Source organism: Arvicanthis niloticus, chromosome 5 (assembly GCF_011762505.2).
Source record: "Arvicanthis niloticus isolate mArvNil1 chromosome 5, mArvNil1.pat.X, whole genome shotgun sequence".
Lineage (NCBI taxonomy): Eukaryota > Metazoa > Chordata > Mammalia > Rodentia > Muridae > Arvicanthis > Arvicanthis niloticus.
This window is the reverse complement of record NC_047662.1, coordinates 21005847-21130824: the sequence shown is the minus strand read 5'-3', so window position 1 is coordinate 21130824 and position 124978 is coordinate 21005847. Positions and strand designations below refer to the sequence as shown.

Below are 124978 nucleotides of genomic sequence, written 5' to 3'. Positions count from 1 at the left end.
TGAAAAGGTACAAACTAGGATCCTTAAAATTATTTAGGTCTTAGGCTTACAGATCATTACAGATCAAGCTGTTTGTCCCCAGAAAATAATCATCCATAGAGACAGTTTTAAAATTTTAAATGATTTTCAAAAGCGGTTAGGTGATATCAATTGGCTTCATCCCTATTTAAAGCTTACTACAGGAGAATTGAAACCTCTGTTTGATATTCTCAAAGGGAGTTTGGCCATTCTTTGTTTTTTTGTTTTTTGTTTTTGTTTTTCGAGACAGGGTTTCTCTGTGTAGCCCTGGTTGTCCTGGAACTCACTCTGTAGACCAGGCTGACCTCGAACTCAGAAATCTGCCTGCCTCTGTCATCCAAGTGCTGGGATTAAAGGCGTGTGCCACCACCACCTGGTGAAACAAACTTTCAAATCTACTATTATTTTATAATGTCCTTTAGAAATGGCTACTGTACATATTATGAGGCAGTAGCCCATATGATTATACTTAGAAGAAAACAGGCACTGGTTTATTTTGGCAAAGAGCTAGATGTCATTATTCAGCCTTTTAATACAGATCACAATACTTGGTTAAAGCAACATAGTACAGATTGGTTGTTTGCTGAAATAGGATGTAATGACATTATAGACAATCATTATTCTCCAGACAGATTGATACAATTCTTAAATGTGCATAAGGTTATATTTCCTAACATGACTTCTTTGCAGCCTCTACATAATCCTTTTTAATTTTTACTGATGGCTCCTCTAAAGGACAAACAGGGTATCTCATAAATAATCAACAGGTATTCATAGAGACTCCTGGACTCTCTGCTCAGTTAGCAGAATTGACAGCAGTTCTGAATGTCTTTTAGTCTGTAAGTGATGCTTTTAATCTTTTTACTGATAGTCTATATGTGGCTCAGTCTGTCCCCTTGCTAGAAACTTGTGGTGTATTTCAGTTCAATAGTCCAGCTGGATCTCTGTTTTCACAACTACAAAACCTCATTCTTACCAGAAAAAAATCCCCTTTATATTGGCCATATAAGAGTTCATTCTGGTCTTCCTGGACATTTAGCTACAGGCAATGATTGTATTGACAGAGCTTTAATAGGAGAAGCCTTAATTTTGGATCCTGTTACATTGGCTAGAGGAGATCATAATAAATTTCATCTCTCTAGTCACACCTTAAGGCTCCGACATAAGATCATTAAAGAGCAAGCTAAAATTATTATAAAACAATTCCCTAACTGTCTTATTTTATCTCCAGTTCCCCATTTAGGCATTAATCCAAGAGGCCTTAAGCCCAATCATATTTGGGAAATGGATGTAACTCGTTATGCAGAACTTGGAAAATAGAAATATATACATATCTGTATTGACACTTGCTCAAGATTCCTTTTTGCTTCTCTACACATGGGAGAAGCCTCTAGAAATGTAATCGATCATTGCTTACAAGCCTTTAATGCTATGAGATTACCTAAAGTTATCAAGACAATGGGCCAGCCTATACTGGAAACAACTTTACATCATTTTGTAAAGAATTTGGTATTGAACATAAAACTGAAATTCCTTATAACCCAATGGGACAAGAAGCTGTTGAACATGCCTCTAAAGATATTTGCTCGCAGCCGGGCAGTGGTGGCGCATGCCTGTAATCCCAGCACTTGGGAGGCAGAGGCAGGCGGATTTCTGAGTTCAAGGCCAGCCTGGTCTACAGAGTGAGTTCTAGGACAGCCAAGGCTATACAGAGAAACCCTGTCTCGAAAAACAAAACAAAACAAAAAAACAAACAGAAAATTTGCTCGTTATGACTAAAGGAGGGGAATTATACCCTCCAAGGTCACCAAAAGCACATCTTGCTTTTGTGTTGTTTTAAATTTTCTGCAAACTGATGTTAAAGGTCAGTCTGCAGCAGATTGCCACTGGCACCCAGTCACTTCCAGCTCATTTACCAGGGTCAAATGGTGAGACCCCTAACTAATACATAAAATGGTCCTGACCCTGTTTTAATTTGGGGTCATGGCTCAGTCTGTATTTTTTCAGAAAAAGAAAATGGAGCCTGATGGCTGCCTGAAAGATTGGTCAGTCAAGTGGACACAGATCTTGAGCCTAATAATTATGATTCAGATGATGAAGATGGCTCTAAATCCTTATCAGTCAGATGATTTAACCTGGCATGTAGTCTCCATCAATACTTAAAGCCACCCACTATATACCTGGTGGCTAGACTTTGTGTCTGATCCCTGTTAACCAACTAGTCAGATTAGATACTGGAACATTTCTGCTTTCAACCTTATTTTCTACATTGCTTGGATAATCATGTTGCTGTTAACCTTTGAACCTTGTGTCTCAAGCAGACAGGTTGCTTTCACACAGGATCACTCTCAGCAAGCACAGCCATTCATCATGGCAGTTATCCATCCCTATGAAAAATTACATTGAGTGTATGCTCACAGGTCCTTTGGTCTGAATGTGGTTTTGGTCTAAGGGATTCATGGCAGTTCAGTCATTTCTGTGATCCAGCTGCCTCATCCTCAGACCAAATATGTGGGTTAAATATGGATGCAATAGGCCCTGTCACCTCGAGTCTTAACTGTGCAGCACCCCTAGACATGAGCACATGAACTGTCGTGCCACAAGGGGTGTGATTTGAGCACTCATGAATCCTCCCTTAGTTCTAAGGGTCAGAACTTCAAGACTGAGGTGTCACAGAGCTGCTTTCTGGTGGGTGTCTTTCTGATTGAGTCTCCACAAGACCTGTCCACACAAGCCAGCTGCCTCCTCCCCCTGTGAGGATCTCAGAACCATTGGATTAGGTGCCCTCCTTATAACCTACTTTAACAATAATTATCTCCTTCAAGGTTCTGTCTCCAGACACACATGCAAGGGGTCAGGATTTAATATAAGAATTAGTGGGAGACACAATTCAGTCTGTAACATCTGGAATATAGAGTACTTCTGGCTTGCTAGTTTCATTGAGGTGTTCTTGGGGAAATCCTGTCGAGGACCTGCACTACCCCACGTTTGGGGTCCAAAAATGTGGCCCAAGCTGACCCACGTTTGGGGCCAAAATGTCAGGGAACGCTCTATCAATGTTGGAACCCGCACTGCCAAAAGCCTTGGTGGCTAAATTGTTAGAGCTCGCACTGCTTCAAGCTGCTCCAGTCGGCAGATGAATGAAGACCAGACAAAGTGTGATTCAATCCCATTTATTCTTCAGTCTCTCTTCTTCTCTCCAAGTCCCTAGTTCCAAGTTCTAAGTTCCCTTCTAAGTGTCTAGTTCCTAGTTGCTAGTCTCTTTCTCAGTTCCGAGTTCAAAGTTACCTTCCAAGTTCAAGTGTCTAGTGTCTAATAATTTCTTCTCTCTGCCTCTGGACTTTTATATGTCTCACTTCTAAGCCACACCTTTAAGTCATGCCTTTAAGTCTTGTCTCTAAATCTGATCTCTAAGTCATGCCTTTAAGTCATACACCTTTAAGTCTCACACACCCAAGGGAAAATCCTGGGTCATTGGATACTCAACAGCCATTGGTTGGGCTCCTGTCTTAGGATGGTGAGGTCTCCCTTCTTTTAGGGGCAAGGATCTCGGTATGCTTTCTTACCCATCTTTGACTATCCGGCTTAGCGTGTAAGTTAGGGGATATACCTCATTAGTCTTGATTACAGAGGTTTTACAATCCCCTACTTCCAGCCTGTAATAATGGACCTGTGTGGGTTTCATTTGAATAGTGTATATCTGTTGTCATACAAAAGCCATCAGTCAGTTGAACCGCATCAACCCAAGAGACAAGAGACTTAACAATGCCTGAACAGTCAATATGACAGCAACACTCTTTTTTAAGGGCAACACATAACTCCCTCTATCAGAGGAGTAAAAAGTGTAAGCTTCTTCTATTCTGTTTATAAATGTCTTATATCAGAATCTAAATCTATAGAAATACAAAACTGATCATAGCTTTGATCTAAAGAAAACAAGAAAGAAATCCGTCTTCCTGCTCTAGTCAATCTCAAACCCAAAAAACAACTATAGTAACTGTGGTAGTGGGTTTTCTCCTGGGTCTAAACAATCTAAATTCCCACTGAATCTAAAACAATCTAGTTCCCCACTAAATCATAAGTCAGGGAATCAAGAGTCCAATAGAGCCACCCTGGAGATACGGGTGGTGATGTCTCCTTCAGCACTGATAACTTCCCAAGTCAGGTTTACTCGTTGATTTGTTCCAGTTTGAAGGCAATTGTGAAGCATCTTCATGTTTCCTGTGAAGAAAAAATACGCTTCTCAGGGGGTTTCTCCTCCCTGGATTTGTTATTGTTGTCTATTTGTTTAATCACTCTCTCTGGCAGCCAATGTGCAGCATCTGCAGTTTGGGAATATATGCAAACAGAACCTCTTCCCCAGATAAGCACTGGATCTGGCCCATTCCAGGTTCCAGTTAATGGGTCTTTCCAGAGGACTGTTGCAAAATTCTTTTTGGTATCAGGATGCCAGAATCTATCTACAGCAGATTTTCCTTCAGAATCTAAAGTTAAAAAATTTAAAAGGATATTTCTGGGGATCCCTTGGTAGGGTACCATTCCCCCTTTTTAATTTTTTCAAATTGACATTTAATGGTTTGATGCGCCCTTTCTACCATACCTTGGCCCTGAGGATTATATGGAATACCTGTTTTATGTAGTATTCCCAATCTTTCACAAAATTGGTGGAAACTGGAGCTTGTATAACCTGGGCCATTGTCAGTTTTTATCTGTTTAGGCACACCCAATACAGCCATTGTAGCAAGCATATGAGCGATCACATGCTTGCTTGCTTCTCCAGTTTGTAATGGTGCATAAATGAAACCACTGTATGTGTCTACACATACATGTATATATTTTTGCTTGCCAAATTCATTATAATGAGTAACATCCATTTGCCAGATACTGTTTGGTATCAGTCCCTTTGGATTTACACCCAAATGAAGAACTGGTAAAAGTTTAACACATGATTGACACTGTTTGACAATTTGTCTAGCTTGTTCTCTGGTAATTTTAAACATACCTTTTAAAGTTTTAGAATTAAGGTGATGTAACTCATGAACCTTTATGGCCTGATCCAAATTAGATTGCTGATCTGATAAAGTCACTGCAGCTATACGAGTAGCTAGGTCTGCCTTGGTACTTCCTTCAGAGAGAGGACCTGGTAGCCCAGTGTGGGCTCTCAGGTGTCCTATAAAGAATTTACACTTTCTCCTCAAAATTAATTGTTGGCACTGTAAAAACAAATCAGCTGCTTCTGAGGAATGCTTTATTTGTGCAGCAGTTTCTACCAGAGGGATAGACTGAGCTATATATGAGCTATCTATATAAATAATGATAGTTTGATTTGGAAATGCTTGAAACACCGCAATAACAGCATGTAATTCAACCAATTGAGCTGACACAGATGATGTAGCAAAAGAGATTACTTGATCCTTAAAGGCATAAGCAGCTGTTCCTGATGAGGAACCATCAGTGAAAACTAGCAATGCTTCCTTGATAGGTTCATGTACAGTACGAGATGGAAAAACAAATTCATGATGATTACAAAACTGAACCAATTTATCTGGTGGATAATGATTATCTATTTGACCAGCAAATGAGGCACATGCAATAGGCCAGACTTCAGAATTCTGCATAAGCCAACCAACCTGATGTCTTGTATAGGGTTGTACTATGATATCAAGATCTTTTCCAAAATATTTTCGACTGTTATCTCTGCCTAACATAATCATATCTGCTACAGCTGCATAGTATGGATTAAGAACCTTCTTGGGGGATGAGGGAAGATGAACCCATAATATGGGTACAGTTCGCAAAAAAACTGCAGTAGGAGTTAGTTTACTGTTAAAAATAAGAAAATATAAAGGCTTAGAATAATTAATATGAGTTACAAATTGAGATGAAATAGCATTCTCTACCTTCTGTAAGGCTTTTCTACCCTCCTGTTAGAGCCCTTAGTTAGACTTAGGGTCAGGATCTCCCTTGAGAATATCAAACAGAGGCTTCAGTTCTCCTGTTGTAAGTTTCAAATATGGTTGTAGCCAATTAATATCTCCCAATAGTTTTTGAAAATCATTAAGTGTCTTAAGGGAATCAGTCCTCAGTGTGGCTTTACTATTAATATTACATGGACCATTAATCTGAAATCCTAAATAGGTATATGGGTCTTGTAATTGCACCTTTTTCTGGTGCTATTTGTAATTCTGCAGTCTGTAAAGCTGTTCTAAGATCATCAAAGCACTGGAGTACCTGTTTTCCATCTTTTCCAGCTATCAAAATATCATCCATGAAATGAATCATGTAGATTTGCTTCCACATAGTTCTAATACCCTCTATGGCAGAAGCCACAAACTTTTGGCACAAGGTAGGACTGTTAGCCATACCCTGAGGCAAGACCTTCCATTGATATCTTTTCTTAGGTTCTATAAAGTTTACAGAGGGAACACTGAAAGCAAAACGTTTTCTAGCATTAGGATACAAGGGGATAGTAAAAAAACAGTCTTTTAAATCTATAACTATTTTATAATAACCTAAAGGTATGGCCACTGGTGTGGGCAGCCCAGATTGTAAGGCTCCCATTTTAATCATAATTGCGTTAACAGCCCTCAAGTCTTGTAACAATATCCACTTTCCTGACTTTTTCCTAATGACAAATATTGGGGTGTTCCAGGGAGAGTTACTCTCTTCTAAATGTCCTGCCTGTAATTGCTCCTGCACTAGCAACTGGGCAGCTTGTAATTTTTCAGTGGTTAGGGACCACTGATCCACTCAGATGGGCGAGACCCCTTTCCAGGTGATGGGATCTGCACAACGTCCTAGGGGTACAGCTGAATCAGTAGCCCCCATCAAAAATACCCCAAGCCTCTTCTTTCATTGTTACCATAAACTTCAGTAGGATGAATAATTTCATCTTCACCTTTTCCTAATCCTTTGCCTGGGGATTTACCATTTGAGTTTACCATTTGAGTTATGATTACTTCATTAGGGCTGCACATAATCAATCCCAACTGGGATAACAGATCTCTGCCCCAGAGATTAATGGGAAGGCCAGGGATGACATACGGTTGTATATTTCCAGTATTGCTTTCTTTATCTTTCCACGTCAGCACCTTAGAGCTTTGTAGTGGGTTTTGACTTTGGCCAATACCCCTTAAATTGGTTAAGGTTGGGGTCAGAGGCCAGGTAGCAGGGCAATCACTTTGTTTTAGGATAGTCACATCAGCTCCTGTGTCAACCAAGCCTTGGAATGCCTTTCCATCCAGCCAAATTGTCATTATAGGTTTTTGTTTAACTATGGGCTGTACCCAGTATGCATGAGAGGAACCAAAGCCTTGATCCCCTCTTTTAGGATTCTTATATTTGTGATTAGTAGGGTACAATGGAAGTAACAATAGTTGAGCTTTCCTGTAGGAATGGTGACTATATTCTGAATTGCCTGTGCCATTACCTTAATCTCTCCCTGATAATCATTATCTATAACTCCAGGAAAAATTTGTAGTCCCTGCATAGTAGCACTGCTTCTTCCCATTATCAGGCCAAACACATTTGGATAGAGTGGCCCAAACACTCCAGTGGGTAATGCCTGAGGTCCCATTTCTGGGGTTAGTATTATGTGGGTGGCAGAACTGAGGTCCAGTCCTGCGCTTCCTGGTGTTGCTCAACTGAGTTCAGAAAGGGATTGATGTTTGCTGGTAGGACACTGACTGCTCCATAAGCCTGTTTTGGCTTGCATCGGTTCGGGGCCTGGAGCTGGCCCCTGTTCCCGTTTCCCTGATTATGGGAAAGGGTGTTACCTTGTGCATCTTGTTTAGACCTACAACCACTAGCCCAATGCCTTCCACGTTTGCAATGTGGGCAGAGCCCAGGCTGTTTTCTGGGCTGTCTCTGGCTTAACTCATTTTCTACCTTGCAATCTCTTGCAAAGTGTCCAGGCTTTCCACATTTAAAACATGCCTTTCTGTCTTTACTTGCCAAAAAATCTCTTACAGATTTTCCTTGCATAGCAGATGCCATAGCTAAGCCCTGTTGGTAAGAGGGACCTATGTCAGAACAGAGTCTGATATACCCCGTAAGGTCTGTCTTTTTCCTATAAGGTCTAATGGCCGCTTGGCAGGCAGGATTAGCATTTTCATATGCAAGTTGTTTCACATAATCTACACCTGCCTCTGCATTACCAAAAATCCTCCCTGCTGTTGTCATTAATCGATGAACAAAGTCAGAAAATCGCTCATCAGGCCCTTGCCTGACTTGTTAAAGATGCACGAGGGTCTCCCTTTACTGGAAGTTTACGCCAAGCCTTCATGGCTGCATTTTGAATTTGAGCATATAAACCTGGGTCATATTGCATCTGGTTATCACTAGAAGCAAATTGCCCTTCTCCTACTAAGGCGTCAAAGGACCAACCATTGCCTGCCTGAATGTTTCTCCTAGCTGTCTCTTTACAATTCTCATGATTCTCTGATTTCCAAATTAAATAGTCTCCACCACTAAGAACTGCTCTCGATAACGTATTCCAATCACTAGGAGTCAGCCATTCCTCTGCGGCAGACTCTAAAATTGCAAGAGTAAAGGGAGCAGTGGCACTGTATTGAGATACTGCATTTTTTAAATTCCTTAATAATTTGAAAATTAAACCCTGTGTGATGTCTCCAAGCAACCCCTTGAGCATCTCTGGTCTCTGATACGGGGAAAGCCTCAGCATTTCCCTCCTCTGGCTGATCTGTAGCTGAACTAAAGCTAGAGGAGAGGGACTGCCTTTGGACACCGGGTTGAGGAACATGAAAATCCGGGGGATTTTCGCAGTTAGTCTCTTGAGACCTCTTCCCTGTCCTTAATTTCTGTAACTGATTACTTAAGTCCTGATACTCTTTTTATAACTCTATCAGTTGTTTAAGGGTAGAAATTTTGTCCTGTAACTCCTTTTTGGGATCTACAAACATTGTCTCCATTGGGGGAGCTCTTGGAGGTGGAGACACATAGGGCATTTCAGCGTCAGAAAATTTGACTTCCTCTTCCTCTTGGTCAGCACAATCTGGCTCTGACAAATTGTCATCAACCTTTGGTTGTATTTTGGATTCTAACTTACCCTTCCTTTTATTTTGAACAAAAAGGACAGCATTCAAGAACAAAAGCAGAAAATTAACACATGTGAGCAGCAAACAAAACCAAAACAGAGAGTTGAATTCAGGCTGACTAATTTCTTGTCCCATTTTCATTACCTTTCTTGAAGCAAACCAAAACAGAGAGTTGGATTCAGGTTGACTAATTTCTTGTCCCATTTTCCTTACCTTTCTTGACGTGGCAGATTCCTGCGACAATCAACAGATCCTTCTTCGGATAACGTCCCTCACTGGATCTCTTGTTCTCGCTGCCTCTTGCAAAATGTTGAGGCCCGGGCTGCCCCACGTTTGGCGGACACTGTATCCGGGTCCAAGCTGCCGCTCCGGTCCTCGGGTAGGGTTCAGCAAGAGAGAGAGTGAGGACAGACTCGAAGAATGGAGACCAGACAAAGTGTGTTTCAATCCCGTTTATTCTTCAGTCTCTCTTCCTCTAAGTGTCTGATTCTCTCTCTATAGTCTGATTCTCTACCATCTGCCTCTGCCTTTTATATGTCTCTCACTTCTAAGCCACGACTTCAGGTCACGCCTTTAACCATGCCCTTAGGTCTTGTCTCTAAATCTGATCTCTACACTTCTAAGTCACACTCTTAAGTTACATACCTTTAATCTCACACACCTTTAATCTCACACACCCAAGGTATCTAAACCAAGATTATCAGAGTGTGCTCAGCTGTTGTAGGCTATTGTAATCCAAGTCTCACGTCAGGGTATATGGCTCAAGATGGCTACAAAGCTGATAGCCGCTTTCTGCTAAAAGTCGGCCCCCAACACATAATAGTGTGTGCCTATATCCCCAGGACTTAGGCTAAGGCAGGTGGTGAGCTCAAGGACAGATGGGCTGCTGGTGCCTACCATGAATAGTACATGTCACGACAGAGCCTATAGGACTGTGTTAGAGTATTATTGCTATGAAGAGACACCATGACCAAGACAACTCTTATAATGGAAAACATTTAATTGGAGCTGGCTTACAGTTTCAGAGGTTTAGTCCATTATCATCATGGTGAGAAGCATGGCAGCGTGCAGGCGGACATGATGCTGAGGAAGTAACTGAGAATTCTACATCTTGGTCAGCAGGCAGCAGGAGGAGACTGTGTCTCACACTGGCATAGCTTGAACATACGAGACCTCAAAGGCAACCCCCACAGCGCCAACAAGGCCACACCTCCTAATAGTGCCATTCCCTATGGGCCAAGCATTCAAACACATGAGTCTATGGGGTCATACCTATCAAACCATCACAAGGACTGAGAGTCACCCTAGGTGAATTAGAGAATGAACCTTGAGGAGTGTCCAGGGCCAAGGCCCTCCTATATAACCCTGGAAGTTTCATGAACTCTAGACCAGTGGTTCTCAACCTTCCTGATGCTGCAACCCTTTAACACAGTTCCTCATGCTGTATGACCCCAGCATAGCATTATTTTTTGCTACTTCATAACTGTAATTTTGCTACTGTTATGAATCATAATGTAAATATTTGACATGAAGGATATCTGATATGTGACCCCTGTAAAGGGGTCATGACCCAAACACAAGTTGACAACTGCTGCTCTAAACTTAGGCTATATCACACTTATTAAAAATGTTTTCTGCCTGGCGGTGGTGGCACAGGCCTTTAATCCCAGCACTTGGGAGGCAGAGGCAGGCGGATTTCTGACTTCGAGGCCAGCCTGGTCTACAGAGTGAGTTCCAGGACAGCCAGGACTACACAGAGAAACCCTGTCTCAAAAAAACAAAAAAAAAATGTTTTCATCAGGGTCAGTGAGATAGCTTAGCACACAAAGGCACTTGGGGCCAAGATTGATGCCCAAGACCCCATGACAGCAGGACAGACCCTATGACAGCAGGACAGACCCCATGACAGCAGGACAGACCCCATGACAGCAGGACAAACCCCATGACAGGACAGGCCCTATGACAGCAGGACAGACCTGATTTTCACCAGCTGGCCTTCAACCACCATGTGTACCTTCAATGGCACACACACACACAGTCACACAAAGATAAATTCAATTACAATTTCTTTTGTGCTTCTGTAAACAGCTTTTAATATTTACTCTATGTGTATGAGTGTTTTATCTACATGTATGTATATGCATCACATGTCTCCCTGATGCCCATGGAGGTCAGAAGATCCCTTGGCGCTGGAGTTACAGATAAATTTAAGACATCCTGTGGATGCTGGGAACTGAACCAGGGTCCTCTGCAAGAGCAACAAGTACCCTTAACCACTGAGCCATCATCTCCCTCGCCCCTGACACAAGTTTGAAGCAAGGGAACTATTGCAAGTTTGATCTGTCTGGCAAATTCCATGTTGCAGCCCGCTCTGCCCCACATTTGGGGGCCAAAATGTTGCAGACCACTCTGTCAATGTTGGAACCCTCACTGCCAAAAGCCTTGGGGACTAACTTGTTAGCCCTCACTGCCCCAAGCTGCTCCGGTCCACAGGTTGGGGTTCAGCAAGAGAGAGAGTGCAGATGGACTCGAGGAATGGAGACCAGACAGAGTGTGATTCAATCCCATTTATTCTTCAGTCTCTCTTCTTCTCTCCAAGTCCCAAGTCTTGAGTTCCTAGTCCCTAGTTCCTAGTCCCTAGTGCCTCCAAGTTCCAAGTGCTAAGTGCCTAATGCCTACTACCTAGTTCTTCTGAGTTCTCTAGTCCAAGTGTCTTCTTCTTCAATGCCTAAATTCCTACTCCAAGTTGTACTGTAAGTTATAAATATCTAACCTAATTCCTAGTTCCAAGTTGTACTGAACTCTTCTGTCTGTCTCTCGCCTTTTATATGTCTCACTTCTAAGCCACGCCTTTAAGTCACGCCCTTAGGTCTTGTCTCTAAATCTGATCTCTAAGTCACGCCCTTAAGTCACACACCTTTAAGTCTCACACACCCAAGGAAAGATCCTGGGTATCTAAACCAAGATGTTATCAGAATGTGCTCAGCTGTTGTAGGCTATTGTAATCAAGTCTTTTGTCAGGGTATATGGCTCAAGATGGCTGCAAGGATGATAGCTGCCTTCTGTCGGTTCCCCACAATTCCAGATCTGCAGGAGACATATAGTGAGATCCCATCTCAAAATAAAACAAAGCCACCAAATGATAACAACAACAACAAAAACCCAAAAAACAAAAATAAAGAAAGGAAGGAAGGAGGGAGAGGAGGGGGGAAAGAAGGAAGAGGGAAAACTCTGACCATGACTTGCACTGATGGACCTGAGCTGCTTGTCTGTCTGTCTCATTTTTCCATCTTTTTGAGCTATGCTCTGTGTAGTCCAGGCAGGCTTTGAACTCTTAATCCTCCTGCCTCAGTGCTCTGAGTGCTGAGCTACCTATGCCATGGTTCCTGACTTCTTGTTTTGTTTTGTTTTGTTTTGTTTTTCTGTAAGGATTCAGATGAGTCGGAGGACTGTCCATGGTGCTTACAGCTGTCATCACTGTTGACTACAACACACGAGCTCCAGTGGGTATCTTGTCACAAGTAACCACAGCTGATATTTGATTACTTGTGTGGCAGGAACCACGAGCATCAAATGCAGCACTGACATAGAGCTTAGTATGTTCAGATTCCAGCTAAGCTGGGTCTCATCTATTTCCCTGGGACCCTTTCTAATACCAATTGTTCATAGCCATTGGGGTCTCCTCAGTGCAACAGAAACCAAAGTAATTTGCAAGAAAACGTACTATAACAGGTGACTAACTAAGTACAAAATTGGTAACTGTAAGCCAGGTATGGTGGGCCACACCTTTAGTCCCAACACTTCAGGAGGCAGAGGCAAGTAGATCCCTGTGACTTTGAGGCTCTCCTGGTTTACACAGTGAATTCCAGGCTAACCAAAGATACATAGTGAGATACCTGTCTAAAAGAATACTACTACTACTAACTGTACCGATAGCTATAAAGGTGAAAACTCTTTAGGAGAGCCAAGGACACAGCTTAGTTGGTACAGTGCTTGCCTTAGTTCTAGTGTGATGATCCACACGTGTAATCCCAGAATTTGGGAGGTGGAGGCCAGAGGATCAGAATTTCAAGGTCTCCAGAAGGTGGTGGCACACTCCTTTAATGAAACTGGGTAGCCTTTCTTAATTGTCACTATATCCTGGCAACTCCAAATATTGGTCCTTTCTTTGACCCGCGAATACTGACACACACCTTTAATCCAAGCACTCGGGAGTCATAACCAGCTGGATCTCCGAGTCTGGAGCTAGCCTGGTCTATATGCAGGCAAAACATTGATACTTAAGTAGATAAAAGAAAATGAATACCTCCCCTGCAAAGATCAAAAAGACATGAGCAAGGAGGAAGCATCTATACTATCTAGACCAGGGAGTAAAGCCAAGTGTTTGAAGTTACTAAACCTGGACAGGGGCTGGACAGAACCCTTTCTGGGTTTTTGGGGTTTTTTGTTTTGTTTTGTTTTTGTTTTGTTTTTTTGAGACAGGGTTTCTCTGTGTAGTCCTGGCTATCCTGGAACTCACTCTGTAGACCAGGCTGGCCTCGAACTCAGAAATCCGCCTGCCTCTGCCTCCCAAGTGCTGGGATTAAAGGCGTGTGCCACCACTGCCCGGCGGACAGAACCCTTTGGACATTGGAAACATCTGGTGCTCTTGCTGCGGGTCTCTGCACTTGCCTGGGACCCAGACTAGCTGGTTGCTGGTGTCTCCGGGTGGGATGCTACAGAGCTGCTTCTGTGACTGTTGCTGGGGAAACACACCTCCAAAGTTTATTCCACAGCAAGTACAGGAAGGACCTGCCGCTACCTTAGGACTCTAGCCCTCATAGGAATAGGACTCCAGTTGAAGGAGTCAATTCTTCTCGTCTTCCTCTGGCCTCACTATCGCCCTCTTGTGGCCTTTATTGGTAGAGCCTAACACCGACGCTGTAGGCAGCAGTTAAACTGTTTTCTGTGCAGCGCTCTAGTGTCTGTCTCACAGCTGGGAAAGAGAAAGTGGGTGGGGAAAAAAAGATTTTGGAGCACAGAGCTAAAAAAAAATAGTAATTAGCAGCAAAGAGGTATTTATAATATGTATATGGGCCGGGCGGTGGTGGCGCACGCCTTTAATCCCAGCACTTGGGAGGCAGAGGCAGGCGGATTTCTGAGTTCGAGGCCAGCCTGGTCTACAGAGTGAGTTCCAGGACAGCCAGGACACAGAGAAACCCTGTCTTGAAAAAAACCAAAAATAATAATAGTAATAATAATAATATGTATATGGAGCTGGACAGTTGGCTCTTCCAGAGGGCAGAGGTTCAATTCCTAGCACCTATAAAGTGCCTTACTACAGCTGTCTATAACTCCAGTCCCAGCGCATCTACGCCCTCTTCTGGCCTCTCTGGGCACTTGCATGCATATGGTGCATATGCAGGCAAAATATATAATTAAAGTTTAAAAGATTATATATAATTGCAATTAAAAATTATATTTAATGGGGTTGGAGAGACAGGCTCAGCAGTTAAGAGCACTGACTGCTCATCCAGAGGTCCTGAGTTCAATTCCCAGCAACCACATGGTGGCTCACAACCATCTGTAATGGGATCTGATGCCCTCTTCTGGTGTGTCTGAAGACAGCTACACTGTACTCATATACATAAAATAAATACATAAATCCTTTTTTAAAATTACATTTAATTATTTATTGTGTGTCTGCATATGTGTCCCTTCCCATTTGTGCGCAGGACTTGGCTTTCGTCTACCATGTGGGTTCTGGGGACTGAACTCAAGTCATCAGGCTTGGCTGCAAGTGGCCACTGAGCCATCTTGCTGGCCCTAAAAAACAAATTTTAACCCCCATCCCCACATATTCTCTTAATTGGCTGAACCTTAAAATTAATAGTAGATCCTCATATAGGAAGCCATTGATGAAAGCTGAACATTTCCCAAGGAGTCCATACTCCAAAGTCCCATCCGCGATGTGCTCATGAGGAGAGTCCTCAAGGGACAACTTCCAGAACTCCATGTTCAGGAAGGACAGGCGCCAAAACGGACAATGGGCCAAGAACTCCTTCCAACAGGAAAAGCAGGGTCTACTCAGGGAACTTCCCCTAGTCCCGGGGACAGTTCTGCTTTGCCTGAGCAGTGAGGATTAAGAAGGTTTTGACCAGAAGCCCCACCCTTCCTTGCTTCCCTTTTCTGAATGGAAATCTAACCCAATTCTACCCTCTCTTGCTCCACGCATGGATACTGGCGTATTTGTGGAGTGCAGATGATTTGTTTAATGAGTCAACACCGCCAGTAACTGCCTCTGAAGCTGATTGCGGGACTGTGTGCTTAGTACCATGTCTACATGGGATTTGGGGTAAATGTATTCTGTAAGGAAAAACAGGTATTTGGCTCAGAAAGACACCAACATACAAAGATCTGAGACTTCATCTTCCTGAGTGCTGGGCCAAGCTTCACTTCCTCACAGGGAATGCCAGGTTTAGCTAGTAAAAGTGCAGGATTTGAATTTCAGATAAACAACTAAGAATTTCTCAGCGTAAGTTATGTCCTGTGCAATATTTGGAACACAGTTAAATGAAGAAATTATTTATGATTACCTCTTTTCCCTCCCTTGCTGTAAGGGTGGCCACAGGACAGTCCTGCTCAATGCAATGTCCTCCAGGCTGACCCTCAATGTCCCTCAGCAAGTAGAGGAGTCTGGGAAGCCAGGGCAGGGCTAAGTCACTCAGGAAAACAAGGGATGGTCTCCCAAGGTCCTGAGAGGATAGGCTCCTGCTCCTAAGCTTGCACTAGACTGCAGTATAAACGAGACAGAAATGTCTGGGTCAGAGAGATGGCTCAGTGGCGCAAAAGATGCTTTTTGTCACTCACCTCATGACCTGCTTTTGATCCTTCAGATCTACAGGTATTAGAAGAGAGTCAATCCCTAGAAATTCTTCCCCCCCCCCCCATATGTGTATGGAGGGTGGGAGAGAGAGAGAGAGAGAGAGAGAGAGAGAGAGAGAGAGAGAGAGAGAGAGAGAGGTGGGTATAGAAGCTCTAGAGGCCCACTGCTAAGATCCTATCGGGGAGGCAGAAGCAAGCAGATCTCTGTGAGTTCTGGGCCAGCATGGTCTACATACTGAGTTCTAGGTCAGACAAGGCTACAAAGTAAGATCCTGTCTCAAAAAAGGACTTGTTATAAATGAACCACTGATTTTTGGACAGTGTTTTTGTGGTGGCAAGCTTACCTTCACCTTCCTCCCTAGTACCTGAGTTCAGTACCCTTTCCTCTCCTTTCTTTCCCTCTTCCTCCTATTCCTCCTTATCTTTCTTCTTGGGAATTGAGCCCCAAACCTTTAAAAAAAAAAAAAAAAATCTTGGGGGCTGGTGAGGTGGCTTCCTGAGTGAAGGAACTTGCTACCTGACTAGAAGACCTGAGTTCAATCCCCAGGTCATCCAGGCTGAAAGAAAAGGCAACTGTGCTATGGCACGCACACACCCCAAAATGAAATAAAAGCTTTTGAGACTTTTTTTAGTTTCTGTTTTTAAGTGCTCACTGTGTGGCCAAGCATGGTGGCACATACTTTAATCCCAGCACTTGGGAGGCAGAGGTAGTTTGAAGCCAGCCTGGTCTATAGAGTGAGAATTCGAGGAAAGCCAGGGCTACACAGGAAAACTATCACAAAACCCCCAGGTGGGGTTGGTGGGGAAGGAGTCCTCATTGTGTAGCCCAGGCTAGCCTGGCACTTGTCATTCTATTTTAGCCTCCTGAGTGCAAGGATTAGAGGATGCCGGACTTACCCTGTGCATGCACACTTTCCTACTTGAGCTGCTCCACCCGCCAGCCTCTCTACAGCATTTCTTTCCCTTTGAACTATTTGATTACTTGTGTTTGTGTGTGTGTGTCTACTGATCAGGCTTACAAGTCTCCACTAGGCAGAGATGCTAATCACACCCAGGAGGAACAGAAAAGGATAATCCCACCGGAAGATGCATCCTATCCTCCCCTTCCCTCCCCTCCCCTCCCCTCCCCTCCCCTCCCCTCCCCTCTCCTCTCCTCCTCTCTCCTCTCCTGTAGTTTCTGTGTAGCCTTGACCATCCCAGAACTCACTCTGTAGACCAGGCTGGCCTTGAACTCAGAGATTCTCCTGTCTCTGCCTCCCACATGCTGAGACTAAAAGGTATGGGCTTCCACTGCCTGGTTGACTTGACTTTTCTTTTCTTTCTTTTTCTTTTCCTTCTTTCCTTTCTTTCTTTCTTTCTTTCTTTCTTTCTTTCTTTCTTTCTTTCTTTCTTTCAGATTTATTTATTTATATGAGTACAGTGTCGCTGTCTTCAGACACACCAGAAGAGGGCATCAGATCCCATTACAGATGGTTGTGAGCCACCATGTGGTTGCTAGGAATTGAACTCAGAATTTCTGTTAGAGCAGTCAGTGCTCTTAACTGCTGAGCCATCTCTCCAGCCCTGTGGCAAGCATTTTTATAGAATGAGTTATCTCCCCAGCCCTTCTTTCTTTCTTTTCCCCCTCCCTGGGAATGTTATTTGTATCTAGTCATTTAATGACAATGATGTCACTGTGTGCTCTTCACTGCATTCTTTTGCTCTCATGGTGACTCTGTGGGGTCCAAGCTGCCATGTCCTTACAGCCTGTTACATTAGCTTTCCCTGGGGAGGTATGAGCACCTGTCTGCCTACCCAAGTAAGACAGGGCACCAGCAGCAAACCAAAGATCCTAGCTTGGTGAGCCAACAAGTTTAATTAGGTCAGCCAACAGGAGTGTGGGCAGTCCCCTCGGCCTCCAGCAACCATTAATAGTTTATAATTCCCCAGGGAGGAAAGGACCTTGCACAGCTCCTCCTAAGAAGGCTGTGAGTGCTCCTCCCCTCCCTGAGGGTATGTGAGGAGCAGCTCTGCAGAGATGACTGAGCTCCACATGCAGATGAGAAGGCAGGTCTAGAGACGTCCAGCCATTTGCACAAAGCCCCAGTGTCCTCTTTCTCATCTCTCCCACCCCAGTGCCGCTGCAGTAATCACTGTGAGGATGCCTCTCAACCCGTCCCAGAATCTGAGTCCACGGTCCCAGCACATGAAGTGCCAACAGCACAATACACTCCAAAATGCAGCTATTCTTTTGTTAGCATTTTTCTAAAGGCTATCCATGTGTCAAAGCTTAATCTTTACAATCATTTTGTGAAACTATGTTATTCCTATCCATGTTCAGTGCAGTCTTTCCTCGGTGACCCAGAGAACTGGTCCCAGGGTCTATGAAGGGAACCCCAGGCACAAAAATACAAATGACAGGTTTCTGTAAATATCCTATGTAAGTAACTCTCTTGTATCTTTCAAATACATCTATAATACTTAATATGTAAATGGTATATAAACAGTTGTACTGTGTTATTTAGGAAGTGATGGAAAAAGTCAATATACTCAGTGTTAGCATTTTGTCGAAGCTCTGCCCCATAGTTACCTGGCAACCGCCAGGTATGCATGACTCACTATGAAAGGGGCTGCCTGCCCCTTCTGTTCTCTTGTTCTTGCTCCTACTCTGTTGTCTTGCCCCTTCCCCCCTCTCCATTCCCTCCCTCCCTGTCTCCACATGCTCATGGCAGCCTCTACTCCTCTACTCTCTCTCTTCTCTCTCTCTGCCTCTACCCTCTCAACTCCCCTCCCCATGCCCTGAATAATCTCTATTCTATACTGTGGTGTGGCTGGTCCCTCAGCATGGGCAACAACCCTTCCCCCATACCTGACTACACCTCCACAAAACATATTCCTCCTCCTCTTCTTTTCTTTTTATAAAACACAACACTCAGCACTTTTTCCAAGTGTTTCTTTCTTTTCTTCCTTTTTCTTTCTTTCTTTGTTTCTTTTGAGACAGTCTCACTATGTAAGCCTGGCTATTGTATACTACTATACTATATTACTTGCTATGTAGACCAGGCTGGCCTAGACTTCACAGAAATCTGCTTGCCTCTATCTTCCAAGTTCTGAGACTAAAAACCTGCCTCATTCAACTGTCTCTGATGTGTATGGTGTATAATCTCAATCTGGAGGATGAAGAGTTCTGGGCCAGCCTGGGTTATGTAGCGTTTTAGCTCAATAAGGACTATCATGAGATATCTCAAAAAAAAAAAAATCCCAAAATAACATTTATCTTACCATAAGGAGTGACTGAGTTTATGGATAAGAACTTGGAGATTAGGGGACAGCTATGTATAAAGCAGAGCTGAGAGAAGTCAGACTGAGTTCTGTGTGTCTCTAGTGCACACAGGTAGTACAGATGGGCTGGCTCTGCAGCCAGATCTTACAGTAACTCCCTGGCTCCCTCAAGCTGAGTGCTCTTCCCTAATTCACTTCCCATCTGCTGGGGATGTGGCTCACCTGTACAGCGCTGGTGTGACAGGTTTACCCTGAGCACTGCCAACTCTACCAGGGGATGGGATGGAGGAAATAATATACTCACTGACTGCTTTGAACTCTTTGAAGAGGTATTTATTCATATATATATATATATATATATATATATATATATATATTGAGTGTGTATGTGTGTGTGTGTGAATATATGTCATGTGTGTCCAGAAGCTCATGGAAGCTAACAGAGAATGTCAGATCCCCTGGGGCTCAAGTTACCAGAGGTCTTGAGCTGCCCAACAAGGGTGCTGGGAACCTCTCTAGACCTCTGGAAGAGCAGTAAGCACTTAAACAAAAAAACAAAACAAAACAAAACAAAAAAAACCCCCCAGATTTATATGATTACTGCACACCAGAAAAGAGCATCAGATTCTGTTACAGATGGTTGTGAACCACCATGTGGTTGCTGGGAATTGAACTCAGAACTTCTGGAAGAGCAGTCAGTGCTCTTAACCATTGTGCCATCTCTCCAGTCCCAGCAGTAAGCACTTTTAACCACTGAGCTATTTCTCTAGGCCTAAGATTTTAAAATGTGGTATGTGTGTTCCTATGTGGGAATGGACACGGGAACACAGGTTGCCAAGGTTTCTAGGTGTTGGATCTGCTGAAGCTACAGTTACAGGTTGTTGTACTTGGGTCCCCTGCAAGAACAGGACTTGGGACTCTTAACCAGTCCCCCCCCCCCTTTTTTTTTTGAGACATGGTCTCACTATGCTCCTCTGGCTGTTCTTCCTGGAACTCATTCTGTAGACCAGGATAGCCTCCAACTCATAGAAATCCACCTACCTCTGCCTCCCAAGTGCTAGGATTGAAGGTGTGCACATTAGGCTGGTCTGGATTTCAGTCTTTCTACTTCACCTCACAAGGGCAGGGACTGCATGTGTGCACCACACCATCTTCAAATTAAACCTTTAGTTTATTCTCATTATAAAAAAATGTAGGAAGAGAGATAGCAGAAAGTGTCCTTTATCCTTCAGAATTTGTTACTTCTGGGACAGCAAGAGGGCTCAGTGGGTGAAGGTATCTGTCCTCAAGCTGGACATGCCTAGGTTATCCCCAGGACGCACATAATAAAAGAACTAACGCTCAACAAGAGGGCAATTCTGACTTCCACATGTGCTATAGGATGTTCGTGTTTACACTAAAATGTTGCTTTTTAAAGGATTTACCACTTCCCTAATGAATGCTGTGTACTGGCCAGCAACTTGATAAAGATACTTGAGGACAGGAGGCGTGGCTAGGCCTTCCTTAGTCCAAAATGGGCTTTAATAAACAACTGGTGAAAAGGATCCTTTTAAAATCTCTTAAGCCTCCACACTTTACATTTTTAGATCCAGACTTCCGCTCGCCCCACCCCAGTGGAACGACTAGAGACCCGCCAAAGCTTCCTCTTTTCCCACCTTCATTAAAGAACAAAAAGACATCCACCTCGGAGTCCTCTGAGTGTCTGGTTTGTATTTTAGCAGGGTCTTAGAAGGAAATGACTTCTCTCTGAAACTGTGGCCGCCCAACCCAGCTGTGGCATTCTTAGACCTCGGGTAAACAGGAAGCTTCCTGCCTTGGGCCCTTCAAGTTCCTCCCTCAGACTATTAAAGACTGTTAATAGGCCGGTAAAAGGACAGCTGCTGGCCATAAAGTCAGCCCATGGCTTAGAAGCCGAGCAGCCAGCCTCCCAGGCCAGACGCCCGGCCTTCACCAGGTGTGCGCACCTAGCAGGGGTCCCCAGGTGTAGGGTTTCTCCAGTGATGCGCTCTGGGGACAAAACCAGGGAGACCGCAGCAGCTCTGTCGGGGGTCAGTCACCCCTCCGCTGAGGAACAATCACTTCTGGTTATCCCCCACCCCACCCCCCAAAAGGAGGCAAAGTGAAGCCGAGAGAGACCAAAGGACTTCAGCTCCTCCCACGCACTTTTTTTTTTTTTTTGTGGGGGAGGGGGAGTCCTAGGATCTGCAGCTGCCGGTGAAGAGGCAGCAGTCTCTGCCAGCTGGAGGGACACTAGGGGAGAGGTGTTGTCTTTTGCCAAGAAGGGCACTTGGTGTCTTGGCAGAAGGCAGAGGGCTGCCCCAATCTGTGTGTACATTTTCAGTAGCATTTGACTCTGGACCAAACGCTTGGCTGTGCGAGTGCCGTGGTGATGGGTGGGAATGCTCGTTGGCCAGGCTGGCTGGAGGCTCCCACAGAGGGTGCTGGGCCTCGGCCAGGAGCTTCCCTTCAGCTGGCAAGTTGAGCTTTCTGTCACGGTTGGAGGGAGTGTGTCCAAATTCCAACTCTCAGCTTTCCAGAAGCCACTGCTGATTGCCATCTGTTTTGAAGAATGCTGCTTATTGGAATTTTTGGCCCAATGGGGAGTAAGAAGGATGACGACACAGCCAAGTTTTTACCTGGCTCAAAAAGTGCACAAACGCTGCACAGCAGGGACACTGCTTTTTCATTTATACAGGGTCTTTTTCTGTAGCTGCCCTCAGGCTCAACTCCGGCCTCAGCTCAACGTCCTGGAGTGTTGAGATAGGTGGGAGTCACCACATTCCTCAGGGTCAGTCATACTACTATTAGTGAGCAAAGGGAGCCAGGAAGCAGGGCGGATGCTCCTGCAGACAACCTCGGACTGACTTAGCTATAGTGTTCCCCATCAGTGCTGTGTTGTGGTGCCTCTGACTCATGCTACCATTCAAGCGTGATCTTTGAGAATGGAAAACCAGTCATCCCAGGTTACCCTTTTCCACCAGGTGTCATTACTCTCCCGTGACAGCTTCTATTCAGAGTTGTTCCCAGGGGTGGTGGGGAGGCTGTTTCCAGTTGATCAAAGGAAATGGAGGACTTTTCAATTACATCACATGTGAGCCTCCAGGTATTGAGACTGTGATCATTTGTTTAAGGTAGCCTCAAGATTTAAGGCCTAAACTACACCCCAGGGAAGGAGTCTCCTCCTTAATTTCAGAGAAGGTAAAAGCTCTGAAGGTAGCTTTAGACCAAACAGCTGGAAACTGAGGAATAGGAGCCAATATTCAGAATCTGTGCTGTATCCAAGTGACATTTATTAGTGAAGGTAGAGCCTCCCGTGCTTTACTGCCGAGTTCTAGCCTCAGCCCCATAATTTACAGCCACTCATTCGGTAGAGCCTGTGGGGCAGACTCTTTTACTTCCAGCCCTCAGGAGGCAGAAGCAGAGGCAGGAGAATCTCTGAGTTCAAGACCAGTCGGATCTACATAGCAAGTCTAGGACAGCCAAAGCTACACAGAGGGACCCTGTGTCAACTTCCCTGACCACCCCTCCTCCAGAAAAAGGTAATTCATTGCAAAAAGGAGTTTTCAGATTTTCATAGTCTGTAGGACACACGCACACATCTGCACCGTAAAGAAAACTTGAGAAAGCTTTCATTTGGAGCAGGCAGTCTCTTTCCTTCTGTCACCACACTGCACTGTCTCCACCATTGTGACTAGACCAGGTGGTTTGCCTGTGCTTTGATCAAACACTTACATTTATCCACCAGGCCAGACAGCAGTGACTCCTGCCTTTAATCCCAGCACTCAGGAGCAGAGGCTGGTGGAACTCTGAGTTTGAGGTCAGCCTGGAATCTACATAAACCTGGTGTACAGAGTTCCAGGACAGCCAGGGCTACAAAGAGAAACCCTCTCTCAAAAAACAAAAAGACAAAGGCTTACACATGGATCAGTAGTAGGTTTAAGACTGCCTGATACTTTTTGACTAGGGAGATTTGAGACAGTTCCACTGGGCAGTGAAGTTACTCCCCTAAACTCGCCCCACCCAGGATGAGAAGGGACTCCTATGGTCACATTTTCCCTTCTTAACTGGCCTCCAGAGAGACACGAGGAGACCCCACTGGACGGTGCTCTCAAGGGTGTGCAGGCAGTCCCAGCCAGTGTGTCTCATAGCTTTCAAACCCTGGGTTAAATTAGCTTCCAGCTTGTCCCTTGAGACTCCAGGTCAAGTCCAAGGCAGGAAGTTGCAATGAAGAATTAGTCCCAGGAGCCAGTAGGTCAGGAAGTAGACTAGGAGGCATTTTGTGACTGGAGAGCAGGTCTTCCAGTTGTACAAGAGTTTCATGACACAGTTTCTGGGGGCCTTTTGTCCTGGTGGGGAATTCTCCTCAAGAAGTTTCTGAGGTGCTGCTGTGTCTACATACCTCAACAGGGGTTCTTGATCTTGAAGCAGGTAAGCTGGAAACCAGTACATGATAGGAGTGGACGAGCCCAAAAATCGCGTGAGAACCTGGAAAAGCCATGTTGATTGGAGCATCAGGGATGTGGCTGGAAGAATCAAGGCCTGACAACTACAAAAATCACACTGGAGAAGCAAATTCAGCAAAAGCTACACATCTGCCTAATAATGATGTATGTGCATCAGCCAGACAAACCTTCAGTTACCAATAATCAGTCTCTGCATAATTACCACAATAACGGGCCAGCCAATACTAAAACTCCATGTGGTCTAATCTTACCCAGTCTCTACGCTTTAGTCTGTGTTGGAAGTAGGAACCTGGAGGCTCCTTATCCCGAGGGATGAGAGCAGAGAGAAGCCGCAGGTCTCGGTTCTCTTAGTTCAGCCTTTCCCATCTCACAGTTCTGAACCAAGTCTCCAAGCGCTCTCACTTCCTGGCAAAGTTTGCCTGGCACTCACTTCAAAGCGGATCCCGTTGCAGACACAGATTGTGATTCTTTTATTTCCCCTAACTACATGGCTCAAAGAACATCACAAATTGTCAGAAATGGTCAGTGTAGGGACAAGACTTCCTTGGAGACAGCCTAGAACTTAAAAATTGGACATAAAATCAAACCTCTGATCCTGTACTGTCACCACCCCACCCCCCCAAACCCTGGACAAGAGGACTACCTCCTGTGCTCAAGACACCCTAAAAGGCCAATATGGGCAGTCTGTGTACTAGGGAAGCTTCCCAAGAGAACTGCTGGCTTATTTCTCCACCAAAGGTGAAATGAGCCAATTTAAGCCAGATTAGATTATACTAAATAAAGGCAGGTTTATTGGGAAGCTGCATTCAGGTGAGTTCACTAGCCCCAAGGACCAAGGCCAGGGAAATTGCCAGGGAAAAGAGGGGACAGGGGAGGGAGAGAGGAGAGAAAGGGTCGAGTATGTGCAGAGAGAAGGGAGGAAGAGGAGAAGAGAGGAAGAGAGACAGACAGACCAAAAAGTCTGGATTATATAGGAGGAGCCTCTGGGGAAGGCAGGGTATGCCAGGTAGGGACTGAGGGATGCTGGGAGAACCAGGAAGCTGGGTCTGCTCTAGTAAAATATGCATCTCAGTCTCTTGTTCCTGGTGGAAAGTAAACAAGAGCTTCTTTCATTCCCAAGTTCCCCTGAGGGAAGTGTGAACCTCTCATAGCCTTTACACCTTTGCTCAGGCCCATTCCTTCCCTAGTTTTTGTTTCAGAGACAGAATTTTATGTAGTGCAGGCTGATCTCAAACTATGTATATGAGAACTGATGTTTGAGACAGTTTTTTCACTGAACCTGGACATATTGCTAAATTGGCTGCCTAGTACACCAGTGGTCCTCCTGTCTCTTGTCTCCCCAGCACTAGGAGCACAGGTGAGCATCACCACACCTGGCTGTTTATGTGGGTGCTAAGTTGAGGATGCAAAGTCTGTTTGTGCTGTAAGCACCTCATCAATTTAGCCCCCTCTCCACTCCTATATTCCTCTTATATGGGAAGTTGGTTTGTTTTCACTCTTTAGAACCCATTTAAATATGATGTCTTCCTTCCTTAGTGGGTTAAGTACTTTCCCACATCCACAATAAATACACTGAGTGTGTGTGGTCAGTTCCCGTCTTCCAACATGTGGATTCCAAGGCAGAACCCAGTTCAATCAGACTTGGTAGCAAGTACCTATACTTGCTATTTCACTCCCCCTGTATTTCAGAGCTGGGGATTGAACTCAAGGCTTCTCACATGCTAGGCAAATACTCTACACAAGCTCTGCTCTAAGCACAAGTGCACTACTCTACTTGAACCTTTGGTTTTTTGAGCAGGATCTCAATATGTAGCTCTAGCTGGCTGAGAACTTACTGTAAACACCAGGCTGGCTGGCCCTTAATTGGGGGATGATTTCTCTGCCTCTGCTTCCCAAGCACTAGAATTACAACTGTCTGTCACCATATCTGGGTGGATTTTATTTTTTGAGACAGGGTTTCACTCTGTAGTCCCAGCTAGCTTCAAACTCAGAGACCCAGCCACTGGGATTAATTTTTTGGTTTTTGAGAGGGTTTCTCTGTATATCCCTGGCTGTCCGGGAACTCACTCTGTAGACCAGGCTGGCCTCGAACTTAAGAAATCTGGCTGCCTCTGAGTGCTGGGATGAAAGGTGTTCTCCTTGCAACCGACACCCAGCTATTTTTTTTTTTTAATCTAACAGCAGTACTAAAATTTGAAAAAAAAAAAAAAAAAAAAAAAATAGGGCCTCACAAAGGCCCAGGCTGGCTTCAAACTCACTATGTAGTAAAGAGTGAACTTAATCTTCTTAGTCTTTTTGAGGGAAGTAGGTTCTCCCATGTACCCTTGGTTTGCCTGGAACTCACAGAGCTCCACTCTCCTTCCCCCTCCCCCCACCTCCCAAGTGCAGGGATTGCAGGCAGTCTTATGCAGTACTGGGGAAGGGCCTGAGGTCTTCCTGCATCCTAGGCAAGCAGTCTACCAAGTGAGCTGCATCCCTAGCTCCTAATGCTACCTGCTCACTACCTCTGTCTCTGTGTGCATATCACGAGACTCACTAAAGCAATAATTTTGTCCTACTCATGTTCTGATTTAGATTCTGGAACCAAAAAAAGCCTCAGGTTTGTGTTCCTCTGGTTAGATAGTCTATGTGGGTCTGAAAATTGCTTTGTAGCCCAGGCTGACCTTCAACTTAAAATCCTCCTCACCTATCCTCCTCCGTGGGGGGGTGACAGTTGTATCTGATCACATCTGTCTGCTCTAACAGCTGTTGACTAAATGAAGCATGCGCTATTGAGTGAGAAAGCTAGCTGTCCTCCCTGATCTTCAGGTTCTACCTGTACCCACACAACCACCCAGGCCGGACCCCACCTCACCTGGACATGCATGCACAGACCTCCAAAGATCAGCAGCGCAGCAGCGTGGACCAGGTACACAAACACCTTCGGACTGAGGAAGCCAGGAAGGGGCTTCTCCAGAGTCTCCCTGTCCTTGGTCCTTTGCAGCCCAAGTGTAAGGCAGAGCCAAGGGTGGGTGGTCACATATGTCCAGGTTGCCCACACAACCAGTACAGCCACTGGTGTAGCTAGTAGAAAATTGGGCACCTGTCTGAGCTCATAGTATCGCAGAAGACCAACATTCCAGTAGACATTCTGAATATAGTTGTATATTAGAGGAACATCCCAGGAGCACCATGGGGGCTTACTTCCTCCCGCAAGCCGGTAGCCTTTGTCCGAAGCTAGCTGCAGCAAGGGCTCTGGGATGGAGCGGGCTGAGCCTGGTAAACAGAACTGGGTGTAGGCATAATACTGAAAGAGGGCAAAAGGAAAGCCGACTGTGAGCACTGCCAGGCACAGAGAGGCCATCAGCTTGATGAGCTGTTTCAAGGGGCTCAGCACCACCAAAGAAGAACAAAAGGCTCTGCACTGAGAGTGGAGGAGGAAGCCCACGCTCACCAGCCCATTGGAGCGCACCCCAGCGGCAAGAGCAAAGAGCAGCCCGCTAGCCCAGCCTCGGCCCCTCTCCAGCTGCCCCATGGCGCTGAATGTCAGAAAGGCAAACAAAGCTTCCGAGTAACCAGCTGCCAAGAAAACATTGGCAGGGCTGAGGCAGAAGAGCAGCGCTGCACAGAAGGCCTGGCGAGGACAGTGCAAAACCAGACAACCCAAGTCATGAAGTGCCACTGCAGCCAGCACAGAGAACAGGAAGTTGAGAAGTGCTACTGAGATCAGAAGGCAACTGCGCTGGCTCAAGAGGCCCTGCAAGGGTCTCAGCAGTTCGGTCCCCATCAGCAGGACCAAGGGGAAGCCGGGGAAGAAGGCAAAGTTGTGTTCGTAAAGGTAGCCGTGCTCAGCAATGAACAGGAAGTGTTCAGCATCCCATCGGGACAGACCACCCAGAAGACCGTCCACAAGCCGGTCCACAGAGCCTGAGGGGCCGAGGCGGGGAGGAGAGAAGGCATCTGCACGGTGGTCTGGGATGATGACATTGAAGAGTGCCTGTGGGGTGAAGAACCAGGATGTTGGTGAGTAACTGAAAGAAAAGAATTACCTCTTAATAAAATACGAAGAACAGACTTGTTGGTGTGTGTGTGTCTGTGTGTGTGAAGGAGCGCCAATGGTAACTAATTTACTCTAAGTTTAACACTAGTACAGAAGTCATCCAAACAGGAGATGCCCGAATCTACAATAGAAGCTATACTAGGATTCATCCCAATGGGACATGGAAGCAGGAATAGCATCCTCAGTGTGAGACTGAAGAAGCCTGCCTGGGGAGGGGTAAAGGCAGAGAAGAGCTCTGAGGACAGAGCCCATCAAGGACGAGGATGCAGTTCTCTTGGAAGGACGTGAGGATCCAGCATGGAGAGAAAGCAGAAAGCCAGGCATGTTGTTAAGCCTTGACTCTCTGAACTCAGGAGTCAGAGGCAGGCAGATAGCTGTGAGTTCCAGGTACACAAGCAGGAAGAAAAGTGAGGAGTATGGGGTGGGAAGCCCAGAGGAGAACCATGTCTTAGAACCAAGTGAAAGCCATGACAGAGAAACTGTTGAATGCTGCTGACAGGCCCAGTAAGAGGAAGTGAAGCTGACCACAGACTTCAACAGCATCGTTAGAGGTAACTGGGAGGATTAAGAGCTACTTCAGCAGAACAGGGGTAAGTGAAGCTGCCTACCTAACAGAAAAGGGAGACTGTGCATGTGAGGATTTTCAGTCTTTTTTTTTTTTGGTTTTTCGAGACAGGGTTTCTCTGTGCAGTCCTGGCTGTCCTGGAACTCACTCTGTAGACCAGGCTGGCCTCGAACTCAGAAATCCGCCTGCCTCTGCCTCCCAAGTGCTGTGATTAAAGGTGAGGATTTTGAGTCTTGCGGTGAGGATGAAGTTCTGGAGAAATGGGGTAGTGAGTCCACCACTGTATAGTAAGGACAGTCTCATGTATGGGGGACAAGGGTCAACCTGCAAGAGAGCCAAGTGACCTTCCCGCTGCATACTCAGTGCTGGTTATGGGTGTGTCACCAGGCCTGATTGGGGTGAGGAGGTGGTGAGAGATAAATTTCTGCACATCACTGAAATAAGGCAGTGAAAAAAAAACACTGAGCATGCAGGAGGCAGGAAAGCACACTGGACAGGTAACGGGTGGCAGCTGCTGGACAGGTGAGCCGAGAGAAGGTTCCTCCCGTTCCAGTACTAAAGCCACACGACATATGTAAGTAGGGTGAAGGACATAGCAATTTGATTTTCCTGAGTTTTTATCTAGGAATATTAATTACTACTTCAAAGAACTGGAGGAAGTTGTTACGGATTTGCAACAGCTCATCAAGCCTGGAGAGAGAGCCTGGCAGTTGAGAGGCTCTGCTGCTATTACAGAGGACCAGGATTTGGTTCCTAGCACCTACAGGGCAGCTCACAACTGTCTGGAACTCTAGATCCAAAGAATCTGCTGCCCTCCGTTGGCACTGTATGTATGTGGTATGCAACATGCACATAAGCAAAATACTCATACATAATAAATCTTTTTTAAAAATTGTGGCTTAAAGTCGGGCTGTGGACTAGAACTACCAGGAGTTTACACAACACTGACAGCCCCCGGGGCCTTTCTCTTAGTTATTTAAAATAAGACTGGACAGAGTCTGGGCATTTGATTTTAAAGAGCTACACTTTTATTCACTTTGTGTGTATGGGTGTGTGCCATGCATGTCACACTTCAGGATAGCTTGTGGAGCTGGTTTCCTCCCTCTACTACATGATCACAGAGACCAAACTCAAGTTTGGAGGCATGTGGCTATCTATTGAGCCATCCTGCCAGTACTGGACTTTGGAATTTTAAATTGGATAATACATTTTTATATATTTAATTTTTGGTGCTAGAAAATAAAATCCAGAGCCTCATACGTTAAGCACAAAATCTCTCTCTGTGCTGCATCTCCATCCAGCCCCAGGTAACTGCCGTGCAAACACACTTGAGAGAACAGGAGGTGAGAGGCTGCAGAGATTCGTCAGGACGTCCAGGTGCTGTTAATCACTCACTGGATCTTGGTTTTTTGTTTGTTTTTTTGTTTTGTTTTGTTTTGTTTTTGTTTTTGTTTTTCGAGACAGGGTTTCTCTGTGTAGCCCTGGCTGTCCTGGAACTCACTCTGTAGACCAGGCTGGCCTCGAACTCAGAAATCCACCTGCCTCCGCCTCCCAAGTGCTGGGATTAAAGGCATGCACCACCACTGCCCAGCATTTTTATTTTTTTTAAGGCTAGTTAATATACTTGCATTTTTCAGTGGGCAGGTGTAGGCATGGAGGAGGCAGGTCACGATATTTACCAAGACTCGACTTTTGTCTCATGAGTGAAACAGGGGTAACAGGACAAGACAGCTTGTACGTATGCATGGGAATGATTACCACAATGGAGCAGACTCAGCTCTGTAACAGAGGAAGCTGAAGGCTAAAGAAACCTGGTAGGTTCCACAGGTTTCAAAGCCAGAGGGTGAAAAAATCCGATCTGCAGGAATGGAGTGAGCTTTAGAGACAGGAGAAGGTCAGAGAGGTTCAGGAAGCAGGTTCTCTGGCAGGAGCTGGACAGGGAGCCCTGCTTTGGGAGCAGTGACAAAAAGATCCCTGAAAGGAAGCCGGACGATGACGTGAGAGGTCAGGCACGGAATGTCATCTTCTTACTACTGAAACCGCAGACATCAACAGAAGCAGTGCCAGAGAGGGTGCCAGTGAGGGAGTTAAACCTTCAGAGAGGAACTGTCATAGAGGTGCCAGCAACAGCGGAGCGGAGCGGAGCTACGGCTATACTCTGATAGCACGAGCTTTACAGCCGGAAGGGTGAGGAGAGAGGGAATGAAATCAATTTATTGTTATATGTCTTTCTGCCTCATTAGGTTGTCAGCTACTTGAGGGAAAACATGACCTTTTGCTTACAATTTAGCACAGTTTTGGGAATAAGTACTTACTATAATTTTGGTGGCTGAACTTCAGGGATTTGAGGAAATACACTGTTTCCAAGCTCACACTGACTGAGAACCCAGCTGCCCTGGCTCCCCTTCCCAGATGCTGCCTTGCTGCATTGCTCCTTTGGTTCTGCCAGGAGCTCAGCTGATGCTGGTTCAGAGCCATAACTGAGTCAGGTTCCCCAGCCTAGCAACAAGACCATAGCTCACTTAAAGGATTTCTCTTTCTGTCAGTTTCTTCATCACGTTACTCCAGTGATGGGACAGGGTGACAATCACAGGTAACAGTACCAAGTTGAAGACTCTTTAATGCCCAAAGTCAGCAGAATCTGAAGCGCTTCATATAATAGGGGAGGAAAGACTCAGACCTAGAAGCTCAGAGGGGGTTAAACATAGGGGAGGATAGAAAAGGTTTCTACAAAGGAAGCAGCTAGGAGCCCCAGATATGAGTGATATGGAGACATGTCACTGTGTCAACTTAACAACTCTAGGGTGGTGGCCTCTGTTCATTCACAATCATAAACTCGGGACCTCAAGTACAGAGCAGTACACTAGGCACCAAAAAATTCAGATATGTGCCATTTTGATTAAAGTATGTATCAAGGCAGCCTGTGGGAAGCGACTGGTAAAAGGGCAAACATACTGAGAACTGAGGGCCCAAGACAACAAGGAGTGGAGGGGACAGTACTGTGGATATTCACACATGGTCTCAGAACTTGAAAATGGCTCCTCTCTCCCATTCAAGTAACAGAAACTGAACTCCAAGAAAGAAAGGCCTGTGTAATACTTTGAGCTGTCACACACACCTTAAAAGTCTCTCTGTTGGCAAGACCATCAGCTAGCTAAGGCTGCTGGGCAAGCCTCTACTTTGGGTAGGGAGCTAGGGAGTGTGGGGTCTTTAGCTTTGGACAAATCATTTAACCTGCCTGGGCCTCTGCTGCTTCATGTGTAAGACAATGATCAATACACTGCTTAAGGCTCTTGCCCACTTCCCAGCTGCCAGGTCTCAGTCTGTATGTGTTCAACCACATGCTGAGGCACAGCAGGAAGTAGAGAGATGAGGACCACTTATTCTTCATTCCTAGCCCAGTCACATAGCAAGAGCATGTTCAGGGAAAGGACCAGAGACTGACCTGTAGCACTAGAGTCACGATGCGGCAGCTTACTGCAAATCGCAGCACCTCTTTCTGGGATGGGTCCAGGAGCCCCATCCTCTCACCACCAGGACTGAGCTTCCTCAGGGTTCTAAATTCTAACACCCAAGGAAGAAAATGTCACACACAGGCCGAAAGCAAATCAATACCATTTTCTCCAGAAGAGCCACCCACTTTAGCATTGCTGTGGCAAACGTAACCAGGGCGAAGATTTTATCTTGAAGACAGATGGGCCACTGGGTGTCACTGTATTCTAGTCAGATAAGTGATACACAGATAAGCACAAGGCTGGAAAGCTAAGCTCACAGAACTTTTAAAAGCCTGTTGAAATGATTTATGTAGGATTCAGAGACCTGGGTTCAAGGCCCAGTTCTGTCACTTGCAAGTTGTCCCTTAGTCCCTTTGAGACTCAGTCCTGTACGTGCAAACCAGGACACTATTCTCCACCCTCCAGTCTCACAGACTGGTCATCATGGTAAAATGGACTGAACTACACGGTACCACACAAATCAATGTGGCTGCTATTATTTGGCTGTGCCCTTTTCCCTTTTGCCCAGAATAATAAACGAATTACCAAACCAGAGTCCCCAAAGTGGGGCACAGAACCATCCTAGAAGTCTGTAATAACTACACATGACAGCTTCGCTCTCTGATGTGTGTTCAGTTGGTCTGTTAAATTAAGTGGAGAAGGAAAAGAAAACCAGAGCTCAGCAGGACTCCGGCCAGCTCCCACTGCTAAAACAAACTTAGGGGGAAGACAGAGTGGACCACTAGGGATGGAGAAATACCGATTTCCCATCTCTGGGGGAGTGGCAGCAAACGCATACAAAATCCCAATGCCATTCTGAGGCACAGAATGTACATCAAGGCATTTAAAACAAACAAACAAACAAACAAACAAAAAACCCTACAATTTAAAAGCAGTCATGGCTCTTACTGTGTTTAAACAAGAAGAGCCAGAGCCCCCTCTTCCCTCACTCAACTAACATCCTCCAAACTTTTAGGCTTCACTTGCTTTCTGGAATTTTCGGATTCCACTAGACAGCCCTATGTCTCACTTCCTCTTGCCCTGCCATCCTTATCTTCCTATCTGTTACTTATGAGGACAGGGGTTTTGAATCTTAACTACATTCCCAGAACCTAACATGTAAATGGGCATCTGTTCTGAAAGAGCAGAAGTAGGAAGGACAGGATGGAGAATCACCAGTTCTCTGACTCTCGATCTAAAATCACTGGTCCAAGCACCCCTCCCATCGTGTTGTTTCATGTTAAAAAGCAAGATGGCCCAGCGGGCAGAGGCACTTGCCACTATAGTGACCCACAAGACTGAAGGAGAGAAGACACTCCCACAAAGCTGTTCTTTGTCCTCACTTAGGCGTGCCATGGCGCACCTGTAGCCACACACATATACATAAACATATGCACACAAAATAGAATTTTTTTAAAAAAGCAAATGAGTCACAGAAAGCATGAGAGAAAATAAAAACTCCGCCAAGGAACAAGACTGGTTAACAGCGGCAGTACCCCTTCCTCGGCACAAGGGGGCACCTGCTGCTCACTACATCACCAGGAGACCGGAGAAAAGGAGGCCCCTTCTCACCTCCCAACTCCATGTGGGTTTACTCAGAACAATTCAGTCTAAAGTTAAGCGTCTGAACATCCCCAGGAAACAGTATTTTCTGACTCCACACGATATCTCCAACATTGGATTCACTAAACCCCAATATATCACAGGAACACGCACCCCCAACTCCTCTGCCCTAGGATGATTTTTTGTTTTTGTTCCGCATGCACAAGGGAGGCAGGGAAAGGAAAAGTACGGAATCCACCTGTGCATCTTGATTCTCATTCCCTCCCTCTTTCAAACTCTGGCATCAGCGGCCACAGGAGATGCAACCCACACTCAATTTACAGTTAAACCAAGTAAAATCCAGACAGACAATTACCTCTCTAGCTATTTTGCCAACACCCCTTTGAAAGAAGCCCCTTGCCAAATAAGACTCTTAACTGGCAGGATGCTTAGAACCAACTAGTTTCATTCTTTAATTTTCCCGTAAGATAGGCTCCAGAGATCTCATTAGACACCAGGTAAGACCGTGTAATTACCATCGCCATTTTATGGATGTGAAAACTGAGGCTCACGGGAGCCAAGTGACACGCCCACCACTTAAAGCTCTTCGTGCACTGCTTTCTAAAACCCATGCCCAGAGTCATGGGAACGTTTTGCCATAAACACAAAGGGTATGCACTCCTTTCCAGCCAGGACATCCAAGGTCTAGCCCAGTACTTTCTCCAACGATAGCATGTTGTTGCTGGTAGCTTATGGTGATGGGCCCTATCTGGGAAAATCTGTTGAACTGGAGTCCTGGACTCTCTGGGTACGGCTAATCTCCTCAATGGGTGATGCGCTCTGACCCAGAGGCCTCGCGGAGCCTCCTTCTGCTAAGCCTCGCGGTACTGGGAGCCCGTACAGGCCTGCTCTTTTCGGACACAGTTCCTACCCGGGACCGGGTAGTGACCCTCACCCCAAGGGAGCCACGGCCCAAGGCTTCATCCCGAGGGAACCGCGGGGCCGGGCCAGGCAACAGGGCCGGAAGCAGACGAGGGCCGGAGGCCGCAAAGGAAGAGGCGGCGCCGGAGGCCGCTATGGCGGAGGGGCGGGGCCCCTCGCTACTCTACGGCCTCCGCCTAATTTCTCTCGGCCTCCATTTGACAGCATCCCTCCCCGGAGAACTCCAGAGTTCCAGAACTGGCGCCGGGTCCTCCGCGCCCGCGCGTCCAGACCACCCCCGCGGAGCTCCAACCTCAGCGCCTCCATCCGGGTCCCGTTCGTCCCGCGCCTGCGCGCTGGATCCGCCGACGGCGGCCCCGCCCCTCTCCTGCCCGGACTCGGAGCGCCCCGCCCCCCTCCTCGGCGGCCATGTTGACCCGGGTTAGGGCGGGGGCCGAGGCCGTGCGTCGCACCTTCCCGGCGTGGTGACACCTGAGGAGTATGCCTCTTCGCTCGCCATCAGTTTGTGCGCGGGCGCTGCGTTCCCAGTCGGGGCTCTCGCCCCAGTCCCCTGCCGTAAGCAGTCTCTGACTTTCCGAGGCTGGACCGGGCACTGCCCCAGGCCTATTCACTGTAGCCAGAACCGCGCGTTCTTTCCTGTCCCGCCACATCAGCTCAGCACAGGACCTGACACACAATAGACAATATGAATAGGCAAAAGAAAGCCTCCTTGGGGTTTTTGTGGCAAGCAGCGGTACCCTGTGCCTGGGTGAGAAGAAAGTAGGGGAATCCCCCTGACTTTCCCCTCCTCTGGCTATGAAGGACCTCTGCCCTGCTCCAGTCCGCAGTCCCACCTCAGGTGACTGGATAGGACGAGGAAGGAAACCTCAGAGAACACCCCCGAGGACTCCTCCCTCAAGCAGTGTCTGTCCCAGGAACTGGCGCCAAAAAAAGAAGAAAAAAAAAAAAAGGAAGCTAATTCGACAAAACCGGCTGTTGGGGAGGAGCGGCCAGTTGGTACCCCTGTAACGGAAACTGTTAGAACAACTTTGCACCCTCCTTAAAGGAAACAGATAATAAATCCTTCTCCGTTGGTGGATTTCTTGTTTCTCAGGATTCCAAAGCCTTCTGTGGTTTCAGTTATCTGTCCTCTCAACGTAGCTTGGGTCTAGGTTAACCTCTGGCCACAGCCCTGGCTGAGGGAGGGGTTTATCTTCTGCAACAGCTACAAATGTGGGTGGGAACAAAGAGATGGTCGCTATCTCTCCAAGCAAAGAAAACTAGCCTACATCAGTTCGGTGGGGGCCAGAAGCGGTATCTTTCTATCATTTCAGGCCCTGGGACCTTAGCTGCCCCTTGGATGTTTGTGTGTAAGGTGAATAATGTATAAGGCACATTTTAATGGTTGGTAAAGAGAAAACAGGAGTTTAACAAAGTCACTCTTCCAGAGTTTTAAGCACGGAAACAACACATTTGTTGCCAGTCCTCTGAGTGAAACGTCAGTGCCTCTCTGGGCACACTTGTGACTAGGGCCCAAGGTTGAGGCTTGACTCTCTAAGAGTCTTAGCAGCCCTCTGCCCTTAAAGACAAAACGGAGACATGAACTACCGTCCGTGCTTTGTGAATTCACAGGAGAAAATGGCATGCATGCTCAAGGTTCTGTCTGTCCATATAGAATTCCTGAAGAATCTGCTTGTAAAAAAGACAGGGGTCCTTTTGAGAGAAGTGTTTGCTGAAACACCCTTCCTCAGAAGGTAGAACTTTGACTAGATCTTCAGCTGCTCTTGGCTGTAATTTCTCCTTCCCTTCCCTTCCCAGCCACCCAACCCCCTTCTCTTCTGCTCTGTTTCCCGTTTCATTTTCTGGCTTCTGCTCCAACAGAAAAACAAGGAAGCAGAATCCTGCGCTCTCAAAGCCTTGACACTCTGGCTTTTTGGACTGGAAGGTGTCAGGATGGGATGGGAGGGGGTTGTGGGGCTCCAAGGCTGTGAGAGGTGAAAGAGACAGCACTAAGCAGTTTGCCTTCAGAGCCTACAGTTAAAAATGGAGTCTGCTGAACCACTAGAACTAGAGAAGGCAAGGGAGACAGCCAGCCATGTCCCTGGCTCCAGAAAGATACATCTCCTACCTGGCATTAGGAAGGAAATACCCCACACTGTAAGGCAACAGTTTTACCACACAGATCCCTAAGCTGATCAGTGTAAGCGATGTACATTCTAGAAACTTAACCATCAAGAGGATGGCGCCATTTGTGTCCTCAGAACTTGTCTGCCTCTGCATTTGCTGGTTTTCTTGCCTGAAACACTCTCACACCAGACTACCCTTTGTCTTCAGGGACAAACTTTACCCATCTGTACCCCCACCCTGGTCTGTCTGTCTGTCCCTTGCCTGTCTTAACACCATCTGCTTCATCCTGTCCATGACATTTCAGTACTTGTTTTCCTCTCTTGGAAAATTAGCTTCTGTATATAATGGAAGACCAGGGCAGTCTTTCACACAGGTGTTAGAGCACTTGAGAGACAGCTTGGACAGGGAGGATGAGACAACATTTGTCCTAGACTTTATTCCTAGCACCATAGAAATAACAGCAACTAAACCCACTGAGCCTTGTCTGTTTTGTGTCTGCTGAATAAATCAATTTAACTTGATTTTTAACTTGATGCCATATTTTACAGACAAGGAAACTAAGGCTCACTAAGGGAAGTACCCAAGGTCACAAATGTCTCGAAGTCAGGTCCCAGCCTTCCAAGTTGGTTCAATTAATATATTGTTGAGAAGAGTCTTAGTATGTAGCCTAGGCTGTCCTCAAACTCATGATCCTCCCTACCACAGCCTCCTGAGGGCTGGGATTATTTATTTACATGTGTGAGGCACCGTGCCCAGCTACTTCATGTTACTGTAATGGTTCCCAAGTTTACACCTTTTTATCTTTTCCTGGCTAAGAAACTTTAACGACTGTATTTCGTATCTCGTATCGTATGTAAGGCATAGCAAGTCCTAATAGCACCTACCTTCACTTTCTCCCAGGGGAGCCACGCCATGACACAGGCAATGAGGAAGTCTGATGTGTTCAGTCCTTGCCCTCATGGAATCTATGGTTAAGCAGCATAAAGGACTCTTTAAAGACAAGCTGTCCTAACTCTATGCCCAGAGGACAGTTCTCCCACGAGAGAGAAGTCAGGTCACCTCCCTGAAGCAATCTGACAACTTTATTCCTCCTTGTAGCTTCCATACCTTGTTCCTGCCCCCACACCTGAGGTGATCTGGGCCTCAGATGGGGTTGGAGGGGAAGGGGAGAAACAGCCCAGTGTATGTATGTATCTGTTCTCTCTAGTTGACTCAAAGCCTTACTGATGAAAAGGACCACAGTTTGTGCTTTCTTTATGGTTTCTCTGTGTAGCCCTGGCTGTCCTGAATGAAACTCGCTCTGTAGATCAGACTGGGCTCAAACTCACAGAGATCTGGATCGAAAGTGTGCACCACCACTGCCCGGCCACCCGCCGATCCCTTACCATCTACAGCCAGTGGCTACTCTAAGGCTCAGGATAAACAGAAACCACACCTTTCCAGAACTTGATACTTCTTTTCACTGAACAGAAAAAATCACCGACTGATTGTTTCCAGGGATGCAGGGTGGTATTTACAGCCATCCTGACATCAGAGATGACACCATCAGGTCTCAGACATTTGCTAAGAAGTATCCTGTTTGACCTCTGCCTCTCACTTGAAGGTGCTCACCCACCCCAGGTTACTGAGGCTCTTCCCTTTCTCCAGGTACAGTTACCAAACATGGATGCTTCAAAAACTGTGTCACTAAAACACTCCATTCAGTGTTCGCCTTTCAATAGTTAGAAACCTTGACTCCACTGAGAGGCATGGTGGGAAGGCTTTAGCCCCTTGGGGGTGGCAGTGGCTGCCAAGCAAAGGAGCCAATGAGCTTCAGAGTATTGTTTAGGCAGGACTTGGCTGCAGTCCAGTTCTGAAAGAAGGTTAAGGTCATTTGGGGGTGGGGGTTGGGGGGAGGGAGGAGCCTGGGAAAAGAACTACTAGCCACACCCCGGGTTCTCTACTGGCCAGGTTCTATTTACTTCTCAAAAGCCAATTACTCACAGCTGGCTGGTCAGCAGTCCTCTTTGCCAGTGGTTCCAGTCAGAGACTGAGGACTGGGCTAGGCTGTCCCTGGAATTGCAGGAGAGCAGATGAAAGGAGCCCAGGAAACAGAACTCCTAGGCAATGCTCCACACACAGCCCAGAAATGCACTTTCTAGACTAGGAAGCGGGAACTTAAGAGTTCCATAACAAAAATAGCTACTGGTATTACTAAGTAAAATAAAGACATGAAAAGCCCCTCCCCCACCTCCTTTAAAATGAGAAAACATCTTGGTTGTCAAAGGTTTCTTCCTCAGTAAGTTCTCATTCCTCATTCTTGTCCCTGACTCAAATATTAACAGCTACATCAAGTCTGACGACAAGTCTGATGAGGGAGCACTTGCCTAAAATTCTTGAAACACTTTTGCCTCAAGCCAAAGACAATAGAAACCAACCTCCCAGTGGCAAGTTGTGGACGGACTAAGTGTGGAGAGCCACTTGCTGGGAAGAACTTGGACCTTGGTCAGAGGGCCTTTGCATATGAAAGGGAGCCCTTACACTTTGCTCAGAGACACAAGGGTGTTGTAGGACTATTTGCAATGTATTTTGTTCAGCTGATAGGTGTGCATCAGAAAACAGTCTCAGGTCTCCCTAAGTTTTAATAATCATCTTTTGTTAGCATCTCTGATTGTTCCAGGAAAAAAAAATCTGAACTTTAATTCTCTCTACTTTCCTAAAGGAAGAAATGACAGAGAGGGTTGAAGAGAAAGGTGATATTATAAAACTGACCTAAAAGCAACTCTATCTGTCGCTATGATGCCACTCAGCTAGTTATTAAGGAGACGCGGTATGCTAGGATGTGTCAGAAAGGCATGGAGCAATGAGCCTCATAAACTTTCTGTTTCAGTGGAAGATGGCAGGGAAGTATGAAACGGGGTAGAAAGGAAAGCAAGATGGGAGAGAAGGGAGTGCAAACAATTATGTGTGTGAGCATTTTGCCACCATTTGTGTGCCTGGTGCCCATGAAGGCCAGATAAGGGCCTAAGACCCCTGGGACTGCAGTTACAAACATTAGTAAGCTGCCATGTTGGTGCTGGGAACCGAACCCGGTCTTCAGCCCAAGCTCAATGCTGGACAGCTCACTGTAACTTAGGGACTGTAACTTAGGGAAACCTAATATTCCCTTTTGGATTTTTAACCCTTAAAACCACCCCAGACTGCAATTTGAAATAAAGTGTCTAATACCAGGCTACCTAGCAAGTTTGAGGCCTGAGCTACATGAGCCTGTGTCTCAAAATAAATGTGGTGATTGAGACAATGGGACGGTATGTGCCTGTGTGCATTCCTGTGCAAGTGGAGGCCAGAGGGAAAAAAATTCAGAAGTAGGGGAAAACGGTTCTCTCCTAGCATGTGGGTCTTGGGGAACTGGGGTGTGAACTCAGGTCATTAGGTTGGGCAGGAAGTAGCCTTAGAAGTTGAGCCATTTTGCTAGCCCTCACTCTTTTCGGAGGTTGAGCCCTAAGCCTTGGACGTGTGAGGCAACATGCTCTACTACGGCACACTACCAGATCTCTGACATATGAACAAAAGCAAGATGATAATGTGAGCTGTGTATGTAATTACCTGTTGAGAGTATTCTGCTGTGGTAGAGGAGTATAAAGTACAGCTCTAAGGTGGAGGCTCTTGGGGACAGTAGAGCACAAGAGGGTAGGAGACAGCCAAAAGAGTGACAATACAAAGAAGTCTCGTGACATAAAGGCTTTGGACCCCTCCCCCCCCAACCCATTTTTGAGAGACTTTGTAGACAAAGTTGACCTGTAAGTCTAGGCAGGCTGGCCTCTGCCTGAGTTCTAGGACTTAAGGTGTATGTCACTATATCCAGCAGTTGAGTTTTTTCATGCCTTGAGTATTACAGGAGTTTGCTCTGACTTTTAATGGCTTGCTGTGGTTGTATGTTTGTACCCGAAACAAAGCACAGGATGGGAGGGCTATTTTAAGAACTTGAGAACTATGTGATACTGATGAACTTATGGTGGCAGTGACTAGACTTGAGGGTGCTTTCCTCAAAAGTGACAATTGGATGTAGAAGAGTCCAGTGTGATACTATATGCCTTTAATCTCAGGAGGCAGAAGCAGGCAGATCTCACAGACCTCTTGTGATGTTCTGGCCAGCCTGTTCTGCAAAGTGAGTTCTATAACAAACTGAACTACAGTGAGACTTTGTCTCAGAAGTCACAAAAACAACAATCAAAAAGAAATGTGTAAAAGAATTCTTCAGGCCAAACATCAAAGGTTAGATGTGCCATTTACTGCAAAAACTTTGAGAAAAATAGGCTTCCAGACCACCAGTCTCTGTCTCTGTCTCTCTCTCACACACACACACACACACACACACACACACACACACACACACACCCCGTTTTTTTTTTTCTCCTAAGAGAATGCCAGATTGCAGACCTAACTGCTTCTAGGTAAAAGCTATTTCTCTTTGTCAACCACTACTTAGGAGAGAATATTAGGGGTGTTCAGCAGAACAGGACTCCTCACACTCTACCGAAGGTCAAGGTTTCATTAGTTCTGAGACAGAGAGACTCACTATGTAGCTGTCCTGGAACTCACCAAGTAGACCAGGCTAGCCTCAAACTCCCTTTGCTTCTCAAGTGCTGGGGTTAAAGGAGTGTGCTACTATGCCCAGCTTCTATTACTTTTAAAAGATTATTTTATCGAGGTGGGATCTAAGTAGCCCTTGGCTAACCTGGCTAAAGATTTTGTTTAGTTTTATGTATGTGCACTGTCCTGTGTACATGGGCCCCCATGCTACATTGGGGGTGTTGGATCATCCCTGGAGCTGGAGCTACAGACAGATGGCCGTAAGCCACAAAGTGAATGCTGAGATTGAGCCTGGAACCTACATAAAAGCAAGTGCTCTTAATCACTGAGCAGTCGCTCTCCAGCCCTGGTTAAAGATTTAGTTTATTATTTATTTGTTTGTTTTTTCGAGACAGGGTTTCTCTGTGTAGCCCTGGTTGTCCTGGAACTCACTCTGTAGACCAGGCTGGCCTCGAACTCAGAAATCCGCCTGCCTCTGCCTCCCAAGTGCTGGGATTAAAGACGTGCGCCACCACCTCCCGGCAAGATTTAGTTTTAGCTGTTTGTGTGTGTGTGTTCTGTTGTGTCCCCAGTCCATGTGGATGCAAGTATAGGTGCCCAAGTCAGAAGGGTCAGATCCCATGGTGTTGGACAGGAGGCTGTCAGCCACTGAAGATGAGTCCTCCTAAAACTGTTCAACTGGCTATCTTTCTAGCCACCACAGGAAAAGCTTTTAAATAATTTGAAAATTAAAAAAGCCTCACAAAGTCTTACCAAGATTTAATGTACATTTATTCTTAACACGTGGAACATATAGTATAAAGATTTCATACTGAATAAATGATATTCATTAAGCCAAAAAAGGAAAAAAAGGAGGAATTTACATCAAGTTTTTAGCTACATTGTTGAAATACAAATATGCAGATTTTATCACTGAAAAAATCTCAATTGTGTTTCTTCATCAGGAACTTCAACTGAACCTAGAACTTTTTCACACCTCGATTAGAAAGGAAACAGAACAAAACAAAACCCAGAAAAAAATAAACTGTAAGTTGATTGGCTGCTGAGACAGCAAGGACTTTTTACAGAGACCTGTAGAGCATCGCACCAAGAGGGGCAATGTCTGGCAAGAGATTAAATAGCTGTGTCTCCTTTGTGCAGGTCACCAACTTGTTAACTCGCCATACTATAAAGGGGTAGCTGGGAAGGGGACCAAACTGTGGAGATTCAAGGGTATGTGCAATGTACAACGTCATATATATACACAGGTGGCAGCGCAGCCGCTGCAGCTAAAGGTTAAAACCAGTTCTAAGAGGTGATCTCAGGGTTATTCATACAATCAAGGAGGAGAGAAAGAGGTCAGGGTGTTGTAGGTTCACACATGATACTTTGGGGGAAAAGCCTTTTTTTTTTTCTCCTCAACATTTAACTAAAAACATTTTTAAAAACTACAGCTTGCTGCTGACCCAGCGTCTTCTCTCGTTTCCATGTGAGACATTATGATTACAGTATGTTTACAGTATCAGGTGTACAGTACAGTACATGAAAGGATCTACACTCTACTGCACAGGCCTCTCCAGTGAACAGGGTCTGCTCACAACTGCCAACTTCTTGGCTCCTGCGAGATTGTGAATGGACAGCGACAAACCACACAGCTCAGCAGTCACCTTTGTCCTTCAGGGTTTTTTTGTATTTTTTTTTTCCTTTTTTTTTTTTTTAACCATTAAAAACAGTTATGAAATGTGGCATCCCGCTGATGCAAGGACCGGGAAAGCCATTTTTTTTCCCCAAACTCACTGTAAACAACAGTAACTTTGGTTAAAATAAAAAAGTCTTCTATGTAGGCAGAGCTTTGTCTTTTCAGTAGGGCGGGATCCTGAGGGGAGCAGGTGAGGGTGAGGAACAGAAAGGGGTGAGGGTGGGGAGGAAAGAGAAATAGGAGAGGCTTTCCCAAGGGAGAAGCTGGACAGCACAGGGTAAACTGGATTCTGAGGTGGTTTTGCATAAATAAAGGGCAACAGTCAGTTTCTAAGTTCTCCACACACTCACACACACACGGGGAGGGGAGGTGTCCCACGGCTGTCATGACTGGCCAATCAAAAACAGTACATCACAAATGACTTGTGAAACCAATGAGTTCATCAATGGTGACACGGAGATGTCCAACAGCCGTGACTCATACAGAGTGAACTCTGAGTGGTTCTCGTCCACCTTGGCCAGGGCAAGCAGTGCTCGGGCAGCCCGCCGCATCATGTCCACACTAGTTGGTTCAAAGGGTGGGTTCTGCATATGGAGGAGGCTTGCCTGGCTCTGCTGGAACTGTGTGGCAGCAAGGCTGTCCTCCAGGAAACCCAGGAGGTTGCCAATGCTGCCCTTCTGCACTGCAATGGCCCGTGCTGCCAGGCTGTCCCCCTGTGCCAGATTTGCAAGCAGTACCACGGCCATCTCCCGGCACACTGGGTTCTTTCGGTCACTGAGGAAGCGCACCATGGTACTATACAACTTCTCCAGGCGGCTAAAAGGGGGAGTGGCCAGGATCAGGTCCACATTGTTGTCCTGGATGCTGAGTTTGCTGAGGGTTTCCAAGACCAATCTCTGGGGAGAGAGGACGGCATTGGGGCCTAAGGTTGAGAAGGGGTCCTGGGCTTCAGCTGAAGGGCAAACTGCCCAGTGTAGGAGTCCGTCCAGAACAGGCAGGCAGATGCTCTCAGGGTATGGGGATAGGTCCAACTGTCCCGAGATGTTGGCGAGGGTGACCAGCGTGTTTTCCCGGAGCATCTCCAAGCAGTCCCACCACCACTCCACTTTGTCACAGCTCACCCCTTGGTCCTGCTCCTCCTCCTTCTCATAAGTCAGTGGTGCCTGCTTCCGTTCTGGGTGCTTATGGTGCAGCAGGATCAGCTTGCCCAGGATAAGCAGCAGCCCTGGGTGTTTGGACATCTCAAAGTCGTTGCCTGGCACAAATGACAGGCTCCGGATGGTATTGGAGACACAGACACAACGCTTAGCAAGGGAATCCTGCCAGTCCAGAAGGGTACACAGTGGGGTCTCATCCTTACTATGAGGTTCGTCCTCTAAAATTTTGATGTTTCGGTGGCTCTGTGCTGGGTTAATGCCAAATGGAAACTTGCTGCTTTCCTTGGTGGTCTCTGCACTCTTTGTTCCCTCATCAGTCAATGTGCTAGACCGGGTGGACAACATGTCATCCATAGTGGCTGTGATCCTTTTTTCTGGAAGGCCATCAGGCGGGGGCCCCTCCTGCTCCGTTGTCCCTGGTGTACCCTCTATTGTTGTGAGGTGTTTCCGAGGGGGCGTTGGGCAGGGCACAGAAGGCCGGGAAGGCAGCAGCTCTATCTTGCTTTCAAAATGGGTCTGGATGTGCTCAGTGGTGTCCCCACCACCAATCCTCCAGTGGAGCAGGCCGCTGTCAAACTCCTGCACACGCCCCAGCTTGTCTGAGCAGTCCACCACAAACGGGTCATTCTTCTGCACGATCTTTACTGGAAGCTTGTCAAACTTACTGACTAGCCTCTCCTCACTATTCTCTGAAGACGGCTTGTCCTTGCCCAAAAAGGCCATCTCCTCATCATTTCCAACTCCTTCTTCCTCTTCCTCCTCCAGTTTAGGATCTAGGTGTTCTTCCTCCTCTTCTTCCTCTGTGGGGGCTGGGCTAGACACCTTGGTGAATCTCCCAGGGTCTAGTAGTGTTCTCTGTCCTGGGTCCCCCACCTCATACTCCTTTAGGATGCCAAAGATTTCAATCAGGCATCGACGGAAATATTCCACAAGGAGCTCTAGCAACCCCGGGAGCTGAAAGAGAAGGAAAAGGAAATAAAGGAAGGGAAGAATTCTTTTTCTTTTTTACCCTCCCCTCCCCCCAGAGACATGGTTTCTCTGTGTAGCCCTGGCTGTCCTGGAACTCACTCTGTAGACCAGGCTGGCCTCGAACTCAGAAATCCACCTGCCTCTGCCTCCCAAGTGCTGGGATTAAAGGTGTGCACCACCACCGCTCAGCAAAGGAAGAATTCTTGACAGGAGTCCCACAAATCCTATCTCCTTCTCCCCCTCCCCCTACCTTCTACATTTCTCTCATGTAGGAGGCAGAGCTGTTTCCATTCTAAAGGGTTCTCCATACGCTGCTTCCAGCAAGCAAGAAAGGTGAGCTATAGTCTATACCTCCCCCATCAGTGACACCCAATCCATTTACAACACTTCTTTCTGAATGTGTGCTGTGGTTTTCACTAGGCCTCTGGTGACTGCCATTGTCCTTTTAAGGTGCTCTGTTACCTCATGGCCATACGGAGCCCAAGTCTAAACTGGGGTGACCCCCTTCCCAACATGAGCTAGAAAAGGAAACACACTGGCAACAGATGTTCATCCACTCTCCACTAGTGTCTAGACGTATTCACTTTTGCCTGAAATCCATCCATCCACCTGATTATTAGAATTTGTAATGTTGCTTTTCCCAGAAATGAGCTGTATGGGATGATGGCAGAGCCCTGAGCATTGTGGAGTTGGTCATGCCACGTCGGAAGGGCACAAAATGCATCCCTTACTTTCTGGTGGACAAGACTACTATAGAATGGAAATAGTCATGTTGTGACCAGCTATGGTAAATCACAAATATAATTCAAGGTTTTGGGAGACTGAGGCAGAGGTCTGTAGTTCAAGGCCAGCCCAGTGAGTTCCAGACTAGCCTGAACTACAATGTGATATCATTTATCAAAAAAGTACAACCTATATAAAGGCAGGCTTTATAATCAGAAAGATGCTGACAGCTATGTGAACCTGGGCAAAAACAAGACTGGGAGTGGATGTGCTAGTACATGCCCTTGATCCAGCACTTGGGAGGTAGAGGCAGGTGGATTTCTGTAAGTCCAGGACCCATACAAAGCCAGCCAGAGATACAGTAAACTGTTTCAGAAAACCAAAATGAACCTGAGTGCATTTTCTCAACTCTCCTGTAAAAATGACACTGTGAGACAACAGTCAACAAAGCAAGAGCATATTAATCCAATGATGTGTCCTCTAGTTGGATCCTCCATCAACAAATGGGCACAAATAGTCAAATATACAATGATATGCACAGTAATAGGAGCTGGAGATGGCTTAGCAGTTAAGAGCACTGGCTGCTTTTCCAGAAAACAAAAGTTAGATTCCCAGCACCCACAGAGCACACCACACCCATACAAGAAGACTAAGATCAGGAACTCCTTCTTTCATTTAAGTGTAGAAATAGAGTAGGGAGGGGAGGAAGGGAACCACACAAATCACTGACAAATACTACCATATTTTTCCTGGTAGACTGGAAATGTCCCCAGTAGTCTATCTTATTTACTTCTGCCATCATCATAATAGTAATTACTTTTCTTTAACATACAAAATCTCCTGTGTCCCACACTGGTCCCAAATTATCTAGATAACCAAAGATGACTTTGAACTTCTGGTCTCCTACCTACAGCTCCCAAGTGCTGGGATTATGTGTGCACCACCACCCTGTTTTATGTGGCACTAGAAGTCCATCTCTGGGCCACGAGCATGTTAGGGACACACTTTACAATCTAAACGACAATCTCAGCCTCCAGTCTTGAAGTTCTTTTTAATTTAAAAAAAAAAAAATGAGAAAAGGAAAGAAATGAAGGAAGCACAGTGGTCCTGGAGTATGCCTTTAATACTAGCACTTGGGAGGCTGAGTGAGTCAGGGGATCTCTGAATTTGAAGCCAGCCTGGTCTATAGCTAGGGATAAACACAGAAACCCTGCCTTGAAAAAAAAAATTAACAAACGAAAGAAAGCATTATGGAAGGAGGGAGAGGGCTTCTGGAGTCAGGTCTTTTTCTTCCTAGCTTTCTCACGGAACTGAACCCAGGCTCCAGTGGCAAATGTCTTTGTACACTCTGCCATCTTGCTGGATCCTTACCAGTAACAACAAGTTTATCCCAGCTATGCAGAGCACCTTTAATCCCAGCGCTTAGGAGTGAGAAGCAGGTGAATCTCTTGAGTCTACAAATCAAGTTCCACTACAGCCAGGGAGAAGGTTGTGTGCGTGTGAATCCTTTCTCCCAAATAAAATTCCTTTTGACAGGACAGCTAGAGCTCTAAAGAAAAATCCTGTTTTGTTTTTCGAGACAGGGTTTCTCTGTATAGCCCTGGCTTTCCTGGAACTCACTCCTCGAACTCAGAAATCCGCCTGCCTCTGCCTCCCAAGTGCTGGGATTAAAGGTGTGCGCACCACTGCCTGGCGAGAAACCCTGTCTTGAAAGCAACAACTGAGCCCCTTTTGGACTCAGTCTTTTCAACTCATGTAAATTATCAATGCTTCCAATGCCTGCGTGGGGGTCAAGGGACACACACTGCAAGCACAGAAGTCTACTATCACGGTGACAAGGGGCGAGGATGGCTTCGTTCCCACTGTGACATAATGTTATCTACATCAACAGTACCTTACCCACCTTGCCCAGAAACCTGTACTCACCTGGCTGAGGTTGAAGGTCATAATGCTGTTGTCGTCATACAGTAGGATGTTAATGGTGTCTAACGCCCACGTGCTCTCTGCCAGGAGCCCAGACTTGAGGGACATCATTACCCGCCATGCCTCCGGGGTTCCTGAAATAAATCTCTGTGTTGTCCATCCACCAAGCCCCAGCTGGCTAGAGGCACCCCCAAGGCTGTTCCATTAGTCAGGCTAGTCTGACTTCATTGCTTCTAAGCTGTCTAGGACACCAGCATATGGCAGAGCCTTGAAGAAAAACCTGAAATCAGCTTATTTCTTCCATCCTCCAAATTCTTTGGCTTTCTTTTAGTAAATACTGTACGAGATTTAACCACATCCAGGATATTGGGATGGAGGGAACCATGTGAAAGATGGAAAGGGGTAGATTGAGCCACCCAATCAGGGAGGTCTCCTTACCAATGTCTTTCATTGTGAGTCGCCTTCTCTGCTTCAACACAGGCTGTGTGGCCTCTACAGAGCCAGGTGGGAAGGTGATATCCCGCCGAATCATAGGCGGCTGCACAGGGGTAGGCGCTATGTGCGAAGCAGGCACTGGTGGACCCGCCTTTTGCATTTTCATCCCAGAGTGCAGGAATGGAGACTTGCTAGGAGAAGTACGGTTCTCCATGGGCCGGGGGAGGGGGGCGGGGCTGGATACCTGAGGAATGTGATTCTGCATGCTTGGTGGGGGCTGGTAGTTAGATGGAGGGGGTCTTGTCATGGGGGGAACAGGGGCTGAAGGACCATACGGAGGCTGTCGTGTGCCATGGGAGGGCCATGGGCCTTCATGGTTGGCCCTCTGATCTGTGTGGAGCATCTCATCTGTTCGGTTCACACCATGATACGAAGGACCCTGGGGGGCGGAGCCTGTGCTCTGCCTGTTGGCATAGTTGTAGGTCATGTCATTTCGCCCCTGCCACATGGTGCCTTGCTGAGCAACCTCAGCTGATGCCTGTATGGGGCCGCCCATCATCTGTGGTGGCATGTTCTGCTGGGCACTGGAACCAGGAGGTGCAGAGACTCGGTCTCGGCCAAACTGGAATGGAAACTGGTTCTGGGGGCCGCCTGCCGGTCGGCGTTCAGTAGCAGCGGTGGCAGTAGCAGGGTAGGCATTGCTGTACTGGCTGTACACATCCTGCTGAGGGGAAGGCTGGGCAGCTTGTGGCTGGCTGGCAGACTGGGGCTGAGCTGCAGGCAGCTGCTGCTGTTGCGGCTGCCCTTGCCCAGTGCTATATGGCACGCTGTACATGTCCCCTTCGTGCCGCTTGGCAGGAGGGCCATACGTGCCGTCCATTGGCCTCTTATAATTCTAAGACAGAGAAAGTAGAGGGGAAATTAATACTGTGTACCGAGTCACACAAAAGTCCGAGCCATGGATGGCTTCTGCTCATTAGATAGTAACTCATTTTTCTTTTGCCCCTCAAGCAAACACTTTGTAAAGTATCTTTTGAAGCTGTTTTTGAAAGCAACCACTATTTTGTCTTCTAGAGTTCTCCTTTCAAATAGAAAAATAAAATCTCAAAAGCCAAAACAATCTCTGTTTCTAGCCTTTTAGAAGAGAGATCTGACAAACAAGGAATACACTCGACTCTCTAAGTACAGCTCTAGCTGGGTAAGAGAAATAGCAACGGAGCAGGCAAAGTGAACTTTATAGACTGCTACCGATTACACTTGGTTGCTGCTCATTGCTTTCAAGGGGTGTACCAGTATATCTCCAACTACCTTCCTCACCTGCTGCTGCTGCTGATACATTGTGGTCTGCTGGCTGGGGAAGGGGCTGCTGGAAGGGGTGCCTTGGGTGGAGAATTGATTGCCATAGGAATCATGTCTGCAGAAGAGAAATGGGTCAGGGTGGAGAATCACAAAACCTGAGCAGCACAGGCAGAGGAATCAGGATCTACTCACCGTTGCTGCTGCTGCTGCTGCTGCTGCGGCTGCTGCTGCGGCTGCTGCTGCTGCTGCGGGGGGTAGCGGCTAGGAGAATACATCCCCGAATCTGGGGTGGAAGGCATGAGATTTGGCTGAGGGGCTCCAGTGCCCATATTTCCTTCAGGCCCGAGTCCAGGCTCCGACCTAAACAAAATTGGAGAAGAGAATTGAGCACAGCATAGCTTCAGGGTAGCAGGGGTAGCACAGGTGCAGGGGCTCACCTCACTCTGTCGTAAGGACCTCCATAGGGATAGTGCTGTCGTGGTCCCATTGCCACATTTCCCAGCCCAGGGCCAGCAGCACGGCTGTAGGGGTCACCCATCCCGCCGTTGGGGCCCTGCCCTGAGGACATGAAGGGATCACTTCCTGGAGCTGAGTACAGAAAGGAAGGCAATGAATGAGAAAACCAACAGTTGGCAGGCTCTGCAATTTATGCAATCCTACCCCACAGTTCCAGGTTCTCTACAGGGGATGGTTTCTTCCTATTCCTTCCCTGACATGCTAAGTAGAGAATGCCAAGTCTCAAGAGTGGCTAGGTAAAGCAAGTTGAAAGAGAAAAGAAGGAGGGAGGAAAAAAGAGGTCGCTAGCTTAGTGGCTTGGTGGGATGATGCCTGCCTAGCAGAAGTGATTTCCTAGCTTTAACCTCTAGCATCACACCAGAAAGGAAAAGGGGGAAGGCAGGCAGGGAGAAGGGAAGGATATGCTAAGGGGACACACAGAAGCGGTTTAGAAGCTAATTCAGCAATACCACCAAGCTACTCAAACTCCCCAAGCACATGCCAGTGTCAGTCACCTTTCCTCATGCTGCCATAAGGATCCTTATTTGGCTCATAGGACATGCGCCCCATCATGTCAGAGGTATTCATACTGGGCTGGTACCCAGGATTTGGAGTCATGGAATTCCGCTGCTTCTGGAATGTGGGGTCACTTCCATCAGGAAAGGCATCCTGGATTCCGACTGAGTTGCTCCTGCTCCAGAGTGAGGAAAACTAATGAAGCCCCCAGTAGACCAATTCCTCAGTTAAGCCAAGAAGCACAAGAGCCACAGGTAGTTAAAGGGAACAGAGGGATGACCACCCACCCTTGGGTCACCCAAGGTTTACCCCAGAGACATGATTCCTGATCATGAGCCTCACCTCATGCCTGGTAAAGGGGGAATTTGACTGTGTGGTGTGGATGCTGGAGTTGGTGGCTTCAGGTCTCCTCCTTCTGCCATAGAACTGCTGGTTGACTGAGGAGTTTGTGGCCCCTGCATAGACCCTGATCCCGCTGTGGACAGAGATGTAGAGTGAGCAGCTAACTAGTAAGAAAAGTATTTAACTCTTAAGAATTACAAATACTATAGAATGTGTGTGTGCATGTTTATTTTTATGAGTCTGTTTCTTTTTAGACAGGGTCTCATACTGTGTATCCCAGGCTGGCTGGAAGTGGTGATCCTTTCTTTCAGCCTCTGGAGTGTTGGGACTGACACTGTGTGTGTCTTCCCAGGATAACTCTGTAAGAGATGTTCCTAAAAACATTGAGCAGATCTGAGCAGAATTCTCACAGTTGATGACATAAAAGGCCAAGTCATAAAGAAGAGATGTCACTTAGGTAGGCATATCCTGATATAACACGGGCATGTGATGTCACTTAGGTAGGCATATCCTGATATAACACTGGCATGTGATGTCACTTAGGTAGGCATATCCTGATATAACACTGGCATGTGATGTCACTTAGGTAGGCATATCCTGATATAACATGGGCATGTGATTCACTTAGGTAGGCATATCCTGATATAACATGGGCATGTGATGTCACTTAGGTAGACATATCCTGATATAACATGGGCATGTGATGTCACTTAGGTAGACATATCCTGATATAACATGGGCATGTGATGTCACTTAGGTAGACATATCCTGACATAACACTGGCATGTGATATCACTTAGGTAGGCATATCCTGATATAACACTGGCATGTGATGTCACTTAGGTAGGCATATCCTGATATAACATGGGCATGTGATGTCACTTAGGTAGGCATATCCTGATATAACACTGGCATGTGATGTCACTTAGGTAGGCATATCCTGATATAACATGGGCATGTGATGTCACTTAGGTAGGCATATCCTGATATAAGACTGGCATGTGATGTCACTTAGGTAGGCATATCCTGATATAACACTGGCATGTGAAAGTTCACACACAAGAGCCGCACAACTGAGTTACAACAAATAAATAAATAAATAAATAAATATCCACCCCCCACCCCCCCTTGATGTCTTCTCTGTATTTATAGCTTTAAAGAGACAGGTGCACATGACTTCACATCAGGTCATTTAAGCTGCAGGCAGCATCCTGATCACCTTGTTATTTCTCCAAAGAACTTGTCTAACATATTAAACATCATAACAATGGTGGAGCAAAAAAATGCCTAATTAGAGCCCCTGAAATACAGAGTGTAGAGAAGAATCACATGGCCAGAGCCTAGATGTTTCTATTAGGCACATAGTAAAATGTCACCCTTAGGTTCTAATATTCTAAAGAGCACAGAGTTCCCAGTAATGAATGCTTCCATTAGGTACCAGTTTGTAGCATTAGATAGCACACTACTAAAGCCATCCCAAGCTGATGAGTCATCTCAGGCACATTACACTCTCAGAGGTCAAAGACAGGGCACATATGTTTACACCTAACTTCTAGGGCCCTGGCCTCTCTCCCATGCTAGCCTAGGCCCCAGCCTCCTCTGAGAACAGAGTTGGTAAAGCAGAACTCCTGTCGTTTGAAAGTTCCATTCATATTCTCTCTCTACCCCTTATAACCATTCATTACCATCTTAGCTCTCTGGGGAATTTAAGGCTCTAGTCTGAGCTGCATTCTAAGGCGCTGACATCAGCAGGCCAAAGCTCCCAGATGGCCCAGCCATGCTGCTATTTGTCAGCTTTCCCTCACTCCTCTGGTGTCCCTCCCACTCACTAGTTTACAAACATTTGGCAAGATGCCAGGTGTACAACAGGAAAATTAGAAAGTTAAAACTTAAGGCTGCTGCACAGCACCTCCCAAGGGAGTCGCCACTCCCGCTCTTTAGTCTGCCAACCTGCCAAGCCACGTGGACGGGTAAGAACACGCATCCCTGGCATCTGCTCTGCTCCCTGGAGTGACGGAGGCACCACTACCAAAGGAAGTGTGCTCTCAGCCTTGCCGGGGTGCTCAGCCATTCTTACCAGGAGAGGGAGGCTGGATCTTGGGTTGGGACTTCTTGGAATCAGCAGCTGCAAAGATATCAGGGGGAGGGTCTTCTCCCCGCTCAATCTTGCACTCAAAGGCATAGAGACACTGGATATACTGTTTTTTCAGTGAGCTGGCAGCACTGCTTGATGTACCCACATTGAGGTTAGTTGCAAGTTCCCGCCACTTTTTGTTCTTGTTGACCTGAAAGACCACCAGAAGAGTCAGAGTATAGTTGATGTGGCCTTCCAGCTCATAAGTGCTGAGCCCAAAAAGGTTGTTGCAAGTAGTACTGCATATTTAAAACAGGAAAAATGGCATGCCCATACTGAAACAGAATTCAGTGTCTGTGACTTCATGCTTTAGCCCTCATCCTCTCTCTCACTGACTTTTTTTAAAGCTAATGATTTTTACACGATTCTTCATCATCAGTGGGAAGCTGTCAGCATCCAGCCCCTGTTCTGCCTTTCTTCAGTTTCAGGGCACACTGACCAAGACAATTTCCCAAATGTCCTTCTAATGAGTGCTGTGGCCGACAGACAGGTTTGGATCCATGATGTATTCTTAGGCACAACAGCAAGCTTATCCCTCTAGTGCTGAGAACACAGGCACTGCAGTCCTGATCCACAAGGAGAGATTCTGGGTTATGATACCTTTGAACCACAGAGCTTAGGGCAGCAGAGATAGCCTCCACAGAAGGGAGGTGACCGCAAAGACTCTGTAAGGTGGCACTGCTGAGAGCAGCACTTTGTTTTTACAGTTAACGACAGTCCTGTGTAACTCTGCACACACTCTACCACCCCATAAGACCCGGCCCAGTCTACTGGAACGACAGGCTCAAGACTCTCGCTTGCCTTTCTTAGAGCCTTCACTCAGAGATGAGTTCTTATGTCTTTAGAATACAACTACTCAATAGCAACGGAAAGATTTCCTTTCCCGACTGGAAGACACGCTTTGTTCTGTATCTCATCCTATGCTCAGTAAGTTCAGAGGCCCAACAATCAGAAGGCAAAGTTATAAGCAACCAATCCCCCTTTCCCACAAGTAGGAAACAAGGACCAAATGACAGTGGAAAGCAGGAATGTACACAGGGTCACCTCAGCAGCTCTATGTGGCTTTGCTTCCCACGCTAGTGATATGGCAGCCTGCACGTGCCCTACTCTGTTTTGTTTTCCTTTGTGGGGGAGGGAAAGGAAGCCTGAAGGGAGAAGGGATTCATAAATGACTGGTAGTTGGCTTCATTCCAATCACTTTCTTTTCTGCTGGTGACAGCTGTTTCCCTTTTCTGATTTACAAGGTTTGCAGTAAGTTTCTCCCTGTCAGGCTCTCCCACCCCCCACTCAAGAGTTTCTGGTCTGTACAATAAAGAAAAGACCACAAAAGAGAGCCTAAAAGGCAAAGTGAGCTATCACTGGTTAGCCTCTCTGGCTGAATACAAACAGAACTGTAAAGTACATAGCAATAGCATTTCCAGGAAGGACTGACCAAGCCCCTTCCTCTGTAGCCACTTTTTAAGCAATTTCTGAAACTTTATCTTCCCCGGAAAATATCTTACATTCAAAGGATCAATGAACCTGGCTCCCATACCATCATAGAGACCAAATGATTCACAGGGACTCTTGCTGAAGGTTTCTGTGAATTATTTCTAATGTGTGACAGGATAAAAGGTTACATATGGTTCTTGCTTTACCATTAAGAAGAATTGAAGCTCATATGGTTTGTAGACCTTGCTTAAGATCACATGTTTTAAGTATTTCAGAGCACAACCCTGTGGGATGAATGGCACTCTCAGAAGCCAACTATCTGGTGCTTACCTGAGTCAACCCACCAATCTCCTTCACAGACACATAGAGGCGATAGAGGTCTAGAGGCTTCCTCCCCACAGCAGGCAGATTTGTCATGCCCATGGCCTTTTCCTCTGTGAAGGCCAGGTACCGGTCCACCCACATCTTCCTCTCGGGCTCAACACCCAACTCATACAATTTGGTGATCTTCTCATTGGTAGTGGTAGAAGAACTGGATTTCTGGAGTGTGGGTTGAAATCAGAGAGACTCAAAGTCAATGCCTATGCCCATGATGGGGGCTGGAAATACATTCTTTGTCAGCCCCAATCTCTCCCTTTGAGAAAGCAAGCCTTCTTTCTAGAGCCCGGGCTGGTTGTGAAATTTCCCTGCTTTGGTCTCCCAGGTGCTCGGAATCTATCTTAGAGGTTACTTGTTCTTTTAAAAACAAATGTGTAGCCCGGAGATGGTGGTGCACGTCTCTAATCCCAGCACTTGGGAGCCAGAGGTAGGCGGATTTCTGAGTTCGAGGCCAGCCTGGTCTACAAAAAACAACAACAACAACAACAACAAAAAACAAACAAAAGTGTATAATAGTAAGGTGTGAAGCAGGTTCAGGATGGTTGTTCTAACTGTACAGACTCTCACTGAGATACGTAGACTTTGTGTTTGATTAATTTGGCTGTGTGATTATTTTTATTTCAAAGTTATCTTTTTAATGTTAAGATCCATGAAAATGACTGGTTTTTTTGTTTTTTTGAGACAGGGTTTCTTTGTGTAGCCTGAAACTCAGAAATCCGCCTGCCTCTGCCTCCCAAGTGCTGGGATTAAAGGCGTGAAAATGACTGTTTTGAGTGTAAGTACATTATGTCCTCTACATGTGTCTGTTGCCTGCAAGACCAGAAGAGGGTACATGATCAATGAACTGGCTGGGGCTGGAGTTGCAGACAGTGTGAGCTGCTTTGTGGGTGCTGGGAATCAGACTCAGGTCCTCTGGAAGAGTAAGCAGTGCTTCTCTCCACCCGCCTCTGGCTCCCAAGTGCTCGGGATACAGGACTGTGCTGCCTGTCTCCCTGCTCACAGCATCTCTGCATAACTTTTCATTCATCAATTTTTACAATGTAGATGTGTGGCAGATGGATTTCTGTGAGTTCAAGGCCAACCTAGTCTATGTAGTGAGTTCCAGATCATCCAGAGCTACCTAGTAAGACTTTGTCTCAACCCACTCATTCCCCAACAAAACAAAATAAAACAAACAACACAGGGCTCATCAGGTAAACATGATAGCTGTTTTTAGAGGACTGGTGTCTGGTTTCCAGTCAGGTGGTTTCACAAGTCCTTGTAATTCCAGCATATCTAGATCCAACCCACAGGGAGGTAAGAACCCAATCTCCACCTGCATCTCTGTCCTGTTGTAGAATTCTAGTACCAACCACTTCTGCTGCTCTGAGGAGAAGTCTAGTAAGAGAAGGGCAGCTAGCTGTCTACAGCACATATCATCATCAGTATATAAGCATAAGAGGCTAAGCCTCACAGAGGAGTGCAGAGTCCAGAGGGAGCGATATACTTAAACAATGAAAGCCTTGCATGTACCGGCATCATAACAAGCTTACATACCATTCTCTTTCATTTTTTCCTCCAAGACCCTCTATTCCCCCAGACAGGGTTTCTCTGTGTAGTTTTGGCTGTCCCTGAACTTGCTCTGTAGACCAGGCTGGCCTCAAACTCAGGGACCCACCCGTCTCTGTCTCCTGAGTGCTGGAACTAAAGGTACATGCCACCACTGCAAAGGGGATAAGATACAAAGCTGAAAGGGCTAAAGACAAAAATCTCTACCTTAGATTTGGATTCTGTCTTGGGTGTCCCATCTGCCTTGTTGTTCATTTTTGTGGTGGGAGTTAACTTAACATCCCCAAGGCCCATCATCTCTGGGCTGGCTGCCATCCCTATAAAAAGAAAAAATTCAAGTCTAATAGATTTTGCTACAACTTGAAGAAATTCCTGTGACAAGGACTCAGTTACACTGACCTGCTGAATTGTTGGCCATGGTTCCACCCATAGGATATGGGGGTCCCTGAGGGTTGATCATGCCAGCCATACTATTAATCCCCTGTCCATAGGGAGGTCCAGTTCCCATCATGCCCCCTTGATTCATATTTGGGTAGCCTGGTGGCCTAAGGAAGATGATGAAAATTAAAGAGAAGAAAAGGTTAGAGACACACTGAACTTTTACATTTGGGAATGAACAAAAAAAATAGGGTCATTTAATTGTCTAATTAGGACAGAAAAAGTTTTAAGTCTCTCAAGTGTAACACAGGCCATATTTAGTTATTCTTTCATTTGCCACTCCAGGTTCAAGGAAGGTCTGAACTGTGTATAGCAAACACTAGCTTAGTTTGATGGGGAACAATCCTTGAAGAATAAAGTCTTATGATGTTTTATAAACCCCACATCCCCATAAGCAACTTCTAAAGTTGCTATATTTCTACTTGCTAAAGCACCACCAGGTTAGCCTCCATAGCCTCTTTTCCATTATTATCCTCCTTTCCTGCCCAGACTCCCAAGCAGCTAGCCTATGGTCAGGCATAAAGCACCAGACCTAGCTTAAGTTCTGTACACAGGATACTTCGTCATATGAATTATTACTCTAACATCCTTAAGAACCAGCACACTTGCGTGTATGTGTTTAAACTGCATGGTAAAAAGAAAACACAGTGCTTAGAAGAACTTTCAATAACATACATGTTATGTGTATGCATTTACTAGGTAGAACCATAACCAGAACTTTCTCTTCACTCCTCAGGTCTTACCTGTTTTGGATAGAGTTGGCAGCAACATGCATGGCAACAGCAGATTCTTGAGTTTTCCGGTTCATGCCCCCTGGTGGAGGACACATCCCTGACCCAACCTGAGGTGGCATGTTGGCCATATTGGGGCCATAAGGCCTGTTGCCCATAGACGCATGAGTCATTCTCCCTGGAGGGAGTGTGCCATAAGGTGGGATTCCAGGCTGCCCATGCATTTGACCTCCAGCACCCATAGGGTTCATACTTCCAGCCATGCCTGCATTGGGGTAGTTGGCGTTGGGCAAGGCATTATAGTTAGGCTGCCTAGGATAGCCTCCTGGGAGGGGAGGGAAAGACAACACAAACCTTGGTTAAGTGAGTCCCAGAACTACAAAACTGCAAAAACTCCAAACCATTAGAATCCATCAATATTTGTGTCAGGAAATTGAACAAATCCATCATTAAAAGGATTTATTTAAAAAAAAAAAAAAAAAAAAAAAAAAAAAAAAGAGCATGTGCAGGTCGGCCTCTCTAGCTAGGCCGCCCTCAATTTGGGGGTGAGGTTTGTTGGGGATTGAATCCAAGGCTCTATTCATTACTGAGCCACAGAATGATGGCTGTGTTACTATCCAGGCCCTTCAGCATTCAACGGAATTCTTTCCTTTCTATATATTCCTCTTGCCTCTCACCAAACATTTTTTCAGTTTGTGTTTATGTTCGAGCACACGTGATCAATGCACACCCATTCATGGCACAGTGCCTTTACCTAATCAATGTTTGTGTTGCCCCATCAAAGGCCCTTTCATGGTGACAGAATGTAGTGAAGACTATTGCCCCACTCCACTCTAGGGCCTTGGCTGGGGAGATGTAAGCAAGAATGCCCTACTCTTTTAACCCAGATATTAACACATCACCTTTATCTCTAAAGGGGTAGCACACTTACCTTGTGGGCCATACTGACTTCCCTGGGGACCATAGCTCCCCATGGAGTTCTGCTGGTAGGAGCCCATGCCCGAGTGCATCTGTCCTCCAGAAGGCTGACGTGGAGATAAGGCCGAGCCAGGCTGAGGGGAAGTGTATTGGGGCATCTGGGGGTTCCTCTGCATATAACCTATTTGTGGAATGTATCCAAATAATTATCTGATTAGTACAATGGTGATAAACGGCTTCCCAACTCTGCTGGAACTTTTTGGGGCGAGAAATCTGCTACTGTTGTTTGCCCAATCAGATGTCTTGAAAGTGATATGCCATTTACATAGGGTATACATCTCAACTTTTTTTGTTGTTTTCTTTTTATGACAACAGTTCTGCTTGTCCTGGAACTTACTCAGTACACCAGGCTGGTCTTGAACTCAAGAGATCTACCTGCATCTGCCTTCCCCAGTTCTGGGATTAAGGCATGTTCCCCAACTACCCCAATCAACTTTCATACTGAATAGAGAACTGATAAAAGCACTGACCAAAACACCACCAAAACAAACAAACAAACAAAAAAACCAAAACAATCCCCCAAAACCAAACAAAAAAACAAAACCACACTCAAACAAACACAACTCCCAAAAAACCAAAATGAGTAAACAGAATATGAACTATTGAGTAAAGCAGCTGATGCTGAGTCTTCAGAAAATGCTTACTAAATTAATCACACACAACGAAAGGTGCAACAGGCTGGTCAGTACTGGGCTCTGCAGAGTAACTGCTGGAGCACGAACACACAGACAAGCTCACTGCACCCAACAGTCTGCTGCTGGCCTTATTCTAAGCTTTCTGCCATACGGTTCTCCAAGAGTTACTCAACAGGGCACTGATGTGGATGCTTTAGTACCACATTCAATTCATTCAGTTTGCAGCCCATGGGATGGACAGCTATGAATCTGGCCCAGCATGTTTGCAGTTGACAAAATCATGTCACAACTGTGGTAGGCTGGGATGCTCCTGCTAGACCTCTGTCAAAACCCAAGCTCTCACCTCGATCTTGGGCAATGCTTGATTGGTTCATGGAAGGGTGCATGATGCTGTCTGACTGGCCACTGGGTGGCCGAGGTGGCATCTGGTTGCCTGTTCCAGACAAACAAACAAACAAACAAAAATCATGACTCAGCCTGAGAATTCTAAGAGGTGAATTTGGAGCTGGAAATGGCCAAATACTTCTTATGCCACATACACAGAGGTATTCATCCAAGGGTTTCCCACATCCCTTCTACAAATGCTAAGGGAAAAAACTATGCAGACATGAATCAAAGCTCCCTTTTATCACAAAACCAGCCAGCTTGCCCTCTTCCCAAAACCCAGTATTGAGGGTACCTGGCACTGCAGCAGGCGAGAGTGGTCCTGAGCGAGACTGAGCGACACTGGCAGGAGAGCCAACAGGGGATGGGGATGGGCCTCGGATGCCAGGCAGGTGAGGGGAGGTGTGAGGAGAAAAAGGAGACTGAGCTGGATTGCTCTGCTCTCCTTGGCTGCTGGAAATCCCTGATGTGCTCACGCCAGGACTCAGAGCTCCTTCTGTCCCCATGGGGAGATCATCTATTGAACCAGAGAGATCCTGAAACATACATGTAAGGACATAAAATTAGTAAAAGCAAGCCGAATAAGTGGACACACGATTGGTCACAACACAGCAAACTTCATGAAGGACGACACTGAAGAAAGACACTTGTGAATTCTTGGACTAACCAATATTGCTGAGCAAGGTGGTACACATTTGCAAACTAGCACTTAAGAGATCAGGCAGTAAGATTTTGAGTTTAAGGCCAGGCTGGACTACACAATAAGAACATGTCACAAGACACACACACACAAACATACAGAGTCAGGCTGTGTGGGCACCCAAATATTTGGGAGACAGAATCAACTCAAGTTTATTCTTTATAGTCACTTCAAGTATATTATTAATGAGTCTATGTAAGTGATTTCCAGACTTGATCTCGAAAACAAAACAAAAGCCGGGCGGTGGTGGCGCATGCCTTTAATCCCAGCACTTGGGAGGCAGAGGCAGGTGGACTTCTGAGTTCGAGGCCAGCCTGGTCTACAGAGTGAGTTCCAGGACAGCCAGGGCTATACAGAGAAACCCTGTCTCGAAAAACCAAAAAAAAAAAAAAAAAAAAAAAAAAAAAACCCACACACACCAAAAATCCCCAAAACCAGTCAGCTACCTTCCACCTAGGCAACCAAACAAATTAAAACCTATCTAAAATCTGCTACTGTATCAAAAGTAGCCACAAAACTTAAAAATGTGCTGTCATACAAAGAGGTAGCTAGTCTACAAATGGCAGGTCTATCCCAACAGTATCTCCTAACAGCTGGTATTTTACCTCATCTCTACTCTAACAAGAAGAAAGCACCTATTTTAGTGACATTTATGTGCTACTTCACAGAGAAAACTACAAAGTATGGCTAGGAACTCCTCCTCCTCACATCTCTCACATTAGAGAGAGAGAGAGAGAGAGAGAGAGAGAGAGAGAGAGAGAGAGAGTGTTAGTTTTAAAAATATTTAATTTTTTTTATGTGCATTGGTGTTTTTCCTGCATGTATGTCTGTCAAGTCCCTGAATTGGAGTTGCAGACATGTGAGCTGCCATGTGGGTGCTGGGAATTGAACCAGGGTCCTCTGGAAAAGCACCTAGTCCTTTTTAACCTTTGAGAAACATCTCCAGCCTGTCCCTTACATCACTGTAACCTGTTACTAATGACTCTTTCAATGCAAACCTTTGTATTATATTGGCAAGGAGGTAAAAAAGGAATATGGAACATGGGAAAGAGTATCTCTTAAATGCCAAGGTCTGGCATTAAATTTTTAACTCCTGATCTGTAAGAGGGATAGACAGAAGTTTGCCAAATGAACAAACACAATGTTCTGTTCAAGTACCAGTGGGTCCCTTATAACTCACTATACAGCCAATGCTATCCTCGACTTTCACCTCCCAAGTTGCACAGCCACAGTCAGCTTTCGAGACCTATTCCTTTGTGTGTCGTCCTCTTGTGCTTGTGTTTGAGATGAGGTGTGCACTTGCATGTGGAACTAGTGGTCAATCTCTGACACCGTTTCTCCGCTGTCATATGCCTTGAGGTTTTTTTGAAATGGAACTAGAATTGGCTATGAGGGCTGGGCTAAGATGGCTAGCCAGCATGCCTGAGGAATCTGTTTGCCTCTGCCTCCCTGGCACTAGTATTACAGAAGTGTGCACCATCACCATGCCTCCCTTTTTGACATGGGTTCTAAAGATCAAGCTTAGGTCCGTACTTTTCCAACGGAGCAATCTCTCTCTAGCTCCAAAAGCCCCAAATCTGGTTCTGTTCAAATTGCTTTGAAAACCTAAGTGTTCTTTTTGGACAGTTTGTATTTACTCAGGTAAATATAGTATCTTAGAAACTCTATTGGAGTGACTGCCTGAGATCCTCTTGACTACCTTTTGCCGCCTCCCCTTTGGTCCACGTACCCAGGACACCTACCACTACATAGCCAGGAACTAGATTAAGCTGTGCTTGTGTTAAGGAGCAGAGCTCACCACAGATCTGAGGTAACTGCTCAGTCTTGGCTGAGGGATCCCAGAAGCAGCCCTTGGGCTGAAGTCTCAGGATCTATGGATGGCAAAGAGGGACTTCCTTCATAAAAGTACTTTGAAGAGAGTTGTCAGTTTTAATAAAATGTCTGAAGTTCCTTGAAGATAAAGATGCTAAATAAGCTACTGTCAACAACAGCCCCGTGCCAGTTAGGCTGCCTGGCACAGAAATGTGCCAAGCAGAGGGGGCAGCATTAATTTCATCTTTCTCCTGATTGGTCTGAAACCAACTTAACAAGCTGTTATATTTTTGTCAGGTGGGAACTGGTCCACATTGATTTAAAGTGGTTTTAAGAAACAGACCATTTAAGAATGGGAAAGGGCAAAAGTATTAACAAGAGCTACTACTGAGCACTTTCATGTGCAAGGCACTGAGTTTCACTGTCCCTCTCTCTCCTCCCCCCAGCCTCACATACAGCCTCTATACACCTGTCGAAGGCTTCCCTTCCTCTCATCAGTTTACTGAGGCTCAGTCTGCATGCACAAACTTATGCTCGGTCTCATGCAACTCAGGTTGGATTCAAACTGATTATTTCTGACCCTCCTGGCCCTATCTTCCAAGTGCTAGGATTACAGATAAGTGCCACTACACCTGGCTTAGTCTGTGGATCTCTCTCTCTCTCTCTCTCTCTCTCTCTCTCTCTCTCTCTCTCTCTCTCTCTCTCTCTCTCTCTCTCTCTGTTTCTTTGTGTAGCCTTGGCTGCTGTGGAACTCAACCTGTAGACCAGGCTGGGATTTTCTCTACTGTATTTTTTTTTTTACAACTCTTGGCTGTATACACTACCACTATATTCTGAAGACGCAGAAACTGATGCCTAAGGGAGCTTGAGTGTTATGCCCAAGTAACCTGGTGCCTGGGTGTTTGAATCTGAGGCAGAAGCTCAAGCCCGATCTTGTTTGCCCATCTTCTCCATTGTTTTATAAAACAGTAGAACTGAGGAAGAAACATGCCATACTACAAGTCACTAAAGCTCAGCTGTAGGTGATTTAATTGTGATTTTGAACAATCTGGCAAAAAAGCTTGGCTCAGGTTTTTAATGAGAGAACTGGACAAATATGCGTCTGTAACACTGTGTGGGGGGAATGCTCACAAAACCCACTAGGCACAATACGGCTGGGGCCAAAATACCAGCTCAATGTTCTAGAATAACAAGTATATGCTGGGTGGTGGGAGGGCAAAACAAACAAACAAAAAAAGTCCACAGATTGAGCCAGGTGTGGTGGCACTTGTCTGTAATTGTACCTTTAATCCTAGCTCTTGGGAAGCAGAGACAGGTGGATCTGAGTTCAAGGCCATCCTGGTCTACAAAAGGAAACCTTGTCTCAAGAAGAAAGAGAGTGTGAGCCGGTGGTGGTGCATGCCTTTAGTCCCAGCACTTGGGAGGCAGAGGCAGGCAGATTTCTGAGTTCCAGGCCAGCCTGGTCTACAGAGTGAGTTCCAGGATAGCTAGGGATACACAGAGAAAAACTGTCTTGAAAAATAAAAAATAAAATAAAAAAAGGAAAGAAAGAAAAGAAAAAGAAAGTGTGCGATCGAGCACACAGTGTCAGCTGGGAGATGATTCAATGGGTTGGATCCCTAGTACTCATGTCAAAGCTGGGAATGACCTCAAGTACCTGTAGCCCCTGTGCTGGGGAACAAAGACAACAAGATTGCTGAGGCTTGCTGGCTGGCCAGCCTAGCTGGAAATGTCAGGCTCCAGGTTCAATGAGATGTTCTCAATAGCATAAGCAGAGATTAATAGAGCAGCACATTCAAATGTCTCATCTGGTTTCCATACCTACATACAAGAACACACACTCTCACATTGCACCCATCACATACACACATTAAAATTTGAGAGGGCGAGGAGGAGAGGGAAACAGAGAGAAACATACAGAATGAGAACATACAATATCCATGCAGCAGGAAATGTAAGACATATTAATCACATGCACCATATTTTTATTGGATATAAGAATTTAAGTCTCCAAAAGTTGCCTCCCAAACCAGGGGGACAGGTACTATCCCAAACTTCATGACCTTTTATTGCTTGGGATGACATACCTTGGCTTTCTACTCTACAATAATTCAGTTTTTCAGGTCTCCTGTTTCACACAAATCTGACATGTGGTTGTTGAGTCAGACCTTCAGTGTGTCTAACAAGCCAGTTTCTAGAGCACATTTACAAAGACAAGAAGAGTTCCACCAACCTAAGCCTTATGTACCTTTAGCATTTTAGAGCCCCATGTTCTCCAAACTCTCCCAAAGGACCCATCTAGTAAGTATCTCTTGGGAGTGGAGGGATGTCTGGAAGTGTACCAATGCCTCTCTAGTTGGATAGCTTTTCCCTGGGTTTGTTCTTCTCCAAGTACAATCCTGTGGGGAGATGGGAGGTGAGGAGCAGACGCTCAGTGCCCTTGCCAGTTCCAAGGAAGCAGCGGGGCCAGAAGAATCTCCTCACGTGCTTCCAACGTGTTTCATGAATTTTATTGCTCATCTACCATGCAGATCAAAAGCCCTGGAGCAGGTCCAACTATTTCACACAGAATCTCACACTCCAGGCTGGCTACAGCTCTGAAAGCCTTCATTTCTTCACTTGAAACACTGCCCAGTGTTATTTTGGGATGTGACCTGATAGAGGAAGCCCACAGAGACTCCATGACGATAACTGTTCCAGCTGTGATTGGTTGCCCAGCCCTAGAGTGTGCCAGCATGGGTTTGTCAGGCTCTGCTGACAAACAGAATTCAGCAGCTGACACCTTCTCTTCACATCACAACACAATTGTGCCTGAAATCACAGTCCATACCTCATGGTGGATGTTGGGGGCTGTGTTCTCCAAGAAAAGTTCATAAGATGTACCATGAGCCTGTTGCCTGGTGAAACCGTTAGATACCAGTACAGGGTTAAAGAGTAGGAAGAGAAATGGCCTGCCTACAAAACTATGCAAGAAGGAGACCACAAACAGAATTTATGAAGTTTTTGCATCTACTTAACCATGAAGAGTTTTTGTCTGGTTTTACATTGTTACTGGCATGTAAAACATGCATCAATAGAACAGGCTAAGGGCTGAGGCCAACTACTCACTTGCATGTGCTTGGAGGCTTTGGGTTTGAAAAAGATGGAGAGCCAGGTAAATCCTACATTGCAGGGCAGGGGGTGGAATGGGGTGGGGTGGGGTGGGAAGGGAGACGACGACAGCAAATTATATTACAGCCTCACAAACACTCCAAATGATTCATAGATTAGAAACGTCTCAATGCTTGAATGTGTCTACACTGGCAATAAATATATATCAGTTCCCCTACCCAAGAGTAGTTCCACAGATCCAGGGACATAAGCTGCTCGAATGTTTAGAAGTCGTGCCTCAAAACCACAAGAGAGACATGGAAAACCCTGGCGGGAGAGAAGGAAGGATGGCCCAACAGACTCAGGGAAATGAACCAGAACAATTAATTACTTGAAACAAATCTGGGAGCTTTAGGCATGGTGATACATGTGTATAATTCTCTCACTTGAGGCAGAGGAGGAGGACTGGGAGTTCAAGGCCAATCAAAACTACAAAGTGACACCCTGTCTCAAAAAAGTGTTTTGTTTTGTTGGCTCCAAGTTTTTCAAAAAGCAAAAACAACAACACTTCCTTAAGCACATAAGGGCAGCAGGGCTTACTACTACCAAACACTCGTAGAGACACAATGCTAGTGAGTGAGTCAGAGGACAGAACAGGTGTCTCCTAACCCCCAGCCTAGAATCTGCTGGGCATTCACACCAACTTTGTTCTAATCCCATTATCAATCAAAAGGATATGGTGTAAGACGTAGAAATCAAGCTATCCCAGTCTTCTAGGACAAGCCCCATCTCAGGTGGCTCTAGGTCTTCCTGCTCAGGTCTGCAGACCCTTTCAAACTATAGGACAAGTGGGGCTTGATTAGGGATCCCCTCCCCCCAGGCTAGAAGATGGGAAGGTGCTTACTGAAGGAAGAAAGCCACCGAATTAGCTCCAACATCCATATTCCCAAACCAGGCCACAGAAGTGCCAACAATAGGATAACAGGCTCCTCTAAACACACATCAAGTCAGCTGACTTACGTCACCAACTGTAGAGCAAGGATGGAGACCAACTCCTATAAATGTGTTACAGATGCAACAATCCTAGTTTAAAATTATGTTTTTGCCTTGGGAACTTCAAAGCTAGATGCAGCAGTGTGTACTTGCAGCCCCGGCTGCTTGAAAGGCTAAAGAAGAAATATTCAAGTCCAAGGCCAGGCTTGGCAATATAAAGAAACCTCTATTTCAAAAACAAATCAAAGACAAACTGCAGTTCTAGCCTCATCAGATTTGCTATCCATTCTGCTAGAGTATCTCTTTTATTTTTTCTTTCTCTCTTGAAATACAGATTCATTGTACAAGCTGGCCTGGAATTCATATAGCTCAGGTTAAGACTCAAACCAACAGTCCTCCTACACTAGCATCAAGTACTGTACTTAAAGTATATGTATACTGCCACACTTGGCTTTGATCTACTTTAAAATGAAGACCACAGACAACTTCCTGGACCATCCTCTTCACTATCAGGTGAGGCCTTTTATTTTTGACTGCATAGTATTGAATCTGTCTCTATCCCATGAGCCTGAGGGACTAAGCAGGATTAGCCTAATAGTGACCATAAAAAAGCCAGTCACATACAAGACAAGCTGATTGGTAAATGCTGTCTGATGAAGAGGCCCAAAAGCATCCCCTTTGGATTCAATCTCTAATGGCCATGTCACCACTATCCCCACTCTACCTTTTATATCTGGGACTATGGACAAGTCTGCCCTCTAGGAGCACCAACTGTCCCATCTGAAAGGACAAAAGCTGTAGTTAGGGCTGCTGCAGAGCGAGGGAGAAACAATGAGAAAAGGCAGCTGGAGGGAGGGGGTCACTGACCCAACTTCATTCTAAATGTAAAACAAAACAAAACAAAACAAAACAAAACAAAACAAAAAACCCAGTCATTCTAATTCACCTAGGTAAAATCTGTTAGTGGGTCTGAGTCAGAGTGGAAGCTGAGGGCTGCTGAGGTGCAGAGGAAGGGAAGAGAGACTGCTGTGCTGCTTACGTTCCTGAGGCTTGGCTACTGCAGCTGCCATTGATTTCACAGGGGTCAATATCTTGCTCCCACAAATCTTCTCAGTTGGAGGTTTAATCACATCGAATGTTTCTGCTCCACATCTCTACACGCACCCCACCCCCCATTAAACACATGAGCTGGCAAATGAGAGGATGTTCTCCATGGCTATCCTTAGCCTACAAAAACTCCACAAACCTTCTCAAAGGAGGTAAATGCAAAAATGAAGGCATGAAAGCCATGAAGCAATCTCACAGGCCACAGGAAGACATAGTCTCAGGATGCTTTTAACTCACTGCCAGGCATTCCTATATGAACCAACTTAAAAATTGGGAGTTGTAAAAGAACACTCACAGGTCAGTAATTTGTTGAAATTTTAGTCTCCAGTCTGTTATCATCCTAATGTTACTTGGCCACCTTGACCACCCCATACACACGGATCCGGTTTCTCTCAAAGGGTTCTCATATGGACCAGAGAGAAATGTCTTATCCAGTTAATAACTACCTTGTGGCAAAAGAAATCTACAGTATCTAACAGACCTAAATCTGATTGGAGGGTAGGGTGGATGGGTGGGGAAGGTCTAGGTCAGACCTGTGCCTGGGTTGGAGCAGTGCATATTATTGGAATAGGGCCATTATAACCCCAGCAAGAAACAAGAACATTACAAAGCTAGAAAAGGCAAGGGAGCTAGCAACTGCTATCTTCCAAAAGTCAAGCCTTGATTATTAGGAAGGCCAACCACACAAAGCCTATTCCATCAAAACCACCAGCTGTGATCCCAGAACTTAAGCAAGGAAGGCAAGAAAAAGGAGAGAAGCAAGGAGAGTTCTGGGAATGAGGAATGTAACAGGAAGAGGGTGCTGACTTAAGCATCCCCATCATTTGGCTCTCCTCAGAACTACAGCAACCAGAAAGCAAGTAAGGTCAGCTGGGGAAGGCGAAGCTGGAGATGCGCTGAACATGAACAGTAACTAGAGGACTAACGGTCTCCAGTTTTGTAAAGTTCTAAATTTATGTTAGCCAGAGATCTTAACTACCAGTCTAGATAAAAATATAAATAAATACTTAAGTAAAACAAGTAGACCTGGTAATTGGGAAGAGACAAGATTCTGAAGGAAGAAAAGGCAGCCACCAACCTCAGTATCTTTAAACCAGGACAACAATGCAGGGAAGCCTCTGTCAAGTTCTAGAAGACGATGTGGGGAAATCCAAACATTCTTATTACATCCTCTCAACATGCTTCCTGTCATCTGAAACCTGGTTTCTCTTCTGTTCCCAAAATGTTGGTAAATTACCTTAACTCATATCTCAGTAGACAATACTGAGAATTTCTTCTACATCAAGGCTGGCCTTAAGTGACAACTGTTGATTCTCAAGCTCAAGCCTTCAGTCTCTAGGTTCCACTTGTAAAGGCATGGCTTCTCAGCTTCCTATTGTAAGTGTTAAATGGGGAAGGAGACTCCCAGCTTGCAGGGTGATCATGGTAATCAAAGACTATGTCACAATACTTGTCAGTTCCATGCTGGTGCACATGGGGGGGGGGGGGGGGGGGAAGAGCAGGGTTAGCACACACAGGAGTCCATGGATCAAGTACGTAAGCACTGGCTCCCCTCAAATGGCACCATACACAGCTTCCAGGCAGAGCATCAAGTGTTTTACTAGACATGGGGAGACAACTCCACACAAGGGGTCGGCCTTTCCCTCTGGACTCAGTTTGACAGATTCCCAACTTAACTAAAGGGAGTCCTAGTGGTTTCTCTACAAAGAAAATATTTCTAGGTAGACCTGGCTCATTTCCAAAGGCCCAACCACCCCAACCCCACTCCTAACAAAAATAACTTGGTGATTATATATTTTGGGGTTGGTGTTCTAGGTTTGGCTGGTATCTTCTACTGCACATTATAAAAGCATCAAATGAGAGGGAAAAGGGAGAAAGGGATGAGTGAATGTAGGCCAACACGAGGCAACAGAATCACCCATACACTGACTGGGGAACTGCACAGATTCCAGAGTAAATGCCATGATCCTCATCCTCTCATCCTCCATTCTTTCTGGATCTCCTCTTTCTCCCCCATGCCTGCCCCTCCCCGTGCGTGCGTGCATGCATGCGTGCGTGCGAGCGTGGTGGAAAATGGGAGGGGATAGCTGTGTTAGCATAGTTAATACTCTGTCTCCATTGTACTCTTCCCCACCTCCAAGTCTGTATGGGTTTTGTTTGTTTGTTTGTTTGTTTTTTGTTTTTTGAGACAGGGTTTCTCTGTGTAGCCCTGGCTGTCCTGGAACTCACTCTGTAGACCAGGCTGGCCTCAAATCCACCTACCTCTGCCTCCCAAGTGCTGGGACTAAAGGCGTGCGCTACCACCACCCGGCCCAAGTCTGTATGTTAAAAAGCTAAAAACTGTATCTTCAAGAAAGCACTGCAGATAAGCTCCACATACAGCTCAGGTTACTAGACCATATTTCTATTTCAGCTGCTTGTTTCTGCAGGAGCATTTTTGTTCCAGGCTCTACTTAACCAGTTCTGGTGCTAGCAACTGCTGCTTTATGTTGTAATTGTTTTGTTGATTTTGAGACAGGGTTTCTCTGTCCTGTAGCCCTGGCTGTCCTGGAACTCACTCTGAAGAATAGGCTAACCTCCAATTGGAGATCTGCCCAACTCTGCCTCCCAAGCGCTGGCATTAAAGGTCACCATGCCTGGCTGGGACTGCTGCTTTTTGATTCTACCCTAATGATTCTTGGGTCACAGATCTGGTGGGAGGGAGACAGGACCTCGGGGCCAGTCTGATAGTGCTTCTGGGTCAAACTGACTGTTTCTATCTTAAGTCTACACTGGGATCACATCCTTCCACCTTTTCTAATAAACTCAAAGCCATACTCCATACAACCATACTCCAGGCACAGAGTTCATCCCTAAACAGTCTGCTTCAGTACTATAAGGTGAGCCAGCAGAGTAGCTATGTAAGAAATAAAAGAGCATATACTCTTCAACAAGTCCTTTTCTTGGGAGGAGGAGGGGAGCCTTATAAATATATGTCTAGAAGTGCTTCCTTCATTTCTTCCCTTTTTACAATATCCCTGCACATTCTCTCCCATTCTAAGCTGGAGTGTATGTGTATGGGAAGGGGTGCATAAGACTTGAACTAGTGTGGTGGTACAAGTCCCTACACTATTAGCAGGTCCAGGCAAAGGCAACTGGATGGATCTATTTGAATTTTAGACCAACCTTTTTACATAGGGAGTTCCAGGTCAGCCAAGGCTACATAGACAGATAATGTCTCAGAAACCACCCCCCCCACACACACACACAAAAAGACTTGAACTGTTCACGTGCGCAAGAACGTTTTCCATCCCTATGTTCTCTACAGGCTGTTCAGAAGACAGCATGCTATGCCTACCTACCCTTTATTTTATACTCTGTACTTTAGGGAGACTTGCACTAGAAGGATATCGCCTGTCTTCCACAAAGGTAGGAAACATGTTTGTAAGCACCAGCTCCAAAAGAACAAGCAACAGCAGTCCTAACAACTAGTATATCTAATGAGTGAGAGAAAGATGGCTCTATTCATTTTCTTACAAGCTTCTGGTCTATAGTTTCCTCTAGCAGGCTGGGGACAAACTGAAAAACAAGTTTCAGTCATGTGGTGAGCTTCACTGGAGAAAGGGGGCACTTCCCATCAGTCTGCTTAGGTATGACCAACTCAGGAGCCAACATATTAAAGTTCAGCAGTTTCTCAGGCTGAGGTTATTCTAAAGAAAACAAGAGGGTCCAGAAAGAAGAATCTGTGTGAGACACACAAGCAGGAAGTGTAGCTGAGCCACCAGAGACTAGAATAGAAACAGGAAATGGGCCCAGGGACAAGCATGCAGTTCTGTGCAGCACAGGCTCCGGAAGGCACCAGCAGTACCGGAGCTAGAGCAGTGTGACTGAACCGGAGCAGTGCACTGGCTGGCTCTGCCAGAGAGCAACTGCTCTGGAAAGGGGTGGCTACTTGGACAGGGGATACCCTGCTTAGAGGAATCTCAGCAGACATGCAGAATGATGGGGGTGTGTGTGTGTGTGTGTGTGTGGAAGGGGAGAGATTCCTTTTCAAGGACAGAGAGAGAGAGAACACTCTGGTTCAGTTCTAGGTGTGGCCAGATTTACATCACCCCTTTGTTTACCAAAAATGCTACCAGTATTTGTCACCCTTAGAAAGTAAACAAGCAAATCCCAGACAAGGACTGAGAGCTCTTTTACTATGAAAAGAACAAAAGGAAATAAAAACAGCATCATTAACATCCTTCAAATCTCTCCCCCAAATCTTATGAATTCACGGGATTTGTTGATTCTCCCAAAAGACAGCAAAAAGTTGGCCTAAGTTCAATGTAGGAATCATTTCATAAATGCTTACTGAATACATATGTAAACTCAGCAGACAACAGAGGTCACAGGATTTGAAGTACTCAAGCAGTCAAGCCAACCGTGGTGTTATGGCAACACCAAAAATGAAAATGAAGTCCCTAACAAGACATTTCAGCTTAGGTTTGAAGCCACAGTAGAAACCTGCTTGGTCATTAAAAACAAAGCTGAACACACAGCCGCATTCCTATAAACTGAGCATTTAGGAGGCAGGTGGGTGTTCCAGGATAGCCTGGGCTACACAGAGTTCCAGACCATTGTCATGTAACTGACAAAGCAACAGAGATAGCTGTAGCCCAGAAGAGCCAAGGGTCTCAAAGGCATCCACAAAACACAAGTGATGTAATCTCACACCCAGAGACTAAACTTTATTATGCATGGTCAGTAATTTGTATTAGGCTTTAAAGCTCCCAGCCTGGTATCTCCTTATTTTCTTTGAAAATTCCTAACTCTGGGCTTCTAAATTATTAGACACATGAATAACTTAAAGTATCTTAAGAGTTAGACCAGCCAGGTAGGCATGGTGGTATACACCTTTAATTCAAGCACTCTAGAGGCAGAGACAGGCAAGAGACTACTCAATCACTTTTAGTTTCAGGTCACAAAGACCCTGACCAAAACAAAACAAAACAAAAAATAGTCCTAAAGGATCCATCTATGACATAACTTCTCTTCCTAAGGCAGAAAGGTTGTAAGCACAAAGGAACAGGGAATTTGCTTGAGAGGTATCTCACTAACATGGCTGCCTAATAAGAGCAGACAAGGGTAACACCAATAGGCATGCTAACATAAAAGGGGGAACCTAAGACAAAGAACTACTGACAACTAAGAAACAAGAAGAAAAATAATCTTCTCCATTGAAGAACACAGCAATCAGTGTTTTGATGCCAAATCTCACTCCTGATAACATACATATGAGGCTGGAGAGATGGCTCAGCAGTTAAGAGTACTGGCTGCTCTTCCAGAGGTTTTAAGTTCTCAGCAGCCAATGGCAGCCCACCACCATCTACAATGGGATCTGATGCCCCCTTTTGGCATGCATGTAGGCATACATGTAAACAGAGCACTCATACATAAAATACACAAAAATGCAAATTAAAAATATGTCTAGAAAACATACAAAGGAAGGCAATAGTATCTCTCACACAGCTTCAATCCCGGCACTCTGGGAAGCAGAGGCAGAAAAATCTCTTGAGTTCTCTGCCTGCCAGATCTACAAAGTGAGTTCCAGGTCTACACAGAGAAACCCTGTCTCAAACAAAACAAACAAAACCATACAAGCAACATTACACAGACCGAGTAGGTTGAATTTATTTAGAAATCAATCAATCAATCAATCAATCATCCACCCAAGGTTTCAAACCTTGGCTCAAACTGGCTGAGGTGCCTACTACTACTTAACATATCAAAGTGGATCTAGCAGCCAAGGTTCTCCCTACCTGCTACAAGGCTCTCCTGGATGGCATACTTAGTCCTGTATCTTTAATTCTCCAGCCCAAGGGGCTGGGCTGCTCTTCACTGTATAATCCAATGATTTTGGTTACCAGCTCTTCAGTAACTTTGGGCCTTCTGGCTTCTGCATCTCGTTCCCTGTTCTTCCCTCTCCCCAGTTCATATGGTCATATCCACCCTGGACTCTCTGAGGTCCCTGCCTCTGGCTATGTTCTCTCTCACGTATCTATAATAAACTTCTTCACCATACTAAGGCCAGTCATATTCCTTTTCCTTTTTCTTCAATATAGATAAACATCTAACAACAATTAAAGAAAAAGACATTCATTTGAAACAGATCAAAGGAGGATGATATGTGAGAAGGGGAAATGATGTGATGTAATTATGTTATCATCTCAAAAAAGGAAAATGAAAAAAGACCACCAATAGATCAGGGATGGGGCAGGTGAAACTGCCTGCATCCTCAGGCAATTTCCATTTCCATTCCACAGGATGATACTTTGAGTAGTAAGAGTCTGATTTAATTTAGCATTAATCAGGATGCTTTGTTCCAGATCAAAAGTTGTGTGTAAGACAGGGAGGGCTTGCTCCTATCCAACAGGCAGAAGCTAAGGACCCAGACACTAGCGCCCTGGCCTATTCTCTGCCATTCTTGGGATGGCTCCTCCCCCAAGCAATTCCTACAGCTTACCTTGGGGGACCACCTCTCTTTCCCATATATCCTCACCTGTGACTTACAAGATCTGGGAAAAGTAAAAGGGAGGCCAGAAAGATAGCTCAGCCCGAGGGGCCTGAATTAGATCCCTAGAGTTCACTTAGTGGAAACCGCCAAAATTATTCTGACCTCCACAAAGCAATGTGGTATTGAGAATGCACAGGCATATACATAATAAACAAATATAATTTAAAAAAAAAGTGAAAGAGAAATCCTTTTATTGTCTGTCCCTGAGGACAAGCCTACTGTTTTCACAGCAGGGGATGACAGGGTATGGTGTAGAAGCTTACCCTGTAATACCAACACTGAGGTAGAGGAAAGAAGACCTGAGGTTTGAGATTAGACTAGAAGGGGCTCAGAAATTAAGAACATTGGCTGTTCTTTTGGAGGACATGGGTTCAACTTCCAGCTCCTTCCTACATATTACCTCACAACCACCTGTAACCCCAATCCAAGGGAATCTATGCACATTCTGTTTCTGCAGGTAGCCGAAAACACACAGCACCCATGTGGCACACAGATATACATGCAACAATACCATACAAGTAACAATCCATAAACATTCAAAAACAGGGGCTGAAGAGATGGTTCAGTGGTTAAGAGCACTGGCTGTTCTTTTAGAGGACTGAGGTTCAATTCTCAGCACCCACATGGTGGCTCACAAGTGTCAGTAACTCCAGCTCCAGGGGATCCGACATACTTACTTACACAGACACACATGCATACCACAAATATGTGTGGAATAAAAATAAACAAATTATAAAAAACATATTCAAAAACACTGAAACATAGAGGATCTCTCTCTCTCTCTCTCTTTTTTTTTTTTTTTGGTTTTTCAAGACAGGGTTTCTCTGTGTAGTGAGGATCTCTTCTTGACAAACAAAACAAATGACAAGGTCACCTCTGACATTATTATATGGGTGGCATGATAAAGGAAATGTGTTATTCGAAATACAAGAGCTAGATTCAAATTTTGACTCTGAACTTTGTATTTTTCATATATAATACAGAAATGGGTTCATTTTAGTGTACTGTAGCTGTTTGCAGGTGGCTAGAGTCACTTCCCAGACACAATAAGTGATATCTAAAGATGGTTAAAAAATCCAAGAGAAAGAAGAACCAGGAATAGTGGTGCACACCTTCAATTCCAGCCCTTTGGAGGCAAAGGCAGGATGATCTGTGAGTTCCAGGGCACCCTGCTCTACAAGGCAAGTCCAGGGCAGTCGGGGCTAATAAACAGAGAAAACTGTTTCAAAAAAACAAAACAAAACAAAACAAAAAAGGAATTAAAAAAGAATAACTATGGTTAATTTAATAAATATTAAAAATACAATTCCTCTATCCACCTTACTCTGGCTGGCATTAATAACACTCATGCCTACCAAGTAGGGACACAGGGTTCAGATCTTCAACAGCAGCCTCTCAGAACCAAGTTCTCAGGCAGGAGAACGACCTCCGTACACTGAGCCAGGAGGCGTCAGCTTCCTTTCTGTCTCCAGCTTCAGCACCATCACACTTTCCTCTTCTCTTACATGTGTGAGGCAGGGGACTTGGGCAACCCAGCCACCTCTCCTGCTCAGCACCTATTAATAGTTCTCTTCACTGCATGTGTAGTACACACAGTAGTGCAGTACCCAGGAGGCAGAAGCAGGATGATCAGCCGGTTTCAAGCCAGCCAGGGCTGTGAGAGATGGAGGGAGATGGAGGGGATGAAGAGGAGAGAAAAGGCTGTTCTTTACCATTCAGCCCTTTGTTCATTTCCACTGCCTATGTATAAGGGATCCCAATAAAAATGCTTCATGACAACCCACCTGTCTGTTTTCCTTGATATAAGCTTGATACAGACTATTTTCTCTTCTCCGTTGGCTCCAGAAATACCCAATCCTGGTCCTATGGCGGTCTCTCCATCTCTGTTGGCTGCCTCCACCTGTGACTACAGGCATTGTTCAGGGCTCCATCTGGCTCTGTTCTCTATACTCTAATCATAGCCTCTAAGGTCTACTGCATTTCATGGTTTAACTATTAACTATCATGCAAGACAGCTTTCCAGCACTACCCAGAGTTAACTCTTGTCTAGCTTTAGTCTCTCATCTCTTGACTAGTAATTAAGGCATGTCTCTGGATACCTTACTAAAGCTAGTTATTCTATAACATAAAAATGACACTTAGCCAAGCGGTGGTGGCTCACACCTTTAATCCCAGCACTTGGCAGGCAGAGGCAGGTGGATTTCTGAGTTCGAGGCTAGCCTGGTCTACAGAGTGAGTTCCAGGACAGCCAGCACTACACAGAAAAACCCTGTCTCGAAAACCAAAAAAAAGACACTTAACTTGGACTGAACAGTGAGTTGCCCCGGTTAGACTCTGGTAATGAGATCTTTTCCTGACTCTTAAAAAGATCTTATCAGACAATCAATGTCTTTAAATCTTGCACCAAGTATGGTGTATTTATTTTCAAACTTAAGGATTCCTTCCTGAACAAGACTAGGCAATTGAATAGACCCTTATACCTCTTACCAGAATTAAATTTAACAGTTTAACTTTTACTCACTTGTTCTCAGATCTGAGCCTTTCAAGCCATAATGTACACTAATGGTGATCTTTTTAAAAAGCAAGCAGACAACAGCAACAATTTAAAACAAACCCAAGCTCAAAGCCTGTGGTCTGATGTTCATGCTCTGCAGGACGCCTTACCCTAGGAAGGCTGTCAAAGCCTAAATGTCAGTGCAGTCTGCTCACAGGCAGAGTGTCCTCTGGTCCCATTATTTCCTTTTCAACCTCTCAAATACATCCACCTCCAGTGTACACTCTACTTCCAGGGCTCACTGTAGAGACACCCTCCTCCTGAGTCCTGGGGGTGTTATTATTGATCTCTTTACCACACACTCTCTCTCCATCCATCGTATGTTTTTGAGACAGGGTTTCTCTGTGTAACAGCCCTAGCTGTCCTAGAACTTACTTTGTAGACCAGACTTTAGCCTTGAACTCACAGAGATCTGACTGCCTCTGCCTACAAAGTACTGGGAGTAAAGGTGTATACCACATGCCCACCTGGCTTTTTTAGATAGGGTCTCACTGAGTTATTTGAGCACTTCTTGAATCTGGAATCCCCTGGCCTTGGCCTCTCAAATAGATGAGATTAGACATCAGACAGCCCATGCCACCCAGGCTAATCTATGCAGACATGAATCAGTGATTTCAGCAAACACTGACAGCACTCATCGAGTAGTCCAGGCACCTATTCTTCTGTTTTAATAAAACACACAAAATTTTCATGAAGAGAGCCAAACCAGACTCATGGGCCAAAGATTCTAAGAGAAGTCATCCAGATCCAATCTGTTTTCTATCATAGCTTTAGTAAAATGTGTGACAGGTTTTACTCCAGAAACAGAAAACTTACCTATGAAAAATACATAAAAATAGAGAGCAAGAGAGCTGGCACAGTGAAGAGCAAGATCTGACTCACTTGCCAGCACCCAAAGGGCACTCCACAACCACCCATAACTCCACGGGACAACCTCCTCTGGCAACTGTGGGCACCAGTGACCCACATGGTGCATATATAAACATTCGGACCCAGCCTTGGAGAGGCCAAGGAGATGATGAGCTCAAGACCAACTTGTACCATGTAGTAAAAATTTGTCTCTAACACACACACACACACACGCACACACGCACACACGCACACACACGCACACACACGCGCGCGCGCGCGCGCTCGCAGAGTCCATCCTTATCATTCAGAACATGAAGGAGGTTATATGTCATAACATTAAATCTATAGACAATAGGTAGTCATCACGATGTTGTAAAGAAGCAGGCAGTAACATGACCAGGTCTCTCTCCCCATCCCTCTGGTAAACTATTAAGGATAAACTTGAAAAGGAAAGGGAAAAAAAGTAAAACAAGCAAGACACCAAGTGAGAGATAATGGGGACCTGAAAGAGGGAAGAAGGGCAATGGGAAAAACAGAAGAGATTCAAAGGCTTTTCTTTTCCTGTGTGTGTGTGTGTGTGTGTGTGTGTGTCTGTGTGTGTGTGTGTAAGGGGGGAGTATATACCACAGCACAAGTGTGAAGACCAAAGGACAATTTTGTAGAAACTCTCCCTGTACTTTACTCAATTTCTGGGGACTGAGTTCAGGTCCTAGCTGTGCAATAATCTGCTGAGCCACCTCTCAGCCTCTCACGTCTTTTTTTAGGTAGATTATAACTTAGTGACCCAGTCAGCATGGCCCTACTAAGGCAAAGGTAGTGGAAGAGACCCATGGCAGAAGAGCTCCTGGATGGCAAGGCGGTGTGAGGGCTGCCCTGAGTGAGGAATAAGCTGCTCCAAGGCCACAGCTTCAAGTGGGGGTGTGGGCCAGGAAGGGGAAGAGGGAGGCCAGAGAGGCTAAAGAACAGCTTGGGTTGTTGTACTTGAGAAGGTGCATTCACCTTGTTTTGAGAGCTAAGGTCTCTGGCTGGCGAGAGCTGGCTGGATTCGGAGGTCAGGGCCCTTTGGCTGCACCCCACAGCATTTGTTTTATAACCACCGTCCACCTTCTGGCTCCTTTACATGGATGCTAGAGATCAGACCGGGGCATTGTGCTTATAAGGTAAGCAGCTTACATTAGCTGAGAAGCCCAAACAAGTCTTTTTTCTCCCTTCTGTTTTCGTCTTCCTCCCTTTTCTCTAAACCCTCTCTTTCACTTTCTTGGCTGTTTGAAGCAGGGTTTCTCTGTGTAACCTTGGCTGTACTGGGATTCACTCTGTAGACCCAGACTGGCCTCGAACTCAGAGATCCTCCTGCCTCTGACGATTATAGGTGATTATGATTTAATCACAACATTTTCCCTCCCTCCAGCACCCCAACTTTTACTCTACTTAAATTTCATGGCCTCTTTTTCACTATTTATCATGGACAGTTTTCAGGCTCACTTTTTCAATAAGTTGAGAACCAGTATCGCATGCCAGGTACCATGATGGTAGTAATAAGCAAGACTCACCATGTCAGCCTAAAGTAAGCATGTGTTAAATAAATTAACATTAAATTTTGGAAACTTGGGCTACACAGTGAGTTCCAGGCTGGTCTAGGCTATAGAGATCTGTCTAAATAAAAGGAAAATTATAAAAATGACGTTGGGCCAGGCATTGGTGGCCTATGCCTTTAATCTCAGCACTTGGGAAGCAGAACCAGGTGGATTTCTGAGTTTGAGGCCATCCTGGTCTACAGAGCAAGTTCCAGGACAGCCAGGACTTTACTGAGAGACCCTATCTAGGGGTTTTAAGCACTGTCTGTTCTTGCACAGGAAGCAGGTTCAATTCCCAACATCCACATGAAATTAAAAAAAAAAGAAAGAAAGAAAGAGAGAGAGAGATAGAGAGAGAAAGAAAGAAAGAAAGATAGATAGATAAGATAGAAAGAACACTACTCTAACCTATATTTGCAGTACATAACTAATGGTCTTAGATTCATATTATATGTATGTGAGACATAGGCGCCAATAACAAGTTGCCTCCTCCCCAGGAGCCTGCTGTTTAAATAAATGGATTTATTATACAAAATGCCCTGCCATCATGGAGCAAAAGATATGACTTTTCTAGCTTTACGATGGAAACATGATCCCAGAAAGCTACATATGCTTTTTGCATCTTTGGTTTCTAAGGATGACTACCTGTCCAGACGCTGAATTATCCTTTATATTTGTTTACATCTAAGTATTACAGAGATTTTCTTCGGTAAACTAAAACTGCACTTAAGAAGCTATGATGACTTATCTTGACACCTGATGGGAAGTAGTTCTGAGAAAATGACCTTTTAAGATATGGACCAGAGTAAAACAGAAGTTGGAGAAGTGGTGTGAGAAATGAGCATGTGCGTGCATGGGCTCGAGCACTAGGGTACGGACATGCAGGTCTAAGTGCTGTCCATGGTCTACAGAGCTGACATGTCCATGGTCTACGGCTCTGTAGACAGCTGACACAGAGCTTGATAAACATGCCTTGCTTTAGACCTATAGTTAGAATCTGTGTGTTGTTGAGGGGTGCAACAACCAAGTTTTCTTACTGTTGCCTGGGTATGGTATACTAGGTTATAGATTTTATATTAAAATTAATGAAAAAAATCAACTCCCGAGCTACAGAGATGACTCAGCAGCTAGCTAAGAACACTGACTGCTCTTCCAGAGGACTCGGGTTCAATTCCTAGCACTTATGTGATGGCTTGCAACTGCCTGTAACTGCAGTCCCAGGGGACCTAATGACCTTTTTAAGTATCTACAGGCACTGTGTGCACATGGTAAAAGACACACGTGCAGGCAAAACACCCACACTCATACAATATAAAAGAACAGAAAAAGAAAATCCAACTCATTAAATGATGGGCAATTGCTTCTTGAAGATTTGATATTATTATCTGAGAAAAAAATTCCTCAAAAGACTTAACAAAGACCACAAACCTAGAGGGACTGTCCAGTCAGCCCAACTGTGGTGCTAAACTCAATGGCTCTGTACACCATCTTTACTGAAGGGCTGCCGTAGCATCCCAGTTAGTATTCTATCAACTTGACACAAACAGTCATCTGAAAAGGTATCTCAGTTGAGAAGGTATCTCCATCAAACAGCTGCAGACATGTCTGGAGAGCTCACAGACTTGACACACTGTGGGTGCGGCCACCCTAGACAGCAGGGTCCTGTGCTCCTCCATGACCTCTGCTTCAGTTCCTGCTTCCCAGTTCCTGTCCTGAGTTCCTTCCCTGAACTTCTCTTCAGGATGGGCTGTAAACTGTAATCTGAAATGAACCCTTTCCTCTCCAAGTTGCTTCTGGTTTTGATGTTTGTCATAGACACAGAAACTGAACTAAGACAACAAGCAGACTTACACAGCCTTTTACAAGTGGCTAAGAAAAGAGTCTTGTAGAAACTCTTGCTTCTGACTTCTTCAGATGTGACTGTTTCCTACCCTTACTAGGTAAATCTTTCCCAAAACAAAAAACAACCAAAAAAAAAAAAAAAAAAAAAAAAAAAAATCAAACAACAACAACAAAGGCAAACAAAACCACAAATTTTTGACCAGCTCACCTATATGGAGCTTCTACCACAGAGCTAATTAGCTGTTTTGCCAGGTTCCATAACAGAAATAAATCTGGGAACAGTACTCATTCTTCAGATTCTCAGAAACACAACTCTTCCCTATTCCTGAAAGGTTAACTTTCATTCAGTAACTGAAACAGAAGGTTTTAGGTTCCCAGTCTGCATAAAACAGATTAGCACGCCTGCCTATGACCCTTTTCAGAGAAATATCAAATATTTTTCTATCAAAAGTCATCAGATCAAGGCCAACCTGGATGACAAAGAAAAACCCCATAACTAAAGAGTCACCAGAATCAAGAAACCTTTTGAAGGTCAGCAATTTATAACCCTGACAGAAATCAATCTGAGTTCCTGACACTATAGCAGAGCACTCAAATTAACTGCACAAAACAGATGAGGGAGTAGCCACACATGCAGGGGAGTGAGGTGGCTCAGTGAGTGGAAAGCTTTGGTGCCTAATGATGCAAGCCTGGTGACCTGAGTGTGATCCCTGACCTCACATAAAGGTAGAAGGCGAAAAATCAATTCCACAGGCAGCTCTCCTTTGACCTACACATGTGCACACACACGTTAATAAATTGAAATTAAAAAAAAAAAAAACTTTAAAGTCAATGAAGTTCATTGGGATTGGAAAAGGATTCATAGACAATAACAAGAAGGTTAAAAGTAATTGTTTTGTTGTTGGTTTTTGCTTTGAGACAGTCTCACTGTGTAGCTGCCAGGATTTGCCTGGAACTCCCTTTGTAGACCAGAGATTCACCTAAGAAAAAGGTGACAGCTTTAGGCAGATACTTCCTCCCTTAACTCCTCAGCTGAAAAGTCAACATCAGAAATCTCATCCTGCTAACAGCTCTGCTCTTGGCTTCCGAAGCCTGGACTAGGTCTCTACAGACCTTCCCCACTAAGGCTGTGCCATCAGTGGATTTGAGGGCAAGACGCAGTTTCATGATTCCTGAGAGTTACTGCTTTCTACGTGTTCCTTAAAGTTCTAGCCAGCTGGGGACTGTAGCTTATGACTACAATCTCAGCACCTGAGAGGCAGGAGAAAGATCCACACTGAAACTGTGCTTCAAAAAATAATTGACAACAAAAAGTAAGACCCAGATGCCATTTCCCACAAAGCCTGGATAACAAGACTGCAAAAAATCCAAGTAAACTCAATAGTTCGAGATAGACTCTCACTATAGCCAAGGCTGACCTTGAACTAAGTGAATCTCTTGCCTAAGATTCCGGTGCTAGAATAACAGGCCACCATAACCTCCTCAAGACTGTAAAGGACTCACCCAGGCATATTTGGTTGAACTCCCAATTCCTAACAGAAACTGAATTTACAATGTCGGGTTTGCTACCCACCAACTTATGAGATTTGAAAGAAACCTATTTTATTTCTGTCCATGAAATTCACTTTCAGAGGCTTAGACTTTGCATAAATGTTGAAAGGCCGTGAGCAAACGTTCCCACAATAGGTATCAAGCAGTTCCTGTATCCGAAATGACTACACCCCCGGACACTATGCCACCACACACCAAGTGTTCATCTCTATTAATTACCACCATCTAAAGCAGTGTAGGGTTACTTTCAGAGCTCAAACACATATTTTCCAAACATGCATTACTTATTGAGGGTTTATGTCAAATGTTAAGTTACACATAAGGTTAGAGGAAATCAGTTCATCATGCTTAGTAGTAAAAGAACCATCTTGTCAGGCCACCTACAGCCCAAGCTCTAGATATAATAATGCCTTTCTCAGCATCTGGTCAGTCGATTCCACAAGCAAGCACTTGATTCCCTAACCAAGTATTTAGGTATCAAACACTTTAGTAGATAAAAGCACACATTCAAACAAAACTGTCACAAGAAAAAACACCTCCACCCAACGCACACTCAGTGTAACAACGGAAGCTTCGATACACCCAGGTCCTAGGCCCTGGAACTAATGCTAAGCCAAAATGTAAAAACTAAGCCCTCAAAAGAAATATTAGACAGGGACTAGAGAGCTGGTTCAGCAGTTAAGAGCTCTGGATGCTCTTGCAGAAGACCTGGGTTTGATCGCCAGCACCCTCAGTGGCTAATAACCATCTGAAACTCTAGTCCTAACGAATCTAACCCCCTTATCTGGCCTCCAAGGACACCAAGCAAGCCTGTGTGTTTAGCCTAAACACCCTTGAAAGTAAAATTGAAAATAAGGTTTTTTACACTTTAAAGTGTCAAAGAACACAAAACAATTTCTTTGTACTGTGATAGAGAACAGCCCTTCCAACATGTACATTTTCTCTGTCCCTTATAATTACTTCACAAATAAGAGGCCCCAAATATTTAGAAAACAAAACAAATGCTGTGAGTGAAGGCAGAGGGAGGGGAGTTTGAGGCCAGGCAGGGTCACACAGTGAGCCCTGGCAAACAAAAGAACAGAGCAATCACAGTTTGGCAATGCACATATGGGCCTGAGTGTTCTGAAAGGAGCAGAGGGTCAGAAACTGAGGGCAGTTTCAGGCACACAGAGAGTGCAGACTAACCTGGGAAATTTGAGACTGTCTCGAAAACAGACAAAACAGAAATTCTACAAAATTAAGTCTATGAATTCCCATTCAGAATTCTGAACATCTCAAATCAATGCCACCAAGACATATGAAACGTGGTTTTAAATTAGTTCCTCTCTATTCCATTACCCTTTACAGGTATCAGAAATACTCACAGGCAAGCTGGAGGGTCTTGACTGAAGACTCAGGTTCATATCTTCTTGTCCTCCTTTACTGGAGGTCATTGAGGGGGCTGAGGATGCCTGAGACCCAAATGAATCTTGAGAAAGCTCCTGTAAGGAGACAAAGAATGGTGGTACACACCTTTAAACTCAGTGCTTAGGAGGCAGAGGCAGGTTGGTCTCAGTGCATTCCACAACAGCCAGAGTTACACAGAAACTCTGCCTTAAAACAAGAAAAAAGACCAAGCAAGTAACTAGGCTGCAACTGGAGAGATAAATAGGCCTGTTTTCTTGCAGAGCCAGGTTTAGTTCCCAGCATCCACACAAAGGCTCACAACTCACAACTATCTGTAACTTTTGTTATAGAGGCTCTAACATCGCTTCCTGACCTCTGTGTACATCAAGTACACACAAAGTACACAGGCATACATACAGGCAAAGCACCCATACACACAAGAATAAGAGACCAGGCAAGTGTCCTAGAGGGGAAGGAACCGTAACATTCTTACACAGGGAGGCACACGTGAGAAGCACAACTGCACATACTATTTGAAAAGACAAAAACTCAAGCAACAGCTCTTCAGAATGTTAACACCGAGCCGGATATGATACTGAAAGTCCGTGATCCCAGCACTAGGCAGGCTGAAACACGATGGAAAATTCAAGGCCAGTCTGGGTTACACTGTGAGGCATTATCTCAAAACAAACACAAACAAACAAATAAACAAACAACTCTTCCAAACAAATCCATCTCAACAAGAGAATTTGACAGAATTGTTTTATATTTACAATTACCTCAGAGGAGCCATTTCTTGGGGTAAAAGGCAGAAATCTAACCAAAAGCCGGGCAGTGGTGGCGCACACCTTTAATCCCAGCACTTGGGAGGCAGAGGCAGGCGAATTTCTGAGTTCGAGGCCAGCCTGGTCTACAGAGTGAATTCCAGGACAGCCAGGACTACACAGAAAAACCCTGTCTCGAAAAACCAAAAAAAAAAAAAAAGAAATCTAACCAAAGTTTAGTATCTTATCAATGAATGGATCCAATTAATCTTAGAAACAACCAAACCCTGATAGCACATTTACCCAGAGTTTAATTGTTTTTGCATATGGCAAAGCTCTCAAAACACCAAGCTGTAAGCCGCCTCTGGCTGAGCACATGTAGGGCAAGCGGTAGAACAGATCTTACCTGTGGTGGAGGGAAGCGCTGCTGGGAATAGGCAGTTTGCTGGGACTGCTGAGGCTGGGGCTGAGGATATGCAGCCTGCTGGGAGAGCGTAGAGGATGCTGGCTGCTGAGGTTGTTGCTGCTGGTAGGGAGACTGTGCCTGCGGCTGTGAGTAGGGGGGCTGGCTCTGGGGATGCTGCTGTGCAGTGGACTGCTGGGAAGGATATGGAGTTGGGGACTGCTGATGTGGGGGCTGGGATGGCTGCTGGGAATATGGAGGCTGCGAGGACTGAAGCTGCGGTTGCTGAGTCTGCGGCTGCTGCTGATATGAAGGCTGGGCATGAGGGGTCTGGGATGGTGGCTGCTGGGAGTAAGGTGGCTGCTGCTGCTGCTGGGGATGAGGACTTTGCTGGTTATAGTACGGAGTCTGGCCCTGTTGACCATATGCACTGGGGCCTTGCTGTCCGTAAGGTGGAATCTGTAAGAAAGAAAATATCCTTGAAGACTGACTTACCTCCATCAAGTTAGAGGTTCAGGGTCCTTCCTCCTACCACCCTTCTAGAAACTAAGCCATAAAGAATGGCCAAACTCTTTAAGACTGAATTCACTCACTGAAACTGATGCTGCTTAAAATTCACACAACTCTGAGCTCAAGAACAGTTATTTTCCCCAGTTAGCCTATTCTTTTCGTCATGGCCCAGATTGGTTTTATGTTAGGAATTTCTTCCTAATCACTATAAAGAGACACTAGACTAGGAACTTGGTTCAAACAATTGAAGACCCAGTGTTTAATAGTCTGATAATACACATATCACTAAGATACCCTGGTACTCTTATATTTACTTTTCATTTTAAAATTATTCAGGTGTGGGATGGAAAGATGGCTCAGCGGTTAAGAGCACTCACTGACTGCTCTTACAGCGGGCCTGAGTTCAATTCCCAGCAACCACATGGTGGCTCACAACCATCTTTAATGGGATCTGATGCCCTCTTCTGGTGTGTCTGAAGACAGCTACAGTGTACTCATATATCTGAAATACTTTTAAAAAAATTATTCAGGGGATGTATGTAGTATGTACGTATGTATGTATGTATGTGTGTATGTGTGTGTGTGTATGTGTGTATGTATGTATGTATGTATGTATGTATGTGTGTATGTGTGTGTGTGTGTATGTATGTATGTATAGCTCAGCATTAAGTTCTCAAAACCACATCCACCAGGCAGGACGGAACTTGCCTCTAATTCTATTCCACTATGGTGGCCTAGAATCAGGAAGATCAGAAAGTTAATGGGCCTTTTTGGATATATTAAGAGTTAGAGGCCATCCTGAAATGTGAGATTCTGCCTTAAAAAAAAGCAAGACAAGAACTCCATGTTGCCTCTCAATTCTCACATAGAAGGAAGATAGCAGGGCAGTGGAGGCTTACACCTTTAGTACCAGCACTCAAGAGAGGCAAATCAATCTCTGATTCTGAGGCCAGCCTGGTCTATACAATGAGTCCCATGACAACCAGGGCTATACAGAGAAACCTTGCCTCTTTAAGAAGGAAGGAAGGAAGGGAGCGAGGGCGGGCAAAGCAAAGCAAGTGCATTTCACTTTTGTATTTAAAGATGGTCTTTGTTCTAAAGTGTATTTTTAGAAATCATTTCAGACTTTATATACTGTCCTTTACCTTTTTTGGTTACTCAGACATATATGGCAAAAAAATCTGCCAACATAGAAACAACAATGGCCTCTGCTTTAAGACCTGGCGTCCTGCCTTCACCTCCAAGTAAATAATACTGGAATTTTTTTTAAAGGTGGCGGTACGCCGGGCAGTGGCGCACGCCTTTAATCCCAGCACTTGGGAGGCAGAGGCAGGCGGATTTCTGAGTTCGAGGCCATCCTGGTCTACAGAGTGAGTTCCAGGACAGCCAGGACTACACAGAGAAACCCTGTTTCGAAAAACAAACAAACAAACAAACAAAAGGTGGCGGTGCAGGGACATGGGTGGAGCTCAGTAGCATGCCCTATTTAGTATGCTTGAAGCCCTGGGTTTGTGTCTCTACATTGAAAAACAAGCCAAACTCCGTCAAAAAAAAAGCCAGGCTAGATGGTCAGATGACTTGAGCTGGGAGGAAACCTCTCTGCAGCTTCACTGTACTGCTCACTAGAGGCCTGTTCTCTAAGTCCTTAAACATTCTTCTGTGACTCAGGCAGCTTATCTTAAAGGCTGCGAGAAAGGACCAAAGCCTCCTCACCACAAGACAATAGGCACAGATTATTTCTACTGCAATAGCAATAAGCAGGTGTTTAGCTGTGGCCTTTGTAGCACTTCATCTTCCGCGGGCAGACAAGGGAAGACAGAGGCTGAGGTAGATTGGGTTAAATCCCAAGATCTGTTGAGATAGACATGGAACATACATAGAACGGTGCAGACCATCTTGTCCTTATTAGCAGTTAAACCAGCGAGTCCATGGGCATATCCAGAAGCCACTCTGATCCTGTACCTCAAACACCAATTGTGGACAGCAAAAGAGCAAGGTAACCAATCACATACCTGCTGTGCATAAGAGAGGCTGCCCATGGCACTCTGAGCCCGGCCCTGCATGGTCATGGGGTACCGCTGTGGAGTCTGGGACCCATATGGCTGCCCTGGATACCCATGTCCTTGTTGCGGTCCTGAAGGAGGTCCCTGTTGTTGCGAGTATGGGTTAGTCCCACCATACGGCTGAGGTCTCATCTTTCCCATCTGATCCATCGGACTGGATGACTATAAAATAAAGAACATTTGGATTCATCTCAGGCTTCAATGGTCTCTCACTAACATGAACATACAGAAGTCATTTAAGTCCACATGCCAAAGAAACCAGTTATTATTATTATTAAAAAAAAAAAAAAAAAAAGTAACAGGAAAGATCCCATAACCCTACAGTAGTCACTTAAAAAGATTTTCATAAATAAAATGATAGTGACATAAGAAAGTATTTGGAAGCTAAACATTACTTTCTAAGGAAGGTAGTGCTAGAGAGTCAAGGGAAAGGCCAGGTGTAGAGCAGTTAACATACGCATGGCATAACACAGAAGTCAGAACAAAGAACCTTTTCTTTATTTGGATAGGACCATGCTATCTACCATACATTTCTATAGCCATGTTCAACTTCAAAACTGATCATTTCAATGCTTTAAAAACTGAGATACACAGGCACCCTTGGAAACGAAAGAGGAGTCGGGGGCTGATTCCACAGTCTACTAATGGAAACTTTTCCTTTTCGTGGCTTTTGTGTTATAGCACAAAGTAGTTCAATTTACACTTTCTTCCAATGAGCAATACACTATGTAATAAATAGTTACTGAAAGAACAGTAGTGAATTTGGAGCCTTGTATATTTCAAGTAAAAAATCCATTTCATTTAAAATTGAAAAATTTAGCCAGGTGGTAGTGGCACACGCCTTTAATCCCAATACTCAGGAGGCACAAAAGCAGACAGATGAGTTTAACAAGGCTTGCTAGGGCTATACAGAGAAGACCCGTCTCAAAAACAACAAACAAACAAATGTGAATTTGAAAATAAAAAAGGACAGAACTTTGTCTCTTCAAAGAACAAGATACAGGGCTGGAGAAATGTTCAACAGGTAAGGGCATTCCCTGTGCTTCAGGAGTGCAGTTCCCAACACTGGGCTGATCATGACTACCCAGGACTCTAGTTCCAGAGGATGCAATGACATACTCTTCTGGTCTCAGCAGGTGCGCGCACGTACGCACGTACGCACGTACACACGTGTGCGCACACACACACACACACACACACACACAGAGAAACACAAATAAAAAGAAAAAAAAAGAAATCTTTAAGTCAACAAGTAACAAAATGAAGACTGGGTGTGTGTATGGGTGGCACACAGGCTGTAATCGCAGCACTTAGGACCCAGAGGCAGGATGCTGAGGGAGATCAAGGTCTTAACTATAAAGTGAGTTTGAGACCAGTCTGGGCTGAATGGGACCCTGGCTCAAAAAGGCAAAAAAGGCAAAAAAAAAAAAAAAAAAAAAAAAAAAAAGGGCATCAGTCTAGAACGGCAGCTTTCTAACTGGGCATGACAGCCCATACATACAATCCTAGCACTTAGGTAAGACCAAGGATTGCTGTGTACCTGGGGTGACTACCAGCTATATAAGGAGTTTCAGGCCTATCTCCAAAGAAATACTTAAAAATCCATGTGACTTTCCAGTCCATAGTCTCAACCTGATAGAGCAACAAGATAGTCCCAGCATACCTTCCTGTCAGAGACATACTTATTTGTATATGGTGAGACTATGAAAAGGGAGAATTTTTCTAAATAGCTCTGAAATACACGAAGGTAGAGCACAGGCAGAGGGCCTAAAACTTTAAGCAGGATCTTGAATTTGGAGTAGGGGATAGAGGTTAAGTATTAAAGGTATAAATATCATTAACTGTCAAACGAAGGAGTTCAGTAATCAGTAGCATACATCAAAATTGCATGAAGAGTTTGTCAAACCAGACCACACCACTGTGTGGTGTGCCTGTGGTTCAGTAAGTTCCAAGCAGGGCCCAGGCCATGCATACTCATAACAAGTTTCCTAATGATCACTACGTTACAGGTCCAGGACCACACTTTTCAGAACCACTGTGAGTTCAAGGGCAGCCTGGTCTAGAGAGTTCCAGGACAACCATGACGGTTACACAGAGAAACCAAAAACCACTGCAGCAAGCCTGGGGACATAGCCCAGTGGTAGAACAGTTACCTATTTTAGCAAATAAGAGGTCCAAGGTTCAGGTCACACTTTTTAGAGAGACAAAAAGCTAAATGTGGGTGTTTGATGACATGCTCCAAGGTAGGATGCATTTCCACTATCACTTTTCTCTTCCATCCCTCTCCCCTCAAGCATTCTGCTACACTGGAGGACAGGATGGAAAGCTATTGTGAAGGAATATCCAAGTACAAAAGCAGGCAAGTGGACAGAGTGTGGTGGTGCACACCTGTGAGCCCAGCTACTTAGGAGGCTGGGTCAACTTGATCACATTTAGCAAGTCGTAGGCCACCCACAACTATGTAGACTTTTGTTTTGCTTACCCTGAAAGAAACAAAAACGAAGCAGAAACAGAGTTCTCTCAGGCTATGGAGAAATTTCAACTAAAAAGATAACTATGATGAGACCATGCTTCCTTCACAAACTGTAAAGAACCCCAGGAGAACTGTGTCCCAAATAACTACCCTTCAGGGTTCTTCTAGACTATTCCCAAACTGAAGACCCAATAGTGTTCTCAATAAGAAGTTTAGTACCTACCTGCATTATTTTGGGACTAGTTTAACAGAAATTGGGCTAGTGAGAAATACCACAATTTCCAACAATACTGCTGGCAATGGAGCCAAGCCCAGGGGCTGTTTGAGGCCCTCAAGTGAAGCCAACAGCATCTTCTGAACAGAGACCAGCATGCTCTGGATATCTGTGGGTCTAGGTCTGCCCAAACCCTGCTTTAGTCATTACCATGATGTCACTATGGAGCTTCTACAGCAGTGGCTAGTCAGCAAGGGCTGCACATCGGGATTTCTATGAAGCTTCATAAATGCCCAGGCCTCCAGGTTCCAATTTTGTTGGTGTGGGAGGGCTTGAGTCCCTCTCACTTCTGGATCTATGAATGATTCTGATGTGTATAATTGGCTGGAAACCAGTGTGATCCAGTAAAGGGGTTATTCAATAAATCGTACTGATTGTGATATGTTACTATTACACACTTAAACTATGAAATGTAACTAAGGGTCGGGCAGTGGTGGTGCATGCCTTTAATCCCAGCGCTTGGGAGGCAGAGGCAGTTGGATTTCTGAGTTCCAGGCCAGCCTGGTCTACAGCGTGAGTTCCAGGACAGCCAGGACTACACAAAGAAACCCTGTCTCGAAAAACAAAAACAAAACAAACAAACAAAAAAAGAAATGTAACTAGTGAACTGAGTTATTTGCCTTTCCCCCTTAGATTTTGTTACATGTAGGCCAGGCTAACCTCAATTTGACAATCTCCCTGCTGTAGCTTCCAAAGTGTTGGGAGTAAAGGTGTGGGTGACCACATATAGTCCTTTTATTTTTATTATTGTTGTTTTCTTTACTGAGACAGGGTTTCTCTCTGTAGGCTAGCCATCCTGGAACTCACTCTGTAGACCAAGTGGACCAGCTTCTGCCCCCTGAGCGCTGGGATTAAGGATGTGTGCCACCAAGCTATTCTTACTATTTGTATACTTGGCTACTTTTGCAGTCCTGGGGACTGAACACAAGGCCTCACACATGCTACATGAGTACTCCACTGATACCTCACTTTACTTTTTACTGAGATAGCCTGGACAACTTAGTAAGACCCTAACTTTGTATATATTTTCATGTGTCTGAGTGTTTTGCCTGTGTACAACGTGCATGCCTGATACCTAACGAGTTCAGAAAAAGGTGCTGGATTCTCTTTAACTGGAGTTATGGACAACTGAGTGCACTATGTGGAGGCAAGGAATCAAACTCCAATCCTCTGTAAAAAACAAGTGCTCTTAACAGCTGAGCCATCTCTTCAGCCTCTAACCATGAAATGGTGATGCTCCTGCCCAAGCTTTGGAGTAAGTAAAGTCACAGACCTGTGCTACTAAGCTTGGCATTTTATTTACTATTTATTGGCTATTTACTTTAAGTCAGGGTCTCAAGTAGCCTAGGATGGTCTCAAACAAGCTACATACCAAAATATCACTTTGAACTGCGGAATATTCCTGCCTCCGTTCAGCCACCCTATGTGCTGGGAATAAAGGAAGTGCCACCATGTCTAGGTTACGTGGTATGTGGGATCAAATTCAGGGCAAAATGTATGTTAGACAAGTACTCTACCAACTAATCTATATTCCCAGTCCAGTTTGTTTTTGTTTTTCGAGACGGTTTCTCTGTATAGTCCTGGCTGTCCTGCAACTCACTCTGTAGACCAGGCTGGCCTCGAACTCAGAAATCCACCTGCCTCTGCCTCCCAGGTGCTGGGATTAAAGGTGTGCGCCACCACTGCCCAGCCTCCCAGTCCACTTTTAATTAATTTAAATCCACACAATCACATATGGCTGGTGCCTATCATACTACAACGTAATTTGAGAGCAATGTTTCCAAATAATTTGTCACTTCCTGCTACATATGGCTCCAAACCTATTAAATTGTACACAATATTAACATATAGAATAAAGAATGTAGTAATTTGACAGATTGGAATTTAAGTCCTAATTCACTGTCTGGCCTGGAACACTTTAGTTCATTACCTAAAACGTACATAGCACAGTTTCCCACGGGCAGGTGTGTTGACTCATGCACTCATGCACTATAATCTCAGCACTTGGAAAGCTGAAGCAGGAGGATCACCATGAGTTCCACACAAACCAAGACTACAAAATAACCTCTAGGTCAGTCTGGACTACAGAATGAGACAAAAAATAAGCTTCCTGCAGTGCTTGTATTTAAATGTCTTTCCAATAGTATATATTCCAAGCTATGTATACTGGTTCCTGTTTCTGCTGTCTTATCCACAATGGCTTCCTCTCACCCCAGTGTTGGCAGCTAAACTTAAGGCCTTGTTTGTGCTTTCCCAATCATTCCCAGACCTAAACTGGCTTCTAGTAGTGTAACTCACTCAACCTGTCAACACGCAACATGATGTGACTTTTAGCACACTTCCTCTCGCACTTCTACATGACCTACTGTAAATTTAGCAAAGCACTGTAAGGTTTAACTGTACTAACTACTCCAATAAACTGCCTGTGTTTCTGAGGCTGTGGTAATTTTACTTTGTTTTGAAATGGCACAGAATCTCACTATGTTGCCCAAATTGAACTTAAATTCCTGGGCCCAAGACTCCAGAATAGCTAGAATTATTGGCTAAGTTCTGGGACATAAGAATTCAGGCATTTTATTTTCAAAGTCCTCTCAAATACCCCAAATACAAGGCTGGATAACTGTTCAACTATAATAATTCCTATTGAAGGAAGAAGCAGGTAAGATCAAAGACAGAAAGCCTCGTTCAAACTATCCAACCAGAAGACAGCAGATATCTTCAATCTCAGCATCGAGTATGACTCTGAGAGAAGAGGGAGAGAAACTGACTGAACTGAATTAGAAGAGGGGAAGTTCAAACAGTCTTAAAGGAGCAGTGGCATTGAGATAACCCAACCTGTATCAGCAAAGGTTCTAATAATGCATACCCAGCCCCAAACACATGGCCAAAACTCAAAAGCTTACTGTGGCATGGTAGCACATACCTCTCTGCACATAGAAGGTCAAGTCTTAGACTTCTCTGGCCTCACAGTAGGACCCTTTAAGGGTCAGTCAAACAACAGCTTCTCAAAATGAAATTGACATTTTTTTGGTCATCAAATTCATTCCCCTTATCAAAGGTTTATCATGATCAACAGACCACTGCAGCTTATTAAAACAAAAATACGTTCAGTTCAAATAACCAAACTACCCTGGTCTCATGTCAAAGGCACATTATTATCAAAAGAGAATCTAACTGACTTCTAAGATCTAAAAATATTGTGAAAGACATGTGGTTTGCAGTTATAGGGAAAAAAGATACCACCCCCAGTCTCTTAAAGTAGTGAACATCAAATCTTCATTCATCAATTTTATTGAAACAGAAAATTTTCTACTTCACATAAAATAGAAAAGGCCAATATCAGTAGTCAGCAGCCACAAAGAAGAAACACCAAATCGTAGCTGCAAAAGAGCCAGAGATTCCACTCTGGAAAAGATAGAGAGGAAATCCTTTCAAGGGGAAACCACAGGAGTAGATTACTGTGATTACACTTCAAAAGCAAAGGCTCTGCCTCAGAGACACATAATTGAGAGGAAAATGCTGGCCCTTGATCAGGGAAGTCAGGTCCCCTGCTATATACTCTACTGCATTCATAAGAAAATAAAAATAAAGGGGGGAAGAGTCACAAGAAAATTCATATCAGCCCACCACTTAGCTCCTTGCAGATCACTGGCCAAGCTATAAAGTGTCTTGACAAATAAAATGAATGCGGTTTGGGGCATCAAAGGTACGGGTACTTAGCAGGCCTATCCTTCTGAGTATATTCAATACAAACGGCTTGCACACTAACATCTTGGCAGTTCACTGCGCCCAGCAAATGGTGTTACAGAGGCACCTCTGGACCAGGTGGTGGCTACTGGAGTCACTCACAAGTTCTCAATGTACAAGGAAAAAGCCACAGTTGCCGTGTGAACTGCTGAATGTAACAAATTGAGTTTTAAAGTTCATCAGGGTTAAGTGTCAGATAATCAAAAGTAACCATTTTCAGGACAGTCAAAATATTAAACATAGTTGCAAATTCTCTATCTGACCATAAGCCACTAAAAGAGGAGGCAAGACCAGGCAAGCACTAACACTTCCAAGCAACAGGAGATATCACTCCCTACACCATGCGGTAGTGGCATCAGGAAAAACAATCTCTGATCCTGAAAAAAGTCAGAGAGAGAATGGACAGTCCAAAGCCAAAGATATAGAGAAGTGACCAGAAGCAGAGGTAAGGGCCAACTTTAATGCCTAGCAATGCCAAAGACTAGAAAGAATCAAATGAAAGGTTTGGGCCAGGGACTGCCAAAGAGTCTCCATGGTTGGAAAGGAGAAGTCCTGACCAGCACACACTTGTGCTTTTGCTCTACATGCCAACAAGTCGGTGCCAGGATAAACCTAGAGCCGTACGTACCCTTGGATTTTGAACCTCCAAATATTATTTTGTACTTCTTGTGCTTTCAATTTATTCCTGGCCAGATCTGTTTATGAGTTTTAATAATAACAATAAAAATGCATCCCTGGCTCTTTAACCGAAAGAAGCCCCTAATTGATTCCCACAGTAATTAACCTGCATTTTACCTCAGAGAGCGGTAGTTAAGGAAGTCGGCACTGCTATTTATAACTCATCTCAAATTGAGGGCAGACTGCCTAAAATCTAACACATCCCAGCTGTACTCCTGTTTGAACTGGGGCCAAGGGAATTTTTTAAAGCAATCTTGGCACCGAATGAATGACACCAACAGTATGAGAGCGTGAGTGGTTGTGTTGTGGTGACGTAGCATTGGAGGTGGAGGGGGGGCAGTGTACTGTGATCCCTCTCGTGCGTGCCTGCTGCTTGAGTCCCAGTACAGTAAGCTGGGAACCGCCCACTGAGAGCCAAACACAGGAAAAGGCTTTTCCTGTGGACCGCCTTGAAGTGAGAAACACATGGCTAATCTGCATAAACTCGAAGCCACACCGCCCCTGCCAGGAAGGTTAGTGCTCGTAATCTCTGGCCATGAAGCTGGCTGCCTGGGAAGACTTGGACTGGCGCCTGATAACCCAGAAAGAACCGAGAGAACAGATGGGTAAGGACCCCAGCAGAATACAGCCTCGGGTCACGTGACTCGCCACATGGCCCCGCCAGCACAAACTATTGTCTGGCTGCAGAGCTTTATACAAAGGCACTGGGCCTCCACTTCCTGTGATTCTAGGGACTGGCAGCAGCTGTTGATCAGTTCCCAGAGGGGACCCTCCTCTGTTAAGGGGCACTCCAAGCAGAGATAAGTACAAAAGTTAAGGCCTCTCCCAACCAACAGGCTTTTACTTTCCCTGCCAGCTCCACGGAAATCACTTAGATCTTAGGAATAAAGAGATTTCTGCAAAAACAGCCTTGTTCCCTAGTAGCATTGAGTAGCATAAACCATTCCACCGTCCCTTCTCTCTATAGCTACAGGCCATCCCTGCCTACCTTCACTTCCTCCCATAAACCATGGCATTGAGAACTGGTCAGATTCTTACCCAATGATACTATGAAATCAGCTGGGATCAGTTCTACCCTGCATCCTAAAATGAGGCTATGGGGGCTGTAAAATGGGGTGTTATTTTGTTCTTTTGATAGTGTTTTGCTATCTTGTCCAGGCTGATTTCTAATTCTTTGACTCCAATGACCATCAGTAGTGCTGAGACCACAGGCAGTTATACCATATCAGCCATGTGTTGTACTTTTAAATGGGAAACATGACTACATGCCAGGACAATAACCTACCCCCTACCCTCCTATTTAGCCTTACCATAGCCATCCATGGAGGAATGGAAATACACTTACATTTTTTTCCAGAGTCAAACCCACCTAGTCTGGGAGTCTCATTATTCATAATCTGGAGACCACATGCCAATTTACTTCTTTACAGAAGATAAAAACACTTCATTCAAATTCTGGACAAACTGGTCATCTGCCTATGTGGTTGCTAATTTGCAACCACCATCCCCCAAAGTCCATTTTGTTGTATTAAATTCTTTCAAACTTCCCTATGTTTAAAAGCAGAATAAGAGCACACTTCAATGTATCAGATAACGGCAGCAACCAGACCTGAGCTCGCTGCGGTCCTTCCAAACCTACACTACCTCATGACGATACTCAACAAGCTAGGCATGGCTGGCCCATGCATAGCTATGATCCCACCACTCAGAACACAGAATATTCAAAGAATAGCCTGGGTTATATAGCCAGGTGGACACCCCCACCCTCCCAAAACTAGATTCTAACTCAAGATAATAATAAAGAGTTGACTATGGATCCCTATCGAGACCAAAGAAGCATAGAAACTTATTAGCGTTGAGAAAAGAGGACCAAAGAAAAAGGGTCACTAAACCAGCTAATAAAACTTACAGATGAGAGCCAACTGTGATAACTACTCATGGCTGCCCACCCAAAACAATCGTGCCAGAAAAACCACAACCAGGCGCCTGTTATTTCTTCACTCTTCACTGCCACCAGAAAGAGTACTTCAAATAAAGCAGCTAGAAAAACTAATGAGTTTCCCAACAAATGAGAAAATTCTCAGTCCATCCACAGCACTTTCAGCAGCCACCTTTTACAGAGGAAGGCTCATCCTAAACCAAGAAGACTGCTTTGTGATGAAACTTCCCACTTTTCCTACTTCCAACTATAGTATTTCTAAGGAAAACAAGCAACTTTTTCATGAAAATATTCCTCTTGCTGGGTGCCGTAGTCAATGTCTTTAACCCTAGCAGAAGCAGGCTGATCTTTCATAGTTCAAGGCCAGTCTCATCTACAAAGTAAATTCTAGGACAGCCAGAGCAGAGCTACATAATAGAGAAACCCTATCTCAAAAACAACAACAACAAAGGCCCACGGATCTTTTAATAAAAAAAAAAAAAAAAAAAAAAAAGGAACACAGGGTCATAAAAACAGGGTAAGGCCCCAAGAGAACAAGCAGAAACTAAAAGGTTATCTGATCAATCTGGAACTCCCTGGTTTACAACTCTCCATGATAAGACAACCATACAAGTTCCTAGGAAGAGTACACTTGAGAGGCAGAACTGGTGGGCTGCAATCCCAGTTCTTACAGCAGCTCCATGAGAAACACAGACCAAGAAAAAAAAGAAAAAAAATCAATTTTAACTCAAGTTATGGATCCCAATCCTACCATCCAGATTCTGAATTAGTGGAAGGATGACAGGGTCAGGAGTCTTAATTTGGGGGAGATCTACTTATTTACTGTGTGTAACCTTAACTAGTATAAACTCTAAGAAGCTAGAACTGTATGCAAGGTTTCCTACTTTAAGGAGAAGGTCTTCAGATAGGTCACAAAATACAGAACTGTAGGACTAAAGGGCCCAGGAGCCAGTAGAGGTGGTGCATACCTTTAATCCCAGCATTTGGGAGGCAAAAGCGGGCAGATCTTGGTGAGTTTGAGGACAGCCTGGTCTACAAGGACAGCCAGGGTTCTGTTACAGAGAAACAAAAGACATGCTCTGAGGGTCTACATGGCCTTGCTGAGCAACTTGATTGAGAGCTTTGCCCATGGTATTTCTAACTCTTTGGCCCTCAGTATCTTCATCAAAATAGAAAGGTTGGGCATAGAGGAAGAAGCAGGCTGGAGTTTTCCACTGAGCTGGAGGCTAGACAGGTCTATATGGTGAGAGCCTATCTCAAAACATACATGCACATGGGGGTGGGTAGAAAAAGAATAGCCAGACATGTGGTATTTCATTCACAATAGCCATTCCATTACTAAAGAGACCAAAGGGGAATTGCAGTTTGATGACAGCTTTGAGAAACTATCTAAAAGGATGGATGGATGGATGGATGGATGGATGGATGGATAAATAGGCAGACTGGCAGACTGACAGGCAGGCAGGCAGGCAGGCTGGCTTAAGGAGCTTGCCCAGTGGGTAAAGTACAAGCATAAAGATGAAGTTCAGATCCCCAGCTCCCACATGGACCACAAGCACAGGAATTGGTGTGTCTTTAACCTCAATGCTGGGGAAGCAAAGACAGAGCTAGGCCAGCCAGCATAGATGAAATAGCAAAGAATATATCTCAGAAAACAGGATGACGAGTGATAGAGGAAGACACCAGCAGCCCTGCGTGAGCAGGAGCGTGCACACATGCACACAGAGTTAAGAGTCGCAGCTCAGGGTTTGTCTAGTATAAGGACCTGAATTTAATTCCCAGCACTGGAAAAACAAACAAGGAAAAACAAAAACAAACAAAATACTCATGTATTTCTTGGCTATATGAGCCAGCCTGAAATAACTGAGATAGAGAATAGTCATACAACAGTCCCTCCCTATCTGAAACTGAATATAATATACACGTGTTTTCTCTCTCTCTCTCTCTCTCTCTCTCTCTCTCTCTCTCTCTCACACACACACACACACACACACACACACACACTTTTCAATATATAAATGGCTGAAGAAATTTGATTTATATATTACACATAGCAAGAGGTCCACAGTAACAAATTATAAATGTCTAGCTCCCAAAGGCATGGAGTTTTCCAGAGTATTTTCAGATAGGAGCAGAGTGTTGGTACCTAAACCCTCAGAAAACAGAACCATAGAAAAGAAGGAAGACTACCATACGGCTGCTATAGCATCTGTGGGAACAAGTGAACCAGTGAAAAGCATGCCTCAATCCAACCAGACATGCTCCCATCTTGAAGACTATTCATTGATCCTGGAACGCTCATTTCTTCTAGACAGGGACCAATCTTTTATGTTAAACAATTCTCCAAGGCTGAAGATGTAGCTCTAAACAAAACATTGGGTTCACTTTCTAGGAAGGTATAAAGTGACAGGAGATGGGGGAAACAGATGGGAGACAGATGACCGTGCCTGAAATCCCAGGACTCAGGTGAAAGCAAGAGGGGAAAGGATCCGAAGTTCCAGTCACACTCAGCTACAGAGCTGAGGCCAGAGTGGCCCAAGTAAGACCCCATCTCAACATATTCAAACAAATGCAACTCCTAAACAGGCAAGCTTCAATGTGGCCTTTCCTGTGAACCATTTAGAACGCAGACCCTGGACCTTTGTACAAACAAGTCTCTTCATTTTTTTCTCCCATCAAACCATCACACAAGACAATAGATGCTTACACTTGCATAATGTGTGTGCCTAGACAGCATGTAAGTCAGAGGAAGCTATGGGGGTGTGACTTAATGCTGGGCCTGTCACCTAGCATCCTCAGCCATCTTCCTGCTTGAGTCCCAACTTTCCAGCAGCAAACAAAGCTTAAAAGCCAGAGCGATTAACACTTCCCCCAAACACTCAAGAACAAAAGTTTCACATGATCAACTAGAGGCTAACCAGTGATCAAATTAAGGTTGTAATTAAGAAAACAAAAACAAAAGGATAGGGTGTGGCATTACTTCAGCAAGTGCTAGCAGAGCATCCATCTGTACAAGAATTAATCCTCATGTTTAGTTGCATAGGATGGTCCATCCCTTGTGATTCCAGCTACCCAGAAGACTGAGGCAAAAGACTAGAAAGTCAAGGCCAGCCTGGGAAACATAGCCTGACACTCTCTCAAACAAAACCTTTAGGCAGACAATATTGGCTATAGGATAAGTAAGGCACTTGCTACCAAACCTGGTGACTGGTGACGTGAGTTCCATGCTCAGGAGCCAAATGGTGGAAGGCACCAATTTCTGTTGTCCTCTGATCTCCACGCAGCCATAAACACCCCATCCCCCACAAGTAAGTAAAAATTTAAAATTTTCATGTTTAACAAAGATATTTGACAGCTCAAATGTTAAGTACACAAGGTGGAATACTTGTTAGGAGTTTACACCAACAAAAGCAAAAAAAAAAAAAACAAAAAAAACGGCAAAGTACAGTTTTGAAAGAACTTTTAAAAACATCAACACACAAATTAGATGCTGAGCCAAAGCACCTATTTTCAGTCTGTTTTCCCAGAGGAATTTGCTCAATAGCTCCTTCCAAGGAAGGATTCTGACTGCACAGCCAATAGCTTCAACAGGGGCCATGTTAGCCACTTCAAGTATCTGCAATTACATGTATGAAAAGCTTTTCTTCTTCTTTTCTTTTTTTTTTTTTTTTTTTTTTATCACAGAATCTTTTACAACTGACATTTATACCTATGGAGCCAAATGCCCTGCAGCGCAGCTCCACACAGAGACAAGGCCCTCGCCCACCACAGCTGTACAGCTCTAACATAACAGAGCTCAATCCTGGGAGCAATCAAGGAAGAGGAAGGCAAGAACTGACCAGCACTAACTCAACCGCACAAAGACACCTGTTAGCTAAGGACAGGAGAACAGAGCATTTTACTTTAATAGCTGGAGTCAGGCCTGCCTAGTGGCTCATGTGTAAGGCAAGAGGACTACTGTGAGTTTGAAGCCAGCCTAGACTACTTATTGAGTTCTAGGTTATCCTGATTTACAGTGTAAGATCCAATCCCAAAAACACACATACACTCGCACCCCACTGTTGGAAAATAATCTACCAAAAATTATTTGGACTTCATGTGCATGTGTCATAGGCGCAGCCATACTATTGTCTGTTATTATTCATTTGCAATTTCTTCCTCACTAAAAAGTAGCCACAGAGGTAGAGAATATGTCCTGTGTCCACAGCACACTGACAGGAGAGCAGCTGACTGAAGAAAACAGATGAGCCTATAGTAGATCCTATGAGTCATTGTGCTGGCAAAACCCTAATTATCATATGCTCAACTTAGGTGATATTTCAGCAAGCATAATGGACAATTACATGAGGAATTTAAAAGTAGAGTCTTTGTTACTCATATAAAGTGACATGACTTACTACCAAACAAGCAAGGCACTTGCACAGGTGAGAGGATGTGCCGTCAGAGGAAAGGTACTTCCTCCTGCAGCCATTCTCTGGTGCATCTGCTAGGGAAAGGACACTGGTATGGATGAACCCAGAAGCCTATCGGAGTGTAGTAGCTCTCTTTGTATCTTCTGCTGTTCTTATGTGTCATATTTATCACCGTGTGATATGGCACAAAAAGAATACAGAGGAAAGGTCATGGAATCTGCACACAGGTTCACCTGGGAGAGCACAAAACACTATCCAATTGTTCAGATGAGATTTAAAATGCTCCTCCAGTTTCAGCTTCTGGTTTGCAGATAGCATTCAAACTAAAACAAACTAAACAAGTAAAGGCAAAAACTACCCTTTTCTCTTTTAAAAACACACATGGACACATGGAGGGCATATACACACAAATATGTAAATAAATGTAATAAAATTAAAGATACCAAATCTCCCTGTCTTGAAAAACCAAAAAAAGATACCAAATCTAAGTATATAGTTTTATCTCTTGTCAAAGTTTTCAACCTGTGATAACAAGGGTGTCTTATCTGCAGCACCTCCCCAATTAGAACTTAATTTCTATACACTACACCAGACTTTGAGACCAAAGAGTAGCAGCAAAGCCACTTTGTGTTGACCTCACTTATTCCTACAAGTACCTTGGGTTCCTGCCCTAAAACACCAGTTTTTCAATGAAGCCTCCCCCACATCTACTGACACAATACAAGAGGCACAATCACAGAGTTCCGTTAAAGAATGGCTCCATCTTAGTAAACCAGTCTTATTCCAGATGTGTTCAAATCCTAGGGTTTAAGGTCAGCAATGTGCAGGCTGGTATATCATAGAGCCTAGCAGATTCTTTACCTCCTTTCGAAGCTTCAAAAGTATACTATAAAAAAATTCCTTTAGGCACTCACTGTCCAAAGCAGCATGCTCACAGGGTTGCTTCAAGATTCTCAGTTTAATCCCAACTCTTAAGAGGCAGAGGCAGGCAGATCTTTGAAATCCAGGCCAGCCTGGTCTACAAAGCAAGTTCCAGGACAGCCAGGACTACTTACTGAAAAATACCCCCGCCCCCAAAATTTCCTCCAGAAATACATGAGACTAAAAAGTTTCCAGCTGTGATTTTTAGAGGAACATTGCTTGGCTCTCTCTGGCCAGCTGATCATGCTGGAATGGATACTTGGCATACTAAACAACCATGAAAAAAAAAAATCAAGACGACATCTAACCCTCTTCCATCTCTCCTCTGCCTTCCCTGTGAGCCTTGGCTCACATACTCTTCAGAGATTATCTTATTTCAAGGCACAAAAAAAAAATGTCTCTTTAGTGTTTGTGTCTGGGAGATGAGGCCAACTGCTTCAATCATCTTGTTTTAAACCCAAATGCCATCATGAAACCACTATCAGTTGCTTGAGGTTTTCTGAGGGGAGTTGTAGAGAAGTCAATTCCCAGCTGAACAAGAGAGCAAGGACTGGAATCACAAACTGGAAAGAAGACACAGGACTGTCACAAAACTGCCTGTGCCGACTGAACCCCAAGGGTCTGAAGAAGGCTAAGATGGTGCTCTAGACCTCTTAGGAACTTCTGTCTATTAGTTAGAGAAAACAACCTCCTGCATATAACTAGCCAGGCCCTTACAACAGAGGTAGGACACCAGGTAAGGCTTAGAGGAAAACACTAGGAATCTTTGCAAGAATGAAGGAATGGGGGCTGGAGAGATGGCTCAGCAGTTAAGAGCACTGACTGCTCTTCCAGAGGGCCTGAGTTCCCAGCAACCACATGGTGGCTCACAACCATCTGTAATGGAATCCAAAGCCCTCTTCTGGTATGAAGACAGAAACAGTGTACATAAAAATACATATACATAAAAATAAATCTTTTTTTAATGAAGGAATAAAATGGGGGAGGGGTGTAAAGAAATAAGGCCAAAAGCAGGATGATGATAAAATGAGTCTGAAACACATATGTAAAATCAGAACTCCCTCTTAAAAAGTATTCCTCTGGATATGCACAAATGCCAATTTGCAGGTCAAACTGTTGGCCTCCTGGAAACCACTGACCTGTCCTGGTTGGGTTTTAATGATACATTTCCAGAGTAGGAAAGGTCAGAAAGCACACTGGCTCTCCATGGGGTATAGCTGACCATCTCTGCAACTGTCATTACACTGCCAAGCACCATCTTGAATAACAACAACTCACAACTGGAGACAAGTGTGAGTTCTTAGCTCAAGTGCACACTCCTCAGCCAGGGCTCATCGACCTTAGTGATGGCATAACCTGCCAGGATTCTATTTTGCTAAAACTTCAAAAGGGACAAGTGGGGAAAAACTTAGGCCGGTCACTCAAGAGTTTGAGCACGGAGAGGGAGAGGTTGAGAGATTATCACCTTCCTGTTCTCAGGTCAGGTGGCAGGATCTGAGATCAGATCACAGTGGAAGAAACCCGGCATTTAGCATTAGATACTGTTACCTTTTTTTGAGACAGTCTCATGCAGCTGAGGCTGAATTTGAACTCTTAATCTTAGTGTCTCCATATCCCAAGCACTAGGATGAGATGTACACTACACTGATCATATTTGGAGACTCTCAGACATATTCAGGAAGTCTTTTTTTACCTTCCTCCAATTCTGGGGACCACAGATACAGACCACCATCATGTCACCTCACTGCACACCTAGAAGAAGGAAAAACAGCCAAAGGCCATTCTTCAATAACAGAGTGTAGGGGTCACCTCACGGGAGCCTACCCTCACAGCACAGCGGATGCTGCGCATCAGAGTGTGTCCTCACTGAAGAGCAGAGGACCCAGCTGTTGTGTACGTAGGGGAAATGTTTGGAAATCACTGAAATGCCCATGCTGAAGGCCCAGCCCCTAAGGGAACGGTTTTAGAAAACGGAGCCTTAGGCAGTATTGGGTTTAGGCTGGATCACAACAGTAGACCCCATACCAGGATTAGTAGTACTCTTTAATGGCATATAAGAACCTATTGAGAAGATGCTAAAACCAGAAGCAACAGATGTCACCTAGAATCTAATCTAGTGACATCATAACCTTGCACTTCCACAGTCCAGAACTATGGTAAATAAATGACCTGTTGCTTAAGCCACACAATCTACATGGTTTTGTTATTTAATAGCCTATGGAAACTAACACAACTTCAAGCACTTTTATAGCCTTTTCTTTATCCAGTAACACTTTAATCACAGAAGGCAGATGCACCTGAAACATCCATCTACAGTATAATTAGAAGCACCTCAGGCAATTTAGATATGTCCTGCAGTCCAGTTGAGTGGAAATGCACAGTTCAGTACTTCTCAAATCTGAGTGTCCCTAGGACAGTCTCAAGTACAGTAGACCACTGAGTTCTGGGTTTGAATTTCTAAACAAAGCCACCCAGGTAGTCTCTCAAACTAGGCCAAAATTTGTTTTTTTCAGGCAGATTTGGTGACATGGCCCTCAAGAGGCTGACATAGGACCACAGCAAATTCAAGGGCGGCCAGAGCTACATAACATAAGGAGACTCTGGCTCAAGAAAAGAAGAAAAGGCTGCCAGCAAGACGGTTCAGTAAGTGAGATGTTGGCCATGCAGGCCTGACAACAAATAGTCTGATCCCTAAAGCCCAGAAAGAAAGGCCAGATGGTCTCTGACCTCCGTGTGCAACTTCCACACCCACACACACATAGTAACAAGAAAACTTTGTGAAAAGAATGTCCATAACCTGTTGGTACTTTCATTTAACTTTAGTATGTATTAAAACTTTCAAAATGGGGTTTTTCATCATGTAGTTTAGAATACAAGATAAGAGAAATAGTTGATCTAAGGTCACTTGGCCTCAAGAAAATGTAAAACTATTTATTTTAGAGCTGACTCTCCTGTGAAATTCTCTCTGTGACACTTAACCTTATATGCTTACTTTACTCAGGAGGCAAATTAATACAGTAATGCCTTGCTCTCCAACTGGACTCAAGAGTTTCTGAAAAGTAATTATTCTGTAAATATTTTCATAATGCAAGTCACTCAGACAAAAGTAATTGTATCTTGGTAAGAGCCTGAATCCCGTCCCTAGGTCTCAAAGGTCTCTCCTGATTAAAATGGGGCTTAAAGGACCAAATTCTGCCAGTTCTCTTCCCAGAAATTACAAGACAGCAATGAATCAAATATCATCACCGTTCGAGAGAAACTCAGGATAATAAAACCTTAAACAGAAGAAATGGACAGGGCCACCATCTAGGCACAGGTGTCATGGTAACTAAAAGCTTCTCAGCCCCTTTCACCTAGGAGTTCACAGCAGGGCTGGGGAGACATTGCTCAGCAGTTATGAGTATTCCCTGTTTGGTTCCCAAGACCCATATCAGGTAGTTCACAACTGCCTGTAACTTCAGCTCCAGGGAATCCCAAGCCTTCTTTTGGCCTCTACAGGCACCCAGACACGTAGCAGACCCTCAACACAGACATATACAAGTGAGTAAAAAGAATAACATTTTGTAATTCTAGGAAATTACAAAAATTATGTACTAAGTCATCCTGGTTCTTAAGTGATCTATTTTGGAGATGCAAAATCAGTATTTTAGCAAGGAATGGTTGAGTGATGATAAGAGTTCTTGCCTGGCATCAAGAGCCTAGATTTAATTCCTTATATATTAAATGAATAAAAAAAAAAACCTATACCCCCTAACAAACCTTTATTCACTCCCAACTTAACCTTCAACTAAAAACTACCCGAAAGGATATTTTATAATTCTATATTCATGACTGGCAGCCAAGAGGAAAAACAGAATCCTCTTCTCTCAGGATTCTGAAGAGTAAATGAGGAAATTCATACAAGATTCAAACATAATGCTTGCTCAGCACAAACTAGCCCATAGTGCAGGGAGGTAGTTGTCATGAATATATACTTTCAGCAGGATGCTGCTTCCAAGTCGAGATCTCAGTAAAGATGCCTGTCCCTGAGCAGTGTTTGAGAAATTGTTCCCTAAGTCCATTATGATACAGGTTTTTTGTTTGTTTGGGGATTTTTGTTTTGTTTTGTTTGACAGCCTAGATTCCTAAACAGGCTGAACTTGGAAACCTGTCAACAATATAAGTTATCTGAACTGGAAGATAAAGAGTTTCAAGCTCTAGACTAAAGTAGGACCAGCCTGTGAATTCTGCAACCTCAGGATCAGAGCAGAACCTCAGAATGCTGTTCAAACGGTAAAGACAAAGCCATCTGTGTTTACCAGCAAAGACATGACAAGAAACACAGCAAGCAATCACAGCATTTCTGCCTAGGTAACATGTTTGCTAAGGACCGAAGAAAGCTATGATGTCCACTCCATTTCCAGGGAAATTACTGGGTAGAACCTTAAAAGGATGTACCCCAAACTATATAGTCTTTAGTCCTCTACCACATAGCCAAATTCATACTGTTCTTAAAGTCAAAGTACATACTCAGTCATGAACAGGCAGGCTCAATGCACCTTTGCTGGGAAGGCTTAACGAGCAGGCTGTAAGCAAGGAAAGAAAAACAAGAGGAAAACAAACCAAGACACCCAGTAAATGGTTTTCTTAAATAGCCATTTAAATAAGTATCACACCGACCCCTCCTAACACTCCCTTCCCCCCTCAACCCCCCCACCGTCACACTGGTGCTACATCTTGGGGTTGTGTAAGGGGGTCTTTTAAGGGAGATAAACAAGCAAGCTGAAAGCTAACAAGTTTAAGAGTAAAAAGCATATAGAAATCTTGGCTGCGGCTGCTGAGCCACAGAAAATCATGCATGTGCCAATGCCAAGGGAAAGGGGATCTAATACCTAACACTGCAGACTTGGTCAAATGCAAGAAGGCAGGTGGGGAGCAGCACACTGGCTGGTCTCCTCTTCATGGGGTGATGAGGCAAGCCATGCTCTCTGGGGCTGCAGAGGACATACAGCCCAGAACCCAAAGCCCAGTAGTATTCAGTATCAACATAACTTCCTGGAGGATGACAAAATTCTGTCCTGGATTACTGGGTGATTTCTAATATGCACCATAACCAACACTTAGGTTAACATTTAGGGATGGAATTCCCTCTGCAGCTGGCTGGAATGCATTCTTGGCTTGTTCCCACTCCAGTCCACTCTTACACTACACAGAAGCCACTGGGAAATAGGTACAAGTAACTGACAAAACCTCCTTCAGACACCTTCTTCACATGCAATATAAAAACCAAACACCTTTCCATTTCAATGGGCGATGGACAAATTCACTCAATAGTTACTAAAGTCACTGTTTACCCTAACTTGATTCCTCTAAAATATGGACTAGGGCTTGGTGCTATGAGTGCTTTCTGCTCTTCAGAACACAAGGAGGCTGGAGTTGAGTTCCCAAAACCCACACAGCAGCTCACAACTACCTGGAACTCCAGTACCAGGAGATCCAATGCCCTCTTCTGAACTCAGTGGGCTCATGCATGTGTGATGCCCATGCGCACACTCAGATATGTAAATAGCTAAAGACCGGACACCATGTGGGATTAAGGAGCTCACCTTCAAGTCCAGACACCTACCACCCAAAACAAACGCACTGTGATATATGTTCACTTTCCCAACATGCAAAAACCCCAAGGCAAGAAAGTTTAAAGAGATATGAGTTGGAAGATTTCTTTGGTTGGTTGGTTTTGGAAACAGGGTTTCTCTGTGTAGCCCTGGGTGTCCTGGATCTCTGAAAACCAGGCTTGTCTCAAACTCAGGAATCCACCTCCCTCTGAAGTACTGGGATTAAAACCATGCACCACCACTGCCCCAAGAAAGAAAGAGATATTTCTAAATTAGAATCTGTATCAAGATTCCATACTTGCACAGCTGACAAGACGGCTTTGTGGGTAAAACTATTTGTTAATAACAAGCAAGGTCTGCACCCAACACCTTCTAACCCTGCATGCAAAGTGCAACAAGGTGTATCAATTCCACCAGGTAAACTGTCCTCTGATCTCTACACTTCATGGCAATTACTCAATTACTCAGTTTTACACACACACACACACACACACACACACACACACACACAGAGTTTTAAAGGAAAATACACACTTCCACACTGGTGCAGTATAACCTATCCACTTGCAGAAGGAAGCATTTTTCTGTTATAAGTGGCTTGACACTGGCCACACAATTCACACTTGGGTATTAAGCATCCACTGATGTCCTTCACAAGTGCCAGGCTCAAACACAAAGACCAGTAGGTGAGAAAAATCACAACCATTGCATTTCAGAGGCTACATAAGGAGTAAGTGTGTGTGTAGCTCTAATAAACAATATTGAAGCCACTTCTCTAAAGGGACTACGGCAAACCACACATATGCAGTCTTATCCAACCCAAGGAGTGTAAGGTCTGCAGCAACTCAGCTTGAGCACAATTGCAGCCCTTTAGAGATAAAGAATGCAGTCTAAGCAAGCACTGTATCTTAGCACTATTGTTTAGGGAAATGGCTCAGTGGTTTAGAATGCTTCCTGTTCCAGAGGACTTGAGTTCAGTTCCCAGCACCCACACTGGCTGGCTTACCACCACCTCTGACTCTAACTCCAAGGAATCGTACTTCTTTTCTGGCACCTCAATACATATGATATTCACTCACACTAATAATTTGCAAAGAAAATTCAGCTAACTTGAAGAACATTGTACAGATTTACCAACAAAACTGAACTACCACAACTACACGGCTATCCAGAATATACAACTCAATGGCAAAACCCAAATGCAGAAATTATTATTACCCACAAACTGGTCTAGAACTTAGCAGAATCCAACACAGCCAAAAAAAAACCCACCAAGCCCATGCAGCCATTCTTTTTCAGTAATTTTGTGGTTAGTATACTATCTATAACACTAAAGTAAACTAGAAGTCCAGAAATAACTACACAGTCTGGGTTCAACAAAGGTATGAAATTGGCAATCATTACAGATAAAGGGCAAGTTAATATTTTAATTTTTTCTCTTTGAGAATATCTAGCTTGTCAAGTGCTCCACATCTAAATCGCTCTCCGAGCTCTGAAGCCTGCTCAATCCTGACTACCCCTCAACTCCTGATTCCCTTCAGCCTCTATACTTTTTTTCCCCCAAGAAAGGGTTTCTCTGGCAGCCTTGCCGTCCTAGAACTAGCTCTGTAGAGCAAGCTGGCCTCTTGAACTCACACAGACCCGCCTGCCTCTGCCTCCCAAGTGCTAGGTGTGTGCCACCGCCTGGCTATCTATACACGCACAGCAAACCATTTTGTCAAGTTTTCTAGATGTATGCACACAGCCCAAAAGAACTCAATTACTTTACAGTAGATATTGCCTCCATCTTTTCTAGGGAATGAGTGGGGTTGAAACAGCCTTCAAAGTACAGCAGGCTGGGTTGACCCTGAAGCGATTCTCCAGCCTCAAGCCTTCCAAATACTACGATTGTAGGCATATACCTTCACACCTGGCTCTGTCCCTACCTTTTAAATCCTTTCCTAGTATCTAGCCAGCATTAAGTACTTGGGCCCATTCCTCACCCCCGCTGATCTCCAGATCTTCTGATCTGGAAATGATGCTCTCAGCAGCAAGACTGCAGCTCTAATAATCTTACCTTCGTAATGAGAAAGGCCTCAACAATATGGACAGTTGCCGGGCGGTGGTGGCGCACACCTTTAATCCCAGCACTTGGGAGGCAGAGGCAGGTGGATTTCTGAGTTCAAGGCCAGCCTGGTCTACAGAGTGAGTTCCAGGACAGCCAGGGCTACACAGAGAAACCCTGTCTGGAAAAAAAAACAAAAAAACAAAAAACCCAATATGGACAGTCAAAGTCAATGGCACCAAGCTGATAGCCTCTCTAACAGAGCTGAACCTAAAAATGACTGTCATAGCCACTAATTACATTCATAGTCCCTGCCATTATGTAAACTAAATCAAATAGGCTCTCACAGAACACTATCTTTAAAACAAAACTAAAAAACAACAACAGAAACATCTTTTTGTGATGTGGATTTAGTTCATTTGGAGCGGGGAGTAGAGAGAGGTAGTGGTAAGACAAGGTCTCACTATGTAGCCCTGGCTGGCCTTAAAGGCAGAGATCCACCTGCCTCTTCCTTTCAAATCTGGAATTATAAGTGCGGGACACCACACCCAGCTCCCTGGATTTAGTTTTAAAAGTCAATGACAAGATTATTCTGGTCATTTTACAAGGCTACCAAATCAGGTTCTTCCTTCTCCATAAAAAAGAAAGTTATCACTGAAGGATTAAATCCAGAAATATTAATATAAAGTGGAGATTTCTAAACCCTTGAAATAGGATCTAGTCATCTGACCTAGAACTGGAGAGATGAGAAGACTTTTAGCATGTGTATTATAGAGCAGCCCTGTAAAGACGATATAAACATGCCTGGTCCTTAAGCGAGGAGGTTTATAATACACAGCTGAACAAGAGAGGGAGGCTAACAGTGAACCTTCAGCATCTTTCTCCTTTCTGGTATTCCAGAAATGTAAATCCAATCCAAGACTTCATGCCAAACTACAAATCCTTCTCCAAAGAACAAGGCTTTAACTCAGAGTCCCCTAAGCCAAGCTTCTGAACACACTTAACTTACTTCACTACTGAAACTTAAGGCGCTCTTTCCAAACTTCTCTATGTAACTACAACTGACTTTTAACAAAGTTTCATTTCTTCAACTCAGCATGGACTCAAGCCACAGAGCAACTTTTCCTTGTAGTTCTTACAGATCCTCTGCACACCTCTCTGTCCTGCATGCCCACACACATGCTGCATGCACTACCTTCTTCTCTAGCCCTTTTCAGGGTTATTTCATTCTACCTTGTGAGGCGCCTAGCATTATCTTTGCCTGAAAAATGTTTATTAATTTGCCTGTCAAACATTCTATAGAGCCGTTTACATCTTAGAACAGAAACCTCCTGGGTACATATCGACAGCTCAGCAAGTATTTACACAAAGCTCTGAAACATTCACTTCCTTCAGAGAAGAAGCTGTGTCAAGCAGAGAATTATCAAACACTGTTTCTTCTACCTTTATTCCTCCTCTGCAGAGGCAAGTTTCCCTCCAGCACAGATCCAATATGCAGAAATTACACTTCTAAACTAGTAAAAGACGAAAAAAAAATGAGGAATTCAGGTGTGCTGGGGTAATACCTACTATCAGGACTACAGCGAGCCATACCATGTAGTTCTTTAAACCAGGGCAGGAGGAAAACAACCTAAAGAATTCCCCATCTAATACTTGGTTTTTCCTGTTCCAGGCTCGGAACTTTTGTTTCTCTCAGCAAAACTTACAGGGCAAGTCCAGGCATTCAGATTACAACCAACCGCCCAAACCAGACCTAGACCTGCCCAAACACCTTGTCTCAAGAGCTAAATGCTACCTCTCCCCACCTCCCTAACCACCCGCCCCTGCCTCAAAGTCCTCAAAGTAGTATGCTGATGTTACATTGTATCAATGCCTACTTCCCATCCCACCCCAGCAGTGAGCCTCCTGGGGATTCTAAAGCAACAATTTTACATCTTACTGAAGTCCACCTAGTATTCCATACCTTCACTGTTCTGAAACCTCCAACCAGAGGAAATACATAATGAACAGATTAACAGTTTTTTGAGACGAATTTTCTCTATGTAACATTCAACTTCTCCAAGATTGTCCCTGCAAATGCCAGGAAACAACTTGGGGTTCATTAAGCCTAGGGGAAGAAAGATAGCTTCAAAACACCACTGAAATTCCTGCCCAAACCCAGGAAGATTAAGGAGTTTGAAAGCCAATCTAAGATACACACATCAGGACCATATCTCAAACACTCAGACATACACCAGGCAGGTGGGTGGAGACTACTTAAGAAGAAAGATTATTTGGTCCATCAGCTTCATTTAACTGAAAATGCAAATGATTTACTTGCTCTGGGTCAGTTTCATATGGGACCCGAACCTCCCTCACTCCTGAAGTGCAAGCTCTGACCCTTAACCACTAGGCAACAAAAAACTCAGTGTGCAATTGAGGACCAATCTAAAATAAAATAAATAAAAGGAGGAGGATTCAGGATGTCTTTCAAAGCTCAAGGAAGCATAGTTCACTGGAAGGATACTATTCAGTTAGCAATTTATTCTGTGTATTTCACTGGTTTGTTTTAATACTGAGTCTTGCTATGTAGCTCTGGTTATCTCGAAAATCAGGAATCTTCATGCTTCCTCAGGCTCCCTACCTGGGATGACAAGTATGTGCCACCATACTTTTTCCTCCTTGATACAATACAGGATTTCTTTAGGTAGTCAAGGCTGGTGGCTACATATGGTCTTCCTGCCTCAGCCTTGTAAATACAGGAACCCAGGTATCAATTGTCATTCCTGGCTCTTAAATATCATACAACTGCATGTTGCTATTGCTTCTAAAACTTAAAAAGATTTTAAGCAAATCAATACAATCTTCAGGCGCTGAGAACAGGAAAGGGCCTAGTCCATTACTTCGTTAGCCTACTCTCACATTTAAAAAAGTTCACCAAATGCTATGTGAAACACATATTGTAGCTGACAGCACACCTATACATATGTTGACATGTTCATATGTTGATCGAACATATGAACATGTCAACATATGTATATGTTGACATGTATATGAAGGTTATAGCAGGTTCTGCTCATCAGACTTTATAACATGGAGGATGGGTGCTGTAACTTTAAAAAGTTCTTGTAGAGATTAATCCTGAAGAACTCAACCTTGCTGTCCCTCCCTTCTGGCGTCATAACCCAATCCCATCACACACCACCATGGACAGTAGACAAACATGATCAAGTATCCACAGCTGTACTGTCAGTGTGGTTTTCCTGGCCCCTCCCCTCCTGAGTTGAGAAAACTCCAATTGTTCTGTAGTCCAGCCAGCTCAGAGTATCTGCCAATAGGCAGGCATCCTGACAAGTACAGGAGTCTTGTGTCTGTTTCCCAGAGGTCTGGAATCTCAGCTAACAGTCCACAGTAGAAACTAACCACCAGTGTCTGCAGCCAAATCCAGAACTACTCACTACAGTTCCCATTCGTTTTATGACGAGGTCTCTGTGGCTCAAGTTGGCTTCAAACTTCTGTTCCTTCTCCCTCCACCTCACACACATACACAGGACCTCACCAGGCTGTATTCTGCATTTTCACTATAATAAACTAGTATTACTCTCAAGATGTTCCTGTTAAAAGCAACCCACAGGAAAAGCTTTACATAAACCATGCATACAGGCGTCCTAAAACTGTGCCATCACACCACTCAAACCCTTGAAACGTGCTACTGGTGATTAAAAGGATGAAGGAAAAACTTCACTGTGCTTGTGCTAGTTCCTATGAAAAACACTAATCTTTATTTCATAAAAACAAAGCCAAATATCATCATCATCTTACCTAATCAACCATTAGAAGAAAAATATTCTTTTGTTGTTTTGTTTTGAGATTGGGTCTCATAATTCAACTCTGGCTGGCCTAAAACTCACTCTGTAGACCATGCTGGTCTAGAATTCAAGAGATCTACCTGCCTCTGCCTCCCAAGAGTTAACACACCCAGCCCTAAAATAAAAAACAAACAAAAAAAACAAAAAGCCTCTTCCACCTATGCCTGGGTGGAGGAGAGAGGTAACCATCCTTAATACCTGGGGACTAGCATTGGCAGAGTGCTTACCCAGCATCTATGAAATTCCAGGTTCAACTCCCAGCACTACATAAAACCCCTGGCCTAGGGCTGTCAAGACAGACCTGAGTATAAGAGCACTTACTGCTCTTGCAGAGGACCTGGGTTCATTCGGTTCCCAGCACCCATATCATGCATCTCACGACCGGCCATAACTGTTTCAGGGAATCGGACACCTCTGGCCACTTCTGTCATCTGCACACATCTGGTGCACATAAACTCATATAGGTACACAAACACATTCACATCAATTTTAAAAATCTACAAAAACAAAAACAGGCCTAGCAAACCATGCACACACAGATTCCGTAACTTCAGGGGTGGAGACAGGAAGAACAAGAGTTCAAAACCAGCCTCAAACTTCAAAAGGTATGACAGGTTTATTCTCAAGTAGCAAGAGAATCTCAGAGCAACGCCTATTTCCCTACATCCCAAGGGACTACTATTAGACACCTAGACTGCTATACACACATAAAGCTTACAAAACTAAAGTTGTACTATCTCTTCCACAAGTTACTGCTCTCCAGCTCATTCCCTGCATCTCAGAACTAAAATTGAAATTGAATAGAAATCTATCTTGAGTACTGGAGCCTCCCACCCCCAAAGTCATCCAACAGCAGCACACTGAGGTTCTAAACAAGCACTTGGCCCACATCCTTATGTTCCCTGGACAAAACACATGGCTAGTACCTAGACACACAGGGAATGCGCAATTATTTAATGACCAAAACCAGAAATTACTGTACCACAAATGTTGATTAAAAACAAACAAAACATAGCTCCGGCTTGTAACCCTAGCATTTGGGAGACAGAGACAGATACATATACATTTTAAGTCCCAGAACATTCTAGAGTACATGAGACCTTAACTCAAACACTCCCAATTATTTCCTCTAATAATAGTTCAAGAAAGGTAAAGTTCTTATTCAAAACAAAAGTAAGAGAAAATACCAGGATGACTGGGAATGTGTGCACTCTGTCTTCCAAGTCAGAACTTATCACTCAGGCAGCAGGGGAAAAATGAGTATTTAGCCATTCTCACACAGATGAAGAACATCAGGGAAGATTGTAGCATCACGGCAGAGCTGCCTTACATGACTATTCTCAAAGTTCCCAGCTCAACACAAGAGTACAAAAGTGGTGGAGGACAGGGAGGGGATGGACACAAGGAATCACTGTTCTACATGAGCAGGATCTAGCAAGGGTCCAACCGCTGGGAATGGGAACCTGAGGGGGCTTCTCCCCTCTTTGAAAAGATGACTCCAAAAGGGACCTGGGATTCCTGAGAAAAGCACCCGAAAATAGGAAAGCAAAGGAAAATAAAATGAAAAGTACAAAAAGGCACCGAAAAGTGGCAACCAAAAATGTCACTGTAGATCATCATTTACACCTTAGAAGGGAAGAAAAAAAGTCACACAACTTAAAACACAAAGAAAAATAGTGGCAAGTCTCTATTTTGAAGCTCTAAAGTACTGATGACAAAACAGAGATATTCCAGAAACTAGTCAGAAATATCCTAAAGCAAGCCTTTAGGAGAATGAAGATCTCTCTAGACCAGGACAGACATCAGCATCTTCTTCAACTGAGCTGAGCTCCCAAAGTTCAATTAACAAAAGAAGTGTTAACAAGATTCAACATGTAAACAAAGAGACTAGCCTTGAAGAACTCTGGAACCTAGTATCAAATTATCAGACTGCTCCCAGCTCTCAGAGAAATATTAACAAGATCTTCCCCTACAGATCTCACATTTGCGTTTAATAAAAAAAAAAAGCCAGTAAAATAATTTCAGTTCTGTAAACGAACAGTGTAAGTGAACAGTGTCAAAAACTACTCAAGACAAATGTATCTTCAGAGCCATCAAAGAACTCATTTATACCATCAGGAAAGTCACAAAACGAAAACAAACAGCAAACCCATTGTAGAGAAAAACTCAGCTACTGTTCCAACAACACAGAATCTATTTCAGACTGCATAAAACGTAACAAGCAAAATAAATCCAAGGTGCAAGCAAAATGCCATCGCCTCCTCTTTTGTTTCAGACACAATGTAACAAGGGCAGCCTGTCTGGGACTCTGCTCCTGCTGATACAGTATTGCTGCTTAAACCTCCCTCCTCAAGGTCACAGCCAATTTCAGCTCTGGAATAAAAGGCGAATAGTGGCAGCGATGGTTTGGGTTATCACTGGCAGAAAAGCAGAGTGTAAAAGTTTATGAGCTCATCAGGATTGTTGTACCATTACATCAGAGGCAATTATAAATGGCCAAGAGCAGAAGATGGGGAGCCAATCAGATCACAGATAGGATGTCAACCTAAGACCAACTGTCTCCTGGCTTTGACAGAAGGATTTTACCTCCATAATTCAAATCCCAAACCAAAGCAATCTGCACTTACTACTCCAATCACTCAGCTGTTTACCAGCACTTCCAGAGAGAAGCCCAGGCCACTGGGCCGGCGGAGACTAAAGCAAAGGGTGGCCCGGGCGGCCCAGAGCGAACCACAGTCGGCCTCCAGCTGCCCCCAAGCAGGCCCCAGCTCTCCCCCGAGGTCCCCCGAGCCCTAGGGGCCACTCTTTAAAAGCATATATTGGGGAACGGCCTAGAGGAAGGCAAGGGGGACAGAGGAGCGGCAGGTGAGCAAGAAAACGTTGCTGCTTTCTCCTGGGTTCCTGACACTGCTTACACCCCTAACCTGAACCCCCAGCACCCCCTCACCCGGGCCTGGCCCTTCCAGGCACACTTTGCTCTGCACCCCCCTGGAAACCCCCAGAGTTCGAAAGGACCAGCGGAGGAGGAGAAACCGGACAGACACCTCTGGAAAAGCCTCACACAAAGGCTGATCGAGGGAAGGAGAGGAAGGCAGACAGGCAGCCATTTTAAGAGAGAAGAGCCAGACAATGGCAGCTCCCCGGCAGTGGGGGCCCAAGGCTGAGGGGAGCCCACGGCCGGGGCCTGCTCCCCGCAGCCGCCACCCACCCCCCGGCCCCGCTAGCCCCAGCCCCCTCCCCACTCAGCTGTGTACCTGAGGGGTCCGGGCGAGCGGCTGCCCCCCGCCGCCGCTGCTCCCGGGGCTCATGGGCGCGTGGTGGCTCCTTTGTTGGGCCCCTCCCGAGGCGGCCGCTGCCGCCGCCGCCGCCGCCGCCGCAGCCCCCCAGCACTGCGAGGCCATGTCCGCCGGGCCTTTGCCCGCGCCCCCGTCCTGGGGCCCGCCGCCGTAGTCACCCCCGGGGTAGCCCTGGTAGCCCCGGGCCGAGCTGGGCGACGTGAGCAGTTGGTTGAGGGTGGGGGTGGCGGTGGGCTGGGGAGTTCCCCCGCCGGCCGCTGAGGGGCCGCCTCCCCCCATGGCCCCGAAGCGCTGCTGAGCGAAGGACGAAGACGACGAGGAGGCAGAGGCGCTGGAGGAGGGAGGCGGCTTGGAGCCGGCGGCCGCCGCGCCGGAGCCCGGAGTGCCACCTCTCGGGGAGCTCAGCGCGTAGGCCTGGGGAGGCGGGGGGTAGGCGCTGCGGTTGGGGTAGTAGGAGTTGTACTGGTGGTTGGGGAAGCCGTGGTCGTGCGAGTTCTGCTGGGGCCCGGCGTAGGGCTCCAGGCCCCCGCCACCGCCGCTCTGCAGCGCTGCCAGGCCAGGGCTTTGTTGTCCGCCATGTTGTTGGTGGAAGACGGCGGCCGCCGCGGCGGCGACGGCAGACGGGCTCCGGCCGTAGGGTTGCCCGAAGCCGTAGGCTGGGGGCGGCAGGGCGGCCGCGGCTGAGTGAGGAGGCGCCCCCACCCCGTCGCTGCTGCCGCCGCCGCCGCCGCCGGGCGGCTCCGTGAGGTTATTGTTCAGGGCGGGCCTAGGGCCCGCGTTCCCGTTCGAGTTCTTCAGGTCCGGCTCCGCGCCGGGCCCGCCGCCGCTGCCGGCTCCGCCGCCGCCGCCACCCCCATTGCTCTCGGCCCCGTCCTGCAGCTCCTTTCCCAGCGGCTGCGGCGGCCCCAGAGAGGGGCCCTCGCTTTCCTGCCCGGCGGCAGCCTTCATTTCCCCGCGCTCGGCCGCTGCCGCCGCCGCCTCGCCCCCCGCCTCCTCCCGCTGTTGCTGCTCGGCTTTCTTCAGCTCCGAGGGCGGCGGCGGCGGGTTGCCCAGGCTGCTGGCGGCGGCGGGGGCGACCTGCGCGGCCATGATCCCCGCTGTCTCGTCCGCGGAGAGACCCGGCCCTGTCTTCGTCTTCTCCCCCCTCCCACCCCGCCCCGGGGCCGAGTCCCCCGGGCTGCCCTCCCCACCCGCCCGGGCGGGCCTCGCGGGGCTCCGCTGCTGCGCTGCGCTCGCTCCTCTCCCCCCCGCCCCGCCGGCTCAGGCTCCGGGCTGGCGGCGGAGGAGGAGGAGGAGGCGGCGGCGGCAGCCGAGGCGCCGGCGGCTCAGCTGCTCCCGGCTCTGGCGGCTCGGGACCCGGCTCTCCCGGCTCATTCCCCCCAAGCCCTTGCCTGGGAATGAGGGGGGCGGTGGAGGCTCCGCTCCCCAGGGCCTGGCCCCGCTGTGACTCTCCGCTTTCTGCTGCCGGAGAAAGGAGGAGGGAGGGAGGGAGGGAGGCGAGGGGGAGGGGGCGGGAAAGGAGGGAGGGAGCGGGGGGGAGGGGGGACCCGGGACGGGCGGGCTGGAGGGCGCGCGGCGGCGGACGGGGCGCCGGGAGGCAGAGTAGGAGCGCTGCTCCGGCGGGCGCCCTGCCTCGCCTCCCCGGCCACGGCCCGGACCGAGGCTGCTGCGCGGCGGCGGCGGCGGCGGGCGGGCAGGCGGGCGGGCGGGCGGCGGGACTGAGCAGCTAGAGCGCCCCACTCTCCTCCGAGTCCCCCTCACTCCGACACGAGGCTCAGCACTGCCATTTTACCCAGCGCCGTCGCGGCCGCCTGAAAAACCCGGAGTGGAGCGCGGAGCGGGCGCAGGCCGTGGAATGGACTCGCTCCCTTCCCCTCACAAAGGAGGAGGGGAGAGAACGAGCCGCGGCGGCGGCAAGCCCTCAGCCTCTCTCGCTCGGCAGCGCCGCCGCCGAAGGCTTCGGGGAAAACCCGGCCCGGAGCCCGCGCCTCCGGAGCCTGCGCCGCCTCTCTCGCCGCGTTCCCATCCTGGCCTGTCCCCTCCTGGCCGCTCCGAAGGGAGCGGGCCGCGTGAACTTTACCCGCGCCTGCAAAATTGGCCTGAGCCCGAAACCGCGGCCGCCGCGGCCCGGACCTGACCCCCCTGGCACAGGGCCTGGTCTCTTGGCTGCGACTTAGCACCTCCGCAGCACTTTTCTTCTTCAAAGCCTTTTGCAGACCTGCTCTAGAGGCCCAGCTGAGTGAGCCCTGCTTTTTACCCCCTTTGGCTAGCCCCAAAGGAGGACTGACCATCGTTCAAACTATCGGTACTCCCTTGCCCTGCCCTCATTAGCCCTTCCTGACAAGGCCCTGGGGGCATGAGGTCTGGATTATCCTCATTTTACCAACAGACAGAAGGGAGGGGACTGCCCAGGTCACTTAAAGTCAGAGGGCAGAAGAGTGAGGCTATAAAAAGTGGAGTCGCCAAAGCTGCATCTTGTCTACTTAGCCTGAGAAAAGGAGGAAAAGAGAAAAGAAAGGCACTTACGTTGTGAACAAATCCAACAACCGGATCAGTGTCAGGAGGTTTGAAATCAAACGTGGCCATCCCACCACTTCTCTTAAAATGGTGGCTACTGATGCTTTGGGGGCTTAAGACAATCCTCCAGGCAAACCAAGCTCCATTAGCACTTCCTAAGGGAACCCAGCTCACAATGGCCAGTGCCCCAATCTCCAAAGGCAAGTACCTTGGAAGACTGTAAACAGCCCACAGAGGAGGCTCCAGGGACTGAAAGAACCTCAGTGTTCGAAAACCACTGCAGAAGAGGGATGCAGAAAATGGAAACCAATTTCTCTTTAAAGAGAAAAAAAGCAGAGCCTAACAGGTCACACAGAAAACGGATGCCCCTCAGATCTGCTGTCTATCCTAAGGTGTAAGACTCCTTGAAGTTTACCAGAGACCCTAAGGCCAGATTTATCTGAGAAGATCAAGGCATTCACGGAGCAGCTCAGAGTTGTCCAGATCTACAGGCCTCACCAAACCCCACAGCAGCCTTTTCTTCTCAGGCAGGCTTGGAATGCTCTGACATGGCAAGCTAGGAAAAACCAGAGAGAATTCCAGCTTCTCAACAGGACCAACACTGCCCTGGAAAGGCATCAATGACAAAGACCTCTTTTCCTCCCAGATTTTATAAATGGAGACTTCGGGCCACAGACCATTATTTTAGAACTTGTGGGCTCTGCAGGCCCCTAGAGTTTTGACCATGGCATGGGTCAACATAAATAATTCTGAAAGGCTAAGTCATTTCTACTACCCCCAAGAAAAATCAAGACCATCCCATACTACAGACCTTCATAGTAAACTGAGAATGGATGGCCAGAGCCCCTCTGCTACCCCATCCCCCAACCAAGAACCAAACCAACCTGCCAAGACGATGGAACTGGCTGGTATGGACCAGTGCCCTCTTTTCATTCACGGTCCTCAGAAGCACAACTCTAGTGGTGCATTAGGTCCTAGAAACCAAATTATAGGCTGCCTCATAAATGGAGCTTTGCTATTTAATCAACTGCCTCAGAGCTGCCAAACAGTCCTGAGTCCCGCACACAAATGAGGAATTTTTTACATGCAATTACCCTGCCATTTTCCTCGGAACTGGGGTGTAATGGGAAACCTGGAGCCCAGTGAAAATCTGGAAGCGAGAATGGATTTGTCTTCAAGGAAAGTCCACATGGCCTTCTTCCATGGCGTGAATATGAAAAGCGCCAAAATCCCTTTCCCTACACGTGGTCACGCTGTTTTGAAAACAGTCACCATTTTAATCTAGCAACGAGGCAACGTGCATAAAAATATATCCACCTGGGTCAGGAGAGGTAGTGTGTTTCTTCTTCCCTACTTTGTTTTTTTTTCTTTTTTTTTTTTTTTCTTTTTTTAAGATCTCAAATCCTTGGAGTCTCTTCCACTCAAAGATCTACATTAACCTGAGACTGCTGGGCTGAGGAACTTTCTTAGAAACTGGTCCATCCGCTTTCCCCAGGGGCACTGGGAACGAGAAAGGGGGAGGGGAGGAGCGGGCACGTGGCTGGCCCGAGCAGCGAGACCCCGACTCGGGGCCGTGGGTCCTCCCCTCGGTGGGTATTTTTCCCCCACAGCCCCTGCCTTTTCACCCCACACCCAGGCAGCTCAGGAATCCCGGCGCAGATTATAGGGCTAGGACAGCGCTCTCCTCTCAAAAGCGCCTCTGCCACCGGCTGCCTGATGGCAAATATGGACTGAATCGTTGACATGGAAACCGGACTAAAGTCTCGTTCGCTCGCTCTCACAGGAGAGTTCTTATCACCAAGCCCGGCAGGACGGCAGTCGGCAAAAGCGGACTGGATCCGTAGCTGCGCGGACCGGGTGCCGTTTCTGGGCGCCGGAACTCCGGCGGCAGCCACAGCCAAGGAAAGGGGGCTGGGCTGCCGGCAGCAACCGGCTGAAAATGGCAGAGGATGTGCTCTCATTCTCTCTGGCTGCACAGCGTGCATGGATTGGGCCCGAGAATGAGGGATGAACCTATGAAGATCCCACACAGTCAACTGCAAAATGTGGAAGCTGGGCCTGGAGGGTTTGCTAGGAGAAAGAGAAGCTTGTAGGGAGGACAAGCCCTTCCTCCCTCGCAGTTTGCTCACTCTAAATGTCTGAAACACGAAACTCCTCAAACAAACAAAAGGTCGGCCTCGCCTGCCCCGCAGACCTCTTTCCCATACTGGATTGGGGCAGGACGCTTGCTAGCAAGGGCTGAGGGAGGGTTCTGCCTGCTCCGGGCTGAGGCGTGCGGAGCCGGGCTATGGCCCCCGCACATTCCCGCCGCGGCGCCGCAGCAGACACCCAGCCGAGCGCTCTCAAGTGCGAACTGGAGCTGCGAGTTTGAGCAAAAGGGCAACTGTGTCAGTTGACGGAAGCCAGAAGCAGAGTTCAAAGCCTGGCGTGGATTTCCGTCTGGAGCTGTGTTTCTTAAAGTTTTTAACTCCGTGTGAAGAAACAGCCCCAGCGGAGGCTTTGGGATCAGTGTGAAAGTCTAGCACAACCATCTGACAGTGAGCCGCAAAACTTTGGGCTGCATATTAAGCGAGGAAAGTGGATTGAAGCTAGAGTCAAGGCAATTCATTATGCTCCCGGCTCGCAGACAGGAGCGCTAAGACACGAACTGGATTGTCGCGGGGGAACATGGAACGGAGTCCGAATGGCGCTCCACAGCTCTTCGCGGTAAAATCGTGCCCAAGATGCCCAAAGAGCGAACCGGGAGCCTTCCCGCTTAAAGAGTTCTTACACTGCTTTCCCGGATCACTTTTTCACTCACCTCAAAGTCTTAAAACAATTTGGGAAATTCTACATTTTACAAAAATAATAAAAGACCCATTTTAAGAAATGTTCATTTCTCAATGAGACTTTTTTTCTAAGCCAAGGCCAAATAGCCTTGGACATAAATTCACCGGCTGCTTGTGCGAACATAAGAATTCCCCTCACTATCAGCTCCCCACCAAAGTGAAATAAAAATAAAATAAACGCAGTTCTGTGGTAGGGCCCTCATCTTGCATGGATAAGACTCTGGGCTTTGATTCCCAGCAATAATAATAACAATAATAATAATACAGCCCATGCTGATTCTGGTCTATGGAATAGTTCAAATAAAACATAACCCCCCAAGGTCAACCTACAGAAAGAAAGCGACTCCAAGTCTTTTACTCTCTAATACTACAGATAAACTTTCTAGTTCAGCGACTCATCTCACTGCTGAGTTACTTTTTTGTTTTGTTTTGTTTGTTTGTTTTGTTTTTTGAGACCATAATAAAACTACCATATATATGTTTTCTTTTGTTTGTTTGAAATAGGACTGGAGCCCAGTGTGGTGGCACAATCCTTTAGTCCCAGGTGGATCTCTGAGTTGGAGGCCAGCCTGGTCTACAGTGTGAGTTCTAGAACAGCCAGTGCTACATAGAGAAACTCTGTCTCAAAAAATAAAAGAAAATAGAAGTAGAATTTTATGTAACTATGAGGCAAATCAGGAGGTGGACTAGTTTCTTCAGATACAGGGTCTCACCTGGGGGTCTCACATAGCCAGGTTGGCCATAAACTTGCCTCAGCCTACTGAGTTGCAAGGATTATAAGAGTTCATCCCACCCACTCACATCAGGATCTAGGAATTCGTATTTCTGTTGAGTCTCACTGAAGACTTATGTTCACTAACTGTAACAAAAATAGTGTTTGACAATCTGTTTCCAAAGACACTTGATGGCTACAGCAGCAGTCATGAAAGCAGAGAGAACCGTTCTGTACAGGGCACCAACTGCTTCTAGGTACAGACAGCTAAGCATCACCAAAATCACCCAGAAAGGCAGAGTCACAAATCCAGACCCCCTACTTCCTGGAACACAGGTCCCAGATTAAACCAATGTAAACCAATTTTCTTTTATGCAAGAAAGCCTAGATTTAAAAAAAAAAAATTTCACTGCATATAATATAATCGGAGGAGAGAAAACATTAAGGCTAGGGGTGGAGAAGGAAATCAGAATGAAGAAAAAAAAAATCAAGCATTCCAGGGGGTCCTCTCTCAGCCCCTGGCTTGCAAAGCTTCCTCATACTGCCATTTTACGCCGGTGGGGCACAGGGAGGAAGTTCCTCACAGCAACTCTGGAATGGTCTGGAAGGAGTCTTCTGCTCCACCATGCATTCTGTAGAAAAGACTTAGAAAGAAGCAAAATCGCAGCAGGGTCCTAAACAAAATGGAGGGAGGAAGGCATGTACTCTGACCCAGGGGCTGCTGGGAACACAGATGCTCTCCCTGTTCTCCGCTACACAACCACATCAAGAGAGTCCCCCACATGATGCTCGTAGGCTTTTTAATGGTAGAATCAAAGACAATCCAAAGGGACCTATTAAGCATAAGACAGGAAGCGAATGGCCCTGGGGGAGAACATTCTGACTAACTTTGACTGGGTTTGAACCCATCTATAGTTACAACAACAACAAAAATGTCTTTGAAAGATGGATACCCAGCCACAAAGGCATCACGAGTCCAATCTCTGTGGTGGTGTCAATGGGAGTGACACACTCCATTCCAAGGAAGGAGGAACTTAACAAGGACACCACAAAACCATGCCAGGATATAGCTGCTGGCTTTGGCACCTCCCCACATTATCCCTTGTCTCCCTAAAATTTCCAGAAGCCACCAGAGGGGTTGAGGTGTGAAAGCAGCTACTTTGTCACCACTGTAGGCTTCTGAAGAGGTACGCCATTGCTCTTCCAGCCCTGCTAGAGGAGGGAAGGAGGGAAGGACCCTGTTCAATATATCCTTTAGGAACCATGTGTGCTATTAACTCACACACACAATGACACTCATACACACACTTAGACACTCATACACACTCAACTCAAACCCAGAGATGCTCGTGCCCATATACACTCGTACATAGTGACATTCATACATGTACACATTCATATATACTGATACTTTTGGGGGAGGGGAGGTTTTTTTTTTTTTTTTTTTTTTTTTGGTTTTTCGAGACAGGGTTTCTCTGTATAGCCCAGGCTGTCCTAGAACTCACTCTGTAGACCACGCTGGCCTCGAACTCAGAAATCCGCCTGCCTCTGCCTCCCAAGTGCTGGGATTAAAGGCGTGTGCCACCACCACCCAGCATATATACTGATGCTTATATACACTAACACACACTCAAACACACACGCAGAAGCTCATGCACATGCACATACAAACACAGACACTCGTGCATAGAGACACTAATACACATTTACACTCACACACTCAGACACCCACACATCAACACATTGTATATTCATGAATAGAGCCCATTTACACCAAGAATACACAATGCTAACATTAGACACTATATTTATGTCCCAAACAAACAGGAATCTAGAGCACACGTGATAGACCAGAGATTGAACTGATGGCTTAGCTAGGCGAGCCCTTGACCACTGAGCTGCCATATTATACTTTTTACAATTTTTAAATATATGTTAAAAATGTTTTTCCACTTTTTAAATATATATTCCAGCATGCTAGTCAATTTAGAAACTGTGCTGTAGCTTTAGCCCAAGATAACGCACTTTTTTTTTTTAATTTTTAAAAAGTAATCTTATTCCTGAATTTGGCATCATACACCTTTAATCCTAGCACTCTGGAGGCAGAAGCAGACTGATTTCTATGAGTTCAAGGCTAGTATGGTCTACACAGTGAGTTCCAGGACAGATAGGCAAGGCTACAAGGTGAGACACTGTTTCAAAAAAACAAAACAAAAAAGTAATCTTATTGATTGGTGGTGGTGGTGGTGGTGGTGGTGGTGGTGGTGGTGGTAGAGTGTAATATGTGGATAGAACATGAGTGGAGGTTAGAGACAACTCTGTGGAATTGTGCTAGTGTGTATGAATGCGTGTATGTGTGAGAATGTGAGTGTGTGTGTGTGTGTGTGTGTGTGTGTGTGTGTGTGTGTGTGGAGTCCATCTACTGTATGGCTGGGTTTCAGGGACTGAACTCAGGCTGTTAGGCTTGGCAAGCAAGTGCTTTTGGCCACTCCCTGTGTAATACTGTAATACTCCATCCAGTAACACCGTAGACCATGACATACAGTCTTCACCCTGAAGGTGCTCATCCACGGGAAGCAGCTTTAGCCCAGGCACCTGCTCTTGAGTCGCATGTATTGTCCCAACCCACTTTGATCTTTGTAACTAACAACAGAAACAACTGAATTCTGAAAATGGATGGCTAAGATGTACCAAACGAAATGGTGCCCTTGATTGGACAGATGAGCCAGGATCAAGACCAGCTGCCATAGAGTTCACTTGACTACTAAAGAAAGAAGCTGGTTACTGATGGAGAAACTGAAGGGAGTCTTCCAACCTTTCAAAACTGTCCATTGAAAGATCAG

At 45.4% G+C, this 124978-nt stretch overlaps 2 protein-coding genes across 12 annotated transcripts; both read right to left on the bottom strand.

The window, feature by feature from the left end:
- Positions 1 to 22458: 22458 nt before the first annotated feature.
- On the bottom strand, positions 22459 to 35321 carry Pigv (phosphatidylinositol glycan anchor biosynthesis class V). 9 transcript variants are annotated; one of them, XM_076934020.1, is made up of 5 exons: positions 34537 to 34636; positions 31712 to 31830; positions 27533 to 27638; positions 26517 to 26917; positions 22459 to 23684 (listed from the first exon to the last, which is right to left on the bottom strand). In XM_076934020.1, exons 2-5 carry the CDS (start codon positions 31787 to 31789, stop codon positions 23400 to 23402), a joined length of 870 nt encoding a protein of 289 aa, XP_076790135.1. In that variant the 5' UTR covers positions 31790 to 31830; positions 34537 to 34636; the 3' UTR covers positions 22459 to 23399. The 9 variants fall into 9 exon arrangements, with proteins under 9 accessions (XP_076790135.1, XP_034358832.1, XP_034358836.1 ...); XM_034502941.2 differs by lacking the exons at positions 31712 to 31830; positions 34537 to 34636 and adding exons at positions 34697 to 34910; positions 35078 to 35293 and having other exon boundaries at positions 26517 to 27638; XM_034502945.2 differs by lacking the exon at positions 34537 to 34636 and adding an exon at positions 34697 to 34837 and having other exon boundaries at positions 26517 to 27638.
- Positions 35322 to 41671: 6350 nt separating this feature from the next.
- Arid1a (AT-rich interaction domain 1A) lies at positions 41672 to 117489 on the bottom strand. 3 transcript variants are annotated; one of them, XM_076934017.1, is made up of 20 exons: positions 117470 to 117489; positions 86802 to 87014; positions 84283 to 84738; positions 83091 to 83207; positions 59412 to 59652; positions 59076 to 59165; positions 58051 to 58218; positions 57132 to 57444; positions 56350 to 56495; positions 56158 to 56267; positions 54355 to 54564; positions 52537 to 52744; positions 50460 to 50592; positions 50117 to 50295; positions 49544 to 49694; positions 49299 to 49466; positions 49125 to 49221; positions 47811 to 48702; positions 47376 to 47506; positions 41672 to 44711 (listed from the first exon to the last, which is right to left on the bottom strand). In XM_076934017.1, the coding sequence occupies exons 2-20, from the start codon at positions 87000 to 87002 to the stop codon at positions 42984 to 42986; spliced, it is 5739 nt and encodes a 1912-aa protein (XP_076790132.1). In that variant the 5' UTR covers positions 87003 to 87014; positions 117470 to 117489; the 3' UTR covers positions 41672 to 42983. The 3 variants fall into 3 exon arrangements, with proteins under 3 accessions (XP_076790132.1, XP_076790131.1, XP_034357807.1); XM_076934016.1 differs by lacking the exon at positions 117470 to 117489 and adding an exon at positions 116037 to 117235; XM_034501916.2 differs by lacking the exon at positions 117470 to 117489 and adding an exon at positions 116037 to 117234 and having other exon boundaries at positions 50117 to 50292.
- Between the last annotated feature and the right edge of the window lie 7489 nt (positions 117490 to 124978).

Coding starts and splice junctions, on each gene's coding strand:
- Pigv (XM_034502941.2), bottom strand. CDS start 34,894: ATGTGGCGGGACAGGAAAGAACGCGCGGTTCTGGCTACAGTGAATAGG. Junction 27,639..34,696: donor GGTGTCACCACGCCGGGAAG/GTGCGACGCACG, acceptor TTCACCCCACAG/GCACTCTTCAATGTCATCAT. Junction 23,685..26,516: donor GTCTGTGCATGCATGTCCAG/GTGAGGTGGGGT, acceptor TGGCTTTTCCAG/GTTCTCACGCGATTTTTGGG.
- Arid1a (XM_076934016.1), bottom strand. CDS start 117,167: ATGGCCGCGCAGGTCGCCCCCGCCGCCGCCAGCAGCCTGGGCAACCCG. Junction 52,745..54,354: donor AGATTGGTGGGTTGACTCAG/GTAAGCACCAGA, acceptor GTGGTCTTTCAG/GTCAACAAGAACAAAAAGTG. Junction 47,507..47,810: donor ACTCACAATGAAAGACATTG/GTAAGGAGACCT, acceptor GATTTATTTCAG/GAACCCCGGAGGCATGGCGG.